Source organism: Aegilops tauschii, chromosome 5 (assembly GCF_002575655.3).
Source record: "Aegilops tauschii subsp. strangulata cultivar AL8/78 chromosome 5, Aet v6.0, whole genome shotgun sequence".
NCBI classification, from domain to species: domain Eukaryota; kingdom Viridiplantae; phylum Streptophyta; class Magnoliopsida; order Poales; family Poaceae; genus Aegilops; species Aegilops tauschii.
The window spans coordinates 428,134,436-428,278,614 of record NC_053039.3 but is presented as its reverse complement, the minus strand read 5'-3'; the positions used below and the strand labels follow the sequence as shown (position 1 = coordinate 428,278,614).

Here is a 144,179-nt window from a genome sequence, read left to right as displayed (position 1 = left end):
AAATTGTAAGAGCAGCCATTTTAGGTGATGAAGTTGTTCCGCAACCACTAGAAGAACTATCAACGTGTCGTCAGCACATATTGAAGGAACGAACACGGCAAAGAGTTATTGAGAGGATGAGTAACCATGCCATATTCAGAGGCATGGATGATCATGCGTTGGAGCATGTCAGCGACCATAATGAAAAGGAAGGGTGACAGAGGGTCTCCTTGTCTTAGCCCACGCTGGCAAGGAAACCACGGGCCATGTTTCCCATATAGCAGAATAGCGGAGTTTGCAGTGTTGTTTATGAGGTTGATCCAGCGATCCCAAAGCAAAGGGATGCGTCTGGCAAGTAAAATAGCAGTCATAGCATCCCAAGAGATGGAGTCAAAAGCTTTGTGGACACCTATAAGAGGAGCACCGATGGCATTTACACCGCTAGTTCCTGCTATAGCGCCACCTTCCACGGTTTCACGGCATGCGATGCTTGAAAACTGATCTGGACGAGCTGGGCGCCTCCTCGCGTCAAGTTCTTCCACTGGTTCGCCAATAAAGATCGCTGCTAGACCGCGGACTGCAACACCACCCCAAATGCCTCCTATGCGACCAGGCCATGGAAACCATCTCGCATCTCCTTGTCAGCTGGCCCTTTGCATGTCAAGTCTGGCTCGATATCTTCGCCTGGCTGCAATTGACGTGCCACCCCCCGAGCCTGACGCAACCCTCGATAGTTGGTGGGAAATCACCAAGCACTCCACCCCCAAGGCGCTGCGCTTGCCTCTACCGCGCTTCTGATCCCCTAGATGGTTTGGAAGCAAAGGCGCGTGCGTCTTCGATGGCACCATCCCCTCTACCTCCAACCCATCGCGCGCATCAAGGAGGAAGCTACCCTATGGTCTAGGGCTAGAGCCCTCGGTCTCTGAATGTTGTTACCGACAACTTGGGACGTACACTAAACAATCACCATGTATCTTCCCCTCATGGGACATTGTACTGAACTCCTCTTGTTTTCAATGAAATGAAACACAAAAACTTTTTGCGTTTTCTCGAAAAAAATCTTTATGAAAGTCCAGCTTTAAAACAATGGTTGGATTTTCCTTTCGAAGCAAGATTGAACGATATCAACAGCATGGAGGAAATTATCAGCTATTCCTCTACCCCTGATAAAACCTGTTTGGCCTTGGTGAATAAGATCAAGCATGAAACCCTGCGCTCTGTTAGCTAAACATTTGGACACAATCTTGACCGCACAGTTATGGAGGGAGACCGTTCTATAGTTCTCAGGTTGGTTAGCAACTTTTTAGGCAGCAACACAATATATGCTTTGTTGATGCGCCCACAAGTCGGCCGAACAATTATGAAAATCACTTAGAAGATTATTAAGCAGGTCTTCCTTGACTAGGTTGAATGCATGAACAGAGGCGTCCTGGCTGGGACTAACATTGTCATTCATACCCAAAGAGAAAGTTCGATCTCGTCCATCGTGAAAGGTCTCACGATGTCCCTGGCTTGCGAAACAGAGAGCGAGGATCCGGTCATCATGTTAGCTAGATCGAAGGAGAACGTGATGGAGTGGTAGTCCCAACTAGGTTCTTGTAAAAGACAAAAATACATACATGCTTCAGTAGACGACACCCATTTACCTTATATGTACGATCGGGACGATACATCGCGCGTACGTGCCCTTTAAAGCATGAAATCGACCAACACGACACATGAATCTCACGCAAGCATACCTCATTTTTTTAGGGGAAAGTGGCTCCCAGTCCCAGCTCAGGCTCCATTTCATACAAAAGAAACCAACCATCATTCAGTTATGCTACATGGGCGTTCGCACTTCGCAGCAGCAGGCCCAAGCGCGCATCCCAGCCAAATGCAAACTCAAGAAAGGAAATATGCCCTAGACGCAATAATAGAGTTGTTATTTATACTTCCTTATATCATGATAAATGTTTATTATTCATGCTAGAATTGTATTAACCGGAAACTCAGTACATGTGTGAATACATAGACAAACAGAGCGTCCCTAGTATGCCTCTACTTGACTAGCTCGTTAATCAAAGATGGTTAAGTTTGCTGACCATAGACATGCGTTGTCATTTGATGAACGGGATCACATCATTAGAGAATGATGTGATGGACAAGATCCATCCGTTAGCCTAGAGTAATGATCGTTAAGTTTTATTGCTATTGCTTTCTTCATAACTTATACATATTCCTTTGACTATGAGATTATGCAACTCCCGAATACCGGAGGAGAACCTTGTGTGCTATCAAACATCACAATGTAACTGGGTGATTATAAAGATGCTCTACAGGTGTCTCCGAAGGTGTTTGTTGGGTTGGCATAGATCGAGATTAGGATTTTTCACTCCGAGTATCGGAGAGGTATCTCTGGGCCCTCTCGGTAATGCACACCACTATAAGCCTTGCAAGCAATGTGACTAATGAGTTAGTTACGGGATGATGCATTACAGAACGAGTAAAGAGACTTGCCGGTAACGATATTGAAATAGGTATGAGGATACCGATGATCGAATCTCGGGCAAGTAACATACCGATGACAAAGGGAATGACGTATGTTGTCATGCGGTTTGACCGATAAAGATCTTCGTAGAATATGTAGGAACCAATATGAGCATCCAGGTTCCGCTATTGGTTATTGACCGGAGATGTATCTCGGTCATCTCTACATAGTTCTTGAACCCGTAGGGTCCGCACGCTTAACGTTCAATGACGATTTGTATTGTGAGTTATGTGTTTTGGTGACCGAAGTTTGTTCGGAGTCCCGGATGAGATCACGGACATGACGAGGAGTCTCAAAATGGTCAAGAGGTAAAGATTCATATATTGGAAGGTAGTATTCGGACATCGGAATGGTTCCGAGTGATTCGGGTATTTTACCGGAGTACCGAGGGGTTACCGGAACCCCCCGGGGAAGTGTTGGGCCTACATGGGCCTAAGGGAGAGAGAGCGAAGCCTGCGGGGGGGGGGGGGGGCGCTTCCCCTCCTAGGGAGTCCGAATAGGACAAGGAGGAGGGGCGCAACCCCCCTTTCCTCTCCCCCTCCCTCTCCTTCCTTTTCCCTCTGGTGAAAGAAAGGGAAAGGGGGGGGATCCTACTCCTATTAGGACTCCCCCCATGGCGCGAGCCCCCTGGACGGCCTCCTCCTCCTCCTCTCCTTTATATATGGGGGCGGGGGGCACCCCAAAGGCACATCAATTGTTCTTAGCCGTGTGCGGTGCCCCCTCCAAAGTTTACGCCTCCGGTCATAGTGTCGTAGTGCTTAGGCGAAGCCCTGCACGGATCACATCACCATCACTGTCACCACACCGTCGTGCTGACGCCCTCGACCCTCTGCTGGATCAAGAGTTCGAGGGACGTCATCGAGCTGAACGTGTGCTTAACACGGAGGTGCCGTACGTTCGGCACTAGGATTGGTTGGATCGTGAAGACGTTCGACTACATCAACCGCGTTAACCTAACGCTTCTGCTTTCGGTGTACAAGGGTACGTGGACACACTCTCCCCGTCTTGTTGCTATGCATCTCCTAGATAGATCTTGCGTGACCGTAGGAAACTTTTTGAAATTGGATGCTACGTTCCCCAACAGTGGTATCCGAGCCAGGTCTATGCATAGATGATATGCACGAGCAGAACACAAAGAGTTGTGGGCGATAATAGTCATACTGCTTACCAGCAACGTCTTACTTTGATTCGGCGGTATTGTTGGATGAATCGACCCAGACCAACATTACATGACCACGTTCATGAGACCGGTTCTACCGACGTGCTTTGCACACAGGTGGCTGGCGAGTGTCTGTTTCTGCAACTTTAGTTGAATCGAGTTTGACTACGGCCGGTCCTTGTTGAAGGTTAAAACAACACACTTGATGAAAAATCGTTGTGGTTTTGATGCGTAGGTAAGAACGGTTCTTGCTAAAAGGCCATAGCAGCCACGTAAAACTTGCAACAACAAAGTAGAGGACATCTAACTTGTTTTTGCAGGGCATGTTGTGATGTGATATGGTCAAGACATGATGAAATATAAATTGTTGTATGAGATGATCATGTTTTGTAAAAGTTATCGGCAACTGGCAGGAGCCTTATGGTTGTCGCTTTATTGTATGAAATGCAATCGCCATGTAATTGCTTTACTTTATCACTAAGCGGTAGCGATAGTCGTACAAGCAATAGTTGGTGAGACGACAACGACGCTACGATGGAGATCAAGGTGTCAAGCCGGTGAAAATGGAGATCATGACGGTGCTTTGGAGATGGAGATCAAAGGCACAAGATGATGATGACCATATCATGTCACATATTTTGATTGCATGTGATGTTTATCTTTTATGCATCTTATTTTGCATAGTACGGCGGTAGCATTATAAGATGATCCCTCACTAAATTTCAAGGTACAAGTGTTCTCCCTGAGTATGCACCATTGCTACAGTTCGTCGTGCCGAGACACCACGTGATGATCGGGTGTGATAAGCTCTACGTTCACATACAATGGGTGCAAGCCAGTTTTGCACATGCAAAATACTCGGGTTAAACTTGACGAGCCTAGCATATGCAGATATGGCCTCGGAACACTGAGACCGAAAGGTCGAACGTGAATCATATAGTAGATATGATCAACATAGAGATGTTCACCATTGAAAACTACTCCATCTCCTGTGATGATCGGACATGGTTTAGTTGATATGGATCACGTGATCATTTAGATGACTAGAGGGATGTCTATCTAAGTGGGAGTTCTTAAGTAATATGATTAATTGATTGAACCTTAATTTATCATGAACTTAGTCCTGATAGTTTTTGCATATCTATGTTGTTGTAGATCAATGGCCCGTGCTACCGTTCCCTTGAATTTTAATGTGTTCCTAGAGAAAGCTAAGTTGGAAGATGATGGTAGCAACTACACGGACTGGGTCCATAACTTGAGGATTATCCTCATTGCTGCATAGAAGAATTACGTCCTGGAAGCACCGCTAGGTGCAAGGCCCGCTGCAGGAGCAACTGCGGACGTTATGAACGTCTGGCAAGCTGAAGCTGATGACTACTCGATAGTTCAGTGTGCCATGCTTTACGGCTTAGAATCGAGACTTCAAAGACGTTTTGAACGTCATGGAGCATATGAGATGTTCCAGGAGTTGAAGTTAATATTTCAAGAAAATGCCCGAGTTGAGAGATATGAAGTCTCCAACAAGTTCTGTAGCTGCAAGATGAAGGAGAATAGTTCTGTCAGTGAACACATACTCAGAATGTCTGGGTACCATAACCACTTGACTTAGCTGGGAGTTAATCTTCCTGATGATAGTGTCATTGACAGAGTTCTTCAATCACTGCCACCAAGCTATAAAGGCTTCGTGATGAACTATAACATGCAAGGGATGGAAACGACAATTCCCGAGCTCTTCGTGATGCTTAAGGCTGCGGAGGTAGAAATCAAGAAGGAGCATCAAGTGTTGATGGTTAACAAGACCACTTGTTTTAAGAAAAAGGGCAAAGGGAAGAAGGGGAACTTCAAGAAGAATAGCAAGCAAGTTGCTGCTCCTGGGAAGAAGCCCAAGCCTGGACCTAAGCCTGAAACTGAGTGCTTCTACTGCAAAGGGACTGGTCACTGGAAGCGGAACTGCCCCAAGTATTTGGCGGATAAGAAGGATGGCAAACTGAAAGGTATATTTGATATACATGTTATTGATGTGTACCTTACTAATGCTCGTAGTAGCGCCTGGGTATTTGATACTGGTTTTGTTGCTCATATTTGCAACTCGAAACAGGGGCTACGGATTAAATGAAGATTGGCTAAGGACGAGGTGACGATGTGCGTCGGAAATGGTTCCAAGGTCGATGTGATCGCCGTCGGCACGCTACCTCTACATCTACCTTCGGGATTAGTTTTAGACCTGAATAATTGTCATTTGGTGCCAGCGTTGAGCATGAACATTATATCCGGATCTTGTTTGATGCGAGACGGTTATTCATTTAAATCAGAGAATAATGGTTGTTCTATTTATATGAGTAATATCTTTTATGGTCATGGACCTTGATGAGTGGTCTATTTTTGCTGAATCCCGATCGTAGTGATACACATATTCATAATATTGAAGCCAAAAGATGCAAAGTTAATAATGAAAGTGCAACTTATTTGTGGCACTGCCGTTTGGGTCATATTGGTGTAAAGCGCATGAAGAAACTCCATGCTGATGGGCTTTTGGAATCACTTGATTATGAATCACTTGATGCTTGCGAACCATGCCTCATGGGCAAGATGACTAAGACTCCGTTCTCCGGAACAATGGAGCGAGCAACTGACTTATTGAAAATAATACATACTGATGTATGCGGTCCGATGAGTGTTGAGGCTCGCGGCCGGTATCATTATTTTCTGACCTTCACTGATGATCTGAGCAGATATGGGTATATCTACTTAATGAAACATAAGTCTGAAGCATTTGAAAAGTTCAAAGAATTTCAGAGTGAAGTAGAAAATCATCGTAACAAGAAAATAAAGTTTCTATGATCTGATCGTGGAGGTGAATATTTGAGTTACGATTTTGGTCTTCATTTGAAACAGTGTGGAATAGTTTGACAACTCACGCCACCCGGAACACCACAACGTAATGGTATGTCCGAACGTCGTAATCGTACTTTATTAGATATGGTGCGATCTATGATGTCTCTTACCGATTTACCACTATTGTTTTGGGGTTATGCTTTAGAGACGGTTGCATTCACATTAAATAGGGCACCATCTAAATCCATTGAGATGACACCATATGAACTATGGTTTAGAAAAAAACCTAAGCTGTCATTTCTTAAAGTTTGGGGCTGCGATGCTTATGTGAAAAAGCTTCAACCTGATAAGCTCGAACCCAAATCGGAGAAATGTGTCTTCATAGGATACCCAAAGGAAACTGTTGGGTACACCTTCTATCACAGATCCGAAGGCAAGATATTCGTTGCTAAGAATGGATCCTTTCTAGAGAAGGAGTTTCTCTCGAAAGAAGTGAGTGGGAGGAAGGTAGAACTTGATGAGGTAATTGTACCTTCTCCCGAATTGGAAAGTAGTTCATCACAGAAGTCAGTTCCAGTGATTCTTACACCAATTAATGAGGAAGCTAATGATGATGATCATGAAACTTCAGATCAAGTTACTACCAAACGTCGTAGGTCAACCAAAGTATGATCCGCACCAGAGTGGTACGGTAATCCTCTTCTGGAAGTCATGTTACTAGACCATGATGAACCTACGAACTATGAGGAAGCAATGATGAGCCCAGATTCCGCAAAATGGCTTGAGGCCATGAAATCTGAGATGGGATCCATGTATGAGAACAAAGTGTGGACTTTTGTTGACTTGCCCGATGATCAGCAAGCCATAGAGAATAAATGGATCTTCAAGAAGAAGACTGACGCTGACAGTAATGTTACTGTCTACAAAGCTCGACTTGTTGTGAAAGGTTTTCGACAAGTTCAAGGAGTTGACTACGACGAGACCTTCTCACCCGTAGCGATGCTTAAGTCTGTCTGAATCATGTTAGCAATTGCCGCATTTTATGATTATGAAATTTGGCAAACGGATATCAAAACTGCATTCCTTAATGGATTTCTTAAAGAAGAGTTGTATATGATGCAACCAGAAGGTTTTGTCGATCCTAAAGGTGCTAACAAAGTGTGCAAGCTCCAGCGATCCATTTATGGACTGGTGCAAGCCTCTCGGAGTTGGAATATACACTTTGATAGTGTCATCAAAGCATATGGTTTTATACAGACTTTTTGAGAAGCTTGTATTTACAAGAAAGTGAGTGGGAGCTCTGTAGGATTTCTAATATTATATGTGGATGACATATTGTTGATTGGAAATAATACATAATTTCTGGATAGCATAAAAGGATACTTGAATAAGAATTTTTCAATGAAAGACCTCGGTGAAGCTGCTTATATATTGGGCATCAAGATCTATAGAGATAGATCAAGACGCTTAATTGGACTTACACAAAGCACATACCTTGATAATGTTTTGAAAAGTTCAAAATGGATCAGTCATAGAAAGGGTTCTTGCCTGTGTTACAAGGTGTGAAGTTGAGTCAGACTCAATGCCCGACCACTGCAGAGATAGAGAGAAAAATGAAAGTCATTCCCTATGCCTCAGCCATAGGTTCTATCATGTATGCAATGCTGTGTACCAGACCTGATGTGTGCCCTGCTATAAGTTTAGCAGGGAGGTACCAAAGTAATCCAGGAGTGGATCACTGGACAACGGTCAAGAACGTCCTGAAATACCTGAAAAGGACTAAGGATATGTTTCTCGTATATGGAGGTGACAAAGAGCTTGTCGTAAATGGTTACGTCGATGCAAGCTTTGACACTGATCCGAATGACTCTAAGTCATAAACCGGATACGTATTTATATTGAATGGTGGAGCTGTCAGTTGGTGCAGTTCCAAGCAGAGCGTCGTGGCGGGATCTATGTGTGAAGCGGAATACGTAGCTGCTTCGGAAGTAGCAAATGAAGGAGTCTGGATGAAGGAGTTCATATCTGATCTAGGTGTAATACCTAGTGCATCGGGTCCAATGAAAATCTTTTGTGACAATACTGGAGCAATAGCCTTGGCGAAGGAAACCAGATTTCACAAGAGAACCAAACACATCAAGAGACGCTTCAATTCCATCCACGATCAAGTCAAGGAGGGAGACATAGAGATTTGCAAAATACATACCGATCTTAATGTTGCAGACCCATTGACTAAGCCTCTTCCACGAGCAAAACATGATCAGCACCAAGACTCCATGGGTGTTAGAATCATTACTATGTAATCTAGATTATTGACTCTAGTGCAAGTGGGAGACTGAAGGAAATATGCCCTCGAGGCAATAATAAAGTTGTTATTTATATTTCCTTATATTATGATAAATGTTTATTATTCATGCTAGAATTGTATTAACCGGAAATTTACACTACACAAAATATACACTTCCGTGATGATACGTGTTTGTCACAGTAGGTGACGTTTTCTGTCATGCATGTACATCCATGACGAGTTTATGATAGAATCAAGATAGTCATACCTGTGCTGTCGTAGAAGTGTTCCATGACATTACCAAAATTATCATCACGGGAGTGTCCACTTCCATGACGATAAATCGCGTGTCATAGAAGTGCTTTCGTCAAGGGTGACTGACATGTGGCATCCACCGTAACAGGTCGCTGTTAAGCTATTGAGTCCGGTTTTGGATCCGATAACCCTTTAACAGCCCGGACCAATGGGGATTTTCCACGTGTAAAATTATCATTGGCTCGAGGAAACACGTGTCGGCTCACCGTTGAGACAGATGTCATCCACTCATTGGACAGAATGTGTGAATGATACTTCGACACGTGGCACGACCCAACAGAGGCCCATTCCGGTGAAAAGGCCAGCCCGTTTGACTTGGTCAAAAGATAGCGGGCCGGCCCACGGAAAGCCTGTTAACGGCCTGTTTGTACATAGCCCATTTACGGCCCGCTAACCCAGGGCCTGTTACGGCCTATAGGAATTAGGCCCACTAGCGTCATCTGGGCCGTCCAATATGATTTCAGCCCGTTGTAACTTCCGGCCCATGTCTGACCCATGACGTCTTTCGGCCCATATGAGGCACTTTGTAACTCTTGGCCCATTAACGGCCCATGGTGAAACTGGCCCGTAATGAATAGTGTATCGCTTTATGCCCATTAACGGCCCATTATTCCATTGGGCCGTTTCCAACCCGTGTTATCTTTCGGCCTTCTCAGGGCCCATTTATTCTTGGGCTCATTTCCAGCATTCGGTTACTTACGACCCGTTACTGGCCTTTTCTGCTTGTGGGCCAAATTCAGCCCGCGGATACAGTCGGCCCGTTTGTGGCCCGTTAATCCGTTGGGCCATTTTCATAGCGTCATCAAATACGGCCGATTGACGATGGCCCGTTATGGTCGGCCCATGAACGGACGTTTCCAACTCTAGCCCGTTCAAGGCCCATAATGTGGTCCGTTGTGGGCCCATGTTTGGCCGATCGATCATACGGCCCGTAGAAGGCCCATTGATACTACGGCCCGTATAACGCCCGTTGTTTCTACGACCCTTAGAAGGCCCATTGTTTCTACAACCCATAGGAGGCCCATGGTGACTACAGTAAATATGTAGCCCATGGTTATTGTGGCCTAGTTTTAAAAAATTGGTTATTGCGGCCACTAGCAAACCGCAGAAAAAGAACTGCACTGACTACAAGCAAAGAAATAAACAAGACAACAAGGAAATAAATAAGCAAGCAACTTACGCTAGGCTATCACGGCTATTACACATATTACATCCACTGGGCATCAAAGTTCGCCACCGGTGCAAATATAGGGAACAAAGCAGCATATCATATACACTGGTTGTAAAGTTGGTGACCAGTGCAAATAAACGCCGCAACAAAACAAGTCCAGAATTGAAACCACTTCAGAAGAGCTCAAGAAACAATATCCTGGGTATCCATAATGCTGGCAAGATGCTTAGCAAGCTTATTAACTTTCTCTTGTTTGGCGCTTAAATCCTCCAGCACTTGCTGTTGCACAAGAAAGTATGCATTTGAATTCTGCAGGGACTTCCTCAGTCCATCGGCTTCTTGCCGCAGCACAACTGACTGATGCCTTTCAGCTTGTAGCTGAGACTGAAGAAGCTGAAGTGATTCAGGCAGCGAGTTCGAAGAGCTTGTGCCAGCGGTACTGGCCAGTAACTCGAACACTACATCAACGCAGGACTGTGGGGTTTTCTCACTGTCTACAAGATCGTTTTTATCACCTTTCTTGGAGGCCAACAGGGCTGTCTCACTATCTTGAACCTTATCTGCATTACTTTCTCTACCATTGCATAGTGGGGTGCTCTTCTCCAATATTCTGTTCGCATACTACAAGAGAAACAAGCAGACACATCATAGGTTTAGCATGTAGCATACGAAACTCATTTTGGTAAATCGGTTCAGTAGTAAGGTGGACAGGATAACAGCATGAAACAAACATATATCTATGTACTATGGTCACTATATTATCCATATCATTCTAGTTTATGTTGCCAAATCAAGATAGAGAAACAATTCAACTCATATATTTTAAGACACAGCAGCATAGACAGAATATAAGTGTGAGAAACTACACAGCTTGGCAACACTTGTAATGTGCATCACATGAGAACATAACTGTTTATACAACTGAAACTGAAATCAACATAGACCAAGAAGTTAGAACAGCAATCCAGTTAAACAAATAGGTTTAAAACATACCTGTTGCGCCATTGGAGTTTCAATTGGATCCTTCAAATTCGAAAGTAGTTGGTATGAGTAAATTCAGTGATGCAACAACAAAGGAGTATGGACCATAGCTACGGAATCTGACCTGAGAACAATTGCTCTTTTGCTTTAAACATGGAGTTTGGGTTCGCTGTGGTGGTCTTCGTGCTTTGGGCACTGCAGGTGCTTTACAAACTGCTCGTGTGGGGGTACTCTATGGTGGACATGGTGCTTTGTCAACTAGAAGTGGCTTACTATCCGCTGGGGTTGGGGTTAGATGGGTTGTAGCTGGTTCTCTGCCCAACGGTGTAAGTGTGCAATCTGGAAGAGTCTCGATTATGTGTGGTGGGGCTAGTTTGTGGGCCAGTACAACCATGGTTCTATTTGCATCGACGGGTAGCACTGTCTTTTGTGAAGAACGGGTTTTTGCTCCCTTAGATACTGCCATCACGCCCTCCAATTCAAATGGCTGATAAATAAGAAAAGAAATTGAACGTACAGACATTGTATGATAGACAGATGTGGTAATTCACATATATGTTGTCTAACCAAACAGGACAGCATGACACAATTTCACATATATGATGCCTAACTAAACAGGATAGCATGACACAGTTTTAGATATATGATGGATAACTTAACATGATATAATGGCATAATTCAACATATGATGAGTATCTAAACATGATGACATGACAAAACTATATGATGTCTTTCTAAAATAGGTTGGGATGAAATAATTCACATAAATGTTGTCTAAGTATACAGGATGGCATGATATAATTGACATAATTGATCCATATACTAAGCAGCTGGCACTAGCATGTATGATCCCTAAACTAAGCAGATGGAATTCAATATTGTGCATATGATGTCTAAACTAAGCAACGCAAGACACCATATGTATGATATGAGAAATATAAACATTGCAACTTAGAGCATACACCTCAGGTGGGATATAGTACTGGTCATCTGTCTCTAAATCCTCCTCTGAGGAGCTCCCTGTAACCATCGAGATATATGCTTCAATAGGTACCTTTGCCAGCTCTGAAGACCTTGTTTTCACTCCTTATTTTTCCATAACCGGCTCAAATGGCTGATACACATGAAGAGTAGTTCAATATACATAGATTGTCGACAATATATATGAAATGGAATGTGTAATGAAAAAAAGATGGCATGAGATAATTCACATATATGATGCCTGGCTACATGGCGGTGCATAATTCACATATATGATAACTGGCTGAAAAATATGGCATTGCATAATTCACATATCTGATATAGAAAGCAAACATGAGGCATTCATACAAAGCATGTCTAATCTAAGCAGATGGCATGGCAATGCAAGACACCATATGCACCATATGAGCAATATAACCCTGCCAAGTTAGAGCATGCACCTTTGGGGGGGATACGACTGGTCATCTGTGTCTGAGTCCTCCTCCGAGGAGCTATCTGTAACCAGCAAGAATATTATTATGCCAGTAATGCAATTAGTCCTGTTCTTCATGCATATTAATTTGAAAAGGACGTCCAACTTGATATTAAAATTCCTACGTTTTTTCTTTGAAATAGACACCAAAGGAAAAAAATCCTCCAGTTTTGCTTTGCTCCACTCCTAACCAAATGCATGAATAGTAGTACCATAGTAGTTCCATAGCAAAGGATCCATGAGGGATCGACATGAATGCAGAGTAACAAAGTGATGCAACGAGTGTACAACCTCTTTGGCATAGCCTTGTCGACCTAAGCATCATTGGGTTGGACGTGGAGGATGGTGATGCTGGTGTGACTGTCGGAGGCAGGGAAGAAGATCTAAGGCCTCTGGAAACGGCGCCGAGGGTACTGCTCCGCTGTGATGGACGGTTCCGTCATTGGAGCAGCTCCGGTGAGGTGTACGGCGGCGAGGCTGAAGCAGGACAAGACATACAACGTTAATCTGAAGTGGGACTCTAATATCATCTGCAATAGATGATGTAAAACACATCACCAAAAAGTGCTAGATGTAAAACGCACCAGCCGCGCCACGTCCGCTTCGACAGATGCTGTAAACACTATTTACTCTGAACTTAACTGAAGAAACTGAACTTTATAGTCGAAACTGAATTTTATTGTCGAAACTGATTGAACTAGTAGAAGAGCATTGCAATAGATGTTGAGGGCGTTCGAGCACTAGTAGCAGAGAAGCAGTGATCTAAATCAGCAGACGCTCATGCAGGAAACGCACTAGTAGAGAGCAAGTCGTGCAGGAGAACCACAAGCGAGTGCTAAAGTAGCAACTCCTGTAGTTGTCGGAGGTCGTGTAGCAGCAGCAGTAGCGCGAGCGAGAGCAAGAGCAGAGCAGCAACACGAATGAGAGCAAGAGCGGAGCAGTAGCGCGACCAAAAGCAATAGCAGAGCAGAGTAGCAGCACGAACGAAAGCAAGAGCAGTGCAGCAGCGCGACCGACAGCAAGAACAGGGCCGCAGCGCGAGCGAGAGCCGGAGCAGCAGCAGTAGCAGCGCGAGCGAGCGAGAGCCGGAGCAGCAGCAGTAGCAGCGCGAGCGAGCGAGAGCCGGAGCAGCAGCAGTAGCAGCGCGAGCGAGCGAGAGCCGGAGCAGCTACAGCTAGTGCCGGTGTGGAAGTCGCCGCCGAGGAAGCAACGACATGGGGGAGAGATGTCGTGGATGAAGTGGCCGGCGACGGTGCTGTCGATGGAGACCCGCCATGGCTGCTCGGTGTCGAGCACTGGCAGCCTCGTGAGATCGAATAAAAGATAAAATGCAGCGGTGAGTGCAGAACCGCCTTGGTGGCGCCGAGTTGGCCTCGGCTTCATCGGAGGAATTGGTGAGGGTGCTGCGGTTCTGGTGGGGCAGGTCAAGACGGCGCTGTGGGGATGGAGGTGGTGCGATAGACGAGGCAAACGTCGGGGCAGCTCCTTGGAGGTGGAGGACGGGGCGGCTGATCCGGCGGGACGGTGAGATCAACGACGGATCCTCATCCGGTGCGGTGGATGAGGGACGGTGAGCTGTTGCGGTGGACGACGTCGTCGGGGAAGAGTCTCCCGCTGGGCGGCGGTCGGGAGGCCGACGAAGGAGCGTGGGGTTTCGCTGGTTTTGACGGCCTCGGTGTACGAATGGGGGGCGAAGGGAAAGGTAGGGGGGATCCATGGCTTAGGGACGCGCTTGTCCGAAATGTAGGGTAAGTTACTAGCGTACCCCCACCGACTTTGACACCGCGAGGTCGAGCCGACATTTCCAGCTGAGGGGTAGAAGGGGGGTTTCGCGTGTCTGGGCTGCGGGACCGTTTTCGGATGAGGAGGGAGTTTTCGCGCGTGTCGAAATTTCAGAATAACAAGGCGCGGCACGGGTTGAAGAGGCGGGAGTTTCAAAGCAGATGAGACAAAAGATACTCGAGCTTGAAAATTTCAGGATAACAAGGCGTGGATTCCTTGTTCGGTAGAACAAACTTAACGTGTACAAAAAAAATTCATACAAGACACAAGAGAGTCATGTCCCCTTTTACTATATTGCTATAAATGTCATTGAAAAAACTACAAGAAAAACGTAAAAAAATCAAGAGAACAAGATTACCCTGTACAGTACCAAATCGATTCGCACTTCCCTCAACAACAACAAAAAACAAATCAATTCCCACCAAAAGAAAGAGTCATGTCCCTTTTTATATGATTAAAAATGCCAGGATCTCGAATTTCAATTTTTGAATCCACGTTATGTTGAATTCGAATATATCGTTAGGTGACCTTGCAGTTTATAATGTATGTAGTCCTACATTTTGATCTTCCATCATATATGAACATTTTACTCCACCCTATGAACATATATATTGTCGTCTACCATATGGACTAAATTTCAATCAATTTTCCTTATTTGAATACGATTGTTGTCAAGTTATACAATCATTTAAATATTATCTTGATAACAAAAAACATGCATATAGCAGTAATCATATTTCACTATGAACTACATGTAACATACGATCTCCAATTCAAATATTTGTATCCATTTTATGTTGAATTCAAATTAGAGTACATTGGTCTAGGTGGCGAGATGTTCAGGATAATCTAAACCCTGTTTTCATATGTATAATTTTTGGCTGAATTGGGACAATGGTATAAGCTTCTTGCAAAACCGGAGATTCTCTCAACAAGCCTCGTGGTTCCGAGAGGGAACGTGTCACCTTTGTGTGCGAAACGATATACGCTGCCTCCCCCTGATTTTCTTTATAGAGGCAACATAGAACTATATGAGTGCCCTGTTAAATTTTGGAATTATTCCGGGTTTGTTTGGCATTTTTTATACATTAATTGAGTTTCTGGACATTTAATGTGCATAATCCAAATTTTAACTACAAGCACATGCCCCGGTGCACGAAAGTTGGTTGAAAAATCACATGTGTGTCCTTGGGTGAATTTCTAGGTCCCATGCAAGAAATGGGAATAAAATTCAAACATCTGGGCGTCGTGACTCGGCCAAGAACATCGAGAAACTTGGTTTTTAAATTCATGTAATCCAAAACTCGCCTAGGAATCATGAAACTTGGCATGGTGTCATGTCATGGCACTAACATGATGTGGTAAAAAATTGGGCCGATTTGGAACAAGTTTTGGTATAAGCTTCTTGCAAACCGGAGCTTCTCTCAAGAAGGCTCATGGTTCTGAGAGGGAACGTGTCACCTTTGAGTGTGAAACGATATACGCTGCCCCCCTTGAGTTTCTTTACAGAGGCAACATAGAACTACATGAGTGCCCTGTTAAATTTTGGAATTATTCCGGGTTCGTTTGGCCTTTTTTATACATTAATTGAGTTTATGGTCATTTAATGTGCGTAATTCAGATTTGAACTACAAGCACATGCTCCTGTGCACCAAAGTTGGTTGAAAAATCACATGTGTGCCGTCGGGTGAATTTCTAGGTCCCATGCAAGAAATGGGAATGGAATTCAAACATCTGGGCATCGTGGCTTGGCCGAGAACACTGAGAAACTTGGTTTTAAAATTCTTGTAAATCCAAAACACGCCTGAAATCATGAAACTTGGCATGGTGTCATGTCATGGTACTACCATGCTGTGGTAAAAAAATTGGCCGAATAGGAACAAATTTTGGTATAAGCTTCTTGCAAACCGGAGCTTCTCTCAAGAAGGCTCATGGTTCTGAGAGGGAACGTGTTACCTTTGAGTGCGAAAAAATATACGCTGCCCCCCTTGAGTTTCTTTACAGAGGCAACATAGAACTACATGAGTGCCCTGTTAAATTTTGGAATTATTCCGGGTTCATTTGGCCTTTTTTATACATTAATTGAGTTTCTGGTCATTTAATGTGCATAATTCAAATTTGAACTACAAGCACATGCTCCCTTGCACCAAAGTTGGTTGAAAAATCACATGTGTGTCCTCGGGTGAATTTCTAGGTCCCATGCAAGAAATGGGAATGAAATTCAAACATCCGGGCATCGTGGCTCGACCGAGAACATTGAGAAACTTGGTTTTAAAATTCTTGTAAATCCAAAACACGCCTGAAAATCATGAAACTTGGCATGGTGTCATGTCATGGTACTACCATGCCGTGGTAAAAAAATTGGCCGAATAGGAACAAGTTTTGGTATAAGCTTCTTGCAAACCGGAGCTTCTCTCAAGAAGGCTCGTGGTTCTGAGAGGGAACATGTCACCTTTGAGTGCATAATTCAAATTTGAAATACAAGGACATGCTCCAGTGCACCAAAGTTGGTTGAAAAATCACATGTGTGTCCTTGGGTAAATTTCTAGGTCCCATGCAAGAAATGGGAATGAAATTCAAACATTTGGGCGTCGTGGCTTGGCTGGAAACATTGAGAAACTTGGTTTTTTAATTCATGTAAATCCAAAACACGCATGAAAATCATGAAACTTGGCTTGGTGTCATGACATGGCACCAACATGTTGTGGTAATTTTGCTGTCCGATTTGCGAAGGCGCACACATTAACAATCAAAAAAGTCATTTCGGAACAAGTGCTGTCACGTTACAATCGGAAACACAAGTATTATTGAAATCGTGGGTGTTCTATTTACCATTTACGTGCCGCCACGCGTCCCCTTTTTTTATTAGCTAGGAGGCGCCGTGCAGGGTAGCTATTTGAGTACGGGAGGCGTGCGATCAGACCCCTGCGCATGCTTATCGGGAGGAGAACCCTTTAACCTCCATCTGTCGTCCACCTCTCTCCCAAGGTCTCCATTAATGGCGCCCGAGCCTCTATTTAATGGCGTGGCTATGTCTCATTCAACCGAGATTTAAGAGAGAGAAAAAAATCTGATTTTTTTGCACAAATCTTGATGTAAGATCCGACGGACCTATATAGCATCTACTGCGACTTATAGCAAGACTGATGAATATATAAGGACGACGACAGTGGATAATAAATGTCTTACATAATTAGGAAGATAATTAAAAAAGCCACATGCGGCTACGCTCGAAATACACAAGGGCAAAAGAAGAAGGAAGACAACGATCTGGCTCGTTGATCTCTACTTTCTTGATGCGTTGCTGCATGCCGCGGGAACTAGTCTCCATGACGAGCGGCGATGAGCTCTGTCGTGTCCTCAAGACGCTGCTTGAGAGCATCCATGGATTCCAACACTAGCCTTTGGCGCTCGATGCGGAGCATGTCATTCTCGTCCATAAGTTTCTCGACGATGACGCCGGTCCTCTTCAACAAGGCACTGATCTCCTCCTGCTGCTCTTCACTTCGGACGATCTTCGCCCTCAACAGGTCGCGCTCGGCCCGGAGACTCTCATTGCCCTCCCTTAGTTACCGGATGACGCCGGTAGCCTGTTCAAACGAGGCTTTCATGTTGTCCTGCAACCACGCCCAGCCGGAGATCTGATCCATCTGGCTATGGACGATCGCATGCATGCGCCTGTAAGAGTCGTCGCCTGCTACCTCTTGAGCATGCGTTGGTTTTCCCTTAAAGAGGAAAGGGTGATGCAACAAAGTAGCGTAAGTATTTCCCTCAGTTTTTGAGAACCAAGTTATCAATCCAGTAGGAGACTACACGCAAGTCGCCTAGTACCTGCACAAACAATCAAGAACCTTGCAATCAACGCGATAAAGGGTTTGCCAATCCCTTCAAGGCCACTTGCAAAAGTGAGATCTGATAAAGATAATAAGATATATTTTTGGTATTTTTGTTGTATAGATTGGAAAATAAAGATTGCAAAATAAATGGCGACAAAAATAGCTAGTTGACGGAAACTAATATGATGTAAAATAGACCCGGCGGCCGTAGGTTTCACTAGGGGATTCTCTCATGATAGCATATATTACGGTGGGTGAACAAATTATTGCCGAGCAATTGATAGAAAAGTGCATAGTTATGAGAATATCTAGGCATGATCATGAACATAGGCATCACGTCCTTGTCAAGTAGACCGAAACGATTCTGCATCTACTACTATTACTCCACACATCGACCGCTATCCAGCATGCATCTAGAGTATTAAGTTCATAAGAACAGAGTAACGCATTAGGCAAGATGACATGATGTAGAGGGATAAACTCACACAATATGATATAAACCCCATCTTTTTATCCTCGATGGCAACAATACAATACGTGCCTTGTTGCCCTTGCTCTCACTGGGAAAGGACACCACAAGATTGAACCCAAAGCTAAGCACTTCTCCCATTGCAAGAAAGATCAATCTAGTAGGCCAAACTAAACCGATAATTCGAAGAGACTTGCAAAGGTATCAAATCATGCATATAAGAATTCAGAGAAGAATCAAATATTGTTCATTGATAATTTTGATCATAAACCCACAATTCATCGGATCTCAGCAAACACACCGCAAAAAGTATTACATCGAATAGATCTCCAAGAAGATCGAGGGGAACTTTGTATTGAGATCCAAAAAGAGAGAAGAAGCCATCTAGCTAATAAGTATGGACCTGAAGGTCTGTGGTAAACTACTCACACATCATCGGAGAGGCTATGGTGTTGATGTAGAAGCCCTCCGGATCGATTCCCCCTCCGGCGGAGCGCCGAAAAGGCCCCAAGATGGGATCTCACGGGTACAGAAGGTTGCGGCGGTGGAAAAGTGGTTTTGTGGCTCCCCTGGATGTTTTCAGGGTATAAGAGTATATATAGGCGAAAGAAGTAGGTCGGTGGAGCTACGAGGGGCCCACGAGGGTGGGGGCGCGCCTACCCCCTGGGCGCGCCCTCCTGCCTCATGGCCGCCTCGTTGCTTCCTTGACTTCCACTCCAAGTCTCCTGGATTGCGTTTGTTACAAAAACGATCCTCGCGAAGGTTTCATTCCGTTTGATATTCCTTTTCTACAAAACACTGAAATAGGCAAAGAAACAACAATTTGCACTGGGCCTCCGGTTAATAGGTTAGTCTCAAAAATAATATAAAAGAGTATATTAAATCCCATTAAACATCCAAAACAGATAATATAATAGCATGGAACAATAAAAAATTATAGATACGTTGGAGACGTATCAAGCATCCCCAAGCTTAATTCCTGCTCGTCCTCGAGTAGGTAAATGATAAAAATAGAATTTTTGATGTGGAATGCTACCTAACATAATTTTCAATGTAATTTTCTTTATTGTGGCATGAATGTTCAGATCCGAAAGATTCAAGATAAAAGTTTAATATTGACATAAAAATAATAATACTTCAAGCATACTAACTAAGCAATTATGTCTTGTCAAAATAACATAGCCAAAGGAAGCTCATCCCTACAAATAGTTTGGCCATGCTCCATCTTCGTCACACAAAATGCTCAAATCATGCACAACCCCGATGACAATCCAAGCAATTGTTTCATACTTTAGTATTCTCCAACTTTTTTAACTTTCACGCAATACATGAGCGTGAGCCATGGATATAGCACTATGGGTGGAATAGAATATGATGATGGAGGTTGTGTGGAGAAGAGAAAAAAGGAGAAAGTCTCACATCGACGCGGCTAATCAACGGGCTATGGAGATGCCCATAAATTGATGTCAATACGAGGAGTAGGGATTGCCATGCAACGAATGCACTAGAGCTATAAATGTATGAAAGCTCAACAAAAGAAACTAAGTGGGTGTGCATCCAACTTGCTTGCTCACGAAGACCTAGGGCATTTGAGGAAGCCCATTGTTGGAATATACAAGCCAAGTTCTATAATGAAAAATTCCCACTAGTATATGAAAGTGACAAAATAAGAGACTCTCTATCATGAAGATCATGGTGCTACTTTGAAGCACAAGTGTGGAAAAAGGATAGTAGCATTGCCCCTTCTCTCTTTTTCTCTCTTTTTTTGGGCCTTCCTTTTTTTATTTGGCCTTTCTTTTTTTATTTATTTATTTGGCCTTTATCTTTTTTTTATTTCCTCACACGGGACAATGCTCTAATAATGATGACCATCACACTTTTATTCATTTACAACTCAAGGATTACAACTCGATACTAGAACAAAATATGACTCTATATGAGTGCCTCCGGCGGTGTACCGGGATGGGCAATGAATCAAGAGTGACATGTATGAAAAATTATGCATGGTGGCTTTGCCACAAATATGATGTCAACTACACGATCATGCAAAGCAATATGACAATGATGAAGCGTGTCATAATAAACGAAACGGTGGAAAGTTGCATGGCAATATATCTCGGAATGGCTATGGAAATGCCATAATAGGTAGGTATGGTGGCTGTTTTGAGGAAGATATAAGGACGTTTATGTGTGATAGAGCGTATCATATCACGGGATTTGGATGCACTGGAGAAGTTTGCACCAACTCTCAAGGTGAAAAAGGGCAATGCACGGTACCGAAGAGTCTATCAATGATGGAAATGTGAGAGTGCGTATAATCCATGGACTCAACATTAGTCATAATGAACTCACATACTTATTGCAAAAATCTACAAGTCATCAAAACCAAGCACTACACGCATGCTCCTAGGGGGATAGATTGGTAGGAAAAGACCATCGCTCGTCCCCGACCGCCACTCATAAGGAGGACAATCAAAGAAACACCTCATGCTTCAAATTTGTTACACATCGGTTACCATACGTGCATGCTACGGGACTTGCAAACTCCAACACAAGTATTTCTCAAATTCACAATTACTCAACTATCACAACTCTAATATTACCATCTTCATATCTCAAAACAATCATCAAGTATCAAACTTCTCATAGTATTCAATGCACTCTATATGGAAGTTTTTATTATACCCATCTTGGATGCCTATCATATTAGGACTAATTTTATAGCCAAATAAAATTACCATGCTGTTCTAAAGGACTCTCAAAATAATATAAATGAAAAATGAGAGATCAATAATTTCTATAAAATAAAATCACCACTGTGCTCTAAAAATATATAAGTGAAGCACTAGAGCAAAATTATCTAGCTCAAAAGATATAAGTGAAGCACATAGAATATTCTAATAAATTCCAATTCATGTGTGTCTCTCCCAAAAGGTATGTAAAGCAAGGATGATTGTGGTAAACTAAAAATCAAAGACTCAAATCATACAAGACGCTCCAAGCAAAACACATATGATGTGGTGAATAAAAATATAGCATCAAGTAAAGTTACCGATAGACGAAGACGAAAGAGGGGATGCCCTCCGAGGCATCCCCAAGCTTAGGCTTTTGGTTGTCCTTGAATTTTACCTTGGGGTGCCTTGGGCATCCCCAAGCTTAGGCTCTTGCCACTCCTTATTCCAAAATCCAACAAATCTTTACCCAAAAACTTGAAAACTCCACAACACAAAACTTAAACAGAAAATCTCATGAGCTCCGTTAGTGTAAGAAAACAAACCACCACTTTAAGTTACTGTAATGAACTCATTCTTTATTTATATTGGTGTTAAACCTACTGTATTCCAACTTCTCTATGGTTCATACCCCCCGATACTAGCCATAGATTCATTAAAATAAGCAAACAACACACGAAAAACAGAATCTGTAAAAAACAGAACAGTCTGTAGTAATCTGTATCAAACGTATAATTATGGAACTCCAAAAATTCTGAAATAAATTTTTGGACGTGAGGAATTTATCTATTAATCATCTGCAAAAATAATCAACCTAAAATCACTCTCCAGTAAAAAATGGCAGCTAATCTCGTGAGCGCTAAAGTTTCTGTTTTTTACAGCAAGATCGCAAAGACTTCACCCAAGTCTTCCCAAAGGTTCTACTTGGCACAAACACTAATTAAAACATAAAACCACATCCAAACAGAGGATAGATGAATTATTTATTACTAAACAGGAACAAAAATCAAGAAACAAAATAAAATTGGGTTGCCTCCCAACAAGCGCTATCGTTTTAACGCCCCTAGCTAGGCATTGATAATTTCAATGATGCTCACATGAAAGACAAGAATTGAAGCACAAAGAGAGCATCATGGAACACGTGGCAAACAAATCTAAGTCTAACATACTTCCTATGCATAGGCATCTTATAGGTAAACAAATTATCATAGCAAGCAAAAACTAGCATATGCAAGGAAGCGGAAAGAAACAATAGCAATCTCAACATAACGAGAGGTAATTCAGTAGCATGAAAATTTCTACAATCATATTTTTCCTCTCTCATAATAATTACATGTAGGATCATAGGCAAATTCAACAAAATAGCTATCAAATAACATATTCTCAACACGATCCACATGCATGCGAAGTTGACACTCTTCCAAAATAGTGGGATTATCATTAACTAAAGTCATGACCTCTCCAAACCCACTTTTATCAAAAATACCATAAGATTGAACATTCTCCAAATGTGTGGGATCTAAAGTTGACACTCTTCCAAACCCACTTTCAATACTATTGCAAACACTAATATCAATCTCATATTCATCATGGGGCTTAAATAAATTTTCAAGATCATAAAAAGAATCACCCCAATCATGATCATTGCAGCAAATAGTCGACATAGAAAAACTAGCATCCCCAAGCTTAGGGTTTTGCATATTATTAACACAATTTGCATTAAGAGAATTTATAATAACATCATTGCAATCATGCTTTTCATCAAAGGAACTACCAAGTATGGGTGCAATAGCAGCGATCTCATGTTTAACATAAGGAACTATAGCAAATTCATCTTCATAAATATTAGCATCATGGCCACAAGAATAGCAAGCATCATGTTCATCAAGGGATATTTCAATCAAGTCATCGGAATCATCATTATCTATAGATTCATGCATATCATTATTTTCTTCCAAAGCAACAGTCGTTCTCTCAATAAATTCTTTGACATAGACATTATGAGCATAGTTTTCATAGCAATATTTAAGTATGTCAAAATTTTCAGATTCGTAGAGAGTAATATCATACTTTTCAATCAAAGAAGCAACTTCATAAGCACCCTTAAAAGCAACAAATTCTTCAATTTGTTCGATATCATTGTAACTATAAACACCCTTTGCATAAGAAGATAAGATTTCTATTTTCATTAAACTCACATAGGTAGGGAAGGTGTTTTTAGGGTTCTTAGAGTAACAAGTAAAATCATAAATTTCACAAAGATTCCAAGAGTAACACAGCAATCTGTTTATTTGATCCCATAAGAGTCTCCCTTTTTCAGACAAACGGCGACGCACAAAATGAGCATGCTCATCTAAAGATTTCCCATCAACTAGGCTAGTTGGCGTTTCAGCACAAGCGCATAAGGATCGAAGATGATCCAAGTAGAACACTTTAAGTGGATCCATATCAATAGAGTTTTAGCAAGCAAATATGTAGGCAAATAGAAGACACGTGGAAACACAAACAAAAATACATACGGGAAGAAGGCAAAGAAAAGGCAAAGGTTTTCAAAAATCGTTTTAGAGGTGGGGGAGAGGAAAAGGAGAGGCGAATGGCAAATAATGTAATGCGAGGGAGAAGAGTTTATGATGGGTACTTGGTATGTCTTGACTTGAGCGTAGATTTCCCCGGCAAAGGCACCAGAAATCCTTCTTGCTACATCTTGAGCATGCATTGGTTTTTCCTTGAAGAGGAAAGGGTGATGCAACAAAGTAGCGTAAGTATTTCCCTCAGTTTTTGAGAACCAAGGTATCAATCCAGTAGGAGACTACACGCAAGTCGCCTAGTACCTGCACAAACAATCAAGAACCTTGCAACCAACGCGATAAAGGGGTTGTCAATCCCTTCACGGCCACTTGCAAAAGTGAGATCTGATAAAGATAATAAGATAATATTTTTGGTATTTTTGTTGTATAGATTGGAAAATAAAGATTGCAAAATAAACGGCGACAGAAATAGTTAGTTGACAGGAAACTAATATGATGTAAAATAGACCCGGGGCCATAGGTTTCACTAGTGGCTTCTCTCATGATAGCATATATTACGGTGGGTGAACAAATTACTGCCGAGCAATTGATAGAAAAGCGCATAGTTATGAGAATATCTAGGCATGATCAACATAGGCATCACGTCCGTGTCAAGTAGACCGAAATGATTCTGCATCTACTACTATTACTCCACACATCGACCACTATCCAGCATGCATCTAGAGTATTAAGTTCATAAGAACAGAGTAACGCATTAGGCAAGATGACATGATGTAGAGGGATAAACTCAAGCAATATGATATAAACCCCATCTTTTTATCCTCGATGGCAACAATACAATACGTGCCTTGCTGCCCTTGCTGTCACTGGGAAAGGACACCGCAAGATTGAACCCAAAGCTAAGCACTTCTCCCATTGCAAGAAAGATCAATCTAGTAGGCCAAACTAAACCGATAATTCGAAGAGACTTGCAAAGATATCAAATCATGCATATAAGAATTCAGAGAAGAATCAAATATTGTTCATAGATAATCTTGATCATAAACCCACAATTCATCGGATCTCGGCAAACACACCGCAAAAGGTATTACATCGAATAGATCTCCAAGAAGATCGAGGAGAACTTTGTATTGAGATCCAAAAAGAGAGAAGAAGCCATCTAGCTAATAACTATGGACCCGAAGGTCTGTGGTAAACTACTCACACATCATCGGAGAGGCTATGGTGTTGATGTAGAAGCCCTCTGTGATTGATTCCCCCTCTGGCGGAGCGCCGGAAAAGGCCCCAAGATGGGATCTCATGGGTACAGAAGGTTGCGGCGGTGGAAAAGTGGTTTCGTGGCTCCCCTGGATGTTTTCAGGGTATAAGAGTATATATAGGCGAAAGAAGTAGGTCGGTGGAGCTACGAGGGGCCCAAGAGGGTGGGGGGCGCTCCTACCCCCTGAGCGCGCCCTCCTGCCTCGTGGCCGCCTCGTTGCTTCCTTGACTTCCTCTCCAAGTCTCCTGGATTGCGTTTGTTACAAAACCGATCCTCGCGAAGGTTTCATTCCGTTTGGATTCCGTTTGATATTCCTTTTCTATAAAACACTGAAATAGGCAAAAAAACAACAATTTGCACTGGGCCTCCGGTTAATAGGTTAGTCCCAAAAATAATATAAAAGAGTATATTAAATCCCATTAAACATCCAAAACAGATAATATAATAGCATGGAACAATAAAAAATTATAGATACGTTGGAGACGTATCATCGCCTGCCCGCGAGACATTTTCCCAGGCCGCCGCGGCGCGGCGGGACATCTCTACTGCATTCGCGGCACGGTGGGACATCTCTGCTGATTCCGCGGTGCGGCCGGACCAGTCTACTGCATCGACGGCGCGGCGGGACCTCTGTGCTGCTTCGGCGGCGCGACAGGACCTCTGTGCTGCTACTTCCGCGCGGCGGGACATGTCGGCTGCTTTTGCGGTGAGGTGGGACATCTCTCGTGCTTCCGCTTCCATGCTCGCCTCTCCCTGGTGGTAATCTCTCGACCCAGAACTCATGCTGGCCATGGCAGACACAAGGGAAGGATGCTGAATGACTTGTTTGTTTTTGTGGATGAGGAGTTGAGGAGGAATGTGCAGTCATCTTGGCATAGTAGTATTTATAACCGAGTACTAATACGCTCCTAAGTGGGAAACCGTTTAGGTTGTGATCGGTGTGAATAGATTTGCAATCAAATATAGCGTGGTAGTAGTAATTTGGAATGTGATGAGACGCAAGCTCAAAATTTATTGACGGTTCTAGTTTCGAAGTGCAGCACTATTTCCGGATGGCGTAACGTGGGCACGTGTTCTCGGCCGTGGTGTAGCATATGCCATGGTAGTTCTTTTTCTACTGCTGTGTACGTGCAATAACTGGCACCGTTGGATACATATCTTACAGTTATTGGGGCGTTCGATAGGAATAGCCTCGTGGCGAGCTATAGACTAGTCTTTTTTTTCAGACGCATTACACCTATCTCTCAGGACTTCTCGCGCGCACCATCTCTAGCTCCCTAGGTCGATGCCACCCACATACACTTGTACTCTAAGTTTAGTACGTTATACAGGAAGAGAAGAGGTGCACGCATGCACTTGTCCTCTCACACACACGCATTTGTAGCTACGAATTGTACTGTTCTCAACCATCCGATTGGCTTTATCATAGGTTTCACGTTGCTCCTTGGCCTTGAGATTGAGAAGTTTAAAACGCGGAGGCTAAGCTGGAGGCGCGAGGTTTTGGTTAATGTGCGGGCCGCACACGGCACCAACACGACACAAACTTCGTCTGCCTGGTGCGCATGCAATCAGGTGAGTTGTCCAAGTATAGACACAACCAGGCCCTCCTTGGTATCTGCGCCTCGACTTAGGCTGGTCATAGTGGATAGTAACATAGACTAGTACTAACATGCATATGTTACTAGTCCATGTTACTACCTTCATAGTGGGTAGTGTCAGTACTACCTCCATCCTGGTTTATTGGTCCCCATTATATATTGTGTCAAATTTTGACTATAGCTTGAACTAACAAAACGTTCATGCATGTTACCAAAAATTATATCATTGAAAACTATGTTGAAATATGAATCCAACGATATAATTTTTGTTGACATGCATTAACATTTTGTTAGCTAAATATTTGGTCAAAATTTGGCACGAACTACAAAGGTGGCCTATAAACCAGGACGGAGGTAGTATGTGATAACATAGATGTCTTCATTTATTACTTTGTAGACTCATTTTGCATTGGAAAGCGCTATGTGATGGTAACATATTTATGTTACTCTATTAGCCTCTCTCCTCATTAATTACTTGCCACCTCCTCATTTTTTCTTAAGTGGCATCTATGTTACTACCTAGTATGTTACTCCCACTATGACCAGCCTTATGCGCAGAGAAATTAGGATCGGAGGGAGTACTACTAGTAGTAGTACTACTTTGATGTGTCGTGTGAACTCGCACAAGTATGCAACACTTCCTGAACAAACAAGCATATAAGCTGTTATATTTCTTATAAGCTATTATACTTCTTACCCAAATGATCTTTATATCCAACAGACATAAAATATCCGTTCAACTGTTGGAAATTACTTTAATTGCTGATCTGATGTCGAAGTAATTGCTGCATCTAGACTGAGCTAACCCCTATATTAGCATATTACTAAGATAAACAGAAGGCACTGTAGAATCATTTAGGACGTGAGCTTGTCAATCTGAATGTGGTGGGGCACCAGCTTAGCCCCGGCCAGCAGCTTGGGCGGAACTGTGAAGAATGTCAGCTCCTGCACGACGACGTCGCCAGGATCCTTGCTGCTTGTCACCTCCATTTCCACCTTGACGGCGCTGGTCCTGCCTTTGGGCTCCCCCGGCGGGCCGTTCGCCCACAGCTTGGCCACGTAGTGCGGCAGTGGGGACGACCCCGCTCTGATGCAGATGACCGAACGGCGATAGGCGCGCCGATGTCGAGCACGCCACCGACCAAGAAAAATGCATGACCGTCCTCCTCCGTGAACAACAAGAGTCGTGGCTCCGACAGTGGCACTTGCAGCTGGAGCACCTTGCCGTACTGGATCCTATGCACGGGCATGGGATGCATGGTGCTGATGTGGTGGGAGAGTGCCGGCGGCGGGCCTTCGTAGCCGCAGACGGGCACGGGGCATTTGCAGGGCACGAGCGGACACACGCTCTGGTGATCGGCGAGCTTGTGGTAAGTGACGTAGAGCCCACAGCCTTCGTGCGGGCACACCACCCTCACCGAGGAGAGGATGTCATCCACCGCGATGTTCCGCACGTCGAAGCCACCACCGCGCTCGCACTTCTTGCACTGCCGCTGGTTCCCGGGACACTTGACGCGGCAGTCCGTGCAGGCCAGGTGCCCTCCCTTGCACTGCACAAATCAATCGAACAACACATCAATCAAGAAACCTGCACCTTGCTCGATCAGCCGAACGGTGAGGTTTATTCGAGCCTCATACACTGGAGGCTTCAAGGGGCGGAGGCACAAGGGGCAGTGGAGCAAGGTGAGGTCCACCGAGACCATAGAGAGCTCCATCGTCGGGTCCTGTTCCGTCTGCATGATCTCGCCCTCCTCGTGCACAACCATCTCTCGCTTTAGGGCCGGGGCATTACAAAGCTTTATCATCACATATTCATACTACTTCAAGGTGCATTAAATCAACACATGCAAGTGTCAAAAGGAGAGTCACGGCATGCATGCATGCGTTGTAATTAATGCATCGGTAAACGCAAATTATTGAAATATATCGAGTGCAGTGCTTTGATGTGTCGCGTCAACTCGTACAACAAGAAGTTTGATTACTACAACACCCTCTCGCCTTAACCGCACCTGCCTTTGGCTGCAGACAGGTGGGCCACCCACCTGTTGCGCCCACCTGTCATACACGCAAAGGCAGGAGCAGTAAGTCAATGAAGCTGCGTCCCTCCCTCGCCCATGAGCATGGTGGCTGGCAGGACTAGGAGAAGCTTTCGCTACACACTCTCCCTCCCGCACACGGTGGACATGCAACAGTTCATTCGGTGTCAGATGGCCAGAAGCATACTGTAGTACTCCTCCACTGCAGTAGTACTCCATCATTGTTCGACTTCCCGAAGAGGCGAAGAGCCAAGCGCAGCCCGGACACTCGTGTGGCAGTTTCATGTGTAGAGTAGTCTAGGATAGCGTGTACCGTGCCTGTAAGCTTAAAATCGTTGGGGTCGGCTCCATGCTTTTTTTATTAAAATAATCTTCTGGCCCTACCTGTCATCCTGGTGATTGTAGTTTGCACGCTCATCTGGTCAAGACAGGAATATATATTTTAATTTGTGGCGGGGTAAATGTTAGAGGTTGCAGCAAATATATTGTACACTGCGGGTCTTTCAGCCAAGTTTAGAGGCAACCATGTGGGGCCAGTGCTATGATGTGTCGCGTCAACTCGTACAACGAGGAGAAGCTTGATTTTACTACTACACGCCTTCTCCCTCGCCCATGCGACGGTGGCTCGTAGACGAGGACATGCTTTTGCTTATAGTACTACAACAAGCTACCCCTCCCGCTCGCGGTGGACGGACATGAAATAGTGGATTCGATACTATAGATGTAGCAAATAGTAACATCATTGTTCGTCTTCTCGAAGAGGCGAAGAGCCAAGCGCAACCCGAACGTGGCAGTTGCAAACCTTGGAGCACGCATATAGCTAGGCTCTTGCATGAGGCAAAATTGCTATTTGAGCCCACTATTGTAGTACTACCGGCTAGTATAGCCGTGTAAACCGGAAAGGAGTATTTGACTTTCTAGAGATTTCAACAAGTGACTAGACTACACCCTAAAGGAGTAGTACATATGGAGCAAAATGAGTGAATCTACACCGTAAATAAATACGTAGTCCTCTCGTTTTCCTCTCTGCCTTGGTCGTGGTGCACAATATTGAGTATACTAGTACTGACTAGTCTCTTTTCTACACGCATTTACATTTTTTTAACATAGTACAGACGCAAGCGCTCATATACACACACGCATACACTCACCCCTATGAACGCACACATGCACACCCTACCCCTATGAGCACCTCCGAAAGACTGAGCCGGCATATCTCATCTTGAAATTTACGGAGTCACCATAGGCACCTCGTCGTCGATGGGAACATCTCCTAAGGCTGGTCATAGTGGGGAGTAGGAGTATCATAGTATATTAGTATCATAGGTGGTCTTATTTATTGCCATGCATGACACATAGTAGCATAACATTTATTATGTTACGGTATCTACCTATGTTATTATAACCATGTTACCCCCACTATGGCCAGCCTGACACGCAATGGACGCGAGCGGCAGTCGCCTCCATAGGTGCTTGAATGCCAAGGAGGGAGAGGGTAGAGGTTCCCGAGACTTTGAACGGTCAATGATGCATCCTCAATTAGCATGCAGAGGGGATTAATTGGAGAAGCAGAATAGAGCCAGCACGATGTGAATGCAACAGAGTTTGGACTCTCATATAAAGGCGCCCCACCACTCCAATCCATCTACTCCTAGTCTCTGTGCAACACTGCTAACTCCAATCCAAGACCAAGTGACCAGAAGCCACAAGCACCTATGGAGGCAATGGACGCGAGCGGCAGTCGGCTGTGCCAAATCATCCAAGACGCCGGCCTGCGGCCCCGCACCGCGCAGTGTTTCCAGACGGTCTGGCGACCGCCGGCTTCGTAGCCCTTGCCGACGCCGGCTTCGCCTCTCGCATGGACGACATGATGGTCCAATCCATCGGCAAGTTCACCGCCGTCAAGAAGCGCGCGGACGACCTTGCCGTATTGCTCCAGCCCGTGCACCCAGGCTCCTCATTGCCTGCCACCCTCATCGGCCTCCATGGTGACGAACTCTTTCAAGCCCTGGTGGCCCTGCAGGTGCCGGAGGTCGCGACAAAGAATGTGCACCTCGAGGCCGCGCTCGCCGCGCAACGCCTCGCCAAGCAAGAAACCGTCAACCTGCACATCCACGTCTACGAGGAAATCGTCTACATAGGCCACTACAAGGCCAGCGAGGACAGAAAGACGTTGGCCTTCTTCCAGCGGCTAGAATCTTTGGACGCCATTGTTCAGAAGCACGTCGACCTGGCCACAAATGCCGCTGCTACTTAGTCGTCGTTCGGTGGGCTGACGCCCTGAGTCGAGGAGGTGGACGTCGTCGATGGATGCATCTCTTCTTCTTTCCTCCTGTAACCAGAACTGCATCGCCTCATGGCCTTAATGTTTTATTAGTATAGTACTCCCTCCGTTCCCAAATATAAGTCTTTCTAGAGATTCCAGCAAGTGACTACATACGGAGCAAAATGAGTGAATCTACACTCTAAAATATGTCTACATACATCCGTATGTTGTATTCCATTTGAAATATCTAAAAGGCTTATACTTAGGAACGGAGGGAGTATATGTCATTTTTATTCCAGTCGTAATGTTTTCACTGTGATGTGGGGCCGCAGTTGAGCAAACCGGCCATCGGCAAATCCCCACCCCGCCCGCCGGGCGTCGACTGAGTTTAGAATTAGAAGAGAGAAACGAGGGAGAAGAGCTAGCTATAGCACGGACGCTGTTGTCAGATGGGACTCATGTTGATAGAATAGGAGTACTGAGCACTCGTACCTCTTTTTTTAGGGAAAAAGTAGTCGTATGTCTAGTACCACTAGCTGGGTGCGTGCGATCTATACCTATTATCACTTTAGGTCTCCTTTTCGAACCGCAGCTACGCTTCACCGTACATATTTTTTCACGCATTTATCCTCCTATATGTACTCCTATGCTATTTCCACGTGCTCCCTTTCGCCGACATGTGGGACATAGAGCATGTGGGTCGTAGTGCATGCACGACTTGGAGCATATGCCGGGCTACTTTACATTTCAGACCTCACGAATTAGATGCAAACCCCCTGCAGAAGAATAAATAAATAAATGAATTACTACATGAAACCGGATTATTTTCGTAGAAACCGGAGCACGTTCATTAAATTTTGGACATAACACGTTTATAAAAAATGACCGGACCTAAACCAGTCTAAGGGCCTCTTTGATTCGCAGGATACTGAAAACACAGGAATGGGGAAATTATGATGGCGATGAACCGAGACGAGGAGAACTCTAACTCAGTTAGAGGTTAGAGTTAGATTCTAACCCTGAACTAACTCTAAATCAAAGAGGTGTATGGATGGCAGGGTTAGATTGACAATAAATATTCTTTCTCAATCATTTGACTACTTTGGACCCTATTTCCTGCCGGATTTGGTGTGGCCGGCTTTTGTGTGGCCTCCTCCCACTCACAATTGACATAAACGAACCATCTTTACAAATCAAGCATGCAAAACATGATAAATTTTACATCGTCCATACAAATGAGATATCTCACTTAAACATACAAGTCGTTAATCAAGGTTCACAAAAAAATACACTCCATGAAACAAAGCATGAGCTAACTCATCAAGGAAGTCATCCACGATAGGGAGGGAGCCCGGAGCCCCTCACGCACCCAGGGAGGAGCTCGTCATCGTCCCTCTGGAGGAAGGCTCTGTAGAGACGAAGCCCCGGGAACCCCTCCGACGCCGGCGCTTGCGAGTTGAGGTCGACACCGGCATGGGTAGTAGGGCCACTTGCCGATGACTGCGAACCGAATCATTGGGCCTCTAGAAATAATGCAAGCCTGAAACTGAAATACCTAGAAAGGTGAACTAAATCTTTGGGCCTCTAGAAATAATGCAAGCCTGAAACTGAAATACCTACAAAGGTGAACTGAATCTTTGGGCCTCTAGAAATAATGCAAGCCTGAAACTGAAATACCTAGAAAGGTCAACTGATTCTTTGGGCCTCTAGAAATAATGCAAGCCTGAAACTGAAATACCTAGAAAGGTGAACTGAATCTTTGGGCCTCTAGAAAGATTTATTACCTCCTCAAGCAGCATCAACCAATTCCATGCGTGCACCACAAATCTATACCAAGTTTAATCAGGATCTACTTTTCCAAATCAGAATTAGCGCTAGAGCGAGCAAGATCAATGATATGGCTGTGAGACAGAGAAGGAACGAACAAACTCACCCCTCTCGCGACCTCCCTGGTAGATGCGCCGCCGCCGCGCACGACAGAGGGAGAAAAACATCCGGTGAAGGGGGAGCGGGGCGAGCTTCGAAGGCCGGAGGGAGAGGGCGGCCGGAGGAGGGTGACGGAGACCGGAGGGAGAGGGCGGACGAAGGAGAGAGAGGGCGAGCGGCGGAGCGGCACTTGGGCGGGCGGCCCGATGGGGAACAGAGAGGAGTGATGCGAGGGGGGGGCGGAGGGAGCGATTGTTGGAAATATGCCCTAGAGGCAATAATAAATTGGTTATTATTATTATATTTCCTTGTTCATGATAATCGTTTATTATCCATGCTAAAATTGTATTGATAGGAAACTCAGATACATGTGTGGATACATAGACAACACCATGTCCCTAGTAAGCCTCTAGTTGACTAGCTCGTTGATCAATAGATGGTTACGGTTTCCTGACCATGGACATTGGATGTCGTTGATAACGGGATCACATCATTAGGAGAATGATGTGATGGACAAGACCCAATCCTAAGCCTAGCACAAGATCGTGTAGTTCGTTTGCTAAGAGCTTTTCTAATGTCAAGTATCATTTCCTTAGACCATGAGATTGTGCAACTCCCGGATACCGTAGGAATGCTTTGGGTGTACCAAACGTCACAACGTAACTGGGTGGCTATAAAGGTGCACTATAGGTATCTCCGAAAGTGTCTGTTGGGTTGGCACGAATCGGGACTGGGATTTGTCACTCCGTGTAAACGGAGAGGTATCTCTGGGCCCACTCGGTAGGACATCATCATAATGTGCACAATGTGACCAAGGAGTTGATCACGAGATGATGTGTGTTACGGAACGAGTAAAGAGACTTGCCGGTAACGAGATTGAACAAGGTATCGGGATACCGACGATCGAATCTCGGGCAAGTAACATACCGATTGACAAAGGGAATTGTATATGGGATTGATTGAATCCTCGACATCGTGGTTCATCCGATGAGATCATCGAGGAGCATGTGGGAGCCAACATGGGTATCCAGATCCCGCTGTTGGTTATTGACCGGAGAGTCGTCTCGGTCATGTCTGCGTGTCTCCCGAACCCGTAGGGTCTACACACTTAAGGTTCGGTGACGCTAGGGTTGTAGAGATATTAGTATGCGGTAACCCAAAAGTTTTTCGGAGTCCCGTATGAGATCCCGGACATCACGAGGAGTTCCGGAATGGTCCGGAGGTAAAGATTTATATATGGGATGTCTTGTTTTGGTCGCCGGAAAAGTTTCGCGCATTATCGGTATTGTACCGGGAGTGCCGAAAGGGGTCCGGGGGTCTACCAAGGGGGTCCACCTGCCCCGGGGGCCACATGGGCTGTAGGGGTGTGTGCCTTGGCCTATATGGGCCAAAGGCACCAGCCCCAAGAGGCCCATGTGCCAAGAGATAAGGGAAGGGAGAGTCCTAAAGGGGGAAGGCACCTCCTAGGTGCCTTGGGGAGGATGGACTCCTCCCTGGCCGCACCCTTCCTTGGAGGAAGGGCCAAGGCTGCGCCCCCCCTCTCCCTTGGCCCTATATATAGTGGGGGGAGGGAGGGCAGCCATACCACAAGCCCTGGCGCCTCCCTCTCCCTCCCGTGACACATCTCCCTCCTCCCGCAGCGCTTGGCGAAGCCCTGTTGGAATCCTGCTACTTCCACCACCACGCCGTCGTGCTGCTGGATCTCCATCAACCTCTCCTCCCCCCTTGCTGGATCAAGAAGGAGGAGACGTCGCTGCTCCGTACGTGTGTTGAACGCGGAGGTGCCGTCCGTTCGGCGCTAGGATCATCGGTGATTTGGATCACGACGAGTACGACTCCATCAACCCCGTTCTCTTGAACGCTTCCGCTCGCGATCTACAAGGGTATGTAGATGCACTCCCCTTCCCCTCGTTGCTAGATTACTCCATAGATTGATCTTGGTGATGCGTAGAAAATTTTGAATTTCTGCTACGTTCCCCAACAGCGATCTGGTGCGGGCAAGGGAGATTTTTTTTTAGTTCTCTTTTAGTGGGCCCGAGGAGAACTAACCCAATTAGAACCTCTCCACCGGGTAGTTTTTTTAGCTGGTTTAGAGCAAACTAGCTCAAACTAACCCCTCCTATTTGGATAATTTGAGGCTATTTCAACCCAAACTAGCTCTAACTCTGGGATCCAAACAAAGAGGAGTAGTATTGTACATGCTACAGTCTGGACCGTAGCACATTGTTTTTTATGGCCATATCACCACAATGTTTTCTACTGCTGGTTCACTGGGCTGCCGTGGTTCGCACTGCTGGTTCACTGGGCTGCCGTGGTTCGCACTCCTCCGACGTGAGTAGTAGTACTACTAGTATATACTACCTCCGTCCTGGTTTATTGGTCCCCATTGTATATTGTGTCAAATTTTGACTATAGATTGAACTAACAAAATGTTCGTACATGTTACCAAAAATTATATCATTGAAAACTATGTTGAAATACGAATCCAATGATATAATTTTTGTTGACATGCATTAACATTTTGTTATCTAAATATTTGGTCAAAATTTGGCACGAACTACAAAGGTGACCTATAAACCAGGACGGAGGTAGTACCGCATGATTCTTTGCTCCTTCTTACTACTACGTACTTCGCCGACATGTGGGAAGCTAGCATCCAGGTCGACGTGTCATGCACTAGATTAGAGTGCGGAACGGAAGGGGGGCATCACCCCGGTCGTACCACCAGTAATTCATGACTATAGTGAGTAGTCATATCACAAGTCTTTCCAGTAGTAACGCGCTGTCAAATCGCACAGCCCGACCTTTCCAGCAGTAAGTAAGTTGAATCCGCTACTCCCTCACCCTCCTCGCCTCTCTGTTAAACCGCCTACACGAAAACTGCCCGGGAAAAGCCCCGCCCTCAACTTTTCACTACGCGAAAATAGTTCGAGCTTGTTCGTTCTATATAAATACTAGTACTGTATGTTTATTCACCCGTGGGGTTGTTCAATGAATGGAGGGCCGGGGAGCACAAGTGAACAATACTACTACTAGTAGTAAGTAGGAGTCGTACAGTTAGTCACCTTAAATAGAGAGTTTCTTTTCTTTAATGCCACGTACACAAATTGAAACGCTTGTTGTGGAGAGAAAAAGATAATCACTCCACTATATATGTACGCAGGGGCATGAGCGCTTGCTTTACTAGTGTTGCTCTCTTCATTCTCTCATCCTCTCTAGATCTAAACAAGACAGTGGTAGCAACATTTTCTCTCTGCTCACCGCTGGTCACAGATCCGGCCGGATCCCTTCGCCGGTGTGTGTAGAGGACTAAAAGGTGCATCATTCACGCGGTCATCACTGGCGAGGGAGGAAACCCACAGCTGCCGGCGGGGCCCGATCCTCTGCCCATGACGTTCTCTCCGACACAGGGCCGGCTCAGGAGGTCCTCCTACCCTTCTTCCTCCCTGCCGTATTGTGCGCAGATCGGACCTGCCGCCGCCGACATCCCGACGACCCTCAGGTACAAGTTCTTTGAAAGCGGCCTTGCTCTACTGCCCCAGCTCCCCACATGACTGCATGTGCATCTTTTTCTACTTCCATCAGCTCTTCCAAATCCATCTAAATTTTTAGTATTATTAGAGGTAAAGTTGCATTCGAATCTAGGACTTGGTTCAAACAACGAAGAAGTAGGGGAAAGTCGTACAATGAATCTAGGACTTGATTCAAAGAGAAAATAACAGGGGTAAAGTAGTAGAGACCAGATACCCAACCGGTCTCTTGTTGAAAAGGGAAATAATGTGAAAACTCAGTACAGACTGGATAAGGAACATATCTATTATTGGTTGAAAAAAGGATAGAAAGTGGCGGCTGGTGGACAAGTCAACAGAGTATGTCCAGGATTAGATTTGCTGCCCTCACATAGTAAAAGGTCTCCAGGATTAGATTTGCTGCCCTCACATAGTAAAAGGTGTCCAGGATTAGATTTGCTGCCCTCACAGAGCATGAACAAACTCGGCATCACCACTTTATGTCTCCTTGTAGGTACATTGTGCTGATGCGTCCACTGTCGCATGTCCTTATACCAACCTTTTGTTGTTGTTAATGTAAGGGCGCATGTAAAATGAAGCGATCACACTGTTACCTTAAGGACATGTCTAACCAGTGTTATTGTTAATCTAATGCCTCCAGTGATATGATGCAATTAAATTGTGTTACAAATGGTGCTCCTGCTGTTTTCCCCAGTATGATAAGTAAGTTGCTATTGTGCAGATAGGGATATCCATTTCACCTTGTTGCTATTGTGACCTTTTGGTGAACTGCACAAAACACTTTTTTTGGAATGAGTGTCTTGTGCAGTTTAACTCAAATGTCACGTGGGCAACATCTCTCAATGTTGGTGGAACTGCACAAAATGGTGATTGGAGTTTCCAAAATCTCCATCAAATTCTGCTGGTAATCTTGTGCAACATTTATTAGCTTTTGCAAGATGAGTCGCCACTGTCACCACAATGGCACTTTATTTTAGCGGAACTGCACAAAAGGATAAGCAAATTATAGTTGCACCTTACATGAGCAGGACAACCAACCTTAATGTTGTTGAATTTTAGTTCAACTACTAAAGAAGAATGTGCCAGCTCACGAGAGCAAGTACTTCTTGCTAGCTGAATGATGCAATCTTTGCTTTATTTCAGGTGAACTACAGAAAAGGCGCATGAATTGAATCATGGAACTCCAGGCTGGCCTCATCCGAGTGGATTTGCATGTTCACCACATCGAGTCGTGGCGGCATAGGGCCCTCACACCGGTCAGTATTGTCCTTTATCAACATGATTGTGCTTTGTCATACTGTGCTAATGTTCTATTTTTTTAATAAAACTATTCTATCGCAATCTTTTCTCGTTTTGGAAATAAAGTTTGCTTTAACTAGTGCCACTATTATAGTAATCATGCTCTTTCTTATTTGTGCAAACAGGAATACTCAATTACAGATGTTGTGATGGTCAAGAGCATTCGCCAAGTTCTTGGGTTGTATGACACGGCTAGCCAAGATGGATTTAATCCCGATATTCAGTTTATCAAAAGGCTCTAATGGGTTGGTTCTGAATCTTGCAAGCTGGGAATCAATGAGATGTGTAGGCATCTTTGTTGTACTTATTGTTTGAATCTTATTTGTTGGTTCTGAATCTTAAAAGTTGGGAATCAATGAGATGTGTAGGCATCTTTGATGTACTTATTATTTGAATCTTATTTGTTGGTTCTGAATCTTGCAAGCTGGGAAACACGGCATGATGATGCAGAGGACAACAACCATACCAAATAGTTTAAGTTGGTAGTATTATCTGTGTGAAAGTGCGACAAATGTGTTGATCGTGTGTGTCCTGAGAATAATAATTCTAATTGTTGTGCATGTTGATCTTGTGGCACTGATAGAACGAGCCAATGCATTGCTTGTTTTAATAATAAATTTCTATTAAATCTAATTAAATTTAAGTAAAGTGACCACTAACACTTGTTATTACAGTACGAATACAGACCCGCTCGTGAACCGACGTGTGGCCGGAATAGGTTTCTTAATGGAGGCGTTTGAATGCGCCGAGGGTGCATGTTCTGCTGGGCGTGCAGCGGGCGAAGGAGGGGTAGTAACTATTGTCGCCTGTACACACTCAGTTTACTGTTGAATCCAGTTCCCCAAGAGCTGAAAAATGAACTGCTGCCGCCGCCCATCCACTCGTTCACTTGAAGAGACTCCAATGGCGATCCGAGGGGTGAGCCTGCTGGATATGGACTTCAGCAAGGAGTTCACCTTTGAGTTCGCAAGTCCCATGGCTGCACCAAGTTGAATGTGATGTACACCAACGATCCAGACTCGGTGAAGCTCTGCCTCGCCGAGTTCAAGCAGTACCTACAGGACGAGAAAGCACAAGGTCGCAGGACTAGACCTTGTGCCCATCCATTCATCTCCTGACAGGGACCAGCGGATCGCGGTCGCCCAGGTATGCGTGCGGGACGAGGTTCTCGTCTACCACTGCTGTAGGGCCATCAGAGGTTCTGGAGCATTCGCTCGTTTCATCGGCAGCGCCGACTGCACCTTCACTAAGGTGGAGAGAAGGAAGAACGCGACGATTTGGCCATCTGGTGCAACAAGCTTGCCGACATCCAGAAGCAATACAAGATCATCGGCAATGGGCAGGAGAAGGACTCCGTGGTTGACCTCGCCAAGACTATCGTCGACCCCTGCTATGCCAACATGAAAGAAGACAACGATACCAAGGACCTGAACACGTGGGAGGTACCTCTGAATCTAGCCTACATAATCTACACGGCCAAGGACGCATACGCATGCTACGACATGTACAGGCGGATCTTGGACATGAGGGCGTGTCTGCTTCCCGTAACCGACGAGTACACGGACAGTCGCAGCGTCATGATCAATCATGCCAGGAAGGTCTAGATGTTGTACTTTATCTGTTTATAAGCACCTTTATCATCTGAGTGTTTCATGCATTAGCCTATGTGTCGTAATTATTTGTTTTGTCCAAAATATTTCTTCTAAGAACCCATTAACATGTTTGCTTTTTTAGTGGCTATTTGCTTATGTATGTAACTAGTTCACTCGTCCGTTTCAAAAAAAACTAGTTCACTCGGCTGTCGTGCTTTGAATCTCCTTCCTCCCAACATATTCCCCTTCTCAGGTGGACCCAGCAGGTCTCGTGCACAGACATATGGGACCAACCACCTATCTATTTGTATTTCTTTATTTTGTTCAATCTTTCATCCTCTTCCTATAGAGTGGCTGGCCATCATAGCCTATGGCGTTGGCTAGGCCATCCCTCTACTCCCACACATTGTCCGGCGGCGGCAGCTCCACCAGCCCACCCTGCAAATGAACAAGTCAACCCTCGTACTCCCCTCCGCCTGTGTCTTCCCCCGCTCCGGTTCGTTCGGTCCGAGGTCTCGACGTCGTCATCCGCCTTGGTGCTCTCACCGCGGCGCCGCCGTCTGTCGTTCCCAACGTGGTCAGCAAAACAAGAGGAATCGGAAGACAACTGTTCGTCGAGAGGCTGACAGTCCCGGGTCCACCAGGTCCATGGCCTAGGTTTTGTTGTTTAACATGGGTAGCCCATGACATGTTTCAACATTTTTCGGATCCAGCATGTATCAAGCGGCCTCTGGGCCTCCCAACCTAGCTTGTCTATAACATCAGCAGCCCAAGTTATGTTTTTTTTTCAAGACGACGCACAACTCAGTTCTATTTTTCTATAAGAAGGCAAAACTGAACCTATGTTTTCTATAAGAATGCAAGACTGAACCTATATTTATATCTTATTTTATTACATATATATATAATAGAAACAACATAAGGTTCCGTTAAACCTGTCGTTCGTGCAACCATTTTATAGACCTTTCCACTTCCTTTATTTTTCGTTTTCATTAATCCTATATCTGAATTTTCTCCCACTTTCTTTTTGGATGTAAACTGAGTTTCTCCCAGTACTTCTCCCTAGAACCAACTCAACTATCCCACGTCTAGCCTAAAAAAAATAATACCCCACGTCCTATTAACTCATCAAATTAAAATGATATTTTATTTCGTAAATTGAAAGTTCTTACAAAATAATAATAATAATTGTTTATATATAACTTGCAAGTTAACTCCTAGTGATTGCGTACATAAGCTTGCAAAGATTTTACTGACCAATGCAGTAATAGACGTGCAATCATGTGTTTATGTTTTTATAACATTTCTCCGTCCAGCCCAATATGATATTTTCACCCAGCCCAGCAAGTCCGCGGATTTCAAGAAAAATGCAAATGGGTTTTAAATTCTACCATATATATAAATGGGCTGCATAGATGCTACATTATTGTTTCACCCAGCCCATCAAATGGACTAAAAAAACAAATGGACTGGCTGACATGTGGGCCAGTAGGTTGTAGCCTAAGCAAGGCGTTGGATTTACATCCAACAGCCGGCATTCTTCTTCCCCCAGCGCTGCCGGGACCGCCTGCTCCAGCCTCCAGCGTCCAGCGGCGTTGTTTTGCGTGCCTCGCAGCGAAACGCTACCCCGCCGACGGCCAGGCCATCCCTCCACTCCGCACCTCCTGTTATTCTCTGCTGAGTGTAGGCCCACCCCGCACCCGAACCAGTCAAGTTTCCCACTCCTCTCCGTTTGTGATTCCACTGCCGCGTCTTCCCCATCTCCGGGTCGTTCCAGTCTGGGGCCTCGCCGTCGTCCACCGCCTCGCTGCGCTCGGCGCGACGTGGTCAACAAACGAGAGTCGTCGGAAGAGGACTGTACGTGGAGAGCCTGACGGCTGGGACCCACGAGGTCCATGGTCGCACGCAAGGAAAGTTCCTCCTTATTAAGTTGTTTCCTCCCACTGACAGCTGGGACCCACCGGCTGTATCTTCGCACGGAAGGAAGTGCCTCCTTGTTATGCGAAAAAAACTATTCCTCTCGATGACAGCTGGGACCCAACAGATTTGGTGGCTGACTTGTGGGCCTACTAAGCAGACGTGTACGCAGGGCTTTGTCAACTTAATGAACAAATGATTCTAGCAGCTGGACCATTGGATGTTAATCTAACAGTCGTGCTCCTTCTTCAACCTCTGTTCTTGCTCCTGTCTCCCGTGGGCGGTAGTGCTGCCGCGCACCCGAACCAGTCAAGTTTCCCACTCCTCTTCATCTGCGACTCCACCGCCGCGTCTTCCCCATCTCCGGGTCGTTCCAGTCTGGGGCCTCGCCGTTGTCCACCGGCCTTGGTGCGCTCGGCACGGTGTGGTCAACATGGTCAACAAACGAGAGTCATCGGAAGATGACTGTACGTGAGAGGCTGACAGTGGGGACGCACCACGCCCATGGACGCATGCATGCAACTGCATCCTTTTTACCCTGAAAAATTATGTTTTCTCCCCCTGACTGCTGGGACCCACCAACTACATCTTCGCATGCAAGGAAGTGCGTCCTTATTACGGTCAAAAAAATATCCCCTTGACAGCTGGGACCTAGAAGTTATATCTTCGCATGCAAGGAAGTGCGTCCTTATCCTCCCTGACAACTGGGACCCACCTGGTCGAAGCATACATACCGTTGTCTGTCTTGTCGGAACGTGTACGTACATACTGGTCGATCGGTCTCTCTGCAAGTATGAACCATGCAGAGGTGGAACCGTGGCCGAGTAAGTAGCGGCACATGTCATAGTAGAGCCCCCCACGTAGTAGTTCAGGCTGTCCCGTCTAAATCGTGTACATGTACATACAACCACACGCCAAAAAATATGGCCACGTACGTATATACGAGCGGGGTCTCGAACGCCTACTCGCGCATACGTACGGCCAGCGCTCGTGTACATGGCTGGGTCAGAACGGAGAAACTGCGTCGTCTTCATGTTCATGGGGAGGCAACGGAATGTGTCGTGTTCATCGGGAGGCAACGGAACGTGTGTTGTTCATTGGGAGCCAACCGGCTTGGACGGAACAACCGATGGAAATGAGGCCTGGCGTACCGCAGAACGGAGGAAACGGCCTTGTGTTCGACCGGCCATGGTCGAAACGGGATCTTGTTCATCGGGAGGGGTCTGGCGTACCGCAAAACGGAGGAAACGGACTTCTCTTGGACCTCCTACGGTCGAAACGGGGTCCTGTTGATCAGGAGGGGTGTGGCATAGCGCAAAACGGAGGAAACGGACTTGTGTTGGAGTGCTACGGTCGAAACGGGGGTCCTGTTCATCGGGAGGGGTGTGGCTTACCGCAAAACGGGACTCCACGGGATATTGTTCATCTCCACCGTCGACCTCCTTCAGCCTCCACGGGCTATTGTTCATCCACCGTCGACCTCCTCCAGCCCCCACATGCGACTATTCATCCACGGGCTCCTGTTCATCCAGCCTCCACCGCGCGCTCCTCCACCGGCAACTGTTCAACCAGCCCTTTCTACGGGGTCCTGTTCAACCAACCCCTCCATGTGCTACTGTTCATCCAGCCCTCCACCGGCTACTGTTCAACCAGCCCTCCACGGGGTCCTGTTCATCCACCCCCAACTGGCTCGATCGGGGTCCTGTTCATCCAGCGGCAACGGCCTCTACTACCACGGGGTCCTGTTCATCCAACCCCCCACCGGGAACTGTTCATCCAACCCCCCCCCCCCCAACAACGCTCATTGTTCATCCAGAGGCAGCATCGATCGGCTTCAGTTAGCAGCAATAGCGAAGGAATCACTCGGGTTCAGTTAACAGCAAGGGATCGATCAATCGCTCGGGTTTAGTAACGCGTAGCCTGCAGTGCAATCGCTCGGGTTCAGTTAGAGCTCAACGCCTCGCTCGGGTTCAGTTAGAGCGCAACGCGTTGCACACGCGCATATGTGTACGAGAGAAACGCGCATCGCTCGGCCCCCGACCATCCACCGTCACTGGGAACTCCCCCATATTTTCCTCGCCCTCGCTTCTACCACGGTTTTTTCCATCATGGACGGTCCAAAGAATGTCATGCAACTGCGTCTCTGGCCCACCCAGGACGAAAAGCCCATTTTTCTGTCATGATTTTTTGTCATAGAAGTAGGAGCCCACCACATCTATGATGATACCGGGTTTGGTCACAATTATCGTCATAGAAGTGTCATAAGTAGACAGGAAAAAATTCGTTCGGCCCAAAATGTTACGGATGTGTCTTTTTTTGTAGTGTTAGTACATGTGTGAATACATAGACAAACAGAGTGTCCCTAGTATGCCTCTACTTGACTAGCTCGGTAATCAAAGATGGTTAAGTTTCCTGACCATAGACATGTGTTGTCATTTGATGAACGGGATCACATCATTAGAGAATGATGTGATGGACAAGACCCATCCGCTAGCCTAGCATAATGATCGTTAAGTTTATAGCTATTGCTTTCTGCATAACTTATACATATTCCTCTGACTATGAGATTATGCAACTCCGGAATACCGGAGGAACACCTTGTGTGCTATCAAACCTCACAACGTAACTGGGTGATTATAAAGATGCTCTACAGGTGTCTCCGAAGGTGTTTTTTGGGTTGGCATAGATCGAGATTAGGATTTGTCACTCCGAGTATCAGAGAGGTATCTCTGGGCCCTCTCGGTAATGCACATCACTATAAGCCTTGCAAGCAATGTGACTAATTAGTTAGTTACGGGATGATGCATTACGGAACGAGTAAAGAGACTTGCCGGTAACGAGATTAAACTAGGTATGAGGATACCGATGATCGAATCTCGGGCAAGTAACATACCGATGACAAAGGGAATGACGTATGTTGTCATGCGGTTTGTCCGATAAAGATCTTCGTAGAATATGTAGGAACCAATATGAGCATCTAGGTTCCGCTATTGGTTATTGACCGGAGATGTGTCTCGGTCATGTCTACATAGTTATCGAACTCGTAGGGTCCGCACGCTTAACGTTCGATGACGATTTGTATTGTGAGTTATGTGTTTTGGTGACCGAAGTTTGTTCGGAGTCCCGGATGAGATCACGGACATGACGAGTAGTCTCGAAATGGTCGAGAGGTAAAGATTGATATATTGGAAGGTAGTATTCGGACATCAGAATGGTTCCGAGTGATTCGGGTATTTTACCGGAGTACCAAGGGGTTACCGGAACCCCCCAGGGAAGTGTTGGGCCTACATGGCCCTAAGGGAGAGAGAGGGAAGCCCGCGGGTGGGGGGTGGCGCGCGCCCCCGTCCTAGGGAGTCCGAATAGGACAAGGAGGAGGGGGCGCGGCCCCCCTTTCCTCTCCCCCTCCCTCTCCTTCCTTTTCCTTCCGGTGAAAGAAAGGAAAAAAGGGGCGGCGAATCCTACTCCTAGTAGGACTCCCCCATGGCGCGCGCCCCCTGGCCGGCCTCCTCCTCCCCTCCTTTATATATGGGGGCGGGGGGCACCCCAAAGGCACATTAATTGTTCTTAGCCGTGTGCGGTGCCCCCTCCACAGTTTACGCCTCCGGTCATAGTGTCGTACTGCTTAGGCGAAGCCCTGCGCGGATCACATCACCATCACCGTCACCACGCCGTCGTGCTGAAGAAACTCTCCCTTGACCCTCTGCTGGACCAAGAGTTCGAGGGACGTCATCGAGCTGAACGTGTGCTGAACACGGAGGTGTCGTACGTTCGGTACTAGGATCGGTTGGATCGTGAAGACGTCGACTACATCAACGACGTCAATCTAACGCTTCCGCTTTCGTTCTACAAGGGTACGTGGACACACTCTCCCTGTCTCGTTGCTATGCATCTCCTAGATAGATCTTGCGTGATCGTATGATTTTTTTTGAAATTGCATGCTACATTCCCCAATAGGTACAAATGCACATACCTCAGCAAAACAACCTTCAGCATGTGGTTTCTCATTTGCAAAAGAGAAAAGTATGTTTTTGTCCCTCAAGTTCCCCAAAAATGTAGACTTAGTCCCTCAAGATTGTTTGGTATACATTTGGTCCTTCAAGTCTCAAAACTGGATAAATTTGGTCCAAAACCAGATTTTGAGCACGTTGACTAGGTTTGACCAACGAACAGTAAATTCAAAGAAAAAATGCAAACAAATTCAATAAAAATATGAAATTTCATGAGAACCAACATGCTTGGGTGCACTAGGTGCGTGTAAAATTTTCTAGTCAAATAACATCTGAGGAGCTCTAGCAAAAAAATTGGCTTTTTTGTGAGCCAAAATTTGTTTTTTTCACGAGCTCCTCGAATGTCGAAACACCACACAAATTTTCATTTGGTTCTTCAAGTGCAAAAAATATGGTGTATGTGCTTCTTTTCATTCGGTTGTTCACCGGATTCAGCGCAATTTCGGTAGCTCATTGTTTGCTCTAATTTCCGTGTAGGATGGATGCAAGTTTTGGTATTTGGAAGAAGATTACATCGATCTATTGATAGCACAAAAATTGATAGATGCTCGTGCACTCGTAGCTAGAATAGAGGCTATAGGTGAGACTATGCGAAGCAACGTCTACTTCTTTCAAATTGAAGAAGAAAGAAGTGTGCAAGCTCGAGAAGCCATAGATCAACAATGAAGACATATAGAAGTTATTAATCCAACTAGTGGGAGCAGTTATCGAAACTGGATACCTTTTAAAATGTCTAATTGTGGTTATTGTTTTCTTTGGTCTTACTCTCGTAGCGAAGAATTGGTGAATTATGTACTCTAATGTATCAAAATGTTGTTGAATGAAATAAAGAAGCAAAGAAATGTGTTTCGGTGGCCGAAAATGATATGCAGATGATTTTTTTACTCCATTATATATAGGGGATCGGCTAGGTCCGCCTAAATTAATCTTGCTGGAGTAAATTTACTCCACTAAGGGTTTACTCCACCGGATACTCCACTAGTTATTGGGGATCGGTTAGAAATGCCTTAAGCATTGTACTAACTGAACTATAGGTCAACATTGTCCTTAAATGCTCAAAGATAGTTTTGATTTGATCCAGAAATTCCATACACCTGATGGAGTCAAATTTGAATGGCAAAATTCCATACAACTTTAGTGGCTATACCAACTATGTATAGTACATATTTTCAAATATGTCAGTGTATAGCATGAAGTTGACACTTGTTCGGTTGTGGGCTTCAAGCAAAATATGATGCCTCTTTTTGCAGGCCAATACTCGCTCAATATAGTTTTATTGTTAATTATGCAAGGACCATGACATTGCATGTGCATGTGCTCTTTTTAGGTGGTTATCTTGAAGATAAGTTAAGTTATGTTTTGTCCAAAGATGTTGACTGTTGTTGGTTACTCAGGCAAGAATGCAAGATCGATTGTGTTCAATTCATACACACTTTAGTCACCTAGCCCACTTGTCATGCTCTTTAGCTAAAATTGCCACAGTTGTGTCCCCCACACTTTGGCCAACCAGATAACCATACGCCATGAGTGATCTAGCAATAATGGACCTTTCCATTTTATTACTTCTAGAATGTAAGACACAACTTAGGCTGACAAAAATGTTATATTAGTTTCTAAGACAACACTGGGGCAGGAGACTTCATGACAGAAAACACTGGGGAAGGAGTTTCTAAGACAACATAAGCTATTACTCCCTTTGTAAACTAATATAAGAGTGTTTATATCACTATTTTAGTGATCTAAACTCTCTTATATTAGTTTACAGAGGTAGTACATATCTACTATTATATCCTCTTTGACCAGCCTTCAGAGAACCCGGTAAAAGGGCAAAATATATCTAGAGAAGCAAGACTCAAGGAGTGGCGAAAACAAAAACACAAAAGAAAAGATTGAGACATAAATTGGAACGAACATAAACATAAAATATAGTTCAGTTATGAACAAAATGACAAATAAAATCAAAATAAAATAGCAAGAGATCATATGCATAAAAAGATATGTGTAATTTCCGGTCTAGTACGGTTGGATGGGAGACTTTTAACATGCACAGTGTTTGATGCATCTGAAGGAAGAGAAGGCCCATAAGAACCAATAAAAGGTATCTGTAAAGGCCCACATCCACCAATGTTTATCCTCACATACCTGTCATTTTTATAATGCATGGAAACAACGCACCTAAAAAAAGTGGTGCTTCCACTTTTGGGAGAAGCAACATACACAGTCATTTATTCTTGACATTTCTTCGACAACACTAGATGACATGGTCCGCAGGCAGTGACAGCCAAATCAAGAATCTTTTGTACAAATACGACTGTAGAGGGATCATGATCTAATATATCCATTATTCATGTCTAAAAAGTAAAGACATGAGTGATGGAATCCAGTAAATAGTATTTTAACATGTATAGTAAGTTAAAGACAATGCAAGCATCTTGACACTGTAGTTAGCATCGCCCAACCCTTCTCTTCAACCATAAATATAAAAAAATGTATTTTGCATATACATAGGCGAAACATGGTAAGAATTGGCCTACTGAACTGTAGTATGGTCCTTAGATGCAGAAAAGTTTGTTTTGACTAGATCCAGAAATTCCGTACAGAAGGGTCCTAGTTCTATGTAGTCAAATTTGAATGGCAAAAGCAACAACACTTTAGTGGCTGTACCAACTATCAAGATAGCATACTAGTACCATATTATTCATCATCGCAAATTTAAAGATGCAGTTCAAATGTTCAATACGTACTAAAAATCTCCAGGTACAGGCAGTCCTGCATACTGTTTTGTTCATTCAAAATAAATAGATTACTCAAAAATCTTGAGTTTATGTTGAAATAAGCACATGACATGACCGGAGTAGAGAATATTAATCCAATAGCTATTAATTAGACTGGAAAAAAAACTCGCACTTTAGTGGTTGTACCAACTATCAAGATAGCATACTAGTACCATATTATTCATCATCGCAAATTTAAAGATGCAGTTCAAATGTTCAATACGTACTAAAAATCTCCAGGTACAGGCAGTCCTGCATACTGTTTTGTTCATTCAAAATAAATAGATTACTCAAAAATCTTGAGTTTATGTTGAAATAAGCACATGACATGACCGGAGTAGAGAATATTAATCCAATAGCTATTAATTAGACTGGAAAAAAAACTCGCACTTTAGTGGTTGTACCAACTATCAAGATAGCATACTAGTACCATATTATTCATCATCGCAAATTTAAAGATGCAGTTCAAATGTTCAATACGTACTAAAATCTCCAGGTACAGGCAGTCCTGCATACTGTTTTGTTCATTCAAAATAAATAGATTACTCAAAAATCTTGAGTTTATGTTGAAATAAGCACATGACATGACCGGAGTAGAGAATATTAATCCAGTAGCTATTAATTAGACTGGAAAAAAACTCGCTAGAAGGAGGGCTTGAACCTCCGACCTTGTGGTTAACAGCCACATGCTCTAGCCAACTGAGCTATTCCAGCTATTTTGATACAAAAATTATTTAACTCTATATAATATCACTAAGGCAAGATATAACATACAAAAGCTATGTGATCTCTTCCATGGCAAATTCCATCTCAAGTGATTGCAAAAGGCATCCATTTTCTAAATATTTATGTCAATACATGAGATTGGAGATGGACATAATACACCCACCAAACATAAACCTTATACTTTTGTTGAACATTTGTAATAAAAACACTTTGGATGCTCACAAAAGTTTGAATGTTTGATCCACTGTCGCATATTGTTTTGTATGGGTCACACAGATACATGTTAAGTTACAATACAAAATAGCAAACTAGAGCATCTCAACATGTAACTTATAATACCAAATCCAATTCTAATATAGGCTCAACATAGCATATCAGTTAAGGCCCGAGAAACAATTAAGTTGTCCATTCTCGTTTATGAGGAAACAAGGTTTCAGATTGTTATTGAAGAAACTGAAACCCACAAAGATGCATCATTTGACCTCGGACCAGGAAAGAATTTAAGGTCCAATTTGCGCGAGTATTTTTTTTATTCGTCAGCGTCAGGTTTACGCCGGCCTGAACCTTATATTACTCAAACAGAGATAATACACACATTTGAGTTAGGGGGGAGGAAAAGAAAGAAAGGCAAATTACATGAAGGTTAAAATCTCACATCAAGGTGTGACAACATAGAGCCCCAGTCCCGGTGTAGAGCTTGTAGTTGGATATTCTTGCATCTGTGCGACCATAGCGCCAGGTCATCAGCCGCAACCCTAGCAATGTGGTGGGTGAAGAGTCTCATTTCGAAAAATCATAGCACAACGCTTCCAGGTGTTCGAGAGAATTGCAATGAGAATGGTAGAGCGAACTTTGTCCATCAGAGCCCGCAGCCAGTCGTCACCAAGGCTGCTGGGCGTGCCATCATATAGGTTGTCAAGCTCGTCCCAGAGAGGTCAAAGCAAGGCACGGCCGAGGAGAAGGTGTGCAATGCTATCGCAGGCGCCGCACAATAGGCAAGCATTGATCTACAAAGTCTCCTCTCGTTGGTTTAAACACGATATTTGTGTAGCCAAATGAAGATTCTGCGTTTGTTCGGCGCATAGTTCTTCCACATTGTAGTCGGTTGGTCGGTCATGCCAGATCACTTTATATGCTAATTTTGTCAAAAGGGTCTTGCCCTCTCGCTTGCTCACCCTGTTGTCCGGAACCAGCGAATTCAAGTTAATCGAAGCCATAATACTACGTAATGTAGCCAGATCACTTTTCGCCGCATGGGATAATCTAGGGGTAAGATCGAGGTTCAGCTCCGGAGAAGCAACCACCCAAGAAATGGAGGCAAACCGTCTGTTGGAGTGTGAAAAGAGAGCATGAATTGGCAGGCAAGGGTAGTTTGGTGGTTGGGTAGCCAAATATCATTCCAGAAAGAGGTGGTAGCCCCATTGCTGATTTTAACAAAGGTGATGGACCGGAAGAAATTCAGGCTTTTGAAAATATCGCACCAAACCGACGTGGTGGCGTTGCCCAACGTACCCCAGTCATAAATAGGTGACCATCCATACTTATTAACGATGTAGTTTGGAGCAGGCATGGAGCCAGAGTCATGAAGTTTAGAAAGGTGTCTGAGGAGAAGGGACACATTCATATGGACCCCATTTGAAAACAGAGCACACACAAGGTCCCATGCCACTTTGCATTGTCCGCCCGTAGTGGTGTCTTGCCAAGACCAGAAAAATGCACAATAGTGTATACCAATTTCCTGGAGCGTCCCAACTGGCAGCAGCAGCGCACTCATAGCATATATAGGAAGGGCAAGAAGAGCCGCACGAACGAAGATGGACCTACCGGCCAATGTAAGCAGAAGACCCCGCCAACCCGCCAAGCGGCAATCAATTTTATCAATGATAAAAAAGAAAGCAAAAATGTTTAGTTTGGAAGTTGAGAATGGCAAACTAGGAAAGATTGAGGGAAACCGGCCACAGGACATCCTAAGATCTCAGTAAGGCTATGAGAGGTAGCCGGGGTGACGTGAATTGGAGAGAAAGTGCTTTTGTGGAAATTTATAGAGAGCCCGATGGCCTCAGAAGATTGTAAGAGCAGCCGTTTTAGGTGATGAAGTTGTTCCGCAACCACCGAAAGAACTATCAACGTGTCGTCGGGATATTGAAGGAACAGTCACAGCAAAGAGTTATTGAGAGGATGAGTGAGCATGCCATATTCAGAGGCATGGATGATCATGCGTTGGAGCACGTCAGCGACCACAATGAAAAGGAAGGGTCACAGAGGGTCTCCTTGTCTTAGCCCACGCCGGCAAGGAAACCACGGGCCAGGTTTCCCATTTAGCATAGCAGAGTTTGCAGTGTTGTTTATGAGGTTGATCCAGCGATCCCAAAGCAAAGGGATGCCTCTGGCAAGTAAAATAGCAGTCATAGCATCCCAAGAGACGGAGTCAAAAGCTTTGTGGGCACCTGGAAGAGGAGCACCGACGACATTTACACTGCTAGTTCCTGCTATAGTGCCACCTTCCACGGTTTCACTGCATGTGATGCTTGAAAACTGATCTGGAAGAGCTGGGCGCCTCCTCGCGTCAAGTTCTTCCACTGGTTGGCCAATAAAGATCGATGCTAGACCGCAGACTGCAACACCACCCCAAATGCCTCCTATGCAACCAGGCCATGGAAACCATCTCGCATCTCCTTGTCAGCTGGCCCTTTGCATGTCAAGTCTGGCACGATATCTTCGCCCGGCTGCGATTGACGTGCCACCCCCCAAGCCTGACGCAACCCTCGATAGTTTGTGGGAAATTGCCAAGCACTCCACCCCCGAGCCGTTGCGCTTGCCTCTGCCGCGCTTCTGATCCCCTAGATGGTTTGAAGCAAAGGAACACGTGCATCTTCGATGGCACCATCCCCTCTGCCTCCAACCCATCGTGCGCATCAAGGAGGAAGCTACCCTATGGTCTAGGGCTAGAGCCCTCGGTCTCCGAATGCTGTTACCGACAACTTGGGATGTACACTAAACAACCACCATGTATCTTCCCCTCATGGGACGTTGTACTGAACTCCTCTTGTTTTCATTGAAATGAAACACAAAAACTTTTTACGTTTTCTCGAAGAAAGAGCTTTATGAAAGTCCAGCTTTAAAACAATGGTTGGGATTTTCCTTTCGAAGCAAGATTGAACGATATCAACGACATGGAGGAAATTATCAGCTATTCCTCTACCCCTGATAAAACCTGTTTGGCCTTGGTGAATAAGATCAAGCATGAAACCCTGCGCTCTGTTAGCTAAGCATTTGGACGCAATCTTGACCGCACAGTTCTGGAGGGAGACCGGTCTATAGTTCTCAGGTTGGTTAGCAACCTAGCACCCAACTTTTTAGGCAGCAGCACAAATATATGCTTTGTTGATGTGCCCGCAAGTCGGCCGAACAATTATGAAAATCACTTAGAAGATTATTAAGCAAGTCTTCCTTGACTAGGTTGAATGCACGAACAGAGCCGTCCTGGCCGGGACTAACATTGTCATTCATACCCCAGAGAGAAAGTTCGATCTCGTCCATCGTGAAAGGTCTCACGATGTCCCTGGCTTGCGAAACAGAGAGCGAGGAGCCGGTCATCAGGTTAGCTAGATCGAAGGAGAACGTGACGGAGTGGTAGTCCCAACTAGGTTCTTGTAAAAGTCCAAAATGATGCGCTCTTTGTCCAAGTGAGAGGTGAAGGACGAGCCAGCCACTACTAGAGATTTAATTTGGTTTTTAATGTATCGAACCAACACGCAAACGTGCAAATAAGCAGAATTTTCATCCCCCAGAACGTAGTCTCTAATCTTAGCCCTTTGCCTCCAGTATGCCACCAATTCAGCGTTAAGGCGATGGAGAGCAAGTTTCACAGCCATCCTAAGCTGAAGCTCAAGAACAGAAAGCAAACAAGATTCCTCGAGCTTGTCCAGGAGATTGATGGTCGTATGGCAATTCTTGGCCAGGATGGAAGGGAGACGATAGTTGGCCGACCATTTTTCAGCCACATCATGAGTGCGCCTGAGGCACAAGGCAAGCATACCTACCGAACCCCTCAAGCACTGCTGCGAACTGACGCTAGCCCAATTTGTAGCAACCTGATTCCGGAAACTAGAGTTTGCAAGAAGAGCGTTGTTAAGATGAAAAATCGCAGGTTTCGGGATTTGAGTAGCGGCAGCAAGTTGGATGGGAACATGGTCAGACGTGGATCAGTAGAGGAGGTCAGAGAGCTATCTGGGAATTTTTGAACCCAGGCAATGTTAACTAACGCACGATCAAGTCTCACTAAAGTGGGCACGTCCTGTTGGTTAGACCACGTAAACAGCCGATCAAGAAGAGGGAGGTCTTGCATCTGCATTGTCTGAATAGCATCAGAAAAAAGGAGAACCTCATTCGAGTTGAAGTTAGCAGTTGATTTGTCGGCGGGGCACAGAATCAGATTGAAGTCTCCTATTATAGCCCATGGGCCGGAAATTGTCAAAGAGAGGTCGTTGAGCGAGTATTTGTCATGTATGTCAAACAAATAACCTGCAAAAAGAAGCATCATATTTTGTTTGAAGCCTACAACCGAACAAGTATCAACTTCATGCTATACACTGACATATTTGAAAATATGTACTATAGTACGATAGTGAGTCACATATTCTCTCCATCCCAAAATAAGTTTCCGGCCCATGGGCTATAACCTATTGGAAGTGAAACATAGCAGAAAAGAACATGGCAAATGGATGTATTGTGCATGCAGATCCTAGAATGTTAACTCTAGCTCAGTAAGAACATGAAAGTTGTGGAACCAAATATTGAAACAATCAACAAGGATTGACAACTACCATAAGAAATTACATAAGAGTCACAATTTCGGCACCCAATGATATTAATGCAAAGGATGTGCAAATGACACTTCAAAAGATTTAGTGACATTAGTATTAAGTAGGATACTAGAATGTAAGAGACACAACTTAGGCTGACAAAAATGTTATATTCACTTTGCAGAGACTTCATAGCAGAAAAACGCTGGGGCAGGAGTTTCTACGACAACATAAGCTATTACGTGTCTACTATTATATCCTCTTTGACCAGCCTTACTTCACAGAACCCAGTAAAAGGGCAAAATATATGTAGAGAAGCAAGAGTCAAGGAGCTGAAGCACTAAATGGTGAAAACAAAAACAGAAAAGAAAAGATTAAGACATAGATGGGTAAGAACATGTAAATAAACATAAAATATAGTTCAGTTATGAACAAAATGACAAATAAACTCAAAACAATAATAGCAAGAGAATCATATGCATAAAAGGATACGTGCAAGGATGTAGACTTTTAACATGTAGAGTGTTTGATGCATCTGGAGGAAGAGAAGGCCCCTAAGAACCAATAAAAGGTATCTGCAAAGAGGTACCAAGTCAAGTCTTTCTTTTGGTTCTAGAGGAGCCTTACTTGACAACAATGACAACCTGGAACGATCGGAAAGCCATATATACATGGTATATGTACAATATCCAGCCTGCCTTCAACTTGCATACAAAGCCTTGATGCCCGGGCACATCCTCCTGTTGTCCAGCAGCTCATCCCCATAGTCGTCGATATCGACTTCGTTCAGCTGGAAGTCCTCCGACTTGCAGTGCTGCTCGCTCCATTCAAACCACAGCTTTGGTATCACCTCCTTCTTCAATGCAGTTTCATAGGTGTTCTCCTCCAGAGAATCAGCTGCTATGAGCCAACACTTTCTTCTACTGGCTGACGGGTAACATAGGGGTTCAAAACATCTAGAATGACGACTCTTGATGCGCCGACCAGGGAGATGCCCTCCCCACATGCCTTGGTAGAGCCAAACAGGACTTTTGCATCAATAGAGTTGTCAAACTGATCCATTGTCAGTTGTCTATCTTCTGAAGTAGATTTATTATCACCACGGGTCACAAAGAACTCCTTTCCTACTTGCCAGCCCCTTGTCTTAACCAATAGCCTTTCCAAAAAATTCATGCGAAGTAATGTACTGACTAAATGCAATGACCTTCTCTCTCGCAGATTCCGCAAGTGCCAGGATATTGGTGAAAAATCTGGCCTTCACCGTCGGCCACGTTGATAGACCGGACCAGACTATCAACAGTTACACCTGTCAAGCTGGAAGCCCTATCTCCAGCATCAACTTCTAATATTTCTGACAGGCATGGATGCATGTACAGGGCAGTTCCTACTGCGTTTTTTTTTACTTCTCATAGGCTTCCAACTTATGAACGATTTATTTCTGCTTGGGGCTGAGTTTCAAGAAGACACCGAAGTCTACTAGGCCAGGTAGTTCATCCAAGATATCACCCGTGTAGTAGTGAAGCAAATCTTTTGATAGTTCTCTAAGACTTCTAATGACATGTGCTTTTCTCGTGAAGTTATCATCATGCAGTAGGGTCTCTTCTACTGACTCGGTGAATTTATCAGAGACCCCTTTTGAAATCCTGTGACCTGATATTGATACTTATCAACGATAGGATGAGATGCTACTATCTTGAGAAACTTTGGGCGTACAAGATTCAAGATGTTGAACACTTCTGCGACGTGATTCTGGGAAAGTATAGGATGAGATGCTACTATCTTGAGAAACTCTGGGCGTACAAGGTTCAAGATGTTGAACACTTCTACGACGTGATTCTGGGAAAGTGTAAGGACCACATTACGTGGAGTATGTACTCTGCACAGTGATTCTAGCACATCGTCGACTCATTCCTAGGTGTATGGCCCTCATCCATTATAAGTAGGTTAGAGACCATAAGCAACATGTCCCAGCATGCAGCTGCGACGGTGACACCCCCATCACTATTAATGATCCAAGAGAACTGAGTGTATCCAACCAAGAGGATACTCCTATTGGTTTGCCAAGCGTTAAGGATTTCCAACTGATCTGCTCTGTCACCCTTGACAGAGCACAAATCATACAGTGGTATGTGACAGAGCACAAATCATACAGAGGTATGTCCTCCACTTGCCACCGTTGAAATTCCCGTTTCCATGTACCTAATATGCCTTAGGGAGTACAACGAGAGGCCTTCCAGAGGGATACTTTGCCAAGAAGCTCTGAATAAAACTAATCAGCATATAAATGTTTTCCCCGAACTAGGGGCATGAGCTAGAATGCAACCTCCTGGTTTGTCAGATACTATATTCTTAACCAGAAAGTGGAAACCTGCCAACTGATGTGGTCTCATTTGCTTTTCATGTCTTGGATGAATAGGGAATGAACTGCATACAACGCATCATGATCAACAGCAGTTACACATACCAAATACTGATTTGGGATTGATAAGATTTCTGTAAACACCACCCACTCTGGCTTGCTGCCATAATTGAGCAATGAGCATGAGGGATGAAGGTTCACAGCCTGATCTGTCGAAATCACCTGGTAACCAAACTTTTCATGTCCTAAAAACATAGCAAGATTGCCTGTAAGAGATGATAGAATAATTCTCTTTAGCAACTTATCATGCATAGAGAGAACCTCAGGATTCCAACACCAATAACTTGGGACAATAATGTTGAGTTCATGCTTTAGACAATTTTCAAGCTCTGATATAGTTTCCTGGCACTTCCTCATGGTCTTGGCGTTGATGCTGTTCTGCCAGCACCACATATTCCTGTTTCCATTCCCATCCTCCCATTTTTTATAAACAGCGAGTAAAGTGAAGAGATCTCCATCTTGGTGACACAATCGGACCTTCTGAAGGTCAGCTTTATATTTCTCCTCATTAGTGCCCACTCTACAAAATATGCTGCTAGAATTTGCCATAACAGCAGCTAGAATTACACCTTCCTTCCTCAAACCAGAATCAAAGCAATCAAGCATAATTTTGCCAAGCCTTGGCTCAATTCCCAATTTAACCAGGTAGCGTCCAGTATCAGTCAGCTCAAACAAATTACATTTACATTTGACAGCACCCAATTGTTCAAGGTTCTTCAAAGCCATATTGATTGCTTCTGGATTTGGGGCATCAACAAACTCAAAATTCTGTGCATCCCTAACACCCAAAGCAAGTAGTCTCAGAACAGCAGTGCCAAGATGAACTTTCCGGATTTCAGGTTCTTGATGTACTTCCATCATTCTGAAGTGAGATTCAGAGTAAAGCCTGTAACACTTCCCTGCTCCTGTTCGACCGGCCCAGCCAGCACGTTGATTAGCGGAACTTTGGGAAATCCAATTTACTTTCAGCACATTGAGACCACTACTAGGCACAAATCTGCTCTCCTTGGCCAGTCCAGGATCAACAACATACTTCACTTCTTTGATGGTCAGTGACGTTTCAGCCATATTCGTGCAGAAGATAACTTTTCTCTTACCGGGATATCTGTTGAAAACACGACTCTGTTCTACATGGGAAAGCTTTCCATGCATAGGAAGTACCACAGCACTTGCATCGCTGAAGTTTTCACAGGCCCACTCAACTTCCAGTAGAGATGTCAAAAAAGCAAGTATGGCACCCTCTTCTTCATTCTTGTGAATCACCCTTACCACCCTTACAACATCATTGACATAAGAAGCAGTAGCGCAAGCATCATTCCGAGAGTTTGGTACAATGTTGAAGGAAGCATCCACTGATACATCTGGGATATATTTAATTTCAACAGGAAAATTTCGCCCTTTAACATGGAATGTTTGACAGCCATAAAAATATTCAGCTAGTCTATTAGCATCAGCAGTGGCAGACATTATAATGAGTCGCAAATCCACCCTATCAAGCAATGCCTAACGCATTGAGTTCTTCAGCGACTCACATCAGCAGTGACAATCTCATCAGAATCCTTTGAACGCTTTTCAGAGAAATATGATCTTGACCTTGATGCCTGACATGAGGTAAACATAATGTCAATTGATTGTTCCAATCATACATTTAAACTTCAGTTCATTCCAAAGTTTATATTATGCCATCATTACATTTCTGAAAAATTATAATGCATAACAGTAGATACCGAATATCAGAAAATAACAACTACATGTGCTATACTAGAAAAGTTTATTCATGCTGGAAATACAGGAATAACCAAAATAACAACCCACGAGGTCCGTCAGGCTCTGCGGCATGAGCAAATGTGTCAATTTTGTCGGATAAGATGGCATGAACTAATTCTCAGGTATGATTGGCATATTGTGCCCCTTTAGGCACTTGGCTCTTATAAAAACAGATTTTGTTCAAACAACGTAATAGTGTAATACAAAATAAAAAATGTATTTCAAAGCAGTTTCAGCACACCAAATGGGAATCCCACACGTGCCTGTGGGCCACTTTGCTGTTGCTAAAAAGGATATTTGGTAAGAACTTCCAAAAATTAAAACTACATATGTTGCTAAACGGCCTCAGAGTTACAGAAGCATCATCACATATCTTAAACAAATAACATACCTTTCTCCACTGATAATCAATGATTGTGTCAGCCCTTCTCTCACAATCATACCGCAGACACGGCATACATGGCCCAGATCTTCATGAATCTGCATTTCATGATTGCAGACGTTGTTCACCTCTTTCTCATTGGCTGCCTCTTCAAGTGTGTCGAGCTGGCCAATAAATATAACTAAATCACTATGGCAAACAACATAAATCCAAATAAACAATTTAATGAAGATAAAGTTTGCAGATTTCTCTTATTGAGCTGAGCTCATCTATTCTCAAACTTTACAAGTTGAATCAATTTGCAGACAAAGCACGAAATTATAAGCACAACTATAAAATTACAAAATGATATGTTTGAAAATGCTGCAGCAACAAAAGTCATTAGTCTGTGATTATAATTTGGACCTTAGAGCTTTCAATTGCCACTGAGTACTCATTGCAAAAATCTTCAGGACCATCACTTTCCTTTTCTTGTATATGTTCTTCCTCCATAGGCTCATCTTCCCCCATAGGCACATCTTCCTCCATAGGCTCGTCTTACCCCAGAGGATTGTAAGGTTCTGAGGGCAAATCAAATACTGCTGGATTTGCTTCATTTTTTCTTTTTCTTTTCTTGGCACAATTTCAACATCCCCATCTACTTGGGAGCTTGGATCAACTTTTCGTTTTTTTTCTCTCCTTAGGAAGTGGAGGGGAAACTTGTGTTTCTGCTATTTTCTCATTATGGGTAGCAACCTACATTGAGCAGGAAGAGTTACGGCTGGAAGATGAAAAATTTCAGCTTTGAATTGGAATAGATTCAGCAAATATCAAACAATTATCCATTATTTTCAGTACAAGAGAAAGGGGTACTTGTGAACTAAGATGCATCAAATACATACGGATGAACATTAAAAAAATTGAAAACAAAGATAACAGTATCGCAGTGCCCTTCAGAGATACTGATGAGGCAGTGCAAAGTTGATGCTACTAGTTTGTCATTACAAACATGTAGAACAAAATCGACAATAAAAAATTGCAAGTGAAAAGTACATACAGCCAGATCATGGATACATTCCTCAGGTCTTTTCTGCAATATAACTCTCTCAAACAGAAATGCTGATGGTTGATAGCTGGCCGAAGGATACTGATTCATTAAAGTTGCACTTGGACTATATGGAACAATTTCACTGTTTTGGTCTCTATCATGCATTGTCTCATTTACTTCATCAGTTCCTTCGATTACCACTCTCATGAGAGCACCAGCCTGTTCTGATGGTATCAGCTGTTTATTTTTCTCAGGCGTCAGTTGTTTGTGTGCTCCTGTGCTTTCATCATCATCATCCGAATCAAGAACTATTATGTCACTCTTTTTCTATTCTCTTTGCTCGATAGAATTGTGTGCTCTTTGCTCGATTGAAGTAGCACTTCTGCTGATGTTGCATATAAGCCCCATGCAAGGTGGACAAGAAAAATGTGGGATGCATACAAGGCAATCATAAGTAGAAGCACAGACAGTTACATGTGGAGAACTATAATGATCATAAAATGCAGCGGCCATTATGTAGTAGTCAACCCACTAATTGTTCAACACAAGCATAGTAATTGATGAAAAAATAGGCACCTTATTCATCAATTCTTTCTCCTAGGTTTACTAGGCATCCTTATTTTTGGCATTGAGCTCTGTATTTCACCTGGTATAATCCAATTCAAGTAGTAATGAAACTTTATGCATAAAGCTAGTAGCTACTAGAGATACACTAGAAATATCACCTACAGTAAATTCAGTCCAAATTCAAATACTGTTCTTTGCTTCTAATCATGCACAGAATACCCAGAAAAGGAGTCTCTAAAGAAAAGAAAAACACAAAGGTGACGTGAGTGTAAAGGGCAGTGGAAATACTTCAACTGGGCAAACTATATTCACACTAGCATTTCAAAGAGCAAAGTTGCTTCAATATCTACAAACATACAAGCTTGCAAACAACAATGTACTAGCAGGAAACAGATCACCACAATAACACCTATGACCGTATCCAGCATAGCAAAGAACAATACTCATGAAACAACCAGAAAGTGGAAACCTGCCAACTGATGTGGTCTCATTTGCTTTTTATGTCTTGGATGAATAGCAATGTCTAACACAATAAGTTCTTCAGCGACTCTTAACATCACCAACGACAATATCGTCAGAATCCTTTCAACGCATTTCACAGAAATATGATCTTGACCTTGATGCCTGACATGAGGTAAACTCAATTCCAATGATACATTTAAATTTCATGAATGCCATGAAAAACATTGAAAATACTGATAAGCCAAAGTTCCATATTTGCTCCTAAGCCCATGTCCTGCGCAATATTGCCAGGCCACATCATCTATCTATTTATACTAAAAGTACAACATGGTAGAGATAGAAAAGTAGACTATAAATTCTCACAAAAAGGCAAAACATCCAACCATTGGTTGAACAGACCAGCTTATTGATCAAATTTTTGCACAAACTATTCCGTTTCAAAAACAAAAAATGTTTGAGCACAAACTGCATGAACCACATCCTACCATTGTTTATCCTCGCATACCTGTCATTTTTATAATGCATGGCAACAATGCATCTAAAAAAAGTGGTGCTTCCACTTTTGGAATAGCAGGAAACAATAATCTACCATGCTTCTGTTCTAGATTCTCGTTAACAAATCCGAACATGTATTAGTCTACAAAATAATATCTCAAATATCCCTGTTAAGCTAGAAAACAACCACAGAATTGACTATTAAGCTTCCCACAAAAAATATTTGAAGATAGGGCTATACTGCTACTGTAGCCCTATGTTTTTTGTAGACTTAACAGAAAGCCAGGCGTACACAAAGCCAACAAACAGACAATTGCATAAGCAACAACCATAAGCATCAACAAAATCTATTGTATTGACTACTAACATAAGCATCAACAAAATCTGATACGATTCCATTTATCTATGCTAAAATACCACATCTATTACTGTTGTCCCTTACACTTTTATATGAATCTCAAGGAACAAAACAAACAATTAATCTACATAGGCAGATAAATGAGCAGTAAACAAGCACAAACCAAAGTCATGATGTCAAGATTAATGCACATACCTCAGTGAAACACAAGGGCCTTCATCTTATGGTTTCCCATTAGCATACAGAACTACAAAAGGCAGCAGATCTGCACTCCTCACCGTACACACAGGAGTCAGACCAGGCAGAAGTTAGAATCGCATCACAATATCACATGGTCAAATTTGAGCACAAACATCCTACCAATATTTATCTTGTTTTTTTTAATCTTTTATGCATGGCAACACTACACCTAAAGAAGCAGTGCTTCCACTTTTGGACAAGCATCATACATGAAGTCGTTTATTCTTTACAATTTCTTCGACAAAAAAACAAACTTGAGTTCATCCAAACACACTTAACAGAAGAAAGAAACCCTAGCTGCCAACAAGAGCAATCTCCTCTCCCCTCAGCCTCCAACCGACGATCCGTCGCTGCGGCGCGGAGGGGAGAGGATTCTCTTTCCCGTCCTTTGTGCACTAGGTTTTGGTCTCACAGCGCCATCGCTCCTACCCTGATGGCGGTGTCATCTCGAATACCCCGTCTCGGTGATGCCTGTTGCGGCGTTGTTGAGGTGCCTGGAAGTTTTCCTCCCCATTTTTCTTTATGGACGATGGGCTGGTTATTTGTGTTGTCTTTTAGCATGGCTCCATGTGCATCATCAAGGCACATCGCGTTCTTTACCAACCTCCTCTCTCAAGCATTTGCAAGCAAGAACGCTGACTTAGTCTGACAATGCTAGCCTCCATGGCATGTTGACACTGGTCTATTTAGGGTCGCCCAGCCCTTCTCTTGAGCCAGAGATATAACTAAATGTGTCGCCATGCAATTATATGCAGGCTAAAGAAGGGAAGCATTGGACTATCCGAACTACATGTCAACATGGTCCTTAGATGCAGAAAGATTGTTTTGATTTGATCCAGAAATTCCATACAAAAGGGTCCTAGTTCTATGTAGTCAAATCTGAATGGCAAAACAAACAACACTTTACTGGCTGTACCAACTGCCAAGATAGCATACAAGTACTAATGAGGGTCCTATTGTTTACCATTGTAAATTAAAGGATATACACACTAAATCTGCAGGTCTTCAAAGCTACTATGTTTAACTGTGGACAGCCATTGGCCTTTATACAAAGTCTCCAGCATGATGTCTTGTTCATACAAAATAAATAGATTGCCAAACAATGTTCAGTTTATGTTGAAATAAGCGCATGACATGACCAGAGTGGAGAATACATTAGAGGCATCCAGATAAGGCATGATGGGAAAATAGCTCGGTGCAGAAAGAATCCAACAGCTAAATTAGAGTGTCTACTATAATGCATTAAGGCATATTCGAATAACCAGAGGATTGCACAAAGAATCGAGGTCAAGAAACTAGGTGAACATCAAAAACCTGCTGCAATTATTACTACTTCAACTGTGAAGTTACACAAGATAAGACTGGGTAGGCTCATTCATGTCAGGCCATTCCTCATAACCTACATTGACTAGCACAGTGATTTTTCTATTAAGCGCCAAGGATTCGAGAGACTGGGGTTGAAAACGTAAGGAGAAGCCATAAAATGGAAAGATCCATTATATGTTACATTAACATTACTTATGGCCAGAGTAGTTGTACAAAATGATTGCCGTGTGAATCTGCGAAACCACACACCAGTGTGATGAGTTAGCAGCTAAACAGCTATATATTATAAGCATTGTATCCTATGCATAGAGGAACAGTATCTTAAACGTATCTGAGCAGAAATAGACTCCCAAAAACATATTACAGTGCACGCAAATAAAACAAGCATTTCATGGATACATTGAGGGACATTGCCATAAATGCCAAGGAAAATACACTAATATAATCACAATGGTAAACTGACAGGGAAAATGTAGGGATGATATGGCAATGACTTGAATCAAACATACCGGTCTTTGTGTAGACAAACCAAACATCCATTTAACTACTATGTCATGCAATCTAATCCAATCCAATTCAAATTCATGGATAAATTTGAAAAACATTGCAAGGTCAAATTGGTGGGCAAATAGGTTCCTGATTTTAGGGTCATGGCCAAATAATTTCCTCTGAACTAACACACACCCAACATTTCTGCTTGAGTTGCACATTTGTATGGAGCAGTCGCAGTGTCGCACCATCTGAGATTAATTTTACAGAGCTAGCATCTCCTACTTTTGTTCTTTCTAGAATAAACATGGAAAGATGCATCATTTTCTTAGAAGAAGAGCCAAAGCGGCTGATACAATGTTTTTCGGCCTACTGTGCTAACCTGCGGGATTAGCAACCAAAATTGGCAATTTTTATTGACAATTACGGTGACAGCTGACAAGAGAAGTATACATAAACTAAGGGACGATTGCGGCTTGCCTCAGCTCCCTAGCGGCTGCTGCTTCACCCGTGGTGCGGGTGCGGCCATGCGCCACGACGCTGCCTGTCACTCCGCCTCCCAACCATCCTCCTACGCGGCGCGCTCTCGCCACCGCTGACCGCGAATACGATACCACGCCGCACCTGCCGCCGCTGCCATCTCCCTCTCCGTCTCCTAGAGGGCCCCTCTGTGTGCGCCCGCCCGACAGACAATAGTGGCTCTCAGTGGGCTTTCCCGACTGGGCATCCATAATGTACATCTAACACAATTAAGAGGCCCACTACCAACCTCAAACACCATCACCATTAAGGCTCATCATCTCGCCATCTTCCTCCTCCGCTCGAATCCTCCCATGCCCCATTCTAAAAAAAAAGACTCCTCGCCATTTCCTCCTTCCTCGCCGGCGGCGCGGTTGGACGGAGAGATCCCCTACTATCTGCCACGGGCGGCGGGTACATGCACCCGCCACCGATGAGGACACGTTACGGCACAACACAACCAAAAAGATCTTCACAATTCCCAAGCACCTACCGGAAATCAGGACGCCCGGCGGGCAGTTCCGCGCATCCCTCCCCTGCCAACGCGAGCCTCGCCCGAAACCGCAAGGAATCCTACCACCCCAACCCCGCACGGCGCCCACGCACAAAGGAACATGGATCGAGAGTCATGGCATATGGTTACTTGGTTGGCCGAAGTGTGATGGACACAATTGTGGCAATTTAGCCAAAAGAGCATGACAGGTGGGCTAGGTGACTAAGTGATTATGGACCGAACAGAGCTTTGCTTATCTTCAAGATAAGCAGCTTAAAGAGCACCAGGCACATGCCATGTCATGGCCCTTGTGTAATCCACAATAAAACTATATTGACGTAATATGCCCACCAAACAGAAACCTTTTACTTTTGTAAAACATTGATGATATGAAACCTTCAGTTCCTCATAACTGTATTGTATGGGCCACACAGATACATGATAAGTTACGGTACAAAATGACAAACTAGAGCACCTCATACAACATTTAACTTAAAAAAAACAATTCCAGTTCTAACATAGGCTCATCATAGTGTATCAGGTAAAGCCTGAGAAACAATTAATCAAGTTGTCCATTCTCACCCATGAGGTAACATAAGCAAGGAAGAATTTGCAAATTGATGGTTTCAGATTGATATATAAGAAACTGAGACCCACAGGATTTATCGCCTAGCACGAGCCATCAGTTTACCTTGGACGGACCAGGAAGGAACTGGAGGTCCAATTTGACTGAGTATCGGTCATGCATGTCAAACAAATAACCTGCAAAAAGAAGCGCCATTGTTTATTTCAAGCCCACAACCAAACAAGTGTCAATTTCGTGCTATAACACTGACATATTTTGGGATAGTGAGACAAACAAAATAAGGGATTATGCTAACTGTAGAAAGTCTGAAATGAATCATCTAGGGAACAAAGTTGATGCACTAAAATACTAAAAAAAAGGAAAAATAGTAGTAGCAATACGAGGCACTTATCTCAATATTCAGGTAAAAGTTATCTGGCAGATGCTGGATATGAAATGAATAAATGCTACACTTATATTTGCAAGATGTGTGATATATAAACAATAGTTAACACGCAACCTACTGGAAGTGAAGCATAGCAGAAAAGAATAGAGCAAAGGAATGTATTCTCTATTCTGCATGCAGATTCTAGCATGTAAACTCTAGCTCAGTAAGAACATGAAAGTTATGCAAACAAACAATGAAACAATCAACAAGGGTTGACAACTGCCATAAGTACTTATGTAAGAGTCACAACTTGGGAACACAACGATATTGATACAAAAGGATGTCCAGACCAAAGCTCAAAAGAATTGGTAACGTAAGTATCAGGTATAGAATTGGTAACACTGACAATGATGTTATATTCACCTTGCAGAGACTTCATGGCAGAGAAGGCTTGGGCAGTTGTTTCAAAGTCAGCATAAGCTATTCCATGTCGACTATTATATCCAGTCTTAACCAGCCTTACTGCACAGAACCCAGTAAAAGGGCGAAATATATCTAGAGAAGCAAGAGTCAAGGAGCTGAAGCCCTAAATGGTGCAAGCTAAAACACAAAAGAAAAGACTGAGACATAGGATTGGTAAGAACATAAACATACAACATAGTTCCCTTATTAATAAAATGACAAATAAACTCAAAATAATAATAGCAAAGGATATGTGCAAGTTCCCGTCTAGTACAGTTGGGTGGGAAACCTTCAACATGTAGGGTGTTTGATGCGTCTGAAGGAAGATGTGGCTAATAAGAACCAACAGAAGGCATCTGTAAAGATGCACCAGGTCAAATAAAATAATCCAGTACTTCACATTTACTGATGAAGCTGCTAGTCTTAATGAGGAACAAGGAATTATTGTGTTACCTCATTGTTTATGTAAGACCCATAAGGCAGTCCCATTGATTCATCAAATCCAGCTATTTCCAGCTCAAAACCAGTCATCCGCGGTCCAAAAGGCATGTCTACAGAAGGGTGTAATAACTAAATTATATGCATGTATATGTTACTGGGAATGAATGAACTTCTACAAGACATTGAGCGACACGTGACTCGTGATTGCTACCAAACAGGGCTAAAGGGGGACGGATCCCTCCCTTAACTGCCCACTGTTAGGTAGAAGTGAGACCACTCCACCAATAAACGCGGATAGCACCCAAGCGGATAGGTAGAAGTGGGACCGCTCCACGAATAAGCATGGATAGCACCCAAGTGGAGTCCCCGTGAGGATTCAAACACAGATGTGTAGGTTGCTTGAAATTATTAATTATTAATTATACCTACCATTTAAAAAGCAAGACCGATAAAAATAAACAGGACAGCATTAACTAAAGTGTGGATCTAACTATATCACATATATCAAGAAATGGACATCTGGAGAGGGGGAAAAGGCAATCTCGCTGTTACGGCGTTACCAATGTGAAAAGGGTTTAAATAAGTTAAAAAAATGACGAGCATGTCAACGTTTCAGTATCGTTTGCTAATGATGACCTCATTTAACATCTATGAGGTTAAAATGGACATATGCACGCTGATTTTTCATAACACGCAATAACAGGACAGCATTAACTAAAGTGTGGATCTAACTATATCACAGATCAAGAAAGAGACATCTGGCGAGGGGGAAAAGGCAATCTCACTATTACAGCATTACCAATGTGAAGAGGGTTTAAATAAGTTAAAAATGACGAGCATATCAACGTTTCAGTATTGTTTGCTAATGATGACCTCATTTGTCATCTATGAGGTTGAAATGGACATATGCACGCTGATTTTTCATAACACGCGTTAACATGAGAGCATTAACTAAAGTGTGGATCTAACTATATCACATATCAAGAAAGGGACGTCTGGAGAGGGGGAAAAGGCAATCTCAACTGTTACGGTGTTACCAATGTGAAAAGGGTTTAAACAAGTTAAAAGATGACGAGCATATCATCTATGAGGTTGAAATGGACATATGCACGCTGATTTTTCATAACAAGCATTAAAGATATTCACACGCATTGATAAATGTAGGGGACTTTTTGAGATGAGAAAAATCTAAGCTGCCAACTGAGGAGATGGTGATTTATGTAACCTATCATGCAGCTCAGCGATGACAACAAATATACAACTAATGCCCAAATGGCAATTAGTCATACTCAATAAAATATTCGAAGGGTACTAATAGGAAAGAGGAACTAGCTTTATTAAACTATTAATTGCTGCGTCAAAAGTAAGGGTGCGACCGTGCTACGACGCAGCAGCATGCAAACCCTAAGCTAGATCGACCAGATTGACATAAGCACTATTGACCAATTCAAGTTTTTAAAGATTTGTAATATATTTGGTCATATGATGTCCATTTCAAAGCTCTTTAGAACAATTGTAGAAATATGTGCTGTCAGTTTTGCGCCAATGTTTTTAACATAGCAAAAGCTGGCAACACTTAATCCACATGTCAAAATGCTACCAACACGATAGAGAGAAAAATCCCAGAACTGTATCCTATAACTATCCTAGGATTTTTCTTCGAAGATTTAACAGAAAAAGTTAGGCTAATGAGACAATAATCTCCCATACTTATGTTCTAAATTATCATTAACAAATTCAAACCTTCAGTCTACAAACCTGATGCAGTGATGCTTTAAAACAGGTACAATCTAACAATCAACAACATCTCGAATATCCATGTTGAACCATAAGAGAAACAACTGCAGCGTTGACCATTAAGCTTCCCAGAAAAAAATCAAAGATATTTCTATAGACATAATCAAAAGCCTAACCGTACATATGGCCAACAAACAGACAATTGTATAAGCTAAAAACATAATAATAATAATAAAGTATTGTATAAACTACAACCATAAGCATCAACAAAAATCTACTCTATAAACTACAACCATAAGCATCAACAAAATCTACTCTATAAACTACAACCATAAGCATCAACAAATCTGATAAGGTTTCATTTCTCTTTGCTAAACTTTTATATGAATCTGCAGGAACAAAACAAAGAATTAATCTAACAGAGGCAGAGCATTGAGCAGTAAGCACAAACCAAAGTAGTCAGGACGGTGACGCTTGAGAGGAGGGGGCCAGCTGGCAAAGGCGGCTGTGCCACCATCTGTACGGCCTGTGGGAGATGCAGCGCCGCCATCGGTGGAGGGCTGGCACGCAACAGCGGCTGGCTCATCATGTATCCGGCATGTGGAGGCTGCTGCACCGTCATTGGTGAAGCGACATCATAGAAGGACGGAGGTGCCTTCATGGATGGAGGACCCCTGGGGAAAGGCAGAGGTGCCATCACAGGTCTGCCTTGTAGGGGCAGGGTCATGACCAGCTCCCGCAGGGGCATCGGCACCACCGTGTTTGCCCCTTGCATCACCGGGGGTCCTTGCAGGGGCGTCGAAGCCATCATGTTCACGCCCTGGACCGTCTTCATCACAGGCGCGCCTTGTGGCGGCGGCGGGGGCGGCAGCACCGTCAAAGACCCTTGCTCGGTTGGGAGGGCCCCAGGAGCGCCATACATCCCCGCCGACGCCGCCGCGCTGGCCTGGTGGACCGGGTTGGCGGCGAGCACGGGAGAGTTGGGGTTGGCCACGGCAGCCTGGTGGAGCGGGTCGGCGGCGAGCAGGGGCGAGTTGGGGGCGGCAACGGAATCCTGGTGGAGCGGGTGTGCGGCGGACGCAGATGGATTGCGGGCGGCCATCTCTGGCGGCTGGTGGCGGAGAGAGCAGGACGTGCCGGATCTACTCGCCGGAGTGGGTTAGGGTTTCGGGGGCCGGCGGCGGGTGAGGTTCGGAGGAGGCGCGGGCTAGGGCTAGGGAAACGAGGCATCCTTATATACGACGGCGCGTGCACCGGGTTGCCGATTGTGGCATCCGGCCGTGGCATCGGGGTCGCCGTTGAGGAAGGAAACGCGGAAACGGCGAGGAGGCGCGGCGCGCGTGCCTGGCGAGTGTGAGCGCGCGGAGGCGGCAGTGCGAATGGGTGCGTGGGTCTCGTGTGCTGGGCCTGGGTGGGTTTCGGGTGCAAACTCGGTGCTCTGTGGGCGATATGAGCCAGGCGGCGCAGGCCCAGAGTGCAGGTCTTCGACTGTCCATGGCACGGAATTGGATACCCAGGGACAGCTACAAATCCACTGTCCAAAAACCCCTCAAAAATAAAAAATTCACTGTCCAAAACCCGCCCACTCGGGTGACGGAGCTCATCGAGAGTGCTACTGCGTCATGGAGGGAGGAACTTGTTCGCTCGGTTTTTCACCCCTTTTGACGCAGAAGCTATACTCAGAATTCCGCTATGCACTAGTAGAATCTCAGACTTTTGGCCGCGGAACAAGGAACATCGAGGCATATTTACAGTCCGCCCGGCCTACCGCATGACCGTGAGAACAAAATTTAACAGAGAAGGATGGCTTGAAGAAAGGTAAGGCTCATCTCACACAACTTGAGAAAGCAGTGAGTGGAATTCGATTTGGAATGTTCAGGTTCCATCGAAACTTCAAGTGTTCATTTGGCGACTAGCACAGCACTCAATTCCATCTGATGAAGTGCTTCGTCGCAGGAACATGGCTACCGCAGGAGCATGATCTCTGTGCGGGGCGCATGATACCTGGCGGCATGTTGTTTTAGCTGTCCCATGTCCCGTTGTACCTGGGCCCTATCTTTGGAGCCAGTGGTCGAACAGTTGAGTATGAACCAAGAGGAGAATGCAGGGCATTGGACAGGGCCATCTCGAGAAATTCGGGGCCCCGGGACGAAAAACAAAATTGGGCCCAAAACTTAAAAAACAGTCATATAACAGAAGAACTAATATAACTCAAGCATACTCTCACTTTATTACACAATTCCAGTATGATTTGTTTTGTATAATATTTAGAAATATACCGAATACTAATGCTAAAAAACAGCAAAGGGATACTAGAGCAATAAGCTCACCTCATGTTCTACCGAAAGTCAGCATTCGTCTAGTATTCCTTGAAATGAAATCTTCAATCATATCCTCATACTTAATCTTCTCCAAGACATCATTTTCAAGTTCTATTGTTGCCAACCAGTGAGTCTTTCTGTTTTACAAACCAAAGAAATTTAATGATTCATTATTCAAACATGAAATTTCCTAATTATTGTGAATAAAAATACAAAGACATGTACAACTGACCAACAACAGACTTAATATCATCTTAGTCGGTTACTCCTAGGGCCTGCTCCTAACCTAGGTCAGGGAGATCGAAATTTGAAATCTACCAAGTACAGGGATAAAGTTAAGTATACCTAATAGATGGGAGCCTGGGCGATCGCCGATGGCGTGGAACCGCAGACGCGGAAGGCAGCAGTGGATGACGTTCCAGGCGAGCGACTAGCACAACCTCGGAAGGCAGCAGCGCACGGCGTCTCGGGCGACTGGCGGAACCGCCGAAGCAGCAGGTAGGTGATTGGCGGAAGGCAGGAAACGGCGCCTGCTGGTTTGGCGCAAGCAGGCGAACCGGCGGCGTGTTAGCGATTGATTTTTTTTTTAGTCCAAGTTAGTGATTGATGAGAACACTCGATAGATACGTGAATAAACAGTTAAGCAGGCCTCGTGGGCTGGCTTTTTCATTGCTGCGTACGTTGCTTAGGCCTTGCCGCTGGATTAAATGTCAAAGTGTGATTATACTACTAATACCCAGTAATTTGGGGGCCCCAAATTTTTGGGGGCCCTGTGCGGTCGCCCACCTTGGCCACCTCCAAAGACAGGCCTGGCATTGGATCTTCACCATGCATGACACTCTTCAGACTAACGATCTTGTTCGGCTTGTGGTCACATTATGTGTGATCTGGGGGGGCTCGAAGGAAAGCTCTACACAAAGGTATATTTCAAAGCGCCCATGCTATCAATGGTTTCATCACATCTTACTTGAAGGAAATTGAAACGTTGGCAAAACCTACCCGAACTGCTTCTACTTGGGTTGCACTAGCTAATAACAGGTGGTTATCCTTTCCAGTAAGCTTTTCGAAAGTGAATGTTGATGCCGCAGTGGGACAGAGTGGAACTCATGGGGCAGTGGTGGCAAACAGCAGGGTCAAAATGGAGTGTTACAAGGAGCCTCGACAATTGTCTTTCGTACTATTTCAGACCCAACTACACTTGAAACTATGGCAGTGAGAGAGGCATTGGCTCTTTCAAAGGATCTTTACAATTAACGCATACATGTGGCCTCCGATTGCAAGATTGTGGTGGATGAAGTCAAGAGTGGAAGTTGTGCACAATATGGTGCAATCATTCGGGAAATCAAAGAACGTGCTACTGTCGTTATTCCATGTAATATAGTCCATGAATTTAGGAGCTCAAACTATAAAGCTCATAGTCTAGCGAAGCATGCATTTACTTTAGGGGTTGGCCGCCATGTTTGGTTAGGTTAGCCCAGTGAATTTCCTTTTGTCCTTGTAAATGTTGTGACAAATTAATAAAGCTTCGCGAGATTGTCTCAAAAAAAGTTAACTTGTCTAAAAGAAGTAGATTTGGCTAAAAAATAGTAAAATTGCCTCAAAAATAGAAAATGTTCTTAAAAATGGGAACATGGTACCCCTCAGCTGATTGAACGTCGGTGGTGGGTTTTTTCTGATGTTGCATGCGTTCGTCCAACACATTACAATTTCATATTTGTTTGCTCCAAGCATAAACGATCTGCTGCGCTAGGTGTCAGCTTCAAATGTTGCATTCATGTTGCAATTTGTTTTTGCGTTGATGCAAGCATTTGGCTTATTTTTCTTGGCAAATTGTTGCAACCAATAGAGATTTGTGAACTTTTGGCTTTTTGGTGAGACCGGATGAAACCTCTCGGTGGGACTAAACAATGATGACCTAAGTACTTTCGCACTTCAGTGTCACCGATTGAAACCACTCGGAAATTTCGATTGAATTTCAATTGGCAAGAGAAGGTTGGCAAGTGCTCTTCGGTGGGATCGAAGGGCCATCTCGATGAGACCGAGACGCTAGAGTTTAGATAGTGGCTATGTCAAGTGTATCTTGGTGGGTCCGGCTATATGTGTTTCAGTGGGACCGAGAATGACTTTAGGATTTAGGACATAGATGAATGTGAGGGTGTGATTGAGGATTTTGAAGCAATATCTCTAAGCAGTTGAGCAGTTATACCATGATCAAAACCTCATCCCCTCTTAATAATATTGGCTTCCCTATAGACTCAATGTGATCTTAGATCACTAAACCATAAAATGTATAGTCTTGAAGTTTTGTCAATATCATTCCTTAGCATTTTGAGGGGTCCGCATCCACATCCCATTGCCATAACTAAATTGAACTTTCCTAAAATATTCTTCGAGTAGGCATTAGTTCAGTGATGTTGTTATGAATTACCAAAATCATCCGGGGATTAGTTGCACTTTCACCTGCGACCCGCGCCGCCGCGCACCACCTCAACGCCGCCATACACACGCACGAGGCACCACATCTGGCCACCTCACGCCTCGCGCCAGATAGAGTTGCCCTGCCGCTACTGTCCCTGGATCCAGGCGTGCTTCGGCGACCGGAGCCTGCGGCGGCGAGACGATGGAGGGGTTGGGTGGAAAGGTGTGGCAACGCTAAGGTTTTAGCCCCCGAGTCGCCAGGGAGAGAGACGCGGGTGGTGGTGGTGGTGGTGGTGTGGGGGGGGGGGGGGGGGGGGGCATCAATTAGTACGTGTTACACGAACAAAATGATAACAGGACAACATATAGACAAAAGCAATCCCCCATTCGTTCCCTCCTCATTCTGTACCACCATGGATCGTTGTTTATGTTCTTCGAGACTAGGGATTGTTTTTTTAGCTCCAAATCCAGCCACCCAATTACATGAGAGAGACATGCCACTTCTGAACCTTTACAGTTCAGCTAAAGAACTCTAAAGTTCAAATATTCTCTTCAACACCCTCTCGATGGACAGCAACAACCGCGTTGTTGAACTTGAGCAACTTTCTGGCCCTGCACACCCTCATGTTGAACTTGAGCAACTTTCTGGCCCTACACACCCTCATGACGCCATGCCAACCGACACCGAGCGCCGACAGCCCAGCAGCAACGCCGGACACCCTCCACCGGGCCACCACACAGACATAGGCCAGGAAACCCGACGGCACGGCACACATGGCCATGAGCGCATGCAGCGATAGTGGCACGCGGTAGGGGCGCTTCAGCATCAGGTGCTTGGCACGGAGCCAGAAGGAGGCGAACTCGAGCAACGTGCCCAAGCTATATAGGAAGTTGGCGACATGATCGAAGCCAAGGAATGAGACGGCGATCATGACAACGGTCGATGCGGCGATGGCGACCCACGGGGTCCCGGTGTAGGAGGTGCGGCGAGCAAAAACAGCCGGGAGGAGACTGAGTTCCGCCATCCCGAGGAGCTGGAATGAGCCACTGCTCATCTGGGCTTTAAACATGCCGATGGAGGAGATCGTCGCGCCGCCCCCCTTCCGATACTTAGCCATGGGCCCCCGATGATGCCTGCCAGAATAGATAAAATTATATTTCCTTTGAAGGAGCAAAAAAAAGATAGTCAGATCATAAACTGCCTTGGTTGTATTCAGCCCGGCTTGATTCTAGAACAAGCATCTGCACAGTTTTATTATGTCCCCTAAAATAACATATCTTCGGTTTTATGTCTCAAGAAGGCATTAAAATACTGGTTTGCTAATACTAAGTCGCCGGAGTTTTTCTTATGTCTCCAAAAAGAAGGCAACTAGGTGGAAATGTATGTGGTGGACTTTGCACTAAACTAAACTCAAATAGTACAAAGTTGTACTAAAGCAGCATCAATTAATATTGATCGGAGGGAGTATCACATTTTAGAATTGCAGGCATAGAAAACCCTAGTCAACTTTGATATAGAATCCAATACTCCAAAGTGGAATTACATGCAAAATCCATATATCGCCCTCTTTGCACTCACTCTTCAAAGTCATGATTTGTTTTAAATATATTAAATAGTGTTCGTCGTGATTTAACATGTACACCTGCAACATTTGGTGGAACAACATACTACGTGTCTCGGATGGAAAAACAATAAGCCTAGAATTTGAGTAGTCAATATGGGAACATCAATGAAACTTTGCAAAATTCACATCTTTTTGGAGTAAGCAAAGAGAAGAAACTATGGATTTTGTGTAAAACCCTCTGCAGAAATCCGAGAGCATATAATTTATGCATTTTTTTGCATAAACCCATTAATATAAAATAGTATCATCACTAAAGTTAAGCTAGATGCACATCATAAAAGTAGAATTTCCCTGATTAGCAATTTCACAGAAGAAAAACATGTTTCCGAAACGTGACGTTTACCCTCGTATAAGGAGACCGCTGTATAAGCCCAACAATATCTTTTTTTGAGTTGTTGATTGTTATTGAGATAGCTAACTGCTTACACCAAGCGGTATAAGCCCAACAATATCAACAAAGAAAACAAAACTAGGCACAGATACAAAGGAATATGAGCGACGGCAGTAAGTATATATATTTATTTGCAAGGAGGCTGCAGTAAGTATATTGATACATAGATATCCTATATGTTTTTGTTTCTAATGCATAAGATAGATGATTGCTATTACCTCCGTCTCAAGATATATATAAGACGTTTTTGTAGGCACATGACAAAAACAAAGGAAGCAAAGGAGAATGAGAACGAACAAAATGACGAAAAACTTTTGCCTCACAGTGATAAGAACAATCTGTAATAATTCTGATACTGAGCGGCGTTTGTACGTACCTGCGGCATCGGCCAAGTAGCCAATGACCCAGGTACCCGGTGGTGCATCCGTGGCGCCGGTGGCGGCCATAAGCAGCAGCAGGTAATTGACAGCGATCAGAACAACCGCCACCGTCAGCGCCCGGGGGAACGGCCGATCCCACTAGTCGAGGTTCCAGAACAGCGTGTTGAAGAAGAGCCTCCAGTCCTTCCTCCCCTTCACTTGCGACGCCAAACGGGGCCAGCGATACTATCCCCAGTGCCACCGCGCCCTAGCCGACAAAATCTGGCCTTCACACCGTCGGCCACGATGATAGACTGGACCAGACTATCAACAGTGACATCTGTCAATCTGGAAGCCCTATCTGTAGCATCAACTTCTGACATTTCTGACAGACATGGATGCATGTACAGGGCAGTTCCTACTGCGGGTTTTTTGAACTTCTCAAAGGATTTTTCAATTTAACTTATGAACGATTTCTTTCTGCTTGGGACTGAGTTTCAAGAAGACACTGAAGTCTACTAGGCCAGGTAGTTTATCCAAGATATCACCCTTGTAGTAGTGAAGCACGTATTTTGTTAGTTCTCCGAGACTTCTAATAACATGTGCTTTCCTCGTGAAGATATCGTCATTGCAGCAGGGTCTCTTTGACTGACTTGGTGAATTTATCAGTCATTCCTTTTGAAATCCTGCGAGCTGATATTGATACTTGACTCATTATACAGTCAAGATGATACTATCTTGAAAAACTTTGGGCGTACAAGGTTCAAGATGTTGAACACTTCAGCGATGTGGTTCTGGAAAAGTGTACCAGATAGAACTTACGTGGAATATGTACACTGCATAGTGATTCTAGCACATTAGTCGACTCATTCCGAGCTGTATGGCCCTCATCCATTATAAGTATGTTAGGGAACATAAGCAACATGTCCCAGCATGAAGCTGCAACGGTGCCACCCCCATCACTGTCAATGATCCAAGAGAACCGAGTGTATCCAACCATGAGGATACTCCTATTGGCTTGCCAAGACTTAAGGATTTCCAACTAATCTGCTTTGTCACCCTTGACAAATACAAATCATACAGTAGTATGTCCTCCACTTGCCACCGTAGAAATTCCCTTTTTGATGTACCTAATATGCCTTTAGGAAGTACAACAGGAGGCCTTCCACAGGGATACTTTGCCAGGAAGCTCTGAATGAAACTAATCAGCATAAATGTTTTCCCAGAACCAGGGGCATGAGCTAGAATGTTTTCCCAAAACCAAGGACTAAAATTTTAAACAGAAAGTGGAAACCTGCCAACTGATGTGCTCTTATCTGCTTTTCATGTCTTGGATGAATAGAAATGTCTAACGCAATGAGTTCTTCAGCGACTCTAGCATCACTAATGACAATATCATCAGAATCCTTTGAACGCATTTCACAAAAATATGATCTTGACCTTGATGCCTGACATGAGGTAAATACAATGTTAATTGATTGTTCCAATGATACATTTAAATTTCATGAACACCATGTAAAAAAAATGAAAATAATGATAATCCAAAGTTCCATATTTGTTACTAAACCCATGTCTTGCACAATGTAGACAAGCCACATCATCTATCTATCTATTATTTGTACTAAAAGCAAGACACGGTAAAAATAGAAATGTAGACTTGAAAAAGTGCAAAACATCCCACCGTTCGTTGAACAGAACAGCTTATTGATCAAATTTTGGCCCAAACTGTTCCGTTTCAAAAAGAAAAGGAAAAATTTGAGCGCAAACTGCATGTTCCACATCCTACCATTGTTTATCCTCCCATACCTGTCATTTGTATAATGCACGGCAAGAACGCACCTTAAAAGAGTGGTGCTTCCACTTCTGGGAGAAGCAACATACACTAAGTCATCTATTCTTGACGATTTCTTCGACAACACTAGCTCACAAGGAACGTAGGAGCCAAATAAAGAATTCTTTTGGACAAATACGACTGTAGAGGGATCACGATCAGATATAGCCATCATTCCATAATATCTAAAAACATGAGTGATGGAATCCAGTAACTAGTATTGTAACATGTAAAGTAAGTTGAAGACAATGCAAGCATCTTGACACTGTAGTTAGTGTCGCCCACCCCTTCTCTTCAACCAGAAATATAACTAAATGTATTTTGCATATACATAGGCAAAACATGGTAAGCATTGGACTAACTAAACTGTAGTACAGTCCTTAGATGTAGAAAAGTTTATTTTAATTAGATCCAGAAATTCCGGACAGAAGGGTCCTAGTTCTATGTAGTCAAATTTGAGTGGCAAAAGCAAGAACACTTGAGTGGTTGTACCAACTGTCAAGATGGCATACCATTACCCTATTATTTATCATCGCAAATTAAAAGAAGCAGTTGAAATGTTCAGTATGTACTAAAATCTCCAGGTCATCAAAGCTACATGCTTAATTATGGCCATTGATCATTATACAAGCAGTCCTTCATGCTGTTTTGTTCATAGAAACTAAACAAATTACCCAACAATATTGAGTTCATATTTAAATAAGCACATGACATGACTGACGCAAAGAATATGTTGGGGGGTCCATACAAGGAATGATGGGATACATAGCTATGTGTAGGAAGAATCCAACAACTACAATTAGAGTGTAGTACAAATACATGATACTAAAAGAATACATTTAGTTTTCTTTTTGTATCATACATGCACGAAAAGTGGGAAAAAAACTCGCTAGAAGGAGGGCTTGAACCTCCCACGTTGTGGTTAACAGCCACACGCTCTAGCCAACTAAGCTATTCCAGCTATTTTGATACAAAAAATATTTAACTGTACATATAAAAGCTACGTGATCTCTTCCATGGCAAATTCCATCTCAAGGATTGCAGAAGGCACCAATTTTCCAAATATTGATGTCAATCCATGAGACTGGAGACAGGCATAATACGCCCACCAGACATAAACCTTTTACTTTTGGTAATAAAAAAACCTTTCCATGATTGCAAAAGTTTGAATGTTTGATCCACTGTCGCATACTGTTTTGTATGGGTCACGCAGATACATGATAAGTTACAGTACGAAATAACAAACTAGAGCATCTCATACAACATGCAACTTATAATACCAATTTCAATTCTAATATAGGCTCATCATAGCATATCAGGTAAGGCCCAAGAAACAATCAAGTTGTCCATTCTCGTTCATGAGGAAACAAAAGCAAAGGAAGCAGTTGCAAATTTAAGGTTTTAGACTGATATTGAAGAAACCGAAACCCACAAAGATGCATCAATTGACCTCAGACCAGTAAATAATTGAAGGTCCAATTTGAGCGAGTATTTGTCATGTATGTCAAACAAATAACCTGCAAAAGGAAGCATCACATTTTGTTTGAAGCCCACAATTGAACAAGTGTCAACTTCATGCTATACGCTCATATTTGAAAATATGTACTATAGTACGATAGTGAGTCACATACAAAGTATTACGCTAACAGTAGAAAGCCTGAAATTGATCATCTAGGAAACAAAGTTTGATGTGCTAAAATACTAAAGAAACGAAAAATAGTGGTAGCAGAAAAATAAATTCATATTTTTAGGTTAAAGTTATCTGCCAGATGCTGGGTATCACATGAATAAATTCATATAAGGAAAGACGTATGATACATAAAAAAAATAGTAGACACATAACTTATTGGAAGTGAAACATAGCAGAAAAGAACATGGCAATTGGATGTATCATGCATGCAGATTCTAGAATGTTAACTCTAGCTCAGTAAGAACATGAAAGTTGTGCAACCAAATATTGAAACAACCAAAGGATTGACAACTACCATAAGTACTTACATAAAAGCCACAATTTAGGCACACAATGATATCGATGCAAAGGATGTGCAAACAACACTTCAAAAGATTTAGTGACATTAGTATTAAGTAGGATACTAGAATGTAGGAGACACAACTTAGGATGACAAAAATGTTATAGTCACCTAGCAGAGATTTCATGGCAGAAAACGCCAGGGCAAGAGTTTCTAAGACAACATAAGCTATTATATCCTCTTTGACCAGCCTTACTTCACAGAACCCGGTAAAAGGGCAAAATATATGTAGAGAAGCGAGAATCAAGGAGCTGAAGCACTAAATGGTGAAAACAAAAACAGAAAATTAAAGATTGAGACATAGATTGGTAAGGACATAAACATAAAATATTGTTCAGTTATGAACAAAATGACAAAAAAATTAATAATAGCAAGAGAATCATATGCATAAAGGGATACGTGCAAGCTCCTGTCTAGTATAGTTGGATGGGAGAATTTCAACATGTAGAGTGTTTGATGCATCTGAAGGAAGAGAAGGCCCATAAGAACCAATATAAGGTATCTGTGAAGATGTACCAAGTCAAGTATGTTTCCTCTTTCTTTTGGTTCTAGAGGAGCCTTACTTGACAACAATGACAATCTCGAACGATCGGAAAGCCATATATACATGGTGTACGTACAACAGCCAGCCTGCCTTCACCTTGCATACAAAAAGCCTTGATGTCCTAGCACATCGTCCTGTTGTCCAGCAGCTCATCCCCACTGTTGTTGATATCAACTTCATTCAGCTGGAAGTCCTCCGATGTGCAGCACTGCTCGCTCGATTCAAACCACAGCTTTGGTATCACCTTCTTGAATGCAGTTTCATAGGTGTTCTCCAGAGAATCAGCTGCTACGAGCCAACACTTTCTTTTGCTGCCCAGGCCAGTACGCCGGCCCGATTGCTTGACAGGTAACAATGGGGTTCAAGTGAACATCTAGAATGACGACTCTTTATGCGCCCACCAGGGAGATGCCCTCCCCGCATGCCTTGGTAGAGCCAAACAAGACTTTTGCATCAATAGAGTTGTTAAACTGATCCATTGTCAGTTCTTTGTCTTCTGAAGTAGATTTATTATCACAGCGGATCACAAAGAACTCTAATACTTGCCAGCCACTTGTCTTAACCAATAGACTTTTCAAAAAATTCATGGGAAGTAATGTACTGACTAAATGCAATGACCTTCTCTACCGCAGATTCCACAAGTGACAGGATATTGGTGAAAAATCTGGCCTTCACACCGTCGGCCACGTTGATAGACCGGACCAGACTATCAACAGTTACATCTGTCAAGCTGGAAGCCCTATTTGCAGCATCAACTTCTAATATTTCTGACAGACATGGATGCATGTACAGGGCAGTTCCTACTGCGTTTTTTTTTACTTCTTATAGTCTTCCAACTTATGAACGATTTCTGACACTGAAGTCTACTAGGTCAGGTAGTTCATCCAAGATATCACCCTTGTAGTAGTGAAGCACGCCTTTTGTTAGTTCTCTGAGACTTCTAATGACATGTGCTTTTCTTGTTTAGTTATCATCATGCAGTAGGGCCTCTTCTACTGACTCAGTGAATTTATTAGTGACCCCTTCTCAAATCCCGCGACCTGATATTGATACTTGATTCATTATCAACAATAGGATATATGCTACTATCTTGAGAAACTTCAGGCATAAAAGGTTCAAGATGTTGAACACTTCTGTGACGTGATTCTGGAAAAGTGGAAGGACCAATTACGTGGAGTATGTACTCTGTGCAGTGATTATAAGTAGGTTAGGCACCATAAGCAACATGTCCCAGCATGCAGCTGCGATGGTGACACACCCATCACTGTTAATGATCCAAGAGAACTGGGTGTATCCAACCAAGAGGATACTCCTATTGGTTTGCCAAGCGTTAAGGATTTCCAACTGATCTCTCTGTCACCCTTGACAGAGCACAAATCATACAGTGGTATGTCCTCCACTTGCCATCGTTGAAATTCCCGTTTCCATGTACCTAATATGCCTTTAGGGAGTACAACGAGAGGCCTTCCAGAGGGATACTTTGCCAAGAAGCTCTGAAAAAAACTAACCAGCATAAATGTTTTCCCCGAACCAGGGGCATGAGCGAGAATGCAACCGAGACTAACCAGAAAGTGGAAACCTGCCAACTGATGTGGTCTCATTTGCTTTTCATGTCTTGGATGAATAACAATGTCTAACGCATTCAGTTCTTCAGCGATTCTAACATTCACCAGTGACAATCTCATCAGAATCCTTTGAACGCTTTTCAGAGAAATATGCTCTTGACCTTGATGCCTGACATGAGGTAAACTTAATGTCAATTGATTGTTCCAGTCATACATTTAAACTTCAATTCATTCCAAAGTTTATATTATGCCATCGTGACATTTCTGAAAAATTATAATGCATAACAGTAGATACCGAATATCAGAAAATAACAACTACATGTGCTATACTAGAAAAGTTTCTTCATGCTCGAAATACAGGAATAACCAAAATAACAACCCACGAGGTCTAGCATCAGGCTCTGCGGCATGAGAAAATGTGTCAATTTTGTCGGATAAGATGAGCAAATGTGTCAATTCTCAGGTATGATTGGCATATTGTGCCCCTTTAGGCACTTGGCTCTTATAAAAACAGACTTTCTTCAAACAACGTAATAGTGTAATACTCCCTCCGTTCCTAAAGATAAGTCTTTTTGGAGATTCCACAACAGACTACATACGGAGCAAAATGAGTGAATCTACACTCTAAAGTATGTCTATATTACATCCGCATGTAGTCCGTAGGGAATCTCTAGAAAGACTTATATTTAGGAACGGAGGGAGTAAAAAGTAAAAAATGTATTTCAAAGCAGTTTCAGCACACCAAATGGGAGTCCCACACGTGCCTGTGGGCCACTTTGCTTGTTGCTAAAAAGGATATTTGGTAAGAACTTCCGAAAAATTACAACTACATATATTGCTAAACGGCCTCAGAGTTACAGAAGCACCATCACATATTTTAAACAAATAACATACCTTTCTCCACTGATAATCAATGATTGTGTCAGCCCTTCTCTCACAATCATACCACAGACACGGCATACATGACCCAGATCTTCATGAATCTGTATTTCACGATACCACGCTGCACCTGCCGCCACCGCCATCTCCCCGTCAGACAGCAGTGGCTCTAAGTGGGCTTTCCCGACTGGGCCTCCATAATGTACATCTAACACAATTAAGAGGCCCACTACCAACCTCAAACACAATCACCATTAAGGCTCATCATCTCGCCATCTTCCTCCTCCGCTCGAATCCTCCAATGCCCCATTCTAAAAAAATGACTCCTTGCCGTTTCCTCCTTCCTCGCCGGCGGCGCGGTTGGACGGAGAGATCCCCTACTATCTGCCACGGGCGGCGGGTACATGCACCCGCCACCGATGAGGACACGGTACGGCACAACACAACCAAAAAGATCTTAACAATTCCCAAGCATCCACCGAAAATCAGGACGCCCGGCGGGCAGTTCCGCGCATCCCTCCCCTGCCAACGCGAGCCTCGCCCGAAACCGCAAGGAATCCTACCACCCCAACCCTGCGCGGCGCCCACACACAAAGGAACATGGATCGAGAGTCATGGCATATGGTTACTTGGTTGGCCGAAGTGTGATGGACACAATTGTGGCAATTTAGCCAAAAGAGCATGACAAGTGGGCTAGGTGACTAAGTGATTATGAACCGAACACAATCGACTGAGTAACCCTCCATTCCTTTATACAAGGTGTATTTGTTATTTGATAAAATACCAGAATGTAAGGTGCATTTCTTCTAATTCCTCATAATTCCCTTATTAGCCCTCCCAAAAAGGGAAAGTATCTCTCTGCTGATTGTCTGTATCTCTCCTTGTAGGTGTTACAGTTATATTAGTGATGACTTTTGGTCTTTTGCATTCTAGCCTTTTGGCATCGTCATGTACTTGTATATATGCTGCCTTTGGCCTCCTAATAAGATTAAGTTGCTTTCTCTAACATGGTAACAGAGCTTAGGTTATTTTTTCTCGCACGCTGCAACTCATGCTCGTACAAATCGATTCAGTATCGATCTAGTCTTTTTCCTCGATCCCATCTACTCACCGCCATGAGCGACCTCCTCACGTCTTGCTGCTGCTAGCTTTCCCCTGGCCCTTGGTCTTGATCTGCTGATTCTCATGTTGCTCCGCTCACTTCCGCCGCCTGCTGACCAGATGTGTCCCTCCGGCTCCTGATCTGGCTGCTGGGCTCGAGCTGCTGCTCTAGATCTTCCCTGACTCTGCCCGCACCTGTGTATGCTGCTCTGCTGCAACCTAGCCCGATTCAGGTCGCTGCGCTACCTGCGCCTTCCGGTCGAGCGACTAGCATCTGTGCATCCGTGGGGACCCCACCTCCTCCTGGCCAGACCGCCGCGGCCCCACCTTCTCCCGTCCAAGCCGCTGCCGCCCCTCCTCAGGCCGTGCGCGTCCGCCCCGCTCCGCCGCCGTTCGTGTCCATCGGCCGCCGATTCCTGCTGCCACCCACGTCCGCCGGCCACCGGTTCCCGTTCTAGATCGGCCATCGGGTACTAGATTCTTCTCATGACGTGTATTTGACTAGGTGGACCGAATCGATCCACCTGCTTCCTGCGTCTGTGCGCGTCCTCCCTGCGCCGCCCGTGCATCGTTCTGCTTTGGGCTGCTTCTGGGCAGCCAGGGTCCAGTTGGCCTGCTTCTGCTTTCGGCTGCCTGGCTTCAGTTCTGTGATTGTTAGAGAGAGAGAGAGAAGAGGAAAAAAAGGGGGAAAAGGAGTAAAAAAAGAGAGGTGCAATGCTTTTGTCGGGTACGCCTCTCCCGCGCTGCCCTGTGTTTTTCGACGGTATTCCATACATTGATCCCGTCTCGCACATGCGCCTTTCCTCGATGCTTGGTGCTCACCCGCTTGGAGGTGGTGGTTGTCGCCCTACTTCGACACCTTATGCGACATCCACCGGTGATGCTGGTCGTTCGATATCAACTCCTTCGGCAGCTGCACCGTCTCCTCTAGCCGCTTCTCTGCATGGTGTTGGTCGTTCTTCAGCGACTCTTCCCACGGCTTCCGCACCTGGTGATTGTTGCCCTGCGTCGACTCCTCTCAAGGCTTCCGTGTTCGACGGTGACCGCTCTACGTCGACTCCCCCAGTGGCTTTCACATGTGGCTCTATGTCAACTCGCTACTCCCGATCGACTCTACACGCGGCTTCCACGGGTGGAGGCGACTGCTCATCGCCGGCATGTGTTTCTACCTCAACCTCTTCTGCTGTGTCTCTGTCCGCGCATGAGATTGCACAGCTGAAAATGCCTGCTTGATGCTTGGGATTCTTCACCGACGGTTTCTGCAGGTTCTGTGGCTGACTCTTCTGACATTGAGAAACCACCTTCTACTCATTCAGGTACATCCCCATGGATTCTTGATACTGGAGCGTCTTTTCATATGACTTATGATTCTTCCACTTTGACGTCCGTTCAACCAGTCGAGTCTCATGTTCATGTTCTTACGGCTGATGGCACTCCCCTCCCTGTAGCTAGTTGAGGCACTCTTAGCACCTCTTCATTTCATGTTCCCTCTGTCACTCATGTTCCTCGACTTACCATGTAGCTCATATCTGGTGGTCGGATTGTTGACTCTAGTTGTAGGGTCATTCTCGACTTTGATTCATGTTCTGTTCAGGATTGTCGCACGGGTGCTCTGCTTGGTGCTAGCCCTCGACGCTCTAATGGTCTCTGGGAGCTTGACTGGCTTCGTCTTCCCTCTGCTGCCACCGCCGCCAGTCTCGCAGCCTCTATAGCTGCATCTACCAGCTCTTTTCAACAGTGGCATCATCGTCTTGGCCATTTATGTGGTTCTCGTCTCTCATCTTTGGTTCATCGCGGTGTTCTAGGGTGTGTCTCCGGTAACGCTTAGTTGGATTGTTTGGGTTGTAGGCTTGGTAAGCAGATTCAGCTACCCTACCCTCACAGTGAGTCAGTGTCCGAGCGTCCTTTTGATCTCGTTCACTCTAATGTTTGGGGTCCGTTTCCCTTCGCTCAAAAGGGGGTCATCAGTACTATATTATATTTATAGACGATTTTTTTCGGTACACTTGGATCTATTTCATGTCTTCTCGTAGTGAGGTCTTACCTATATACAAAAAATTTGCTGCCATGGTTCATACCCAGTTTTCCACTCCTATTCGTGTTTTTCGTGCAGATTCCGCTGGTGAGTATATCTCCCATGCATTGCGAGGATTTGTTGCTGAGCAGGGTACTCTTACTCAGTTCTCTTGCCCTAGTGCTCATGCTCAGAATGGTGTGGCCGAGCGCAAGCATCGTCACCTTCTTGAGATGGCGCGTGCAATGATGATTGCCGCCTCTCTTCCACCTCACTTCTGGGTTGAGGCTATTACCACTTCCACATATCTCATCAACATTCAGCCTTATGCTGCTCTACAAGGTGGTATTCCTCTCGAGCGTCTTTCTGGTCATTCTCCTGATTATTCAGCGCTGCGTTTGTTTGGTTGCGTTTGCTATGTTTTCTTGCCCCTCGTGAACGCACCAAACTGACCACTCAGTCTGTTGAGTGTGTCTTTCTTGGATACAGTGATGAGCATAAGGGCTATTGGTGTTGGGATCCTGTCGGTCGTCGGATGCGTATTTCCCGGGATGTGACCTTTGATGAATCTCGTCCCTTCTATCCGCGTCCATCCTCCTTGGCTTTTTCTACGGAGGACATCTCTTTTCTTACATTTCCGGATACACCACCCTTTGTGCCCAGTATTCCTACTCGTCATCCCGCTGTTGCATATCCAACCCCGGCCTCTCCTATGGTTTCTTCTCCTCCTTCATCCCCTTCTCCACCTTCACCCCCTTCTACACCTTCATCACCGATACCTTCCCCTTCTCCACCTTCATCACCGATACATTCCCCGTCTCCACCTCCAGTGATTCCACCTCTTCCCTCCTTTCATTCCATTATACTCGTCGTCCACGTGTTGTGGATAAGTCTACAGATGTGCCCTCTACTTCTGGTGTGGCGTCTTCCTCCTCTCACCCGACTTATGGTCTTCGTTCTCTACCTTGTCCGCCCCCTGACCGATATTCTCCTCGTTATGGTCTTTCGACCGTTCTTGAGCCAACTTCTTATCGAGATGCTATTGTTCATCCTGAATGGCAATTTGCGATGGCAGAGGAGATTGCTGCCCTTGAGCGCAACGACACATGGGACCTGGTTTCTCTTCCTCCCCGTGTTCGTCCCATCACTTGTAAGTGGGTCTATAAGATTAGGACTCGCTCTGATGGTTCTCTTGAGCGTTATAAAGCTCGTCTTGTGGCTCGTGGCTTTCAGCATGAGCATGGTCGTGATTACGACGAGACTTTTGCTCTTGTGGCCCATATGACCATTGTCCGCACACTTCTTGTCGTGGCCTCTGTTCGCCACTGGTCTGTGTCCCAGCTTGATGTTAAGAATGCATTTCTTAATGGTGAGTTGCGTGAGGAAGTTTATATGCAGCCACCACCTGGGTATTCAGTTCCTGATGGCATGGTTTGTTGTCTTCGTCGCTCTCTATATGGCCTTAAGCAAGCCCCCCGTGCTTGGTTTGAGCGTTTTGCCTCTGTGGTCACTGCAGCTGGTTTTTCGCCCAGTGCTCATGATCCAGCGTTGTTTGTCCACCTTTCTGCTCGTGGACGCACTCTTCTTCTTCTATATGTTGATGACATGATCATCACTGGCGATGATTCTGAGTACATTGCCTTTGTTAAGGCCCGTCTCAATGAGCAGTTTCTTATGTCTGATCTTGGTCCTCTTCGTTACTTTCTTGGGATTGAGGTTTCCTCCACCTCTGATGGCTTTTCTATTTCTCAAGAAAAGTATATGCATGATCTTCTTGCTCGTGCAGCTCTTAGTGATGAGCGCACTGCAGAGACTCCTATGGAGCTCAATGTTAACCTTCGCGCTTCTGATGGTGAGCCATTGTCTGATCCGACGCGTTATCGTCATCTTGTTGGGAGTCTTTTCTATCTTGCTGTCACTCATCCGGATATCTCATATCCTGTCCATATTCTGAGCGAGTTTGTTTCCGCTCCCAGTTCAGTTCACTATAGTCATCTTCTTCGTGTTCTACGATATCTTCGTGGCACGATCTCTCATCGTCTCTTTTTCCCCGTTCTAGCTCATTACAGCTCCAGGCCTATTCAGATGCTACGTGGGCTAGTGATCCTTCGGATCGCCATTCACTTTCTGCTTACTGTGTTTTTCTTGGTGGTTCTCTCATTGCCTGGAAGACGAAGAAACATACTGCAGTTTCCCGTTCGAGTGCAGAGGTCGAGGTGAGAGCTATGGCTCTTCTGACGGCAGAGGTGGCTTGGTTATGATGGCTACTGGAGGATTTTGGTGTTTCTGTTACTACACCTACCACCCTCTTGTCCGACAGTACAGGTGCTATCAGTATTGTGCGGGACCCCATGAAGCATGAGCTTACCAAGCATATTGGTGTTGATGCTTCCTATGTGCGCGCTGCTGTGCAGGATCATGTTATTGCTCTTCAGTATGTACCTTCCGAGTTACAGCTAGCGGACTTCTTCACGAAGGCGCAGACTAGAGCACAACATAGATTTCACCTCTCCAAACTCAGTGTTGTGGATCCACCATGAGTTTGAGGGGGGGGGGGGGGTGGTGGTGTTACAGTTATATTAGTGATGACTTTTGGTCTTTTGCGGTCTAGCCTTTTGGCATCCTCATGTACTTGTATATATGCTGCCTTTGGCCTTCTAATAAGATTAAGTTGCTTTCTCTAACAGTAGGAATAGAAGGAAAGTATCTCTCTGTCGATTGCATGTATCTCTTACTTTCCTAAACTAACTAATTTACTTGCCACTAAACAACAAATTTGCCAAGGGTAATTTCGTCCTAACATGTCTATAATTATATGCCTTAGTCACCGTGCCAAAAATAATACACCTTACATAAAGGAACGGAGGGAATCCCACACGTGCTTGTGGGCCGAAAATAAAAAATGTATTTCAAAGCAGTTTCAGCACACCAAATGGGAATCCCACACGTGCCTGTGGGCCATTTTGCTTATTGCTAAAAAGGATATTCGCTAAGAACTTGCAAAAAAATAGAACTACATATGTTGCTAAACGGCCTCAGAGTTATAGAAGCATCATCACATATCTTAAACAAATAACATACCTTTCTCCACTGATAATCAATGATTGTGTTAGGCCTTCTCACAATCATACCGCGGACACGGCATACATGGCCCAGATCTTCATGAATCTGTATTTCATGATTGCAGACGTTGTTCACCTCTTTCTCATTGGCTGCCTCTTCAAGTGTGTCGAGCTGGCGAATAAATATAACTAAATCATTACGACAAACAACATAAATCCAAATAAACAATTTACTGAAGATTAAGTTTGCAGATTTCTCTTATTGAGCTGAGCTCATCTATTCTCAAACTTAACAAGTTGAATCAATTTGCAGACAGAGCACGCTATTATAAGCACAACTATCAAATTACAAAATGATATGTTTCAAAATGTTGCAGCAACAAAAGTCATAAATCTGTGATTATAATTTGTACCTTAGAGCTTTCAAGTGCCACTGAGTACTCATTCCAAAAATCTTCAAGACCATCACTTTCCTTTTCTTGTATATTTTCTTCCTCCATAGGCTCGTCTTCCCCCACAGGATTGTAAGGTTCTGAGGGCAAATCAAATACTGCTGGATTTGCTTCATTTTTTCTCTTTTTCTTGGCACAATTTTAACCTTCCCATCTACTTGGGAATTTGGATCAACTTTTCGTTTATTTTTCTCTCCTTAGGAAGTGAACGAAAAACTTGTGTTTCTGCTATTTTCTCCTTATGGGTAGCGACCTACATTGAGCAGGAAGAGTTACAGCTGGAAGATGAAAACTTTCAGCATTCAATTGGAATAGATTCAGCAAATTTCAAACAATTATACTCCATTATTTTCAGTACAAGAGAAAGGGGTACTTGTGAACTAAGATGTGTCAAATAATTATGGATGAACATTAAAAAAATTGAAAACAATGATAACAGCAGTGCAAAGTTGATGCTACTAATTTGTCATTACAGACATGTAGAACAAAAAATAACAATATAACTCTCAGTAAAAAAATGCAAGTGAAACGTACATACAGCCAGATCATGGATACGTTCCTCCTCAGGTCTTTTCTGCAATATAACTCTCAAACAGAACTGCTGATGGTTGATAGCTGGCCGAAGGACTATATGGAACAATTTGACTGTTTTGATCTCTAGCATGCATTGTCTCATTTACTTCATCAATTTCTTCGGTTACCTCTCATGAGAGCACCAGCCTGTTCTGATGGTATCAGCTATTTATGTTTTTCAGGTGTGAGCTGTTTGTTTTTCTCAGGCGTCAGTTATTTGTGTGCTCCTGTGCTTTCATCATCATCATCCGAATCAAGAACTATTATGTCACTCTTTTTCTGTTCTCTTTGCTCAATAGAATTGGCCATATTAGTTTTAACACTCGGCCCATAACTCAGAGCGGGCTCCGGCAGAGTAGAAAGGAAAGTTAACAATTGGACCTTCTGAGCATACAAGCTGTCCCACTCCTCGGTAACACTGCCACATCCCCAGCTGCGAATCTTATTTGCAGTAAGTGAAAGATTATTGATGGGGTCGGAAGGCTTTCTTTTTCTGCGGTAATACATGCCTACAGAAAGATATGACTAATTAGTTATTATCATAGAAGAGCGAAGAAATAAATTTGCACCAGCAATGGAAGTAGCACTTCTGCTGATGTTGCATATAAGCCCCATGCAAGGTGGACAAGAAAAATGTGGGATGCATACAAGGCAATCATAAGTAGAAGCACAGACAGTTACATGTGAAGAACTATAATGATCATAAAATGCAGCGGCCATTATGTAGTAGTCAACCCACTAATTGTTTAACACAAGCATAGTAATTGATGAACAAATAGGCACCTTATTCATCAATTCTTTCTCCTAGGTTTACTAGGTATCTTTATTTTTGGCATCGAGCTCTGTGCTTCACCTGGTACAATTCAATTCAAGTAGTAATGAAACTTTATGCATAAAGCTAGTAGCTAGTAGCAACTAGAGATACACTAGAAATATCACCTACAGTAAATTCAGTCCAAATTCAAATACTGTTCTTTGCTTCTAATAATGCACAGAATACCCAGAAAAGGAGTCTCTAAAGAAAAGAAAAACACAAAGGTGATGTGAGTGTAAAGGGCAGTGGAAATACTTCAACTGGGCAAACTATATTCACACTAGCATTACAAAGAGCAAAGTTGCTTCAATACCTACAAATATACAAGCTTGCAAACAACAATGTACTAGCAGGAAACAGATCACCACAATAACACCCATGACTGTGTCCAGCATAGCAAAGATCAATACTCATGAAACAACCAGAAAGTGGAAACCTGCCAACTGATGTGGTCTCATTTGCTTTTCATGTCTTGGATGAATAGCAATGTCTAACGCAATGAGTTCTTCAGCGACTCTTAACATCACCAACGACAATATCGTCAGAATCCTTTCAACGCATTTCACAGAAATATGATCTTGACCTTGATGCCTGACATGAGGTAAACTCAATTCCAATGATACATTTAAATTTCATGAATGCCATGAAAAACATTGAAAATAATGATAAGCCAAAGTTCCACATTTGTTACTAAACCCATGTCCTGCGCAATATTGCCAGGCCACATCATCTATCTATCTATTTTATACTAAAAGCACAACATGGTAGAGATAGAAAAGTAGACTATAAATTCTCACAAAAAGGCAAAACATCCAACCGTTGGTTGAACAGACCAGCTTATTGATCAAATTTTTGCACAAACTATTCCGTTTCAAAAACAAAAAATGTTTGAGCACAAACTGCATGAACCACATCCTACCATTGTTTATCCTCGCATACCTGTCATTTTTATAATGCATGGCAACAATGCATCTAAAAAAAGTGTTGCTTCCACTTTTGGAGAAGCAGGAAACAATAATCTGCCATGCTTCTGTTCTAGATTCTCGTTAACAAATCCAAACATGTATTAGTCTACAAAACAATATCTCAAATACCCCTGTTAAGCTAGAAAACAACCACAGAATTGACTATTAAGCTTCCCACAAAAAATATTTGAAGATAGGGCTATACTGCTACTGTAGCCCTATGTTTTTTGTAGACATAACAGAAAGCCAGGCGCACAAAGCCAACAAACAGATTGCATAAGCTACAACCATAAGCATCAACAAATCTATTGTATTAACTACTAACATAAGCATCAACAAAATCTGATACGATTCCATTTATCAATGCTAAACTACCACATCTATTACCGTTGTCCCTTACACTTTTATATGAATCTCAAGGAACAAAACAAGCAATTAATCTACATAGGCAGAGAAATGAGCAGTAAACAAGCACAAACCAAAGTCAGGAAGTCAAGATTAATGCACATACCTCAGCGAAACACAAGGGCCTTCATCTTATGGATTCCCATTAGCATACAGAACTACAAAAGGCAGCAGATCTGCACTCCTCACCGTACACACAGGAGTCAGACCAGGCAGAAGTTAGAATCGCATCACAATATCACATGGTCAAATTTGAGCGCAAACTCCTACCAATATTTATCTTTTATGCATGGCAACACTACACCTAAAGAAGCGGTGCTTCCACTTTTGGACAAGCATCATACATGAAGTCGTTTATTCTTTACAATTTCTTCGACAAAAAAACAAACTTGAGTTCATCCAAACACATTTAACAGAAGAAAGAAACCCTAGCTGCCAACAAGAGCAATCTCCTCTCCCCTCAGCCTCCGACCGACGATCCGTCGCTGCGGCGCAGAGGGGAGAGGATTCTCTTTCTTGTCCTTTGTGCACTAGGTTTTGGTCTCACAGCGCCGTCGCTCCTACCCTGATGGCGGTGTCATCTTGATAAAAGTCCTCCAGCTCCAATCCCGTCTCGGTGATGCCTGTTGCGGCGTTGTTGAGGTGCCTGGAAGTTTTCGTCCCCATTTTTCTTTATGGACGACAGGCTGGTTATTTGTGTTGTCCGTCAGCATGGATCCATGTGCATCGTCAAGGCAACATCGTGTTCTTTACCAACCTCTTCTCTCAAGCCTTTGCAAGCAAGAACGCCGACTTGGTCTGACGATGCTAGCCCCGATGGCATCTTGACACTGGTCTAGTTAGGGTCGCCCAGCCCTTCTCTTGAGCCAGAGATATAACTAAATGTATCACCATGCAATTATATGCAGGCTAAAGAAGGTAAGCATTGGACTATCCGAACTACATGTCAACATGGTCCTTAGATGCAGAAAGATTGTTTTGATTTGATCCAGAAATTCCATACAAAAGGGTCCTAGTTCTATGTAGTCAAATCTGAATGGCAAAACAAACAACACTTTACTGGCTGTACCAACTGCCAAGATAGCATACCAGTACTAATGAGGGTCCAATTGTTTAGCATTGCAAATTAAAAGATGTACACACTAAATCTGCAGGTCTTCAAAGCTACTATGTTTAACTGTGGACAGCCATTGGCCTTTATACAAAGTCTCCAGCATGATGTCTTGTTCATACAAAATAAATAGATTGCCAAACAATGTTCAGTTTATGTTGAAATAAGCGCATGACATGACCAGAGCGGAGAATACATTAGAGGCATCCAGATAAGGTATGATGGGAAAATAGCTCGGTGCAGAAAGAATCCAACAGCTAAATTAGAGTGTACTATAATGCATTAAGGCATATTCGAATAACCAGAGTATTGCACAAAGAATCGAGGTCAAGAAACTAGGTGAACATCAAAAACCTGCTGCAATTATTACTACTTCAACTGTGAAGTTACACAAGATAAGACTGGGTAGGCTCATTCATGTCAGGCCATTCCTCATAACCTACATTGACTAACACAGTGATTTTTCTATTAAGCGCCAAGGATTCGAGAGACTGGGGTTGAAAACGTAAGGAGAAGCCATAAAATGGAAAGATCCATTATATGTTACATTAACATTACTCATGGCCAGAGTAGTTGTACAAAATGATTGCTGTGTGAATCTGCGAAACCACACACCACTGACTTGAATCAAACATACCGGTCTTTGTGTAGACAAACCAAACATCCATTTAACTACTATGTCATGCAATCTAATCCAATCCAATTCAAATTCATGGATAAATTTGAAAAACATTGCAAGGTCAAATTGATGGGCAAATAGGTTCCTGTTTTTAGGGTCATGGCCAAATAATTTCCTCTGAACTAACGCACACCCAACATTTCTGCTTGAGTTGCACATTTGTACGGAGCAGTCGCAGTGTCGCACCATCTGAGAATAATTTTACAGAGCTAGCATCTTCTACTTTTGTTCTTTCTAGAATAAACATGGAAAGATGCATCATTTTCTTAGAAGAAGAGCCAAAGCGGCTGATACAACGTTTTTTGGCCTACTGTGCTAACCTGCAGGATTAGCAACCAAAATTGGCAATTTCTATTGACAATTACGGTGACAGCTGACAAGAGAAGTATACAGAAACTAAGGGACGATTGCGGCTTGCCTCAGCTCCCTAGCGGCTGCTGCTTCACCCGTGGTGCGGGTGCGGCCATGCGCCACGACGCTGCCTGTCGCTCCGCCTCCCAACCATCCTCCTACGCAGCGCGCTCGCCACCGCTGACCGCGAATACGATACCACGCCGCACCTGCTGCCGCCGCCGCCATCTCCCTCTCCGTCTCCTAGAGGGGCCCTCTGTGTGAGCCCGCCCGTCAGACAGCAGTGGCTCTCAGTGGGCTTTCCCGACTGGGCCTCCATAATGTACATCTAACACAATTAAGAGGCCCACTACCAACCTCAAACACCATCACCATTAAGGCTCATCATCCCGCCATCTTCCTCCTCTGCTCGAATCCTCCCATGCCCCATTCTAAAAAAAATGACTCCTCGCCGTTTCCTCCTTCCTCGCCGGCGGCGCGGTTGGACGGAGAGATCCCCTACTATCTGCCACGGGCGGCGGGTACACACACCCGCCACCGATGAGGACACGGTACGGCACAACACAACCAAAAAGATCTTCACAATTCCCAAGCATCCACCGGAAATCAGGACGCCCGGCGGGCAGTTCCGCGCATCCCTCCCCTGCCAACGCGAGCCTCGCCCGAAACCGCAAGGAATCCTACCATTCCAACCCCGCGTGACGCCCACACACTAAGGAACATGGATCGAGAGTCATGGCATATGGTTACTTGGTTGGCCGAAGTGTGATGGACACAATTGTGGCAATTTAGCCAAAAGAGCATGACAGGTGGGCTAGGTGACTAAGTGATTATGAACCGAACACAATCGATCTTGCCTGAGTAACCCAACAACAGAAAACATCATTGCACCGAACAGAACATTGCTTATCTTCAAGATAAGCAGCTTAAAGAGCACCAGGCACATGCCATGTCATGGACCTTGTGTAATCCACAATAAAACTATATTGATGTAATATGCCCACCAAACAGAAACCTTTTACTTTTGTAAAACATTGGTGATATGAAACCTTCAGTTGCTCATAACTGTATTGTATGGGCCACGCAGATACATGATAAGTTACGGTACAAAATGACAAACTAGAGCATCTCATACAACATTTAACTTTAAAAAACCAATTCCAGTTCTAATATAGGCTCATCATAGTGTATCAGGTAAAGCCTGAGAAACAATTAATCAAGTTGTCCATTCTCACCCATGCGGTAACATAAGCAAGGAAGAATTTGCAAATTGATGGTTTCAGATTGATATATAAGAAACTGAGACCGACAAAATTTATCGCCTAGCACGAGCCATCAGTTTACCTTGGACGGACCAGGAAGGAACTGGAGGTCCAATTTGACTGAGTATCGGTCATGCATATCAAACAAATAACCTGCAAAAAGAAGCACCATTGTTTATTTCAAGCCCACAACCAAACAAGTGTCAATTTCGTGCTATAACACTGACATATTTTGGGATAGTGAGACACAAACAAAGTAAGGGATTATGCTAACTGTAGAAAGTCTGAAACCAATCATCTAGGGAACAAAGTTGATGCACTAAAATACTAAAAAAAAGGAAAAATAGTAGTAGCAATACGAGGCACTTATCTCAATATTCAGGTAAAAGTTATCTGGCAGATGCTGGATATGAAATGAATAAATGCTACACTTATATTTGCAAGATGTGGGATACATAAACAATAGTTAACACGCAACCTACTGGAAGTGAAACATAGCAGAAAAGAATAGAGCAAAGGGATGTATTCTCTATTCTGCATGCAGATTCTAGCATGTAAACTCTAGCTCAGTAAGAACAGGAAAGTTATGCGAACAAACAATGAAACAATCAACAAGGGTTGATAACTGCCGTAAGTACTTATGTAAGAGTCACAACTTGGGAACACAACGATATTGATACAAAGGATGTGCAGACCAAAGCTCAAAAGAATTGGTAACGTAAGTATCAGGTATAGAATACTACTCCCTCCGTTCCTAAATATTTGTCTTTTTAGAGATTTCAAATGGACTACCACATACGGATGTATATAGACATATTTTAGAGCGTAGATTCACTCATTTTGCTCTGTATGTAGTCACTTGTCGAAATCTCTAGAAAGACAAATATTTAGGAACGGAGGGAGTAGAATGTAAGGGACACAGTTTCGACTGACAATGATGTTATATTCACCTTGCAGAGACTTCATGGCAGAGAAGGCTTCGGCAGAAGTTTCAAAGTCAGCATAAGCTATTACATGTCGATTACTATATCCTGTGTTGACCAGCCTTACTGCACAGAACCCAGTAAAAGGGCGAAATATATCTAGAGAAGCAAGAGTCAAGGAGCTGAAGCACTAAATGGTGCAAGCTAAACACAAAAGAAAAGACTGAGACATAAGATTGGTAAGAACATAAACATACAAGATAGTTCCCTTATTAATTAAATGACAAATAAACTCAAAATAATAATAGCAAAGGATACGTGCAAGTTCCCGTCTGATACAGTTGGGTGGGAAACCTTCAACATGTAGGGTGTTTGATGCGTCTGAAGGAAGATGTGGCTCATAAGAACTAACAGAAAGCATCTGTAAAGATGCACCAGGTCAAATAGAATAATCCAGTACTTCACATTTACTGATGAAGCTGCTAGTCTTAATGAGGAACAAGGAATTGTTGTGTTACCTCATTGTTTATGTAAGGCCCATAAGGCAGTCCCATTGATTCATCAAATCCAGCCATTTCCAGCTCAAAACCAGTCATCCGCACCAAAAGGCATGTCTACAGAAGGGTGTAATAACTAAATTATATGCATGTATATGTTACTGGGAATGAATGAACTTCTAAAAGACATTGAGCGGCACGTGACTCGTGATTGCTAACAAACAGGGCTAAAGGGGGACGTATCCCTCCCTTAACTGCCCACTGTTAGGTAAAAGTGAGACCACTCCACCAATAAACGCAGATAGCACCCAAGCGGATAGGTAGAAGTGGGACCGCTCCACGAATAAACATGGATAGCACCCAAGTGGAGTCCCCGTGGGGATTCAAACACAGATGTGTAGGTTCAACAACCTGAACTCCTACCATTGGGCTAGCGCTCAGTTCTCTAACTCATGATTGCTTGAAATTATTAATTATACCTACCATTTAAAAAGCAAGCCCGATAAAAATAAACAGGACAGCATTAACTAAAGTGTGGATCTAACTATGTCACATATATCAAGAAATGGACATCTGGAGAGGGGGAAAAGGCAATCTCGCTGTTACGGCATTACCAATGTGAAAAGGGTTTAAATAAGTTAAAAAAGTGACGAGCATGTCAACGTTTCAGTATCGTTTGCTAATGATGACCTCATTTGTCATCTATGAGGTTAAAATGGACCTATGCACGCTGATTTTTCATAACACGCATTAACAGGACAGCATTAACTAAAGTGTGGATCTAACTATATCACAGATCAAGAAAGGGACATCTGGAGAGGGGGGAAAGGCAATCTTACTATTACAGCATTACCAATGTGAAAAGGCTATTACAGCATTACCAATGTGAAAAGGGTTTAAATAAGTTAAAAATGACGAGCATATCAACGTTTTAGTATCGTTTGCTAATGATAACCTCATTTGTCATCTATGAGGTTGAAATGGACATATGCACGCTGATTTTTCATAACACGCGTTAACATGAGAGCATTAACTAAAGTGTGGATCTAGCTATATCACATATCAAGAAAGGGACATCTGGAGAGGGGGAAAAGGCAATCTCACAGTTACGGCGTTACCAATGTGAAAAGGGTTTAAACAAGTTAAAAAAATGACGAGCATATCATCTATGAGGTTGAAATGGACATATGCACGCTGATTTTTCGTAACAAGCATTAAAGATATTCACACGCATTGATAAATGTAGGGGACTTTTTGAGATGAGAAAAATCTAAGCTGCCAACTGAAGAGATGGTGATTTATTTAACCTATCATGCAGCTCAGCGATGACAAAAATATACAACTAATGCCCAAACGGCAATTAGTCATACTCAATAAAATATTGGAAGAGTACTAATAGGAAAGAGGAACTAGCATTATTAAACTATTAATTGCTGTGTCAAAAGTAAGGGTGCGACCGTGCTACGACGCAGCAGAATGCAAACCCTAAGCTAGATCGACCAGATTGACGTAAGCACTATTGACCAATTCAGGTTTTTAAAGATTTATAATATATTTGGTCATATGATGTCCATTTCAAAGCTCTTTAGAACAATAGTAGAAATATGTGCTGTCAGTTTTGCGCCAATGTCTTTAACATAGCAAAAGCTGGGCAACACTTAATCCACATGTCAAAATGCTACCAACATCATAGAGAGAGAAATCCCAGAACTGTATCCTATAACTATCCTAGGATTTTTCTTTGAAGATTTAACAGAAAAACTTAGGCTAATGAGACAATAATCTGCCATACTTATGTTCTAAATTCTCATTAACAAATCCAAACATTCAGTCTACAAACCTGATGCAGTGATGCTTATAAACAGGTACAATCTAACAATCAACAACATCTCGAATATCCATGTTGAACCATAAGAGAAACAACTGCAGCGTTGACCATTAAGCTTCCCAGAAAAAAATCAAAGATATTTCTATAGCCATATGCTTTTTACCTAGACATAATCAAAAGCCTAACCGTACATATGGCCAACAAACAGACAACTGTATAAGCTACAAACATAATTATAATAATAAAGTATTGTATAAACTACAACCATAAGCATCAACAAAAATCTACTCTATAAACTATAACCATAAGCATCAACAAAATCTACTCTATAAACTACAACCATAAGCATCAACAAATCTGATAAGGTTTCATTTCTCTCTGCTAAACTTTTATATGAATCTGCAGGAACAAAACAAAGAATTAATCTAACAGAGGCAGAGCATTGAGCAGTAAGCACAAACCAAAGTAGTCAGGACGGTGACGCTTGAGAGGAGGGGGGCCAGCTGGCAAAGGCGGCTGTGCCACCATCTGTACGGCCTGTGGGAGATGCAGCGCCGCCATCGGTGGAGGGCTGGCACGCAACAGCGGCTGGCCCATCATGTATCCGGCATGTGGAGGCTGCTGCACCGTCATTGGTGAAGCGACATCATAGAAGGACGGAGGTGCCATCATGGATGGAGGACCCCTGGGGAAAGGCAGAGGTGCCATCACAGGTCTGCCTTGTAGGGGCAGGGTCATGACCAGCTCCCGCAGGGGCATCGGCACCACCGTGTTCACGCCCTGGACCGTCTTCATCACAGGCGCGCCTTGTGGCGGCGGCGGGGGCGGCAGCACCGTCAAAGACCCTTGCTCGGTTGGGAGGGCCCCAGGAGCGCCATACATCCCCGCCGACGCCGCCGCGCTGGCCTGGTGGACCGGGTTGGCGGCGAGCACGGGAGAGTTGGGGTTGGCCACGGCAGCCTGGTGGAGCGGGTCGGCGGCGAGCAGGGGCGAGTTGGGGGCGGCAACGGAATCCTGGTGGAGCGGGTGTGCGGCGGACGCAGATGGATTGCGGGCGGCCATCTCTGGCGGCTGGTGGCGGAGAGAGCAGGACGTGCCGGATCTACTCGCCGGAGTGGGTTAGGGTTTCGGGGGCCGGCGGCGGGTGAGGTTCGGAGGAGGCGCGGGCTAGGGCTAGGGAAACGAGGCATCCTTATATACGACGGCGCGTGCTCCGGGTTGCCGATTGTGGCATCCGGCCGTGGCATCGGGGTCGCCGTTGAGGAAGGAAACGCGGAAACGGCGAGGAGGCGCGGCGCGCGTGCCTGGCGAGTGTGAGCGCGCGGAGGCGGCAGTGCGAATGGGTGCGTGGGTTTCGCGTCCCGGGCCTGCGTGGGTTGCTGGTGCAAACTCTGTGCTATGTGACTAGCGGCAGTAACATAAGTGTGGTAACATGCAAAGCTTCATTTATTACGTTATAGACTCATATTGCATTGAGACATGTGATGTTACAGTAACTAGCTAAGTTACTAGTACTACATCTCTCATCATTAACTCATTGCCACATAAGCAAAATTGCTGAGTTGGACTCGATGTTACTACCGAAGTTACTCCCACTGTGGCTAGTCTGTGGGCGATATGAGCCCAGGCGACGCAGGCCCAGAGTGCAGGTTTTGACTGTCCCATGGCACGGAATTGGATAGCCAGGGACAGCTACAAACGTCCAATTGCATCCACTGTCATCCGGCGACAAGCCTCGGGCAGCAACTGTCACAAGAACGGGAGGCAGGAGAGGATGGAACGCGCCAGCCGAAGGCATCGCAAAGATCCATGTGGACGGAGGACTCGCAAGGAATGGGAGACGGGGGGCGGCAGCCTCGATTTGTCGGGATCATACTGGCAAATACCTTGGTTCGTCGGCTATGGTCTTCGATCTAATTACGGACCCTCCTACGCTGGAAGCGCTTGCTTGTAGAGAAGCTCTGTCTCTTGCACTCGATTTATCTTTAGATCGAGTTGTTATCGCATGTGACTGTAAAACACTGGTGGATGAGATAGAGAAAGGTTCGGATGGGAAATATGGTATGATCATTAAGGAGATTGTTGCAAGGGCAAGGGAACTTACTAGCTGCAAGTTTGTTTTTGAAGGCCGGGCAATGAATGTTGATGCCCATAATTTAGTGAAGTTCTCTACATCCTTAGAAGAAGGACGTCATGTGTGGCTGGGGACACCCCACGACCCTTTTGCAATTCATGTAAACCTGACCATTGAGTAATAAAGTTTGGTTTACCGCTCAAAAAAATCCATTGTCCAAAAACCCCTCAAAAATAAAAAATCCACTGTTCAAAACCCGCCCACTCGGGTGGCGGAGCTCACTGCTACAGCGTCACGGAGGGAGGAACTTGTTCGCTCGGTTTTTCACCCCTCTTGAAGCACAAGCTATACTTAGAATTCCGCTATGCACTAGTAGAATCTCAGGCTTTTGGGCGTGGAACAAAGAACATCGAGGCATATTTACAGTCCGCTCGGCCTACCGTGTGATTGTGAGAACAAAACTTAACATAGAAGAATGGCTTGAAGAAAGGGAAGGCTCATCTCGCACTACTTGAGAAAGCAGTGAGTGGAATTCGATTTGGAATGTTCAGGTTTCATCGAAACTTCAAGTGTTCATTTGGTGACTAGCGCATCACTCAATTCCATCTGGTGAAGTGCTTCGTCGCATGAACATGGCTACCGCAGGAGCATGAGCTCTGTGCGGGGCGCATGATACCTGGCGGAATCACTAGTAGAAAAAGGGTCAAATGTTCAGCTCATTAGTCCCGGTTTGTATTTGAGCTGGCACTAATGTGACCATTAGTGTCGGTTCCAACGGTTAGGCGGGCCGCTCTCATTAGTACCGGTTCGTGCCGAACTTTTAGCACCGGTTCGTGCCACAAACCGGTACTAAAAAGAGTGGTGGCAGGATGTTGTCGGACTGGGCCCCTACAGCACCTTTGGTACCGGTTCTTGCCACGAACCGGTAATAAAGGACGTCCTATATAAACCCTTCGTCCACCCGAACTCGCTCTGTTTTTCCCCTTTCCCCTCTCCTCTCTGTTCTTCCCCTCTACCCTCGAGCTCATCACATATTTTGCCCAAATTTTGTCAAGATTTGAAGGCCCCCATCCATTCAAGTGATCACAAAGGTAAGCAACTTTGTCCTTTCATCTCTCATTGCTAGATTAGCTCTTGCAATGCTTTATATAGTCATTAATTTGTGGGTTTTAGTAATTTGGGATGAATTATATGTGGTCGTTTATTTGATTTATATGCAATTTGAGCTCAAAATAACTCTTAGTTTGCATATGTAGGTGTGGTTTACTTAGTTCCTTCCCGTCTTCGTCCTAACCACTGTCGATCGTCCGCACCGTCCTGTCGCCGGCACCACCTTGTGGTGAGCCTCTTGTTCTTATCTTTTTTATATAAAAAATCATGTTTGTGTGATTTAGATATATAGTTACTTGTATAATTATCTTACCCGCACGTTGTTTGTTATACATAGTGCCATGATTTTGATATCCGTCCCCGTCGGCCCTTGTCCGTGTTATGATTCGGATGTGGTATATTCTCTTTTAAAACTATTTGTTGCATTTCGTGTTCATGACAAATTATGCCCATCAAGTTGACATAGATATTTTTATCTAGGAGGTATGTGAACCGGAAATTCCAACCAACCCTATTGTCGAGAGGTTAAATTTAGTTGAAAGAGAAAATGAGTATTTGAAAGAAAAATTGAAAAGAATTGAGGGGGAGAAGATGGAATTGGAGTTGCATGTTGCCGATGTCGTCGATGATCACAAGATCAAGATGGAGAAAATGCGCTTGAAGATTAGAAAGATTAGAAAATATGCCATTGATAGTGAGGTTTGGTATCATTATGCTGTTGGACCAATTGTTACCTTAGTTGAGATCTTGATCGCATTTGTTGTTGCATTTAAATGCTTTAGCTAGAGAGTTATTTGTATGTTGCATTTAAGTGTTGTATGAACTTTATGTATGAACTTGTATTAATTTGATCTTTTCGGTGTTGTGTAATGAAGATGAGCCGACAATGGATGTACGATGACCGATGCTCTCCCCAGTTCATTAATGGCGTGCATAGTTTTCTGATTGCGGCTGAGGCAAACAAGTGGGCGGATGGTTTTATGCCTTGTCCATATGCTGGTTGTAAGAATGATCACAATTACTCTAACTCAAGAACCATTCACGTCCACCTGTTTGAGTCTGGTTTCATGCCCCACTATAATGTTTGGACCAAGCACGGAGAAAGAGGGGTTATGATGGAAGAAAATGAAGAAGAAGAGGACGACGATAGCTATCCTAGCCATGGGTTCCCTGAATACGATGATACAACAATGGGGGAAGAAGCTGAGCCGGCAATGCGGGAAAAAACTGAGCCGACAATGAAGGAAGAAGCTGAAGAAGAGGCATCAGATGAGCCCGCTGATGATCTAGGTCGGGCCATTGCCGATGCAAAGAGAAACTGCGCAAGTGAAAAGGAGAAGAAGAAGTTGCAGCACATGTTAGAGGATCACAAGAAATTGTTGTACCCGAATTGCGAAGCTGACAAGAAAAATGTGATGCCCGGATCATTAAGCTACAGTAAACCTCTGCTAATGACGCCATGTCATCACTGTTACTGTTGTTAAACTCGCGTTGGTTCAAATTCCGTTCAAATTCAAATTTAAAATCAAGACAAAATAAAATGTCAAAACTAAAATGCTCAAGTTGTTACAAATAATCATTTGGTAATCTTGGTGGAGAAACCACGATTTTACAGGATGGTTATATGCTCTAAAATTAAAGTAAAAGAAGGTACAAAAGAAAAATAGGAAAGCCCCTCCCTCCCCACTGGGCCTCTCGGCCCACCTGGCCACCAGCCAGGCCGGCCCACTCCCCACACCCCTCCCTGGCCTATATGGCCCTTCCCCGAACCTGAAACCCTAGCCCGGTCGCCCCTCGATCCCCCACTCGCCCCCACTTCCCCACGCCCCACTCCTCCCTCCCTGATCCAGATCGGGATCAGGGGCACCCGAGCACCGCCGCCCCAACTGCGACGACCGCGCGACCACGCGCCCCGCCGCCGGCGCCCAACCCGGCACCGCCCCACCGCCGTCATCCTCGCCTCCTCCCCTCCCGATCTGGGAGACCCGACGCCGCGCCCGACCCGCCATCCGCCGCCCAGAGACCCCCCTCGCCGGACGCCTCACAGCTCCTCCCTCGTGCCCCTCTCGCCTCCCCCTCGTCAGTCGACGCTTGCTGACGCCGCGCCCGTCGCTCGTCGACCGCGCTGACGCCACCTCACCACCGGAATGCAACCGTCCCCGTCCTCCTCCCCAACGGCCCCAACGAGCCTGCTGCCAGACCCCTACAGCTCCGTCGTGAGCACCACCTCCTACCTCTCTCTATACTCTCCCGTGGTAGCCGTAGATGCCACCGACGTGTTCGTGCTCCAGCTGTGGCCAATGGCCCAGTTCGCCCCGGCCGTCGCTGCTCGTACCGCTCGCCGCGCCCACGCGTTTCGCCCCCTGCGTCGCGCCTGCTGTGCTGCGCCGCTCGGCGCCGCCCTGCGCGGCCCGGCTGCCCGCGGCCGCTCCGCCGTGCCCTTGGCCACGGCCTGGCTCGCCCCGCTGCGTGCTCGTCGCCACACCGCGGCCCTGCTCGCTACCGCTCGCTCACGGCCTTCTCCTCGCCCGCACGCCCAATGCCCGCTAACCCGCCCCGATTGGCCTATGGGCCAATGACAGCCGGGGCCCACGCCCTGTTAAGTTAAAAAATAATAAAAATAAATAAATTAATTAACTAATTTAATAATTAATTAACTTAATTAATGTTGCTTAATTAACCAGTTAACTAACTAATTAGCCTAACTAATCATGTTAGATTAGCTGTTGTCAATGACAGGGGGCCCCACCCCCCTGTTGACCAGTCAACGTTGACTGGTCAATCGGGACCCTCCTGGTCCACCTGTCAGTCTCCGTGTACAATCTGTGTACACAGGGCAGGGTACCCATAGCATTTTCAATCCGTGTAAAATTAATTTCAGAAATTGTTAAAACATTAGAAATTCATAGAAAAATAATCGTAACTCGGATGAAAATGTTTTGTACATCAAAGTTGCTCAGAACGACGAGACGAATCCGAATACGTGATCCGTTTGTCTGCCACATGCCCCTAACTACCTGAACATGCAACTTTTACCCTCCGTTTCATCTGTCCGAAAATGCTAAACCTGGGGAAACATTCTCGGATGTTATCCCCCTTCGCCGGTAACGTGTAGCACCGCATTAGAATACGTCTAGCTCTGTCTGTTGTCCTGTTATGCTCTTGCTTGATATGTATTTACTGTTTCTTCCCCCTCTTCTCTCCGGTAGACCCCGAGACCGATGTTGATGTCCCTGTGATCGACTACGTCGACGACGACCCTCCTTTCCTTTCAGCGGAGCTTCCAGGCAAGCCCCCCTTTGATCATCCCGATATCGCCCATTCCATTCTCTCATGCTTGCATTAGATTTTGCTACTCTTATTGATTGCTCCTATTCTGATGCATAGCCTGCTTTTGTAACCTGCTGTTGTACCTTACATGCTTATCCTAAACTGCTTAGTATAGGTTGGTTAGTGATCCATCAGTGACCCCACCTTGTCCTTGTTGCCCCTGCTTCATCATCGGCGACTCGATCAACGTGATCGACGACCAGAGCCCGACACCTCACATCACATCGCTCCCCTTTTGTTGCTCGACTCTGTAGAGCTACTATCGAGTGCCGAGGGTGATCCCTCATAACGCACTCCTGATGATAATTATGTAGTGTAGCTATTCGGTCGTGGTCATTGAGGGTGATTTCCTCTTTCACCATTTCCGATACGGCTCTGTCGTTCAACACCTCAAGTGTGAACCTCGAGGGTGGTCCCTCTTACGTTCACCTTGAAGATTACATTGAGTGGAATCCACCGGGGGTGATTCCTTGGGTTTTCCCCTTGATGTCTGGACACACGGTTACCTTGACATTACTTGAGACCTTTGGGAAAGTCGGGCGGGCCCGGAGAGCACCCGCAAGATGGTTACGAGGCACGGCCGGGCCGGCAGACCGCCCCAATCGAGTGGGCTGGGCTAGCCCTTGCCGTATTTCCTCGAGACGGGGCAACGGGGTCACATTATCGTGAGTCTCTGCTCGTCTCCGCAAACTAATAATACGCTATGGTTTGGGTATTTGTTCTGAATTGGCCTTTGGCCATTACGCATCAACCACCACGCGAGAATAGTTATGGGCCTCGACGTCGCAGTATCAGCCGAAGCTTTATCAGACGTCCAGTTCAGCATTGCGGCACGGCTGGGCCGGCACCATCCTGTAGTGGTGGAGCCTGGACCCGCCCTGCACGTAACGACCCGGAGTGCAACGGGCGATGGGCCCAGACCCCGGAGTGCTTAGGAGGTAGACCGGCGGGGACCTCTCTGCTGAGCCTAGGTAGGGCTGCGACGTGTTGATCTTCCGAGGCCAGACATTGACCCAGAAAAGTGTGTCCGGCCAGAGTGATCGAGCGTGTTGGAAAACGTGGTGCACCCCTGCAGGGAAGATCTTTATTCGAATACCGTGTCCATGGTAATGGACGTTCAGACTTATATCTTGATCTAATACAACTAGAAATGGATACTTAAGTTATGTGGCTCCGGGATTGCTTTCTCGCAGGGAGTCGAGGAAGGATCTGTGGGCATTATTGCTACAACATGCTTGATAATTAAACTGCTATTCTTTACTCTTCTTTATGCTGCAAGATGCTTGGAGCTGCTTGAAGATGCTAGTCTTCGATAGGCTAGAACTTCCCCCCTATTCTGGCATTCTGCAGTTCAGTCCACAGATATAGCCTTTCCTTTTGATACCAATGCATACTTAGTATAGATCTGATGCTTGCGAGTACTTTGGATGAGTACTCACGGTTGCTTTGCTTCCCCTTTTCCCCCTTCTTCCTTCTTTCCGGTTGTTGCAACCAGATGGTGGATCCCTGGAGCCAGATTGTAACACCCTGGGAATCATGCTACAGTAACTCCCTGTGATTAAGCTAATCATGTTGCTAAACAGGGCTTGATCACATTTGAATCACCTTCCTTTTCTAACTCCTAGTTCAAACTTCAAATATAATTAAAGTGAAAAATAAAAGTTTTCAAAAACTCAAACAAAAATGTTCTGTGGGTGCTAAATAATACACTGGCAATTATGGTGGAGAAAACTCCTTTTTATAAAATGCCTAAATACTTTAAATGAAATATAACAGAAAGGAAATAAGCAAATAAAAAGAAAACAGAAAACAGAAACAGAGCAGGAAAAGAAAAAAAGGAGCAGGCCTTCCCCCCCACTGGACCCGTGGCCCATCTGCACCGAACCCCCGGCCCAAACTGGGCCGCACCCCCGCACCCCCGACCCCGGCCCAGCCCACCTCTCCTCCCTCGCCCCCTTCCCTGTTCCCCCGACCGGGTCGGAACAGGGGCGCGCTCCCGCCCGACCCCCTCGCCGGCACCGACGCCGGAGAGGATAAGGGCGCCAGCGGCCCCCGCCTCCTCGGGCCTCTCTCCCACTCACCCCGCTCACTCCCTCGGCCTCTGCGCCTCTCCCCCGCCAGATCCACCTCTCTCTCCCCTTCGATCCCCTCTGCCCGCGCGTGCTCGCCGCCGTTCACCGTCGAACTCGCGGCCACCGTGCCCCGATCGCCCCGACGACGTGCCCGAACGACTCCCCGCCGTCGACTACGTCGACTACGCCCTCGGGAACGAGCCGAGCGCCTCTGCACCGGCCTCCCCGAGCTCGTCTTCAACCTACGGCCGCTGTCGTTCGTCGCCGATTCCGGCTACCCCGCGCCCTCCCCGAGCACGCTGCCACTCCCTACAGCTCCGCTGTGAGCTCCCGCATCACCTCCCCCTCTCCGTTAGCTCGCTCGCGCTCCGTAGCTGCTCCCCCACGCGCGCCCGAACGCCACGCCGCGGAGCTCGCCGCCGGCGTGTCTCCGGTGACCAAATGGTCACGGCCGTAGGCCCGCTAGCCCGACCGCACCGTCCCGTGCCCGCCTAGGTAGTTAGTTCGGCCGTTCGCGCGCTCTAACGCAGCTTCCGTCGGGCACCCGTAGCACCTCGCCGCCGGCGAGCTCGTAGCGGTCGTCCCTGGCCGTTTCAGCCCCTCCGACCACCGCCGTTGGACGCGCGACGTCGAGCCGCGTCGAACGCGCCCAGCCCCGCCCCCGCAAACCCACTGTGGGTGAAACCCGCGCCCCTCCCGCGCGCGCCGCCGTGCGTTTTGGTCGCCGGCGTTGCTCCGGCGCCGGCCGCCGACATGGCAGGCCTGGGGCCACCCCAGTGCCCCTGCCAGTGGCCCCCACGGGCCCCAGTTGACTGGGTTGACCCAGTCAACTGCTGACTGGGCAGGCCCAGTCACTGACATGCGGGCCCCGCCGCAAAAATAAAAGAAAAAGAAAATGTTTTATAAATAAAAATAATTATTTTAACTAATCACTCACTGACATGTGGGGCCCACCCCTCTAATTATACTGTTAGATTAGTTTAAATAGATATTAGAATAACAGAGACTGACATGTGGGTCCCACTGGACCCACCTGTCTGGTTTGACTGGTCAGCCGACCTGTTGACTTGCTGACGTCAGCATTGCCTCATGCTGACGTCATAATTCATTTTTCTTAATATAAATAATTCCAGAAATTCAAATAAACTTTGAAAATTCATATCTTTTAAACCGTAACTCGGATGAAAATGTTTTCTATATGAAAGTTGCTCAGAACGACGAGACGAATCCGGATACGCAGTCCGTTCGTCCACCACACCTCCCTAACCTATCGAACTAGCAACTTTCCCCCTCCGGTCCGTCTGTCCAAAAACGCGTAACATCGGGAATACCTCCCGGATGTTCCCCCCCTTCACCGATACCACCTGCTGTCGCGTTAGGACACCCCTAGCACCGCTCATTGTCATGTCACGCATCGTCATGCTTATGTTTGCATTGTATTTACTGTTTCTTCCCCCTCTTCTCTCCGGTAGACTACGAGACCGACACTGCTGCTGCCCAGTTCGACTACGGAGTCGACGACCCCTCCTACTTGCCAGAGCAACCAGGCAAGCCCCCCCCTTGATCACCAGATATCGCCTACTCTTCTCTATACTGCTTGCATTAGAGTAGTGTAGCATGTTACTGCTTTCCGATAATCCTATCCTGATGCATAGCCTGTCATTGTTTCTACAATTGTTACCCTTACCTGCTATCCTACTGCTTAGTATAGGATGCTAGTGTTTCATCAGTGGCCCTACACTCTTGTCCGTCTGCCATGCTATACTACTGGGCCGTGATCACTTCGGGAGGTGATCACGGGTATATACTATATGCATTATATACATGACACATGTGGTGACTAAAGTCGGGTCGACTCGTTGAGTACCCGCAAGTGATTCTGATGAGGGGGCTGAAAGGACAGGTGGCTCCACCCCGGTAGAGGTGGGCCTGGGTTCCTGACAGCCCCCGACTGTTACTTTATGGCGGAGCGACAGGGCAGGTTGAGACCGCCTAGGTGAGAGGTGGGCCTGGCCCTGGTCGGCGTTCGCAGATAAACAACACGCTTAACGAGTTCTGGGTATTTGATCTGAGTCTGGCCATTTGGTCTATACGCACTAACCATCTACGTGGGAGTAGTTATGGGTATCCCGACGTCGTGGTAACAGCCGAAGCTCTTTTGACGTCAGCGACTGAGTGGCGCGCGCCGCATTGGACCGTAAGCTCGCGCTTGTATTAAGGGGGCTAGGTCTGCTTCCGGCCGCGTACGCAACGTGCAGGTGTGCATAGGGCGATGGGCCCAGACCCCTGCGCGCATAGGTTTAGACCGGCGTGCTGACCTCTCTGTTGAGCCTAGGTGGGGCTGCGACGTGTTGATCTTACGAGGCCGGGCATGACCCAGAAAAGTGTGTCCGGCCAATTGGGATCGAGCGTGTTGGGTTATGTGGTGCACCCCTGCAGGGAAGTTTATCTATTCGAATAGCCGTGTCCCTCGGTAAAAGGACGACCCGGAGTTGTACCTTGACCTTATGACAACTAGAACTGGATACTGAATAAAATACACCCTTCCAAGTGCCAGATACAACCCGGTGATCGCTCTCTAACAGGGCGACGAGGAGGGGATCGCCGGGTAGGATTATGCTATGCGATGCTACTTGGAGGACTTCAATCTACTCTCTTCTACCTGCTGCAAGATGGAGATGACCAGAAGCGTAGTCTTCGACAGGACTAGCTATCCCCCTTTTATTCTGGCATTCTGCAGTTCAGTCCACTGATATGCCCCTTTACACATATACCCATGCATATGTAGTGTAGCTCCTTGCTTGCGAGTACTTTGGATGAGTACTCACGGTTGCTTCTTTCCCTCTTTCCCCCTTTTTCTTTTCTAGCTGGTTGTCACAACCAGATGTTGGAGTCCAGGAGCCAGACGCCACCGTCGACGACGACACCTACGACACTGGAGGTGCCTACTACTACGTGCAGCCCGCTGACGACGATCAGGAGTAGTTAGGAGGATCCCAGGCAGGAGGCCTGCGCCTCGTTCGATCTGTATCCCTATTTGTGCTAGCCTTCTTAAGGCAAACTTGTTTAACTTATGTCTGTACTCAGATATCGTTGCTTCCGCTGACTCGTCTGTGATCGAGCACTTGTATTCGAGCCCTCGAGGCCCCTGGCTTGTATTATGATGCTTGTATGACTTATTTATGTGTTTAGAGTTGTGTTGTGATATCTTCCCGTGAGTCCCTGATCTTGGTCGTACACATTTGCGTGCATGATTAGTGTACGGTCAAATCGGGGGCGTCACACAGATGCCACCGCCGATGGATACTACTACATGGAGGCCGCCGACGACCAGAAGTAGTTAGGAGGTCCCAGGCAGGAGGCCTTGCCTCTTCGATCGTGTTGCTTTTGTGCTAGCCTTCTTAAGGCATCCTTGTTTAACTTATGTCTGTACTCAGATATTGTTGCTTCCGCTGACGCTTGTGTATCGAGCTTGTATTCGAGCCCTCGAGGCCCCTGGCTTGTAATATGAAGCTTGTATTATTTTATTTGTGTCTAGAGTTGTGTTGTGATATCTTCCCGTGAGTCCCTGATCTTGATCGTACACATTTGCGTGTATGATTAGTGTACGGGCGAATCGGGGGCGTCACAAAAAAGCTGGGCACCACACCGAATTGCTGCAATGGATGGCAGAGAATGGTGTATCTGACAAGGGATTTGGAAAGTTGCTGGTAATGATAAAGAATATGCTTCCAAAGGACAACGAATTGCCCGAGAGTACGTATGAAGCAAAGAAGGCTATCTGCCCTCTAGGGTTAGAGGTGCAGAAGATACATGCATGCCCTAATGACTGCATCCTCTACCGCGGTGAGTACGAGGATTTGAACGCGTGCCCGGTATGCGGTGCATTGCGCTATAAGATCAGCCGCGATGACCCTGGTGTTGTCGAGGGCGAGCGCCCCAAGAAAAAGATTCCTGCCAAGGTGATGTGGTATGCTCCTATAATACCATGGTTGAAATGTTTCTTCCAAAACAAAGAGCATGCCAAGGCGATGCAATGGCACAGAGAAGACCGTAAGAAAGACGGAAAGTTGAGAGTACCCGCTGACAGGTCGCAGTGGAGAAAAATCGAGAGAAAGTACAGGAAGGAGTTTGCAGGTGACGCAAGGAACATATGGTTTGGTCTAAGCGCAGATGGCATCAATCCTTTTGGGGAGAAGAGCAGCAACCATAGCACATGGCATGTGACTCTATGTATGTATAACCTTCCTCCTTGGTTGTGCATGAAGCGGAAGTTCATTATGATGCCAGTGCTCATCCAAGGCCCTAAGCAACCCGGCAACGACATTGATGTGTACCTAAGGCCATTAGTTGAAGAACTCTTACAGCTGTGGGGGAACAGGTGTACGTGCGTGGGATGAGCACAAACAGGAAGAATTTGACCTAAAGGCGTTGCTGTTCGTGACCATCAATGATTGGCCTGCTCTCACTAACCTTTCAGGACAGACAAACAAGGGATACCGCGCATGCACGCACTGTTTGGATGATACCGACAGTATATATTTGGACAATTGTAGGAAGAATGTGTACCTGGGACATCGTCGATTTCTTCCGAGCAGGCATCCCGTAAGAAAGAAAGGCAAGCATTTCAAAGGTGAGGCGGATCACCGGACGAAGCCTCGCCACCGTACTGGTGCTGATGTACATGATATGGTCAAGGATTTGAAGGTAGTCTTTGGAAAGGGTCCTGGCGGACAACCTGTTCCGAATGACGCTGACGGACGCGCACGCATGTGGAAGAAGAAATCTATATTTTGGGACCTGCCCTATTGGAAAGATCTAGAGGTCCGCTCTGCAATCGACGTGATGCATGTGACGAAGAATCTTTGCGTGACCCTGCTTGGCTTCTTGGGCGTGTATGGGAAGACAAAAGATACACCTGAGGCACGGGAGGACCAGCAACGTATGCATGGAAAAGACGGCATACATCAGGGTCATGCCAGCTACGCTCTTACCAAAGAAGAGAAGGAAATCTTCTTTGAATGCCTCTTCAGTATGAAGGTACCGTCTGGCTTCTCGTCGAATATAAAGGGAATAATAAATATGGCAGAGAAAAAGTTTCAGAACCTAAAGTCTCATGACTGCCACGTGATTATGATGCAACTGCTTCCGATTGCATTGAGGGGGCTTCTACCGGAAAACGTTCGATTAGCCATTGTGAAGCTATGTGCATTCCTCAATGCAATCTCTCAGAAATGCAATCTCTCAGAAGGTAAGCGATCCAGAAACCATACCAAGGTTAGAGAATGATTTGGTGCAATGTCTTATCAGTTTCGAGTTGGTGTTCCCACCATCCTTCTTCAACATCATGACGCACGTCCTAGTTCACCTATGCGAAGAGATTAACATTTTGGGTCCTGTATTTCTACACAATATATTCCCCTTTGAGAGGTTCATGGGAGTCTTAAAAAAATATGTTCATAACCGTGCTAGGCCAGAAGGAAGCATCTCCAAGGGCCATGAAAATGAGGAGGTCATTGAGTTTTGTATTGACTTTATTCCTGACCTTAAGCCGATTGGTGTTCCTGAATCGCGGCATAAGGGCGGACTGGATGGAAAAGGCACGCTGGGAGGGGATCAAATAATATGTATGGACGGGCATTCTCTCACTCAAGCACACTACACAGTTTTACAGAATTCCGCCTTTGTGGCTCCGTATATGGACGAACACAAGAATTTTCTATGCTCCAAACACCCGGAGCAGTCTGACGACTGGATTACACGTGAACAAATGGGGACTTTCGCCGACTGGTTGCAGACACGTGCCATGCATGACGCCGCTATTGAAGATGACTTGTACTTGCTGCCCTAGTTACCATCTGTAAGGGCATTTTCCTACTTTGTGTTTTGGATGATGATGACAACCCTTTGTTGGTCTAATCGTGTGCTAAGTTCTTCAGGTTCTCGGTGATTAGGCTTACATCGGTAGCTATTCTCTCTGGAAGGAAAAGATCGAAGACAGGGTTTTCTATGTTTTTATCTCTTTGGTCATAGGGAACCCGTACTACCAAGAGGGAATCCGCATTAGAAGGTGTTGGGGAATCTTTTCACATACACACTTGCCACACCCCTCTCTTGCCTTCTTTATTCTTGAGAGAGAGAGAGAGCTTCCCTTCTTTCCTTCTACTTGATGCGTTTTCCCAGCCGTTGTACCGCTCACGCGAGCGGTTGTACCACTGGCCCATGGCGCTTCCCCAGTCTTGAACAAGCGGTTGTACCGCTGCTCCCGGGTGGTGGTACCGCCACCATGCTCTACAATGACTGCGGCGGTTGTTCCGGCCAAGTACCGCTCAACAACCGGACATACTTCTGTTTTGATGCGGTACTTGGGTGGTGGTGGCCTGGTTGGTCCGGTTGTGCCCCGCATACCGGTACCACCGGTGCCCCGAGTGGTTCTACCGCTTGGGACTTAGCCGCCCAAGCGCCCAAGGCCAGGCGGTTGCACCGGTCGTGTACCGCTCGACTAGCGCACTCAGGGGTGACACCCTACTGTTTCAATGCAGTGGTTGAGCGGTGGCTATGTGGTTGTTCCAATGGACCGGTACTACCGCCTGCTCGCCTGGTTGTACCACCTGGTAGGGTTCTGCTGGTAAACCGTGAGTCCCGGTTGTACCAAGGCAAGGAGCGGTTGTACCGCTGCAGTACAGAATTCGCAGTAACGGTTGGATTTAGGGTTTGCTATATAAGGGTGGTTCTTCCACCTACCACTCCCACCTCTTACCTCTCTCACTCCACCATTAATGCCACTCAAGCTCTCTTGCCCGATCTCTCTCTCTCTCTCTAGCCACTCAAACTTGTTGATTTGCAGGGATTGAAGGAGGAGACCTAGATCTACACTTCCACCAAAGGATATTTGCTTCCCCCAACTTTCTTGTGTGGATTTTGTTACTCTTGGGTGTTTGAGCACCCTAGACGGTTGAGGTCACCTCAGAGCCACATTCCATTATGGTGAAGCTCCGTGGTTTTGTTGGGAGCCTCCAATTCAGTTGTGGAGAGAGCCCCAACCTTGTTTGTAAAGGTCCGGACGCCGCCTCCAAGGGCACCAATAGTGGAATCACGGCATCTCGCATTGTGTGAGGGCGTGAGGAGAATACGGTGGCCCTAGTGGCCTCTTGGGGAGCATTGTGCCTCCACACCGCTCCAACGGAGATGTACTTCTCCTCAAAAGGAAGGAACTTCGGTAACACATCCTCGTCTTCACCGGCTCCACTCTTGGTTATCTCGTACCTTTACTTGTGCAAGCCTATATTGTGTTGCATCCTTTGCTTGCTTGTGTGCTTGTTGTTGTTGCATCATATAGGTTGCTCACCTAGTTGCATATCTAGACAACCTACTTTGATGCAAAGTTTAAATTGGTAAATACAAGCTAAAAATTGTTAGTTTCCTATTCACCCCCTCTAGTCAACTATATCGATTCTTTCAATTGGTATCAGAGCCTCGTCTCTTTATTAAGGACTTTGCCGTCCGAAGAGTATGGTTGACACCATAGACGGTGGGGAGGAGCACTCCAGTGTGAATCCGATCTCGTCTACGGCCGATGGGGGAACCGCGGTCTCTCGTGAGGAATTCAATGTGGCTTTGGACACATTGAAAACCTCCATGACGACCGAGGTTGAAAGCATGTTTAACAAATTCTTAGAAGGGCTTAAATTATCCACCGCACCGATGAAAGTGGGTGATCCCACTAACAAGGTGACGGATGCTAACTCCGACAAGGGGGAAGCTACTAGTCAAAAGGCTCCTTCTTCTAGTGGTAAAAATGGCAACGACATCTTTGCCCATGTGGAACCTCCGCTTTCTGATGGTGGACCGATTCCTTCTACTCATTTGAATCATGCCGGTCCTCCCCCTAAGATTGTGAAAAATGAGGACTTTGATTCTTGGGTTTATCGCTTTAAGCGTCATTTAAACCATGTTAATACTAATCTTTGGAGAATCATTGAAGAAGGTTTTTATCCGCATGACTGAAGCAACTTCACCCCTAGAGAAGCCGCGGATAATCAATTCAATGAGAATGCTCTCTTCATCATCCAAGATGCAATTCCTCCCGAAGATCTTGCCCATCTCCGGCCCTTCACCGTGGCCAAGGATGCATGGCACCATGTTGTTTCCCTCTACAGGGGAAGCGCAAGCATTCAACGCTCCAACTATGAAGTGAGATGGCGCCATGTTGTTTCCCTCATCTGTTACAAAGGCATTTTATTTTTTTACTTATTACAACTCCATACATTTTGTCCATTCAGTATGCACCATTCAAAGCTGCGTCATCAATTTTTAACCCTTTCTGGCTTCATTTGCTATTTTTCATGCATTTACTGGTTTTTTCACCTAAATGACCCTGAAATTTAAAAACACTTCAAATGAACTCCGAAAAGGTTGAAAGTTGGCATGGTATCATAATTTCACCCACATAGCAAGTGCAAAAAAGTAGAGAGGGTTACGGCAAAAACTGGATGCACTTCGTGTACAAAATGGACAATCTCTTTCGAAATATCAGGGTTTCGGACGAAAACTCATCTGTTACAAAGGTATTTCATTTTTTAAATAACCTAAGTATTACCAAATTGAATATAATGATAAAATACGCTAATATTAAACATATCAAAAAAGAATCACTGAAAAATCTATTTTTAAAGTTAATTATTCACAAACTAGTGATTCACACAAATTTCAAATAATTCAAATTTAAATTATTCAAATTTGAAAACTACTGGCACTAACAGAATTTTTTTAATTTTTGAACCTAAAGAAAAAATATTCACAAATAAAATATAAATACAGCAAAAAACAACTCAGAAATAAATAAAAGAAAATAAATAAAGCAGAAAAGAAAAAAGAAAAAAAAGCCCGCCTACTGGGCCACAACGGCCTGCATACAACTAGAAACCCAACCTCTAGTTGGGCCAGGATGCAGGCCTGCAAGGCCCAATAGGCCCACAGGGCAGAGCGACAGAGTTAGGCCCAGAAGCCTACTATAGAGAGGAGTTCAGCACCTCTCCTGAGCCGTGGCTTTTAAACAGGTGCGGCCGCTCTTCGCTAGGCGAGGTGGGACTAAACTTCCGCACCACACCTGCGCCAGCGCACCCCCTTTTGTACCGGGTCATGGCTCCAACCGGTACTAAAGGGAGGGGGGTCTTTAGTACCGGTTGGAGCCACCACCACTACAAAAAAATACACTTCCGTGATGATACGTGTTTGTCACAGTAGGTCGCGTTTTCTGTCATGCATGTACATCCATGACAAATTTATGACAGAATCAAGATAGTCATACCTGTGCTGTCGTAGAAGTGTTCCATGACATTGCCAAAATTATCATCACGGAAGTGTCCACTTCCATGACGATAAATCGCGCGTCACAGAAGTGCTTTCGTCAAGGGTGACCGACACGTGGCATCCACCGTAACGGAACGCCATTAAGCTATCGGGTCGGATTTTGGATCCGATAACCCATTAACAGCCACGACCAATGCCGATTTTCCACGTGTAAAATTCTCATTGGCTGACAGATCCACGCGTCAGCTCCGCATTGGCACAGGTGTCACTCATCCAACGGTCGGGATGGGCCTATGATATGTTGACACGTGGACCGGCCCAAAAGTGGCCCACAAAGTTTAAATGGGCCGGCCCAACCGAAGGCCCATAAGATTTAGCGGACCATAATGGGCCGGCCCAGCTAAAGGCCCACAAAATTTAGCGGACCATAATGGGCCGACCCAGCTAAAGGCCCACACGATTTTGCAGACCATAATGGGTCGGCCCAGCTAAAGGCCCACAAGATTTTGCGGACCACAATGGGCCGGCCCAGCTAAAGGCCCACAAGATTCTGCTGACCATAATGGCCCGGCCCAGCTAAAGGCCCAACATTCTCTGTCAAATCGGCCCGTCAACGGCCTGTCCTAAACTTGTCATCAACGCGGCCCATGGTCACTTCTGGCCCGTTAACAGTCCGCCATGTAATTGGCCCGAATTACGGCCTGGTGTATTTCCGGCCTGTTAAAGGTCCGGCTTCATTTGGGCCCATTTACAGGCCATCAAAACTTTCGGCCCATAAACGACCGTGAAGGATTTGGTCATATTCGGCCATGTCTGACATTCGGCCTGTTAGAGGCCCACTATAGCTTTGGGCCACTTTCAGCCTGTTGTCATTTTCGGCATGTTAACGCCGGACGTAAACCATGGGCCATATGTGGCCCAACGTCATATCGGGCCCATTAACAGCCCATATAAAAATGACGATAATCTAGCCCGACCGAAGTTCCGGCCTGTTAAAGGCCCGTGTATTAGGTCGGCGCATTTACGGCCCGTCCGAATTTCGGCCTGTCAAAGGTCCGCATCGTAAATGGGCCACCATTTCGGCCTGCTAAGTCCAGTGGGTTATTTGGCACAATCAGGGCCCAATCTCACTTTCGGTCTATTAAAGGCCCATGTTTTTTATGGGCTCGAGATATTTACACCTGTAAACGGCCTATTTTTACTGAGGGCCCAAATTATGTTTAGGCCTGTTAAAGGCCCACTATGGGCACAGGCCTACCAGAAAAATATGAAAGCTTATGCTGATTTAGGCCCAGATATTTTTAGTGGGCTACATGCCAATTTCGGCCCGTAATCGTTTTTAGCCCAATTGGAATGGGCCCGACGAATGTTGGCATGTTGGGCTCCTACGAAGCTTTCGGCCGAATATATTACTAAGATAAACCTACACTATACAAAAATAGCGTCGTAATTACTGCAGCCTGAGGCAGCATCATAAATGTTGTATCACAACAAAATAAATTCCAACCATACAACAAAAGGCCTGTTGGCATAAAGTTTACAGTCCTTCCAGATAAAAGCACCATCAGATGTATAGAAGCACATATCATTTGACCTGGGTGCTAATGTTTCAGGCTGTAGAATCTGATGGAGCAGCACGATCTCCACCTTTTTTCCGCCATTGCTCTTGAACAACGAAGCGAATGTCTGATAGTCTGGTTTCAAAACCATTCATATCTTGACGACATTTCTCAACCACTATTCTTGTTTCCGAAACAACGTCCATTAGGGATTGGACTTGTGTCTGGAGCACAGATATATCACTCTGTCTAGCAGGAAGATTTTGTTCAGTAGGCGATTTGGACGAGGTTACCTTGACAACTAACCCAGAATTACGCAGGAAGGTGCTTTTTGCACTGTTAGTGGAGAGATACTGACGCACTGCAGCAAGAGGTGACATTGTGCCTGTAGTAGCCTCGTCACCTTCAGGTGGTTGTGGCTGTTCAATCATTTGTTCCATAGCTTCCTGAAAGTTTGAACTTGTAGATTAGTGTACCAGATAAGTTACTAATGAGATAAAAACAAACAAAGTAGGTTAAATTTTTATATATAACTTATTTTGGTGAACTACTGTAATACATTAGCATGTATTGTAGTGCCAACTACATAATAAAATCACTTTCGGAACATATGTCCATGTAGCATGCCTACTGTATTGTCTATTTCCTCACATTTGTTGACATCTAAGGATAAAGAGACATGGTTTAAAGTAGGATGAACATAGTATGACATCATTCATATCATGGGCAAACAGATATAAAACAAACAGGCTATTTTATCATTGTGTGTGCACGTGAACATAACAACTAGATTACAGATCAAGACCAAAAGAATATCCTTCATCTCTTTTAAACCATGTAAGGTGAAATGATACGTTAAGACAACTGTGAATAAAAGTGAACAGAGTAACTGACATTGGCTGCAAACCAAGTAGTTAAATGAACACATCATAGTACCAATCAGTTCAAGGCAGGAGGAGTAAGGACTTACAATAGCGGCTTGAACTGGTGTGCTCATGCCCTTCATCTTGCTAGTGTGGCAATCCTTGAAGATTTGCACTGCATTCGGTTTAGGTTCTTTTTGGTCCGCACGGGCTTTCCTCTGTATTTGGAACAAGTCAATATAGATACGATAATATGGCACACAAAAAAGAAGGAAGTAGCAGCTATTTACAAGAGCCTCGCAGTGTGCAATATAGCTACGAGATCCCGTTGTCTGTTGGAATTTCACTTTAGAACGGTTGGTTTTGTTCTTCAAACAATTAGCCTAGAAGAAGATACACTTGTAAGGCACATACATAAATACAAGTTCAATATGTGGTCTGATCAAATACATATAGCCTACCTGATACTTTGGATTAGACCAGTGTTTAACGAGGGATGTCCAGTCTTCATCTGTAATATATTCCACTTGAGATGTTTGGGCGATTTCATTGTTAGCCTTGCCTTCAAAGTGAGATTTTCTAAGGTGGTACCGATACTGTCGCAGAGCAGACTGAAAAACATGAGTGCATGCTTGTTTAGTTGCATCATCTTTCGGATCCAACTTGAACCTCATCTGTTGAAAAAAGAATGTGAGTCTTATTAGGAGGAAGCTAGAAAGTATGGGACAGAGCAAGACAATATTACTAATTGCGATGAATAACATTACTTACGGATAAATGGTCAAGGAAGGTGTTAAACTGGGTATTGTCTTTCTCATTCCTATACTGGATCCACGTTGGGAGGATACGTGCATGACACCTAACGGCAATGGCTGCCTCTGATACTAACTTGGATGACTCTGTAGCATCACGTGGCCTTATTAAACCTGCCTCAAAATGGATCTCCATTCTTCCTCCTTTAGATTTTGTTAATCTGTCAAGCATTATCCCTGATGTCTGTTTCCGCTTGTGCCGTGGTGCTAGTTCAACAACGAATATGGAAAGTGTTAGTGTACATCAAACTGTGAGAGTACATATAAAGGAGCATGCAACTGCAACTTGACTCGGTCAGGTACCGTCTTGGTGTTGATGCTCATGAGGTTCATCTGATCTTGCCAAGTCCTGTTGTGTCAGCAGTGCTTCGGAAGTAGTGTTAGGTGTGAAGGCAGCTTGGGAACTGGCCAGTTCCGGAGCAAAGGAACGAGTAACTGGTTGAGATGCTGGTACAGTTGAAGCGGATGCTGCAGCTGGTGGAGCAGGTGATACTGTGTTTGTAGATTTAGCCGGTGGACTTGGACCTTCTACTACACTATAAGTACCAGCAGAATCTCGACGGCAGAACCTTTTCCGTTTCACCCGACGAGTAACAGCACTCCCTACTATATTATTTTCCTTGCTCTTTTTTGACTTTGCCATGTCAAGTTGTACCCACAACACAAAAGAATAAACTCACTCTTCAGAACTCATTGATGCATGATACAGACAAGCAATACTTTGATGTAAGACAACCATATGAGGATGGAATATGTAAGAAAAACAGGACGGCATGACATATTCACAGCTACGATGTGCAAACTAAGCAGAAGGATTTTCAAGAAAATAGAAGTAATGCAAGCTAGACACCATTTGAAAGATGCAACCAATATTACTCTGCCAAGTTAAAAGTGTCTTATCATAAGTCGCAATTCGAAAAATTAGAAGCAGTACAACGTAGAAATCAATGCAAGATGCAACCACTATCAAACTGCCATGTTAAAAGCGTCCAATCATGAGTGACTGATGCGGGATACGCAACAGCAGTACTTTGATGTAAGAACATGGTATGATAGATAGATGCAGTGTATTCTAGACACAGAAAGCCATGTCATATGCACATGTATAACGTATAAACTCAGCAGGTGCAATTTAATCAAAATAGAAGAAATACAGGCTAGACAACATATCCAACATGAAACCAATTATCACACTGTCAACTTAGAGCAAGCACCTACGATGGTGGAGTACGGGAGATGAACTCATCATGTAGACTTGGGACTTCAACTTCATTAGCAGTAGCAGTGGCAAATCTAGAGAGTCTCTGTTTGCATCGGTGCGGAGGACCACCAACATCCCCTAACTTACTCTTTTCCTTCCTATTTTCTGATATTGCCTTATGAAGTCAAAACCACAAGAAGATGAATAAAATTAGCTCTGCATAACTGGTTGATGCATGATACAGACGAACACTACTTTGATGTAAGGCAAGCACAGGATAGGAGGATGGAATATATACAAAAAAAGACAACGTTTCATATTCACACATACGATAGGAGGATGGAATATGTATGAAAAAACAGTAAGCGGAAGGCATTTCAACAAAATTAGAAGAAATGAAAGCTAGGCACCATATGAACATGCAACCAATATCACTCTATCATGTAAAAAGTGTCTCGTCGTAAGTGCCATTTCAAGAAATTAGAAGCAGTACAAGCTAGAAGACAATGCAAGATGCAACCTACATCACAGTCCCAAGTTAAATGTGTCTTATGGGTAAGTGATCATTGCAGGTATAAGTTGTAAGCTACGCAGATGCAATTCAACATAATCAGAAGCAATACAAACTAGACATCATACGGAAAACGCAACCACGTATAACAGTTCCAAGTAAGAGCAAGCACCTGTGATGGTGGAGTAGGGGAGATGTGCTCATCATGTACACGTATGTTCTAGAAAGAGGAACACGTGTCATATTCACAGGCATTATGTGTAAAGTAAGCAGATGCAATTCAAGTTAGAAGCAATACAAGCTAGACATCATACGCAACATGCAACCACATATAATAGTGTCAAGTTAGAGCAAGCACCTGTGATGGTGGAGTAGGGGAGATGTGCTCATCATCTACACAGCTACGTTGACTGTCCAACCTTGTGTTGTCTTGCGAATCTTGTTGGGAGGATGGCGGAGTAGAATCTGTAGAGACCCCCTGTTTGAGTTGCTCCGAAGGCCCGCCATCATCCACTGCCGGACTAATTTCCTTCAGCTGTAATGATTTTGCATTGTGAAGTCAAACCGATAAGAAAAAGGAATAAAATTCGCTCTTCAGAACTCATTCATGCATGATACTGACGAACACTACTCGGATGAAAGGCAAACACATGATGCGAGGATGGAATATGTATGAAAAATAGGATGGTGTGACATATTCACACCTATGATGTGGTAACTAAGCAGAAGGCATTTCAACAAATTAGAAGCACTGCAAGCTAGACACCATATGAAAGATGCAACCAATATCACTCTGCCAAGTTCAAACTGTATGGCGTTTCAACAAATTAGAAGCAGTACATGCTAGAAATCATATGCAAGACACAACCAATATCACAGTGGCGACTTAAAGGTGCCTTATCATAAGTGACTGATGCGGGATATGCAAGAATAGTAGTCTGATGTAGAAATAGGAACACATGTCATATTCACCGGCATTATGTGTAAAGTAAGCAGATGCAATTCAACAAAGTTAGAAGCAATACAAGCTAGACATCATACGCAACATGCAACCACATATAATAGTGCCAAGTTAGAGCAAGCACGTGTGATGGTGGAGTAGGGGAGATGTGCTCATCATCTACACAGCTACGTTGACTGTCCAACCTTGTGTTGTCTTGCGAATCTTGTTGGGAGGATGGCGGAGTAGAATCTGTAGAGGACCCCTGTTTGAGTTGCTCCGAAGGCCCGCCATCATCCACTGCCGGACTAATTTCCTTCAGCTGTAATGATTTTGCATTGTGAAGTCAAACCGATAAGAAAAAGGAATAAAATTCGCTCTTCAGAACTCATTCATGCATGATACTGACGAACACTACTCGGATGAAAGGCAAACACATGATGCGAGGATGGAATATGTATGAAAAATAGGATGGTGTGACATATTCACACCTATGATGTGGTAACTAAGCAGAAGGCATTTCAACAAATTAGAAGCACTGCAAGCTAGACACCATATGAAAGATGCAACCAATATCACTCTGCTAAGTTCAAACTGTCTCGTCATAGGTGGCGTTCATCAAACTAGAAGCAATACATGCTAGAAATCATATTCAAGACGCAAACCAATATCACACTGCCAACTTAAAGGTGTCCCATCATAAGTGACTGATGCAGGATACACAAGAAGAGTAGTTTCATGTAAGAACATGGTGTGATAGACAGATATAGTATGTACCAAAAACAGGAAAACGTGTCATATTCACATGTATCATGTGTAAGCTAAGCAGATGCAGTTTACACTAATTAGGAGCAATACGAGCTAGACACCATATGCAACATGCAACCAGATATCACACTGCCAAGTTAGAGCAAGCACCTTGGATGGTGGAGTAGGGGAGCGGAGACTTGGACCTTGTAATGCACTATCAGTACAAGGAGAATCGGTACAGATGCTCCGTTTACGTTGCTGCAGAGGACCGCCATCATCGCCTTCCTTACTCTTTTCCTTCCTCTTTCTTGATTTTGCCTTGTCAAGTCAAACCCACAAGAAAAAGGAATAAAATTTGCTCTTCAGAACTCATTGATGCATGATACTGACGAACACTACTTTCATGTAAGGCAGCCGCATGATAGGAGGATGGAATATGTATGAAAAACAGGACGGCGTGACATATTGACATGTATGATGTATAAAGTGTAAACTAAGCACAAGGTGCTTGAACTTGTTAGAATCGATGCAAGCTAGAAACCATATGAAAGATGAAACCAATATCACTCTGCCAAATTAAAAGGGTGCCCTAACAAATGTATTTGACAAAATTAGAAGCAATACATGGCAACAGGCTAGAAATAATATGCAATATGCAACGAATAAAGGTGACTCATCGTAAGTGATTGATGTAGGATACAGAAGAGAGGTAGTTTCATGTAAGAACAAGGTTAACACATAGATGTAGTGTGTACCAAAAATAGGAAGGCATGTCATATTCACAGGTATAGTGTGTAAACTAAGCATATGAAATTTACCCTAATTAGAAGCATTATAAGCTAGACACCGTATGCAACATGCAACCACATATCACACTGCGAAGTTAGAGCAAGCACCTGTGATGGTGGTGTAGGGGAAGTGCGGTCTTCAGGTACAGAGCTACGTTCAATATCTTCATTTAGGCTTGCTGTTTCTTGAGAATCATGTGGAGAGGATGAAATTGCATTCTTTATAAGAGTATTGTGTCTCATATTAACCCACGCGCGTGACTGTCTCATCATAAGCGATAGATGCAGGATACACAAGAACAATAGTTTGATGTAAGAACATGGTGTGATAGGCAGATGTAGTATGTACCAAAAACAGGAAGGCGTGTCATATTCACATGTATAATGTGTAAGCTAAGGAGATGCAATTTAACAAATTAGGAGCATTGATGAGGGATACACAAGAAAAGTAGTTTGATGTAAGAACATGGTTAATAGAAAGACGTAGTATGTACCAAAAACAGGAAGGCATGTCATATTCACAGGTATAATGTGTTAACTAAGCAGATGCAATTTACCCTAATTAGAAGCATTACAAGGTAGACACCATATGCAACATGCAACCACATATCATACTGCCAAGTAAGAGCAAGCACCTGCGATGGTGGTGTGGGGGAATTGTGATGATCAACTAGAGAGCTACGTTGACTATCTTCATTTAGCCTTGCTGTTTCTTGAGAATCATGTGGGGAGGATGACACTGCACTCTTTAAACTAGTAGGGCGTCTCACAGTAACCCACTCGGGTGACTGTCTCATCATAAGTGATTGACGAGGGATACAAAAGAGCATTAGTTTGATGTACGAACATGGTTAATAGACATATGTAGTATGTATCAAAAACAGGAAGGCATGTCATTATCAAAGGTATAATGTGTAAAGTAAGCAGATGCAATTTAACCAAATTGGAAGCAATACAAGCTAGACACCATATGCAACATGCAACCACATTTGACAGAGCGAAGTTAAAGCAAGCACCTGGGATGGTTGTCTGTGGCAATTGAGATCATCAACTGCAGAGCTACGTTTACTGTCTCCAACTGCTAACACTGCACCCATTAGAGCGCTGAAATGCTTAGTGCTTATCTTCGAATTACACTGGAGCAACTTCTGTCTTTTCTTTTCTGCATTCATCAACACTGCGTCAGAGTCTGAAATACCCATGCATAAAAAAACAATAGTGTGAGTATGGGTGAAGTGTGTGCACAATTAGTACAGTGTAAAGGTAGCAGATAGCAGGTCGGTGAGAAATAAATGACGGGAGACATATGATAGCTCTACAACATGCATGGCACACTAAATTACTACAGGATTCTATGAAAATAACAGTCGACTGAAAGCAAATAGATCAGACCATTTTTTCTGCACTGTCCGATGTACAAAGAACGGGCAGATCGCCTTCATCTACCTCCAGCCAGTCAGTGTTGACGATCTTCCTCGAAACGCCAGCGACCACCGGCCCAATATTCCTCCCCTGCCTGCGCCCTCCCCTCGACCTCACCGCACCGCCGTGCTTGGCACCACCCCCTGGCCATCCATTCAAGCCCCGCCGGCCTCCAGATCGGGCGCAAGCAGCTCCTGCGCCCCACACCCCTATGATAGACACCGATGCGCCGCTTCCCCAGGGAACAGGCGGACTAGGTGCTCCGCGCGCCTAAGCGGGTGCTGCTTCTTTTAATTGCGGTTCGACTGACCCTGAATTGAAATCCAGGCGGGCTACTGACCTCTAGCAAAGGTGAAATAGTAAAAGGGAGGAAACCTTGTGCATTTAGTATCACGAAGAATATGCAGTAAGAAGCGCTCAACTAGTTTCTTTCGTGGGATGAATACGGTGTGAGCGGAGACGTAAGATTTGCACGAATAAGGGAAGAGGAGTACCTCTTTCTGCTGGCAGTGCTGTGTCCTCCTTCTGTTTTTCCGACGATCTTCTTGTTGTTCGCCGGAAACCAGAAGTTGTGGAGGACGGTGCAGCCTTGGACGAACCCATGGCCAAGTTGTTGAGTGTGGTGCGGTGGCCGTCTGTCGGCGGCGGGGAAGCCGATCCAAGGCGGCGAACGACGGCGTAGCGGGAACAGCTCCGGTGCGGTGGACGGTTGCGACAGTGGAGCCGCAGCAGTGAGGCGCAGGACGGCGTGGTTGGAGTTGTTCTGGTACGGCGCACGTCGGCGTCGTGGAGGCAGCTCTGCCTCGGCTTCAGCTGCTAAGTCCTTGAGGGCGTTGCGGTTGCGGTTGCGTTGGACGACGACGTCGGGGTACCGGCTCCGGCGTGATGGAGGAGGGCGGCGGTGGATTGGCCGCTATGGGGTGGAGGACGGAGGAGGCTGGGGTTTCGCGGCTGGTGGAGAGGGCATTTTCGCGCCCATGGAGTATGAATGGGGAAACGGAGGGAGGCGGGGAACTAAGGGGGAACAATGTTTCGGTTTGAGACGCGCTTGTTTGAAATTTGGGGAAAGTTACAAACTTTGCCCCCATCTAAAATTTCGGACATATTGCGGGTTGGGGGTAGGACAGTCATGTCAGGTGTCCTAAATTTGGGCGGGATAGATTTCGGCCGAGCGCATGGGTAGGCGCCCACGGCGTATGAATGCTTCTCAGAGGCGGTTGAGACTGGCGTCTTGGTGAAGTTACAAACCTACCCCGGTTTAGACCTTTGGACATCGGGCCGATAGGCTACACGGGCCAGAGTCAGGACAATAATTTCCTACCACCAAAACATTAGTCTCGCGCGGTTTCGGGTGACCAGAGGCCTATTTGGCGCTTCGTTCAATATTTGGGAGCAGAAGCATTAACGTTTTCGGTTCTCTTGAATTGAACTTTCAGGATTTGTCAAACTTCACAAATCTTTACTCTTGAAAATCCTAAAGGTACGATTATTTTGGAATGGAGGGGGTACATTTGAATATACATTGTACACAAGTATATATTAAAAAATATGCAACTTACCTCAGTTCATGCATGGTTCCAGATATAATCTCCTTGGTTGCAAAAAAAAAGTTAGATATGTGTATGAATATATATAGCATGTTCAAACTCACAACAAAGATTGATGCCCCCTTTTACATCTGATTTACAAATGCCATTATCTCGGGTTCAAATAGATGAATGCACTTCCTATGAATTCGAATCTTCGAAACCCCCTTTATGTTGAATTCGACATGTATTATATTTCGTAGCTAGCAATTTGGAATGTATCATAAAGTGCTTCACACTAACAACATGGAGTGCACTAATTAATGTTTATATATGAATTGCAAAAGCATCCATTGCCTGTATTTCAAACCGCTCTCACTCTATGGATCGATAATATGAAATAAACACATGCACATGCTAGAATTCAATAGAGTATGGGTGTCTGATAGACCGATTTTCGTCCATACGCAATTTGCAAAATTCATGATCTCATCCAAAAATAATAATGCCATTTATATTTTAATTTAATGCGTAGAACCGCCTTTTACACGTAGATGCACTATGCCTCGCCCCGTTCTCACAAACGCGTTATATATCTCTCTATCTAACGCATAAGTGCACACACTTTATATGCATCGGCATTTCTCTTTCACACATGCTCACAATCTCTCTCAGGGTGTCGGGGTGTCTCACGCACATGCTCTCTCTGTTTCTCTCTCTCTCTCTCTCTCTCTCTCTCTCTCTCTCTCTCTCTTTCTGACTACTATGTACCACTCTTTTCACTAATCTCAGTTGGAAAACACTATTTCTCTCACATGCATATATACACATGCACGGTCTCTACTAGCCCTCTATACGCACATATATGTGCCTACGTGTCTCCCGCACGCACATTATCTTTAGGCCTCTCTCGCACACATTGCCCCCCCGACACACCTCTCTCTTAGTAGTTGGCAGATATGATTTCATCATATCATTCGGTAGGATATCCCTGGCTGTTAGGCTGGATGGTAATACGAGGCAAAGTTTTACCCTAGTTCGGATCGGACCCTTGCAGTTGAAGAAAGAGCCTACTCCTGGTTCTGTATATTAGTGATAGGGGTGTGTACAAAGTACACGTGAATACCAGGCATTGTGCGTGTGTGTATACTATCGACGAACTAGCCCCCAAGCTTGTATAACATACTAAGGGCCTAGGGTTACAAATCATATATAGTCGGCTTATCACCAGTGGGGATAGAGTCCTCCGCGACTCTGGTAGCTTCGTGTTGTACGCCGAGTCCTCCACATGGGTCTTCGTATAACATGCCTCGGTCCAACCTATATGTGGCGCAGGATGGAACCGACCCATGAGTCTTCATGTTGACCCACCACAACTAGAAATGATGTGCCCACCACACCACACACGCAATCGGCCACTAAGAAAATAAGCATATACAATAATACAACGGTATCTAGCTCACGATACATCTCCATATTTTGTTGATGACACTGACGGACTTTGCATTTGATGCGTGCTCCGTATTTTGTTGACGACACTTACGGTCATTGTATTTGAAGCGAAAGCACGATATGGTCACTGGACTTCAGAATAAGCTCATCACGGTCACCACATACATTTTGTCTCGAGCCCACCAAGGTTAAAGTCCCGGTGCTCGCATTTATCTTGTGTTAATTTCAGTATTTTCCGGCGATGTACGTTCAGTGGGAGGAGACGTTCCACTCGACTACGAGGCACCTATGGTGACTTCGTAAAATCTCAAGATCATATATGCTGGCCCACTCTCTCGAAGGTGCTCATAGGGGTAGGGTTCGCGTGTGTGCGCTTATAGTGGTGAGTGCTTGCGCGTATATATGAGCCCTTGCGTCTGTACCATGTTAAACAAATACATATCATGATTATACGGTCACTGGCTCACCCGTACAACTCCGTATTTTGTTGATGACACAATCAATTGATCAGTCAAATGTTCCACGCGGCGCAACTAGTGTTGCACCATTGGGGCGCGTAACCGTGGGGCCCGCCTGTCAGCCCGTATATGAAAGAAAGAAATGGTAGTTTGAGTCTGTACTGTGTTAATAAAATAGGAGTACATTTTAGGGTGATCATACGGTCACTAGCTCACCATACAGCTCCGTAATTTGTTGATAACACGATCAATTGACCAGTCAAACGGTCCACATTCAGCAGCGCACATTACCATAGGGCCCACCCGTCAGCGCGTATATGAAGGACAGAAATGGTAATAAATTAGTGGTCGGTGGGTATTCGAAGTCGTGAGACCTCTGGTTGGCAATCACCGGCGGTTGGGGGGGCGTTCATTGGGCGGTGGGGTGGGGATCCCCGGAGAAAAAGCTCGGCGGGGGGGGGGGGGCTAGAGGGATGGCCGGTGCGGCGGCGGACCGGCGGTGGGGAGTGGTTTCGGGGAGGGCGGGCCGGCCGCGGGCGGCGGGGGCTGGTGGTTCGGCCGGTGGTGGCTGGCGGCTCAGGGGGGGTGGAGTTTGATGATAAACTGGAGGCCCTTGATTTTGTATCCAACGGCTGGAAAATCTAATGACCGGAGATGAAAAAGTCAGTCGACTGACGTGTACCCTCACCCCGCACGTACACATGCACGCACGCAAGACACGCACGCATGTAGGCGTGCAACACTGACACGTACACACGCACGCATGCTGGCGTGCAACACTGACACATACACATGCACTCACGAACACAGCACGTACGCACCCATGCATGCAACACTGAAACGTACCCTTGCACGCACGCAACACTCGCACGCCTGCATGCACACAGCACACGACGCAAGACACACGCTCAACCTATACGTGCATGCACCCTTTGTTAAGGACATGGATTGTTACGGGTATTAATCAATCTTATCTGTGATAAGCAGAACATTGATGTTTGCAGCGGTCTTTATGAATCACAACGTATCGAACGGGCTATCAACATAGTAGGCTTATCTACATGAAAAAGATGACATCACACTCAATGAACAATCATCGGTTTATGAAATGCCCGCTTCTGACCGCCCTGGCCCACCAAAGGTTCCTCTGCTGTGCGCTGCCTGCGTTGGGTCACTGACATGCAGGCCATGCACCCAAAGAGCCCACATGTCAGTGGAAGAACGGCGCGGTGTCCTAGGTCAGAGTCGAGGGCGCCACTCGCGGCACGCCCGGCTGAACACGCCTCCGTGCCGCATTCAAACGCCTCCATGAAACCCGCCCGTGTGGAAGCTGAGAAACCCACTCTGGACACACGTCCGTTCATGACAGGGCCGGCGTTAAACGCAACGCCGGCCGAGCTCCTCCCGTCCGTCGTTTATTTAATCTCCTATTTAAACGAGGCCAAACGCCGGCCAAGAATCGCACACCTCCGCCGCTCCCCTATCTCCTCCACCATTTTGTCCACTCTTACAATGGCTTACGAAGAGTAGTTATTCCGCATCCAAGCCGGCTGGGTAGCCCGCCGGATACGAGCTATGCAGCTCACTGATCCACCTCCCTCCCCTCGCCCGACGGAGCCAGTTGCTGCCCCAAACCGGCGCGCGGTTCAGCAACTCGCCGCTCCAGGCCAGCTCGACGAGGAGCGGCGCACGGGCGTCGTTGCTGCCGTCCACGCCGCCGCCTCGTACCGCGTCTCCCGTTTCTGTGGCCGAGACTCCCATGCCGGCGGCCACGCCATGCAAGCAGCGACAGAAGCCGGGTGCGCGGAGAGCGACGAGTCGGTGGGCCAGCGACTCCGCGTCTGCCGCCATCATCGAGGAGAAGTAGAACACGGGAGGCCGCCGCCGCTTGGGTCCCATGAAGGCCACCGCGGAGGCGACGCCGGCGTACACAGCAGGTGTCTTGCCGGATCCTTTTGTTGCGAGGACCTTCGTCGACCCCGCATGGGCTCCACGGAAGAGGGGAATGTTAGGATGAACTCGAGCCGGTGCCGGCCATGGCGAAGTAGTGGCCGGTGATGAGCTCGAACCGGTGCCGGCCACCATCATCTTCGGCACCAGCCAATGATATCAGTTGGGCAGTGGGGAAGCGAGCCATCCTTTGCGCTGAAGCATATACCTCCGGGGCTCCCGGTAGTCCGGTGATCGTGCAGCCCAACATGAGGAACACAAATCGATCGGCGGGCAACCATTTAGGCCAGGTATTATATACCTGTGCTGTCTAGAACTAGCACCGCATAGTTCATTTGAATGTAATGAAATCCGTCATGTTTGTATGAAAATCCGGTATTTTATATGATTTTCGTCGTTGTTTATATGAAATATCAGTTTGTCTACGTGTTTGCGTGAATTTCGTCCGGTTGGTTGAGTTGCTGTCATAATGTGTGCGGCTACGGTTGGATGGCGTAATTTGCGGGTCGCCGGTCGGTCCGCGGGCGGCTCGGGTGGCGTTGTGGGACAAAAAAACACAGCTCGTGCGAGCTCGTCTCCAACGTGCACGCTGGAGGATGCATGACAGCATGAGCACCCGAGCCATTCCTCGTTCATCGGTGGCAAAGGAACCGGTGGACAAAAGGGTCGCCAATATTTTGGCTACCCCGGGCAAGATCCAAACAGCCCCTCCCAACAGATTCAAATCCCTCGTTCGCCGTGGAATTTTGCCATGTGTTGTTTTCATGGACTAGCAAGATGCCCGTGCATTGCACGGAACATCAAGATGCATTTTTTTTACAAACTCCCGCATGCATGCAAGGGATAATTAATGTCCTCCTTTGCTAGTACCACGAGGCAAACACCATTAATATTGCATCGATTAGTGTTAGTAGCCTTGTATATCTGCAAATTGTAATTTTGATAGTGGCCCCTTGTATATAAAAATGGAGGGAGAAAGATGAGAGATAAGGTGAGGAGGAGTGGGCGTGGTGGTGACTGGTGGTCGGGCTGGGCGGAGGCATGAGGATGGACGGCGCATTATGTCTAGGTTTGTATCTCACACACACCCACGTAGGTGGGGGACGTGCACGAAGAGAAGAGGTGCACGCACGGCGCACGTACTCCCGTCTCTTTCCCAACCACACCCGCGCGGGTACACGGTGGAGCTCATTTCTGTACGAAAAAGGCAGCCCACGTGGTAATTTGGCACGTGTACTGGTTGTCCACTTGGTGGAGGGAGGATCATCTACCACGGGTGAACAAACAAATTGCGACTTGACGCGTTATGTTAAATTAAAAAAAGGCAAACCATGTGGGGCCTACCTTAGAGGCAAGGCTCTATACACTGGAGTACTTTTGATGTGTCCCGTCAACTCGCAGAACGAGGAGAAGCTTGCTTAGTACGCCGTCTCCCCCGCCCACGGGCGCGGTGGCTCGCAGGATGAGGTGAAGCTTGCTTACGAGTAGTAGTAGTAGTAGTAGTACTACTGTACGCCTTTACGCCCGCTCCCTCGCCCACGCGCGCGGTGGCTCGCAGCACGAGGAGAAAATTTTACTACTCCCTCCGTTTACTCCTCGTCCCTACTACGTACTTTGGTTAGTACTCCCTCCATTTACTTATACAAGGCCACTATAAAAAAATACATTTTGCATCTATACAAGGCCACAAATAGTAATCGAGACAAAAGTTACTACTCCCTCCTTTCCAGTTTATGGCTCAGTTTCAAAATCTCTCCAACCAAGGTAGACGGTGAGTGGTCGAATTAATTTCGTAGTTTGCACAAGTAATTAGTACGCTCGTTTTTCTCAAGAAGTTATGTTTACCGAGGCATTAATTAGAACGAATGCATGAATGACCACTAAATTTCCATGAACTTGTACATGCATTGGTTAGTTTCCTCTTGACACTGCTTGCGTCGGGTGATCTAACGCACCTCGAAATCCAACATGTAATGGTACTACTACTAGTATAGTAGAATTGAGACTTATCAAACGGAAAAACGAATGTTTTTAGATGAGCCCTATAAACCCTAGTGGGTACGTACTCCGAAAACAGATTTTTCCAAAACTAAGTCGCTCCCTTTCATGAATTCTGTAGTATACTCCTCCGCCGATGCTCCCTTTCATGAATTCTGTACTTCCCGTCGCCGACATGTGGGACATATAGCAACCGGGTCGACGTGTCAAGCACCAAATAACAGTGCAGAACAGCAGGGGGGACGCACCCCACTCGTACCGGCCCAGCAGTAGTAATGAGCAATGAGACGTCAAATCACAACGCCGCACCTTCCCAGACGGACGAAGCAACCATTATTTCACACTTCGGTTCGCCATCATCTCAAACCACGTAGTATTGCTTCTGCCTCAAGAGGGACACGCGCATCGCCTTGGTACATCATGACATGTGGGACCGCATGACAGGCCATGCTCCCCCGCCGATCGCTCGGTAAAATCACCTCATTTTTACTATACTTCCTCCGTATCGGTTTACTACATGGCATGCACGTCGTTCTAGGTTGAGAATTTAACTGGCTATATATGTGATGAACAGTACTCTAGCCTTTTAAACAATGTATACTTTTGTATAGTAGTACTATCGATGGATTGCTCCATGGAGCAAAAATTGAAATTAAAAAAAGGTGGTACATATAGAGAGCGCTCGTCGCCAAATTATGCATATAGTACTATTAAAAAAGCTAGTACGTGCTTAATTGGGGTGCTAAATTCTATTAAAGAAATACTAGTAGTATGTACATACTGAAGAGTTAAAGTAACGAGAAGAAACATAACATAGTTCTGCTGGGGGCTCAGCACAACACACCCCTCAAATTAAACTAAGCACACCTGAAATTAAACTATGCAACTAATCCGGTAGACACTGCATTAGAAGTTTAGAACCACCATGAGCAACGACACTGCCACCTTACTCGGAGTCCTCGTCCACGTCCTCGACTTCGTCCTTGTCCCTCTTCCTCTTGGCCGATACTTCTTTGCTTGAACCGCACACTTGGCTGTTGCTCTTCATCCAACCCTTGTAGATATTGAAACAAAGGTAGCCATCCATTGCAGCATAGTGGATGTGGTCTATATCTAGTACATTCTGCTGCCATGCATGATGATGAAACGTGTAATGAGGTTTCTCCAGTTTACGTTACGAAGGACGAACCATGGCTCCTGCCAGGGTCAGCATTGAAGGCTGACGAGAGGGCACCAGCCGATTCTTCTGGAGGTCGAAGGGGTTGCCTACAACGAGGCCTATCCGACCCAGGACTTCTTTGTCGTTCTTAAAGTCTACAGTAACGAATTTCACTGTTTTGTCCTTGAGGAAGTTCTTAAAATCCTGGCACTCAATGTCGGCATGGCATATGTGGTAGACCAAGCAAACGTTATGTACGCAAACCTGGATCACGGCGGGCTTCTTCCTTTCTTCGTCATTTAGATCCTTCTCTCGTCCCAGGACTGTGGTGTACTCAACATCTAGCCCCGTGACCCACTCATCATCTGAGTTTTCGAACATGCGTCTGAAGCGAGAAAGGCATCCTTTCACCGTCACGGAAGAACGGGTGTAGATGACGTCGAACTCATCGCCGGTGATGGTTCTAACCTTGTACTCACCGCCGATCGTGGAGATTTGGGACGCCATGGATTTGGGAGGAGGGTGAGGATTAGTGGAACTGCCGTAATGTGAATGGACGGGACGACTAGGAGCGAACGGCCGTAGTATTGAAGGACGTGCGGGGACGAGTAGGAGCGAACTGCCAGCGTGCGAACGGCAGGGTAGTGGCTTTCCATTCTCCCATGATACGGGCTTCCGAGAGCCCTTGAATCTAAGATCGAACGGTTGCATGGCGTGATTCTAGACCTATGGGTGAATATCCTATCCTGGAGGGTTATTCTGCAAATTTTCAGCAACTTAGCATGCGACCGTTTGATCTCAGATCCAAGGGCTGCCAGCAGCCCGTATCATGGTCGCGCCTACCACGACCTTCGCGTCGCTCGCGCGGTCGTGCCCTTGGAGATTTAACATGGTGCGTTAGGCTATCTGATGTTGGCATGTCATACATAGTCATCACTTAGTCACTCATACTACAACAAGGTTGGCTATAAGTGTATTTTTTTTACTCCTCTCTATCTCTTTCTTCGTACTCCCTCCGTCCCATAATATAAGAACGTTTTTGACACTAGTGTAGTGCCAAAAAAGTTCTTATATTATGGGACACAGGGAGTACTAGTATTTATTGCATTTGCCAAGGAGTGACCTCTTCCAATGAAATGGTGTTTCTAAGTTTGCTTCATTTAATTAGCTATAGACTCAAAATTGTCTTTTCACCTAGGTACACACGCTTAGCACCGTTTCTTCCTTGGGTCACCAAACTAGTCTCTCTCTTCTTGATTAACTTGCCACATCAGACTTTATGCCTATGTGGCAAGCTTAAGCACCTGTAGGAGCAAGTAAAAGTAAGTACAATAGTGCGCTTTACATGGAATTTTTGCATATGTGGAGGAAAGAGAGGCAAGGAAAAAGTGGAGAAGTGGGCTCTCATGCAAGAGCCAGCCTCTACTACATGGTGGAGCATTGGGAGAGGCACCTGTATGGAGGTGGTCAGGAATCGGGAGACTCACGCCGGTCGTAGCGCCGCAGTTAAAATGATAATGGCAAGTCAAATCACGGGGCCCCACCTGTCCAGCAGTAACTCGCTGTCAAATCACACAGCCCTACGTTTGCAGCAGCCTACTCCCTCGTCTTCTCGCGTCTCTGTCGAACCGACTAGGCGGAACTGCCCCGCCTACCGCGCAGGAAAAGCCCCGCCCTCGACTTTTAAATACAACTACATCCGCTTAAGAATCCAATGATATACTTTTTGTGACATAGTAACTCATATTTAGTTAGTCAAATGGATGACCTAGAACTACGTGCAGGCCCTATAAACCGAGACGCCTAAAAATAAAAAAACCGAGACAGAGAGGGTAGTTCAGCACGTATCTCTTTAGATCAATATAGACGGGATTCACCAAGGAGCAAAACCAAGTGGTAGGCTGCTCCTGTCATGTTGGCGTAGCAACTCAAGCAGGGTCAGTCCGCACACGAAATGGCGACACACTTAACAGGACCCCTTTGGCCGACATGTGGCTCATCCACCGTCTTGTTCCATGTGCGATGCACCAAATTACAGTTCGGAGCAGCGGTTGGAATTGGAGGCACCCCGGTCATAGCGCCGCAGTAGTAGAAAATGAGCAATGAGGGGTCAAATCACAAAGCCCCACCTTTCCCGCATTAAGCTGGACGGACGAAGCAACGATCATTTCACTCTAGGGCGCAAGAGCATAAAGAAAAGAGAAAACAATGATGCGTGCGGCAGCTACCTAGGGAACCCTAGGGTAGGGGTCTCCACTACAGATCCTTTTTTTGAAAGCGCCTCCACTACAAATCGGCTTCTCCCTCGTCCTCTTGAAGAAAACCGATGATGAGTGCGGTGGTAGGGTTTATAGGAGTACTACGGCGTGCGGGGCCACGTCGTAGTAAACGGGTTTGAGTCGATGCCTTAAATATGTGTGGGCCGCTTGGTTTTACGGGAATGAGGCAACATTTTGGGTTCGGGGACCAGTGGAGATATAGTACGTACAAAAAATTGTGGACGTAGGTTCGACCGAAAGGCAATGATGCATGGGCCCTGCATTTTGATATACCCGGGGCCACGTGAAATTAGCTACTCTACTCAAAACTAGTAAGGTACACATGTATTGAACGCATGAGATTTCGAAACCAAATTATGAATAAATACACACTATAGCATGTAAAGCTTTGAGTCATATATGCATGATGTAGATATTCGTTTAGTTCTTATAGTTCATCTCATTCAAAATCAATTAGTTTTATAAAAATGTTAAGATTCATGGGGTTGTGCATTGTAAATCATAAAGTAAAAAACAAATAATGGCAATTCATTTAGAAAAATAATAATCAATTATGATACAGAAGATTCTAAAACAAAGGAGAAGTGCTTGTGTTTTGAGGTTTGTGCATTATGCTTAAGTTCAACCATGGAGTCTTCTAAATTGTACATGTGGCAGATCTGGGGGAATGTTGATGATATCCAACGGCCAGTAGTGCTCGCATTTGCCTATCTCTGCACTGTCAGGTTAGCTTCATCCAGCGACCATCTTTCAAAGTTATTGGCACACTATATAGTTCTTGTGCCATAGTTGCATGTTTTGGAAAAAAGCTACTAGTGGGTTGTACTATCTATTTAGGAATAGAAGATGTATACATGGAAGTTGTAGGGAAAGAGATGACATGGAGCATCTCAATTCCTATGAGTAGGGATTGGAAAAGAGATGTCATTTGGTTCACATCATAGGAACTTTTCTATTGAATCTAGAGATGACATGTATGTCAATTCCTATGAGGAGGGATTAGAAAAGAGATGTAATTTGGTTCATATCATAGGAACTTTTCTATTGAATATACGCTAATGTTTATTTTCCTTTGAAATTAAGGGAGTATAGGAATCCATTCATATGAACCAAGTGGCTCTAAAGCTATAGAAATGATATCATGTTTATTTCCTTTGAAATGTGGAGTATATGAATCTATTCCTATGAACCAATTGTCTCTAAAGGAAAAAATCCTATAAAAATCATATCATATAGAGTTCCTATGATATTCCTCGACACTAAAGTATGCTTGAAATTGCTGCGGGTGATACGATGGTCTTTCTTTGTAGACTCCTCACCCATCTTTATAGTTACCTCTCGAAGATGAATGAAATGATATATACATGGTATTCTACAAGTGCAATTTGGTACACGAAAAGTCGGTAAAAGTTTGCGAGGTTCGAATTTTCAATAAAGCTATATGCACTGCATTTCGGAACGGAGGGAGCATACGGCAGTTGCTAACACTCACGTGGAAGATTTGTGTGTAGGAGGAGTGGCTGTTCTGTTAAATGACATGGCAAAACTAACACTGTCGGATGCCGATCTAACGGTTCTTACGGCGTTCGTCAGGAAAAGGCTTGTGGCGAACGTTTGTCGGATAATGATTTAAGGATACATGCATTGCATTGATACGTGCCCCCCTCTCTCTCACGCACACGCACCCTCATGAGTCACGACTCTCCCGAGTCCTCTCGCAGACTCGCACATCGCACCCACCGTCTATCTGCAGGTAGACGTCACGCACATATGTGCTCTTCACACCCTACCCTCAGAACTTCTAAAAAACAAAAGACGGCGCACACATTTTATTTTAGCTCACACGTCACACACTTATACTATTACTCTTGCGGCGAACGTTCTTTGGGCATAGTATATTGTACTCTCACGAAGAGAAGCGGTGCACGGACGCACTAGTTCTCTCACACCCACTCGCGGGTACACGTAGGAGCGCATTTTTTTTGAAGCTGGTACAACAAAATCACTCCACTATATATAAAAGCAGGAGCCTTAGCGCTTTCTTTACTAGGGTTCCTCTCGTTCACTCTCTCATGCTCTCCAGATCTAAGCAACACATAGGTGGCCACACTCTCTCTCAGCTCACGGCTGGTCACAAATCTGGCCGGACAACCTCGACCGGGGCAGGGGTGTAGGTGCATTGTTCACGCTGTCGTCGGCGGCGAGGGAGGAGACCAACGGCGGCCGTGCCGTTCTCTCCGAGAGAGCGCCGGCTCGGGAGGGCCTCCGACCCCTTCCTCCTCCCTGCGGTATTTTGGCCAAGATGCGGCCTCCCGACGCCGTATTTGCCACATGCCGACGACCCTCAGGTATATATTCCTTTGAAACCTGCCTTGCTCTACTGCCCCAGCTCCCTTCGTGTGGATCCTTTTCTACTTCCGTCCGCTGTTCCAAAGCCACCTAGACTTCTACTATTATTAGAAGTAAAGCTAGTTTATACAGTCAACTCAAAGCGTTGGTTCAAACAGGGAAGAAAGTGGGAAAGCTGTAGCATGAATCTAGGACTTGGTTCTAAGAGGAAACGGGGAAAAGTAGTAATATCTGTCACTGTTTAAATAACCGTATTTCGTATTTGCGCAAATAGGGATGTCTGTCTCCATATCGTTTCGGGATGTCTGTCTCCGTATCGTTTCTATCCGCGCAATCAAAAGCACACACCTTAGTTTTAGTACAACTGCGCAAAATGAGATGGCTATCCCTCGTTGCCGTCGTCTAACCTCCCGTCTTCAAGGTATCCCTACATTGGTAGTAACTAAGGTAGAATGACCAACGCAATCTAAAAGAAGCTGATTCGTACGTTTTACTTCCTGATTGCAGTGCAGGGACAAGCGAAAACAACTGCATCCTAGTCTGGAATGCACTTTCTACCAGTTCATCCATGGACTGAGGACTAGCTGGCACGGCTGCACGGTGGTTTTTTGGACAGGTGCGCGGACAAGAGGCATTGTGGTCTGCTTATTTCTGCAAATAGCGGTGCTTAAATTTAGTGGAATGCACAAGCATTTCAGCTGGTCAGTACACTGCATGGTTCAGTTCAGCATTCCAGCTGAGACCACAATTATAATTGGTTATTCTGGAATGAGAGAACCTAACCCTGGATGGTAGCAACAAGAAAAAACCAGAGTGACCTCCAGGAAATTTAAGCCTGCCGGGAGGCCCTTTGCTCAGAGAAGCCTTGCTTGTTTTTTCCTGATTTGTAAACCTTCTCACAACTTTGTCTTTTGCTGTGAACTAGTATATGTTTGTTATGTTCTATGAATCATTGAGATGTATAAAATTGCTTAACTTATGCTTTTCAAGTTTTTTATGAAGACGAGTTTAATGTGAGTGTTCCACATGAGCGCTGGACTAGCGTGTGAACGTTTGGAATTTATTACATTGTGGCCTCAATTAGCTGCATGAAGCACTGTAACAAGATACATAGTTGCTTATATGTCAAACAACAGATTGTTGATTGTTAGCTGGTCGATAGCCTAGTGTTGAAGCGAGCTGAGCCAATGTGCCGTGTTTTGCACAACTGCTTACAAGTGGGGTAGCACCAACAGTGTTTACAAGTACTTATGTATACGTCGGTGCACGGTTCTCGAACGAGTGCTCTATTTCATCAAAACACACACTGCTCGTACGATAAACCGTGACAACTTATGTCTTACCATGCCATATTCATGAAAAAACTAGTGAGGACGCATCTGTTTCGGCAACAATTATGATGGTTCTCACATGATTCACGGGCACACAAAAGTAGCAGCAGTTCCCATAGACGGATTCAAACAGAGTACTAGCCCCAGAGGGGTCGATAACAGGCAAGGTTCGGATAATTAGACACAATCCAAACTACTATTAAACACTAGCTGGGGCAACTATTTCATGCCTCGATCTAATTTGGGCTGGACACAAGACGGACCTTGCCATGAACATCATCGAGGACGTCCCGCAGCAGCTCAATCCTATGAACCTTCATGAAGACAACCTTGTGGCCTTTCCACTAATAAACTTGTTTGTGGAGGCATGCCACGTCATCTTCCTGCGTAAGCTTGACAAGAACAGTATGCCTCACAAACGAAGGAGTAGCTTTGAACTTCTTGTGCTTCAGTACACCCTGGACAACACGCCTGACAACAGTGAGGCTGGAATACAACTCTTCATTGGTATAACCACAAATGGCTTCCAGGATCCAACAGCCTAAGAACTCTGTTTTCCCAGTGCGTATATTCAGGTCGTCCGCCTCATAGCGAGTGACATGTACAACCACACAATCCTTGTCTGCATCAGGGCTCTAATTGAAACAGAAACAAATTCTGAATTACTTTTCAGTATAAGAAACACAAGTTATTTAAACCACTATGTATAGCATGGCATCGAAGCTAATAAAATTTTGCATTATTAATCACCACATACTTCCTTTTCTAAAAAAAATCACCACATACTTAGATGAAAAACCACAATCGAGATCGGCAAAGAAGGAAATCACCTTGGGCAGCTCAGCGGGGGGGGGGGGGGGGGACACATCCTCGAAGGAGGAAAACTGCTCCTGCAGTGCCACGGGGGCTGTAACCTCAAACAGGGCGTTGACCATCTCAGTAGTGGCCGTGAGAGTATCTGGGGTCGGCTCGATGGTTGCCTCCATCTTCTTGGAGCTCTCTGTCTCGTGGGGATCAGCCTCCCGCGTCTGCTCCAATATCGGCAGATCTTTGCCTGGTTCTCCTTGGTCCATCATGAAACTGACGAATACTAGGAGACCACTGAAAGGAAAACACAATCGCAATGACAATGAAACAAAAAAGAGAGTGAGGATCGGTTACTGCTTTGCAAAAGTTCTTTTTTTTCTCTGAACGAAAATATACCAACATCACGGATCCGCTTACCTTCCCTTCGTTCGGAGAGAAGAACAGTGGCAGATGCGAGTGTTGCCTTTCTTGAAGATGGTGAGGGAGAAGGGGATTCAGCGAAGAGTGAAATGATGGTTGCTTCGTCCGTCAAACTTAGACTGCGGGGAGGTGGGGTTTTGTGATACGACGGCTCGTTACTGCCGCGCTACGACCGGGGTGACTCTCCGCCTGCATACTGCCTTCTAATTTGGCGGATGGCATTTGGGCCCGCGCGCTGCATGGCCCGCATGTCGGTGAACAAAAGTATAACGGCATTCAGTAGAGGGAGACGTTTCAATGACCTAGGAGGAGCCAGAAGCGGTAGAGTGTCTCCACTGTACTAGTAGTAATTGTTTTTCTGGGTAGCTGTAGAGTGTCTCCACTGTACTAGTAGTAATTGTTTCTCTGGGCCCAAGACAAAACAGCCCATCCACACTAGTAAATAGTAAAATCAATTCAAAAGCCCATCCACACTGGGTGCTCTTCTTCCTCCTCGCTCCCACCCACCTCACGTCAGCTCGCTCCACTCGTACCCCCAAATTCCTCACCTCACTCCTACAGAAAACCCAGCTCCCCTTCTTCCTCACTCCTACAGAAAACCCCCAGCTCCCCTTCTTCTTCGCTCGCACTACAACTACGCTCGTCATTCGTTACTCTGCTCAAATCTGTGAGCGCGACGCGACGCCCTCGAGGAAAATGGAGTCGGCTGACCCCAGCGCCAAGAAGATGAGGCTCTCGCCAGCGGCGACGCCTGTTGTAGATCCCGCACCCGGCAGCGCGGGGAGAAACGGCAACCCTGCCCCCACCGGATCCCAGGAACCCGTAGAATCTCGGGTGGACCGCATCAGCGATCCCCGGACACCGTCCTTGGGGAGATCATCTCGCTTCTCCCCACCAAGGATTGCTGCCGCACCCAAGTCCCCTCAATTCGGTGGCGCCCTCTATGGCGCGCAGTGCCCCTTAATCTCGACTGTCGTCAGCTTTCTCTCTTCAATGATTTTGAAATCCCCAGAGCCATCATCTCCTCCCACTAGGGCTCCGTTCAAAGCCTCTGCATCCCGTCATGCTACCTGAGCAAGCATACCATGCCCTGCACGGTGGACGCCTGGCTGAAATCCACTGAATTCATAGAACTACAGCTGCTTGAGTTCTACTATTCCCCTGGAAATCACATACCACATACCGAACGCCATGAACTTGTGCCCTCAGCACCGATGTCCATCTCGCGGTTTTCGTCCTCTCTCCACACCGCCACCTTTGCGCTGTGCTACCTACCAGACAATCTGGTACTAAACCTTCGACTCCCATTTCTCAAGAAACTTTCACTTGTGCGGGTTCGTATATCGGAGGCCTCATTGCACAACATCATCCACTCCAGTTGCCCTACGCTGGAGTGCTTGGTGCTTGTTTTCACAGTTAGAATCGGTTGTCTCCAAATAAAGTCGCCTAACCTTGTAAGAATTGGAATTTCTTTTGACGGAAGGCAGCTCATCATCCAAGATGCCCCTTCACTTCAAAGGTTGATCCTTGATTCTTGTTATTCACCGTTGCAAATAACCATCCTCTCTGCGCCTAAACTGGAGACCTTGGGTGTAATACATGATCTCTGTGCTCATTTCAATATGGTGTTTGGCTCCACAGTTCTTCAGGTACTTTATATTATCATCTACACTTGTAACCATAAGCTGCATTTTAAATTTCTGCGCATAATTTATATATCATCTTGGAGTACACATTTTGTACTAATATTATGTTCTATGCTCAATGAAGAGTTTCTCCATGGATGGCCTATCAATGGTGCTGGATTCTGTCAAGATCTTATATATCCAAATGAATAGTTTTGATCTGAACAAGATTATTGGCTTGCTGCAATGCTTTCCATGTCTGGAGAAGTTGTATATAAAGGTGATAATTTCACGCACATTGGAAGCCGACATATAGTGTACTAGAATTAACCGTTCAGCTATTGCTCTTTCGACACTCTTCTTTTAGACCTTAACTGTTTTCAATCTTCATGTCTATTTAGGCAACAGGACGGGGTAAGAAAGTTATAACCAATCGGTGGATTCGTAAGCATCGGGATTTTCTCACTTCTCATGAGATTCGATTGAAGACAATAACGCTAGAACGATATGTAGCCAACCGTGCAAACACAAGATTTGTCACATTCTTCCTGCTGAATGCGAGGTTACTATTGTCCATCAGGCTTAAGTTTATCAGCAGCATGGTTTTGACGGATGGGTATGTCGAAGAGCAAAAAAAGGAGTTTCAGGTGGGCAAAAGAGCTTCTGAACGTGCCGGGCTTCTATTTACAACATATTGTGGTCATAATCCAGTAAATTTTACGACCCAGGATGTTCATTCTATGGACCTGACCGATCCATTTGACTGTGACTGCCGAAAACAGTGCTGGAGTTAGATGTTGTTGCCCTTTTCAATCTGTTTTTTTGTAAACCTGATGAATAATTAACCCTCGTGCTTTTGTACAGTTTGTAAGCTGGAGTTAGATGTTCCTGCCCTTTTCAACTCGGCTGTGACTGTCATATTTTCTTTGAAACAAGGCAAATGGCTTGCCATTCATTTAATTTAGAGTGAAATATTGTAACAAATCCCAACCAAGGGAAATAACATCACTCTCGCCGGCTGCTTGAGCTCACTGTGCATTACAGAAGCCAAGTGATTAGCCCCCACCAGCACCCACAAACTTATTTCCAACTAGCACATCAAATGGGCTGTAAATTTTCATAGGAAAGGCTGCATGACCGTGATAGATTTGGATTCTGACATTTGGGACCCGCGAGGAAATAGCCTATCCAAGGTGGTGTCGACTTACTAGCCAGTCAACAAACGATTCTGCCAACCAGCCGTTGGATTGACATCCAACATCTGTCGTGTATATCTATCTCCTGTCTTCTTCTTCCTCCAGCCGCCCAAACCAAACCACCCCGTCGGCTCCGCCTGCTCCCGCCTCCCATGGCTGGCTGCGCCTCCGCCGCCCTACCGTACGTATCCTCCAACGTTGGCCAGTCCCTCCCTCTATTCCCCCACACGTCCTGTTATTCTGCGGCGACGTCAGCCCCAACACGCACCCGCGCCCGAACCAGACAACCCTCGTACTCCCCTTTGCCTGCGACTGGACCGGCGCATCTTCAACGGCTCCTGTTTGTTCCGTCCGAGGCCTCGCCGTCGTCCTCCGCCTTGCGGCCTTGGTTCGCTCGCCGTGCGCGGTGCGCCGTCCTCTTGCGTTGTCAACGTCGTCAACAACCGAGAGGAACAAGGAGATGACTGTACGTGGAGAGGATGACAGTAGGGACCCACCAGCGTCATGGCAGTACGCAAGCAAGTGCCTCCATAGTACAAGCCCAAAAATATGGTTCCTCCTAATGGTTGGACATCTGGGGCTCACGCCATTGTCATCGTAGTCAATAAACGAGAGAATTACACTACGAGCGGCTGACACCAGGGACCTAGCAAGTCACGCAGTTTTTTATAGTAACAAGCAGTTGTTATTTATACTAGTTTTAGCGACGGATCAGGGTAACAATGGGGCTGTGCGGGGGCCGTGGCCCGTCTAGCCAGGGTTTTATTTATGTTTACCACATCATGAGCCCAATTGTTTTTTTTCTTGCTGAAAATGGCTAGCCCAGTTCTATTTTTTTAAAGAAATACCCAAACAAGGCCTACTTAATTTATTGGCCCTGCTGGGCTGCAAATCTTTCAAGACGAGAAGAGTTTCATTCGGTTTGCCCAGAAATGGGATGTACATTTTTAAAACACA

General features: G+C 45.1%; 3 protein-coding genes, 1 non-coding gene and 1 pseudogene across 4 annotated transcripts; all 5 read right to left on the bottom strand.

Moving 5' to 3' along the window:
- Window positions 1–48,900: 48,900 nt before the first annotated feature.
- Window positions 48,901–48,974, bottom strand: TRNAN-GUU (transfer RNA asparagine (anticodon GUU)). Its single transcript has one exon. It is a non-coding gene; the product is annotated as a tRNA-Asn (tRNA).
- Window positions 48,975–53,826: 4,852 nt separating this feature from the next.
- LOC109748586 (protein CHROMATIN REMODELING 35) lies at window positions 53,827–65,794 on the bottom strand. Its single transcript, XM_073498029.1, is given in 21 exon segments — window positions 53,827–54,700; window positions 54,703–54,970; window positions 54,972–55,050; window positions 55,052–55,193; window positions 55,196–55,476; window positions 55,524–55,692; window positions 55,695–55,890; window positions 55,926–56,002; window positions 56,005–56,071; window positions 56,074–56,215; window positions 57,197–57,215; window positions 57,739–57,811; window positions 58,369–58,407; window positions 58,410–58,523; window positions 58,765–58,961; window positions 58,964–59,030; window positions 59,032–59,094; window positions 59,396–60,689; window positions 61,464–61,533; window positions 65,027–65,097; window positions 65,712–65,794. Coding segments are annotated over 18 exon segments (2,706 nt in total). The 5' UTR covers window positions 59,900–60,689; window positions 61,464–61,533; window positions 65,027–65,097; window positions 65,712–65,794; the 3' UTR covers window positions 53,827–54,491.
- A 41-nt stretch (window positions 65,795–65,835) lies between these two features.
- LOC123494190 (uncharacterized) lies at window positions 65,836–69,387 on the bottom strand. Its single transcript, XM_073498027.1, has 3 exons — window positions 68,380–69,387; window positions 66,204–66,301; window positions 65,836–66,106 (listed from the first exon to the last, which is right to left on the bottom strand). The coding sequence occupies exons 1-2, from the start codon at window positions 69,028–69,030 to the stop codon at window positions 66,278–66,280; spliced, it is 675 nt and encodes a 224-aa protein (XP_073354128.1). The 5' UTR covers window positions 69,031–69,387; the 3' UTR covers window positions 65,836–66,106; window positions 66,204–66,277.
- Window positions 69,388–73,033: 3,646 nt separating this feature from the next.
- On the bottom strand, window positions 73,034–99,304 carry LOC109748702 (protein CHROMATIN REMODELING 35-like; annotated as a pseudogene).
- On the bottom strand, window positions 73,207–73,785 carry LOC141020573 (probable polyamine transporter At3g13620). Its single transcript, XM_073499235.1, has one exon. It carries the CDS (start codon window positions 73,783–73,785, stop codon window positions 73,207–73,209), a length of 579 nt encoding a protein of 192 aa, XP_073355336.1.
- Window positions 99,305–144,179: the final 44,875 nt, after the last annotated feature.

What these genes read in the sequence shown, in the direction of transcription:
- LOC141020573 (XM_073499235.1), bottom strand. Translation starts at nt 73,785, where the DNA reads ATGGCTAAGTATCGGAAGGGGGGCGGCGCGACGATCTCCTCCATCGGC.
- LOC123494190 (XM_073498027.1), bottom strand. Translation starts at nt 69,030, where the DNA reads ATGGCCGCCCGCAATCCATCTGCGTCCGCCGCACACCCGCTCCACCAG. An exon ending in TCACCGTCCTGACTACTTTG is followed by an intron (nt 66,302 to 68,379) that starts GTTTGTGCTTAC and finishes ACCCTTCTGTAG; the next exon opens with ACATGCCTTTTGGACCGCGG.